The following is a 144,179-nucleotide window of genomic DNA, read 5'->3' as shown; positions in this document are numbered from 1 at the left end:
TACCCCTGGGCATAAATAAAGGTTGAAAAGTAGGCAAAATGGTTGGAGGCCTAACAACAAAGCCTGCATTCAAAATGGCCACTTGCCTGCCAGCACATGGCCAGTGCCTGTAGCTGCACTCAAAATGGCCACCAGCCACATGGCCTGTCCCTCCCCATGAACACCCCCAAAAATCGAAAAACACTGCAAAATCAGCACAATCCCAATCCATCCATGCCCTCCATGATGTTTAAATTCAAGACAACCCACAGAAAGACTAGGCCCATGCAAGACTCACTACCCCTGGGCATAAATAAAGGTTGAAAAGTAGGCAAAATGGTTGCAGGCCTAACAACAAAGCCTGCATTCAAAATGGCCACTTGCCTGCCAGCACATGGCCAGTGCCTGTAGCTGCACTCAAAATGGCCACCAGCCACATGGCCTGTCCCTCCCCATGAACACCCCTAAAAATCGAAAAACACTGCAAAATCAGCACAATCCCATTCCATCCATGCCCTCCATGATGTTTAAGTTCAAGACAGCCCACAGAAAGACTAGGCCCATGCTAGACTCAAATACCCCTGGTGAAAAGGCCACAAGTACAGCTCCAAAAAACGAAAATCACTAAAAAATCACCACAATCCAATGCCATCCATGCCCTCCATGATGTTTACATTAAAGAGACCCCACAGAAAGACTCAGTCCATGCACCACTCACTACCCCTGGGCAAAAGACCCCAACAGCAGCCAAAAAAGTCGAAAAACACACTAAAATCAGCACAATCCCATGCCATCCATGCCCTCCATGATGTTCACATTAAAGAGACCCCTCAGAAAGACTCAGTCCACCCACCACAGAGTACCCCTGGGCAAAAGGCCCCAAAACAGCCCAAAAATCGAAAATTCCCAAATTTTTGTTGCAGCAACTGTAATGCCCCAAACAAACTTACTTGTAAAATTTCTAATCCAACAATGATCCAAAGAAAGTCAAAAAGGCCTCAAATCCAAATATCCAGCAGCATCCACAAAAAGTATTCCTTCCAGCTCCAGATCCAAATGAAAAGTGACCAGGAGATGGACAAAGCACTGGGAGGAGCCTGCTGGACAGGAACAGGAAGTTGAAGACTGTGGGGCACTTCCTTCCTCCCACCCCCCTCCCCCCTCCCCAAAATGGACTCCTCGCTAAAAAAGTGCAGGCAAATGTCAACCTAAGGAGTTATTCAGATAAAAATCATCATTTCAAGAAGGTTTATGCTGCTTGCTGGTGGATTTCTTGTGCAGAATTGCAAATTTTATATTTTCGTTTGTGCGAGATTCTTGCTGCTCGCCGCATCTCAAATCTCGCAATTGCGAAGTACCGCGAGACGTGATCTCGCTGTACTCGCGTTGACAAACTCTCGCTCGCAAGCCGCGATGACGTAATCGCGCTCGCCAAATCCCGCGGGATCACACAGCAAGATCCAAAATGGCGCAGCACTCGCAAACTATCAAGAAAAACAACCCGGCAAACGATGATAAACGCGGCGCGCCGCAAAAATTGTATCACCAACGCCGCGCGCCGCAAAAAAAATCCGCTGCGTGCGAATTTGCGGATTTTGCGAGAAATTCGCAAATCTCGCGGATTGCGAATTTCCCGAAAATCCGCAAAATCCGCGAGCGTAACGGATTTTCCGCCCATGCTTAGTCCTGATGAAGACTCGCATGGCCACGGTCCAACTTACCTCTAGGCTCTAAGACGAGTCGAAACGTCGACGCTCTCTTTGGTTACCTGGATTGTGTCACAAAATTTTCTGGTGCAATATAACTTTTGGAAGCAATGTCTCCACTTAATGGAAATTATGTATAGAACTCATTACACAGACCAGGCCACACAAACAAAATTATATTGTGACAACTGATGTATTTTGCATATACATTTGTAAATATATTTGTATGCTTCTCTATTTTCTATCTCTTTCACTAAGCACTCTACATTCTTTATCCTATGCACGCTCGCTTTGGGCAACCTATATATTCTCTTATATAGAGATAGTGATGTAGGCAATGAATTAAAATTGCTCCTGAATTTGTAATGATTGCTGTTGCTTTTCTTTATTCCATATGAATTAATACATTGATTGTATAGGGTTGATCTGTGAGACATATCCCATAATTTAAGGATCTCTGTAGTATGTTTTGATTTAATCAACTCTTGTAAAAATATTGGTTGAAGACCATTGTATTTTAATATCATGTGGCACTAAGGCGGCCACCCTCTTAGGATTGTCCCCTTCGTGGACTCCGGGTAGCCTGCATAGTGCCAAATATTGGCAACACTCCCCATTACCCCAAAACAGCAATCTCCTGTAGAAATAAACAAACAAGACACTTTCTTTGTGGAGAAAATTGCTGCAGGTTTATTAGCATTACAAATATGCCAAACTGGTGGGTTATCTTATGGGCGATCCCAAGGCAGGCAGCCCCTCGCCGCCAGCCACCTGAGGAGCCAAATTACACAGTGGCCCTTGCCAATCGGTGTTTGCCAGATGTGGGGGAGGGGAAATCCCTCCCACCGGTGGACCTCCAGTCCAACCCCCTTGCTTACGCCCCAGCGGGGGCGGAGTCTTCCAGGCAACCCCTGTTGCTCAGGTCCACAACCGCCCGTAAGACTAACGGGGCACCGTCGCTCCTCCAGGGTCCAACGCGAGGACCTACCTGGGGATATTTGGCTTTAGCACCCTTACTGTGCTCCTGCAAAGGGTACCCCTCTGTACCTTACAGCCTCTGGATTGCCCTGTAACTCCGCCACAGCTCTGGGTGTGGCCACCGTCACAGCCAGGGCCCCCCACTAAGGTAGGCCTCTTCACCTCCATGTTGCTGATTCCAGGGCATCTCCCAGGTCCAGCAAAATAAGTCCATGCCCACTCTGGCAGGTGTGCCCCATCCTCTTTAAAACTCCCAGTGGACTTAGCATGCAGCCGTCCTGCCTGATGGACCAAACCCCTCTGTACAATGAATCTGCACCTGACACTGTAAACTCTTCTGTGTGAGGAATCCCCAGCAACCTGTGACCGAGCACCTTCCCACACTCACAGTGGGGTTATCTCTGCCCCTCATAACAACCATGCCCCCCAACTGGTTGCCTAACTTACACCAGGGGGATTTTATTACTGGCCGCAGTGCCCTCCTACCCAGGAGAGTAGAATTATACCTCCCTGGTGTACTACCAAACTGTTGGGAGGGGAGAACCCCAATCCGTGCCGCAGCTTTTACCACAAGCTGTTCCAGCGCATGCCTGGAACCCCAAACCAAATTATCTCAGTAGAGTGCCTCCGTTTCTCCAGCAAGCAGTTCTAGTGCATGCCTGGGCCCCTCAACCAAATAAGTTAGTGGTGGAAACCCATTCCTCCCTCTCTAGAATTCCGCCCGTCGGGTCACTCACAGGACGCACGGACAGCCCTTCACCCAGACCTTTGATCCTGGCAAAATAAACGAATGCTAGGTTGCTAACACCCTTTATTGAACACTGCACACCAGTATAAACAAGTACTCCAGCTGGCACATAGTTGCACAATACCACTGCACCCAATAAAACCTCTGGTGCCTCACAGTGTCCTATGGAATACTCCAAGTTTGCATGCACATGATACCTTAACCTGTCTTCCAGCCACTCCCAGGGGGGGGGCTGCGGACAACTGTACCTTTAAAACCTTGGGATTCCCATCGTCCTACCTGCTTGAAGCGCTCCGCTGCTGATTGCCCCAAATTAGCTTCAGAGATCACGCGGTTCCTGGCACTGTACCCATCTGCCCTTGCCTGGCCCAGTAATGCAATGGCATTGCACATGACCCCGTGTTCTGCTTCAATTGCATGGCAAACTAGCCCAACCCGCCAGGCTGACTGTTGAAACTAGTGATGTAGCCCTTAGGTCAACGGTTGTTAGAGGCATCCCGGTGTTTCCAACAGGGGCCATGCTTTGGCTAGTGGGACCCTGGGGAAAATAATATGCACAACTAGTCTGCCCTTTATTTTCCAAATTCCTGCAGGTTCCTCACCGTCTGACGGTGATCTATTGCTGCTGCGTCACCCTCTTTCTGACCAAACCCTAGCGTGAGTGGCCCTATGCCAAACCTCTGTTAGTGTATACCAGGAAGCCAGCAGGGTGGTGGGGAGAACAGGGGGACAGACTGAACAGACTCCAATACCCATCCAACTAAGGGTTATGGCTGGTGATGCGTAGCTGAACAGGTGCACCCAACCTTGTTATGCCGAGGGACGATCCCGTTAACTTGCTGCAGGTTGGCCCCTCCCCGGGATTGTTGATACAACTGTATTAAAACAATGTTGCGACATGGTCCAGTACCCATGGGGAATTGTCGTTTGTGCCTCCCCAAGTCAATCCCCTGCCTGTTTGACCCTGTTCAAAATCTTGCCGAACTACATGCTAATAGGGATGATCGTTGGATAGACCCAACAGGGAGCGATCCTGTGAAATGAGGTAGGGACCACCAACACCCAGCAGGTGATTAGGTCCAGGTTTACTTTGCCCAGACCCCTCGCCTGTCCTTAGACATCACCATAACAACCTACGAGTGGCCCGGAGGCAGGCACCCAGTGGGACCTGCCCCTTACTGGTACTAAGTTTATCACACTCACTGAGTGAAAGATTGAGCTAGCTCCTTATGCACTGAACATTACAGATGGGGTTTGCAGTAGGCACCTACCCCAGAGAGCTCTCTTATTAGAAAAAGATCTTGACCAGAAGATTACACCTCAAACTCTTTGCCAAATGCAAGAACACATCAGGCCATGTACTAGTATTCAACTCCGTGACCTATAGATTATGCACAGATCTATGCAGCAGAACATGACCCCTCTCATCAACTTTACAAACCTTGGAAGCAAACCTTTGATGGGTAACCACAGATCTTTGCAGTGCACGCCTTAACCCACTGAGCTCTTTTACTAAAGAAGTTAAAACACAGAGACAGAAAATCAAGTGGCATTTAACTGGGCATTTGATGTCCTGCCAAATCAAGAAACCTATTTTAAAGATCACATACATAAAATAAAATTAGAGGCACAGTTTGAAGCACCCTCCCCGTCACAAGGTCTCAAAACGCCAGATGTAAAGTGTGAGTCGGATACCATAACGCCGACTGCTTGATGTAACCAATCCTGTAGTAAGATAGCCAGCTGAGTCCTGAGAGGGACCCTAGGGACAGCTTGGCGCCATGCATCTAGGGAAGGGTACCATCTATTACACCCGGCTCTGCGGGAGCAGGAACAAATAACGGACAAGGGCAAGTCAGAAAAGGCCAATCTTCCCTTCAAAATCGCAAGACGTACAGATTAACACAGCATCCCTGAGACTAACTTGTATGGAGGATGTACGTTGTTACAACGCATGCTTTTAGCACGCATGCTGTAACAACGCGGTTTTTATAAAGCATTCTTTTACAACGCATAATACAAAGGGGTGTTGGATAGTGATTATTTTAATGTACTATTCCAACACCAGTCCCCGTTGACACTAGGGAAGGTGTTGGATAGTAAATTAAAAGTATTCCCTATCCTTGAGCGCCCCCCAGAGTCATGCGTTGTAATAGAATGTGATTTAAAAACCGCGTTGTAATAGCACTGCGTGCTAAAAGTTGCGTCGTAAACGACGTTCCCCTGTATGGATCATACACCAAATGCCACAATAATAACAGGCCTAATTAGCATGCACAAACCAAATGTGCTACCTGCAGGGTCAAATGTATTTAGTTATGCCCCTTGTGGAACTTCATCCCCTATTGCTCCAGTTGGTATACAATTAGCATCTGTATCCATCTACCCTGTGGCAGTTCATCCCCCAACGCTCCCGTTTGCAAACATTGAGCGTACGTGTCCTTCTACCCTGGACCAAAAGACATGTATACTTAGTGACTGTCTCCAAACAGATACGTGCCTGCCTAGCTTCTGAAGCAATCCGGAGCAAGTGGCCTTGAGCAGTGGATGTCTTGCAATCGAAACTACAATAAACAACGCAATGACCCAGGACATGAATGATTCTCTCACTGTGTGAGGCGATGTTATCGGGGAACCCAAGACAGGCAATATGCCAGAGACTTCGGATGTTAAGCAGCCATCCAGGTCAAGAGGACCCTCACTCCGGAAACAACCCCTTTGAGGTATACAGAAACCACCCCTTGGAGGTAAACCCAGCCGCCCCCAAAATATGCTTCCTCCGGATCCCGAACTGGAACCTGTGCATTTGGCTGGACATGGCAACGCCACTCCTCCACCGGAACTCTCATTGAGAAGCTGTAGTTGAAATTCACTCTGAAGTTTGGTTGCTGAGACTTTGGCCCCAAACAAGCTGGAGCTGCAGTGGAAAGATATACCATCGTTCACTGCGAGTATGACCCCCAAACAATGGAGGTTTCTCTATCCCTGGCCTTCCTGACCGTAACCCTCTAGGGAACTTCCCAAGACATCTGCAGGTCTGCTACCTGCCTCGCTTCCGGCTCACTCGCTGCACCCTGCTGAGGCACCAGTCCCTCCTAGCCTCTAAACCTGCTGAGACCAAGCAGGCCCAGCAGATAATTACATCACACTGGTCTGACCAGTACAAAGGTGACCCTGGTGCGAAAACATAACAGCATGACTGATGCAAAATGATTCGCTTTCGAAAGCCACAACTCTGAGATTAGGAGTCTCATGCTCTACCGACTGGGTTAGCCGGTCTCCCATGGTATACTTTGAAAGCATAGGTGGGATTTGAACCCTTGCCCTGGGTGAGCCTGTGCCGCCAGAGGCACGAGACTTACCAATGAGCTATAGCTCCTTGGTGAGAAGATTTTGAGGCACCTAAAATGCTGGAGCTCCTTTCATCCCTAAGTGTGCTCCTAGTCACCCCCTAGGCTCTTCTGGGAAGCTGCTGCATCCCTATCTACCCAACCGGGTGTTTCCATGCCCTGCTGCACAACACAGCTTGTGTTGGAAGGAGGCACCCAAAACCCCCACGTTAGCACACATGCCTCGATGATGTTGCAGGGCCCTTCACATTCTGCACCTCTCACCAGGCAGCAAAACCAACTGCCTGACAGGGTTGACCCGACACTTGACCCTTGTGGCTATGCAAGCGTTTGAAGCAAACTATTTAAGACTAATCAGGTCTTTACTCTCCAACTCTGCAAGGCAAAGCTGCCTCTCCTGACCCAAATGTTTCGAGAATGCAGCTGTGACAATAACCCCTGTCGCATGTAATATGCCTGTTGTACCAACACTTCTGGAAACACTCGCTCCAGATCTGCTTCTTTCCCACTCCCTCGAGAGGGAATAATGCAATTCACCCGCCCTCTGACCCGTGACTGCCCCCAGACATTACCCACTACGAGGACAATAGCAATACTTAAAGGCGACGAGGCCACTGAACGAGCCACCCACCCATCACTAGAAAGGATGTGTATTGCTAAGAAGTGTTAGGTAATACTGCTGGGCCCAGACAAGGCGGACGCCCATTGCTTATTCACTTGCGACCCCCCAGTGGGTCACCCCGGGACACGCCCCTACTTGTCCCCCTAATCGACAACTCATCTTGCTATGAATAACCCCACGCATTTGTGCTGTGTCCTAACATATAACGTCATGTACTGCTGAAGTACAGAAAAATAAAAAATACCATATAGAGCTATACTTACTAATAGCCCACATCTACAGGGCTCCCAAAGATACCGGCATAGGCGCAACAGCCATCCGACATCCTCACACAAATTGTGGCGAGGGATTCAGAACGCTGGTTCGGGGACCCCCATGGAGCCATAAATCAAGGAGCTCCTAGTTTTTTTCCCTGAATTAAAGGAGAAGAACACTATTTTTAAACAAGAACCACATTTTGTGATTCTGTCATCGCTGCTGACGTGGACAGGGTACGCCTTAGCGTGCGTAGACCATCCTGTTAGAGCAACACTGGTCCTGACGAAAACCTTAGAGTTACACATAGGTTGAAACATGTAGACCTTTTTTTAAAGATTCATTACACGACTTATTCTTAACACCAACAACCCACCTAACCGGGTAATAGGTTTCCCACTTTTTAACCAATATCCAAGACACTCCAGAATAAACTCCACGAGTGGGCAGTGTTGGATATTTTTTAACAAACGACTACCTTTTCCTGCACATATAAAAGAAAATAACCAGCTCCACTGTAGTCAGGTGTCGAAGCACACCTGGACGGCACTCGGCTGTTCAGGTGGCACCCCAACGATGAAGCATGTCACCAACTAGGTTGGTGAGTGAGGGGTCTTCTAAGGACAAAGGATGTCCCTCCATGGGTTGTGTTGAATGCACCTTTTATTTTATTTATTTATTTATTTATTTAAACTTCTAAAGCGCGCAGCGACCCTCAGTGAGTTTCCCGGTGCTCAGGGACAGACTGAAGAAGAAAGACTAGCGAGCTGATTTTACAGGGCTACAAATTACTGCTGGAAGAGCCAAGTTTTAAGTCCCTTACGGAAACGAAAAAGATTGGTTTCTGTCTTTAGGGTCACAGGAAGAGTATTCCAAAATTTAGGACCTAGATGGGCAAAAGAACGGCCTCCCATTTTTGCCAGTCTAAATCTGGGGACATAAAAGTCACCGTGAAGTGATGATCTTAGAGTTTGACTGGGTTTGTAGGCCTGGATAAGGCCCTGAAGGTATTTTGGGGCTGAGCCGTGTTTGATTTTAAAAACGTGACACAGGGCTTTGAATTTAATTCTGTTTGGGATTTTAAGCCAATGAAGGTCACGAAGTGCTGTAGAAGCAGATGATCTTCTAGGAAAGTTGCAGAGTAATCGGGCAGCAGCGTTCTGCACAACCTGGAGTTTTTTTATGGTTGTTTGGTCGGATCCAAGATATAGGACGTTGCCATAGTCCAGGCGGGAAATAACCAACGCCTGGACTACCGTTCTTCGAGTGGAAAGGGGCAACATCCACAGGATCTTCTGTAGCCATCTCAAGGTGGCAAAACAGATGGAGGCCACCTTTACAGCCTGCTGTCTCATTGTAAGTTTCTCATCGATTAGAAACCCGAGGTTGCGAACTGCGGTTACCGGTTGCGGGGTAGGTCCCATGTCAGTGGGCCAATGGTGGGGGCCCCAGAGATCCTTGTTTTTGCCCAGTATCACAACCTCGGTTTTGTCACTGTTAAGCTTCAAGAAGTTACTCTTCATCCATTTAGAGACACGGATCAAACCTTCTTTCAGAGCAGAGGTATTGTTGCACTCTTTATTAGAGAGAGAAAAAATGATCTGTGAGTCGTGGGCGTAGGAGTACAGTGTAAGACCCGCCTCCTCCACAATAGTAGCTAGAGGTCTTACATAAATGTTAAATAACAAGGGACTGAGTATCGACCCCTGGGGAACACCATACGCCGAGGGATAAGTTGTAGAAGAAGCAGAGGCGGAAAACACCTGAAAAGTGTGGTCTTTTAAAAAAGAGGCTATCCAGGCGAGAGCAGCACCTTCTACTCCCAGGGACCGGAGAGTCGCGAGGAGGATGAAATGAGACACAGTGTCGAACGCCGCACTTAGATCGAGAAGGATAAGGGCGGATGTTTCTCCGCGATCGACACTGTGTCGCAGGCTCTCGGTAACTCCTAGAAGTGTGGTTTCAGTCGAATGATGCGCTCTAAAGCCTGATTGGGACAGATGTAAGAAACCCGAGCTCTCCACCAGATGTGTTAGTTGTGTATTAATGTGCCTTTCCAGGATCTTTGATAGGATGGGAAGCAGTGAGATTGGTCTGAAGTTAGACAAGTTGGTGATGTCTGCTCCAGCCTTTTTCAATAAAGGAACTATCATTGCATGCTTCCACTCCTGTGGGACAAATGACTCAGATAATGAAGAGTTAAGAAGTTGCATTAGCACTTGACGTGGGCTGAGTTCAAGTAGTTTTAGGATCTTAGCAGGTAACGGATCCCGTGGGGATCCAGACTTAATGCTATTAAGGCAGAGGGAAAAAGAGGCATCATCAAAGGGTGACCAGTTTGCCAGTTTTGTCCTCGTGAGGAGCGGAGCATCTGGAGTCAGGGTGGGGTCAGGCAGAGGCGTATCATTAGGTGTAGAGGGACTTAATGAGTCATAGATGCGCTCTACTTTAGATATGAAAAAATTTGCAACAGAGTTGCGTTGAGCTTCATCCAGGGCGGGAGGGGCAGGAACTACATCTGCTCCAGTTAATTTCTTCACAACCCAGAAGAGAGTACGGGGACAATTCTGGGCATTGGTTACTGTATTCGAAACGTAGGCAGCTCTAGCCATTTTACAATGGTGCTGGTAATCCCTAAGGACTTCCTTATAGGCTGTTTTGCGGGAAGCAGAATAAGAGCGTCTCCATTTTCTCTCAAAAGTCTTACAGCTCGATCTCATGCGTTTAAGATCTTCAGAAAACCAGGGTGCAGGAGGTCGGTGAGATGAAGAGTTTTTGAGAGTTAGGGGAAGAAGTTAATTGATGGCAGAATTCAGCCAATTGAATACTTCAGAGTTTAAAACAGCTGTGGATGTGTTGGTGTTAGGGAGGGTATTCGATAAACGTGCATTAAGATCAGTAGTATTAAGTTTATGCCAACAACGTATAAACACATCCTGACTGCTGCTGTTATTATTTTGGATTTTTGTCTGAGATAAGGCAAAATGTACAGCATAATGGTCCGCCCATTCCAAAGGACGGGCAGGAAGGGAGCATTCAAAAGGGAGATTGGAAAGGACAGGGTCCAATAAGTGCCCAGCAGAATGTGTAGGCCCAGAATTGCATAATAAGATATTTAAGGCTTCCAGTTCAGACAAAAACAGTTTGCTGACATTATGTTGACCATCTTCCAGATGGAGATTCAGGTCACCAAGAATGGAAAAATTGGCCGCTTTCAGGGAAAGAAGAGCAATGATGTCTGCAAAGGAAGTAGTCCAAGTGGTAGCGTTACCGGGGGGACGATAAATCAGACCAGACAATGTGAACTGGGGGCTGATAGCAAGCTTAAAAAGTCCGGCTTCACATCCAAGCATAGGAAAGGCGTCAAGAGTGCATGTGTAGTTAGACTTAAAGATTATCGCAATCCCACCTCCTTTACCAGTGTCTCTGTCTTTCTTAACCAGTTTAAAGCCGTCAGGAATTGCTATGGCAGTATCAGGCCCCGAGCAACTAGAGCGCTGTCGATCCGCCCCACACACAAGATGGCCGCCGCTATTCAGTGCCCGGGAACGGCTCCACAGCGTCAATACTCGGCTGGGAGTGGCCCAGGGCAGCGGGAAAGAGGGGGAGCGAAGTGGGCGACTAAAGCTTATTCAATCAAGCTATTTTGCATAAGGTTGCAGTGCAATACATAAAACGCCGATTAAGCAGTAAGTGCAGTTTAAAATCAAGTAAAAGTAGACACAGCGCTAAATAATACAGCCTCCCGGCTTCCGCCTCAGGAGGTGCTCAAGCAATCAAGCGCTGGGTATACCGGGACCCCTTTTATGCGCAACTAGAGCGCTGTCGATCAGCCCCACACACAAGATGGCCGCCGCTATTCAGTGCCCGGGACCGGCTCCTCAGCGTCAATACTCGGCTGGGAGTGGCCCAGGGCAGCGGGAAAGAGGGGGAGCGAAGTGGGCGACTAAAGCTTATTCAATCAAGCTATTTTGCATAAGGTTGCAGTGCAATACATAAAACGCCGATTAAGCAGTAAGTGCAGTTTAAAATCAAGTAAAAGTCAGACACAGCGCTAAATAATACAGCCTCCCGGCTTCCGCCTCAGGAGGTGCTCAAGCAGTCATGCAATCAGTCATGCACCTTGCCCTGCCTTACTGAGGCCGGGCTTCGGTCAAAGGGTTTCACTCCTTTCATTGTTGTTTAATTTAGTTACAAGGGGACTAGGAGTCCCGACCCCACCTCCTTTGGTGAAAGACCCTTTCTCTCTCATCCTGGTTGGCTATGCCCCCAGACATTACCCACTTAGAGGACAACAGCAATACTTAAAGGCGACGAGGCAACTGAACGAGCCAGTCGGTTCAGTCGCCGGCTCGAAAGTACCGACGGATAGAGCGGTGCTTCACTCTACTCCTGAGCCACTGCCAGGTGGGGTGAAGTCTTCACTTCTTACGAGTTATGTGAACTACATAACCTATAAGGAACAAGACAAGACCTTTTCAGCTAGACACTGCAGGTGATCTCAGTACTTGTCTTTGAACTTTGTTTCTTATTGTCACTTATTATGATTTTTTGTTTAGTTTTGCAGTAGCGTCAATTTGTTGTAAGGTCCTGAAGAAAGCAAGGACAAACATGCCCGTCAATTGCTGAAACATGTCGACCTGGTTCCATTTCTAGACAGCTTATTCCTCAACCTGTCTTGACAAATTTTTTAAGATTGGCGGAGTGAGTATCACCCGAATAAATTCTGTTCTGTACTCCCTCATCCAATTTTAAGCACACTTTATATTTTATTTTCCTCACTCAGTTTTTTGCACTGCACTCCATCAGTTATCCTGCACTGCACCACTTACCAATTTTGAGAAGTGGTATACCATCCTACCTGTTTTCTTAATTGAAGAGATCTATCAACACCTTGGTCTTCTTTTTTAGAACAACACACCCGGGTAGATGGTATTGGAAGAAACCCAAATGATGAAGGGCGGTTCCGAGTGGTGACTGATGGGTATCTTTGACCATCCATGTGGGTGTCATTGAATACTTCTTCTCTATAGGTCAGTTGTAAGGGTATTTGTTGTCTGGTTACACACACCACAAACCATTTGTTCTTTTTCTTTCTCTTTTAGACCCTCTGGTACTCTATTGTTGTTATGTAACTGAACGAGCCACCCATCCATAACTAAAGAGGATGTGTATTGCCAAGAAGTGTTAGGTAATACTGCTGGGCCCAGACAAGGCGGACGCCCATTGCTTATTCACTTGCGACCCCCCAGTTGCGTCACCCCGGGACACGCCCCTACTTGTCCCCCTAATTGACAACTCACCTTGCTATGAATAACCCCACGCATTTGTGCTGTGTCCTAACATATAACGCCATGTACTTGCTCCCAGAGCCGAGTTGTGGATCCCAACTCAATGGTACTCACTTTATCAACCCCAGAAAGATGAAAGACTGAATGGAAGTAGAGCATGTGACCCTGAGGTCAAACATTGATCCCTGCGCTGGAGGATGATAGTCCACTGAGTAACTAGACCCGGTCATGTCAAGCTCCCCGCCAACTTCCTTATAACTCCTCTCCGCTCACTCCCCTGCCCCACTAAAGCAGCGGTCTGTAACTGATGTGTGTATGGAGATGTTTGATCAACCCACTGGTTGCCAATGAGTTACACAGAAACTCCTTTCACCCCTTTGCTGTGACATACTGCATTTGATAGTATGGGCACCCAGGCACCAGCCAGAGCCCGAGCACCCGTTGGTGCTGCGAGCCACCCCCTCCCAAGAGCCAACCCCAGAAAAGAACCAGGGACCCCGAAATAGGCGAGCAACTGCCCACCGCTGGTCTGCGAGGCCCGATGTCCAGGATACAAGGTCCGTGTAGCCGTGCAGGGACCCGTGTCTACCACAGGCAAGAGGCTGCAGCTCTCTGCTCTGTGTGTTATCCCACTGCACTCCCCCCCCTTCGCGCTGCAGATTACCGTCAACTGGTGGCACCTCGGTGGAATATGGCTCGATCCTTCAGGCTCTCACTTGGCCTTGTGTTAAAACTTATCAGCTGACATCTTAGCATGGTATAGCGTGCCGCATAGTGATAAGTCTACTGCAAATATATCCATTGATTTCTCTTCCTAGAACATTCGACCTAAGACAGAGACCAGAAGTAGTTCCTTCATGGTCAAGTGACAAAAACGTTCAACGTATCTGTGTTTTTACCCTTCCCTCAGTGGATGGCGCCTAACCCTTTCATAACTTTTGGGAAACGCACAGCACTCCATTCTGTGACGAAGTGTGACAGACATAGTTCCTTGTATAGTAAAATAAATGTTTGAAAAGACAACACCCACCATCAAAACTGTTCATTTTCCAACAATGATCCTCCGCTGTCCCAGAGTGGTGTATGCACGGGGCACGTTACTATCTGCTGGCGTGAGGCCCCATTCATTGGTAATCATTGATACAAATGTTGAATGTATGGCTTCCGTACAATATGCCCCAGACGTACAGAAATGGGGGCGAATGAGGAAACTGTTCCCCAACCTGCATGTCGTGGTCCGGGAGTCAGTCATCATAGTCCCCTCATGGCAACAGGACCCCCCGCCTCACACATGGATACCCTACAAACATGAATAATACACAGGACACAGTGTTTGGTTGGAAAGAAAATGCTGCAGGATTTATTACATACAACATATGTAATCAAGATGGGTTATCTTACGGGTAATCCAAGGGCAGGCCGCATTCTCGCCACCTGCCCGCCTGATGAGCCGGGCAGCACAATGTGGAACCACCTGTGTGCTGCCCCATATGTTAATTAACTAGACTCATGCCCCGAGGGGCGGAGCGCAACTAGGCAACCCCCGGTTGTACAGGCCCACAACCGCCCGAAGGACTACTGAGGTGCCGACACGTGTACCCGGACCTCCCATGAAGTCCAGGTGTTAGGCTCTGGCACCCCTATGTGCCTGCTGAGGTACAACGCTGCACCTCTCTGCTTCCGGATCACCCTGTAACTCCGCCTGCAACGAAAAATGAAAACTTTAAAACGTTCAAGCAGTCCCACCCCCAATTGGCGCACGGGTAAGAGGTAGGGAGGGGAAGTGCGTCCTATCGACCGTCTGTCCGTGGTGAGGGGGGCGGCAAAGAGGCCTGGACATGGCGAGGGGGACTTAAGTACCCCTCGCCAGGCCTGCCGCCCCCCGAAGCACGTCACTGGGCCAGCCCCGTTCCTTGCTGGACCCCTCCTGCCCGAGGGAGGAGGGAGTACCTGCATGGAAAGGGGGTAGGGGGAGCCCCCCGGCGACTAAGGTGCCGCCCTCTTGATGGCCACCGGGTGGCCTCGGGCAGCTGCATAGTCCCCTCATGGCAACAGGACCCCCCGCCCCACACATGGATACCCTACAAACATGAATAATACACAGGACACAGTGTTTGGTTGGAAAGAAAATGCTGCAGGATTTATTACATACAACATATGTAATCAAGATGGGTTATCTTACGGGTAATCCAAGGGCAGGCCGCATTCTCGCCACCTGCCCGCCTGATGAGCCGGGCAGCACAATGTGGAACCACCTGTGTGCTGCCCCATATGTTAATTAACTAGACTCACGCCCCGAGGGGCGGAGCGCAACTAGGCAACCCCCGGTTGTACAGGCCCACAACCGCCCGAAGGACTACTGAGGTGCCGACACGTGTACCCGGACCTCCCATGAAGTCCAGGTGTTAGGCTCTGGCACCCCTATGTGCCTGCTGAGGTACAACGCTGCACCTCTCTGCTTCCGGATCACCCTGTAACTCCGCCACAGCCCGACCGGCGGCCACCGCCGCCGCCCGGGCCCCCCATCCACTACTCCTTCCTACCTGCAGCCTCTCTCCTGCAACGCTTCGTACAAATCTAGGAGGAAAAGGTCCAAGCCCCCTGGATTGAGATGCACGCCATCCATCTCAAAGTAACCTTTTATCTTATCCTGAATCATCTCACGGCGGATGAAACCAATGCCCCTCTGCGAAGTGAATCTGCGCATGTCGCGGTTTATCCTCCTCCTAGACCTTTCTATGGCTTCACATGACCTAGCGCCTCGCCAGACTCTGCGTGGGAGCAATTCGGACCACCAGACCTCACAGCTCCCCACCATCCTGCGAACCTCCACCAGGTCCGCCTCCATTCTATGCAGCCGCGCGGCCCTTCCCATGTTGGTGATGTCGTTGCCCGCCAGGTGAATGACCAAGTGATGCGGCGGAGCGCCCCCTGTCACAAGGGAGTGCCTGAGTCTGGATAAGAGGCCGCTCCAGCGCATGCCCGGGAAACCCAAACATACACACTCCACTCTATACCACAACAGAGAGGGCCCCTCCCACTTGAGGGCCACAGGAATAAGACCCACCAAACTACAATATGTATGGTACGTGCAATTCTAAGGGGGGGGGGTCTGCTCTACTATAGTAGAACAGACCCACAAAGCGCCAATGACATACGTGGCTGATAATTAACACCTTTAGCATATTGTCACACTATGCTGTAGCATAGCTTGGCTGGTGTATTGCATAAGCCTTAGAACTAGATACGTGGTCACCTGTAATACTGATTACCTCCAGCAAGTTTGGCTTACTGTTAGTCTAGAGTAGCACAATCTCTAATAACGCACCCTGCAACACTTACAAATTAGTCACCTCATACCAAGCGGTATCGGCTTGCTGCTAGCCCGGTTGCCTCACACACACTGAAGCCCATCCAATACCGGGGTACACGATTCCTATACTAGAACATTGTTTGTGTAAGTTGAACTCCTCCTAAGCAACTGTAGACGCTTCTGTCTAATGGAATTATAGCGCCCCTGTAGCGAAACTGATTCTCTGTATGCGCCCTGACACCATAAAATACTTATAACGACGAAGCTACAGTTCCTGCCCCGCAGCATGAAGGCAGCATAAACCTTGGCTTGGAATACTTCAAAACGGTTCTACTACGCTGCGCTCTGACACCTAGGGCAATGTTCGCGCCTGAGCGTAATACGATAGTGTAACCTACATGCGCCACTTTCCTCTTGAAGGACAGCTTGTAGTAACCAATGACGTCTATCCACTACTACAGATAATACTAATAAATCTGCATTGTAGTGACACCAGGGTGCGTGCACATGTAAACATCCCTGTGGGACTATGACACCTATGCCTTCCAAGCTCTGATCACATGGCAGTCTTGATATTACCAGTATGATGAAATAGTCCCGTGCAAATGTCAAGCCCTCCCTACTCACCGGATGTCCTGCGAGTTGACTCGATCGCCGTGGGAGGGGTAGGTGCTGACAAGCGGTTGCCTCGAGCGGATCAGGTAATTACCGTTCAGCTCAGGCCCCACAAGGACAGTCATGTTGACCACACCATAGGTGAGAGTTGAACGAAGCCCAACTACTCTTCTTTGAGTTTCGGTACCCCTCCCTTCACTCCTTTAAAAAGGCAGTTAGCCACACGAATAAAGTTGTCTGAGTGGACTATACTGACTTTTCTTAAAACCACTCTTTCACGCTCACTACTTCACCCCCCAGGCCTCTCACACGCACTCATCCACTGGCTAGGAACCAAAGAACTCCACCAAAGTGTAGCACTTCGTGCTACCCGTCAGGCATTGCACCGCCAGCCGGACGTTGGAGCAGGAGGCCAATGATGAGACGAAACAACCATCAGGTAGGATGACAACAGTCGTCCAGCTTTTTAGTTGTGTGAGGCACCCTAAGTTCCGTTAAGGGATTCATTGTATTCCCCTGTTCATCTGAACATTTCCTTCAGTGAGAGAGTTACTCTGTTAATCCTTTTGTTCCCGGGGAACTTTGTAAATTCTTTTGTTATAAGCCCTCCCTACTACCTGAGAGACTAGCTATTCTGAAGAAAGTTCTCGTCCCCCTGACTATGGAAATGTCCACCCAGTGTGTTCCAGAGAGAAGCGAGTCTGCTATTTTTTAAGAAGAATCCCTCTTCCTGTGGATGGCACTCTATTGAAATATGCACCAATTCACTTTCTCTTGTAATACGAGCTCGCTACCTCTAGTTGTTGCGAGTCCTCCATACTTAGAATGCGAGTCCTCCATACTTAGAATGATACACTCATACTTGTAATAAGGAAGAACAACTTGCACACGTGTCCCCTTTCCTCTTGTAATGCACCTCTTATTGTTGTGCACGCTTGATAGTTGCTACATGTAACTAGGCGTTTGCTTAAATGTGCCCACCTATGGTGCTCCCCTGTATCAGTGATGTACCTATTGTAAGCGCTCTAGAATGTACCGGATGACACCTATTGTATTTCTATAGTGAAGACACTGACACTGCACGGGAAAAGTCTGCTGTATCTTGCAGGGATAAGCAAGTGTGTACCTGAGTTAAGACTGCAGCGGTATGGGTAGCGTCATACCAGGCCTCGACCCCGTTTCCGACGCAGCGGTCGACCGCTTACGCGTTTTGGTACTAGGGCACGCTCTTTGGAACAAGGTCCCGCCTTACATCCGGAAGGAAGACAACAATGGCAGATTTAGAAAGAACCTGAAGACCCGGCTCTTCCGCAATTAAATCCTTTTCACTTATCAATTGTCTCCCACCTGTGTTTGATCTGTCATCGGCGCCGGGAAACCCTTTTTGGGTAGCTTTGCGCCATACAAATTAAAAAATTAAATAAAATAAATAAAGGCCCCAGTTCCCCGATGCGCTCTAAGCTCCGCTAATGCTCCCCCCGAGCTGCACTGGGGAAAAAGCAAGATGGTGACTCTGGACTGATCAGCTCCAGAGAGCAGTGGCGGAGCCTGGGCCTTGCTGGAGCTTGAGCCCCGATCTAGGCCTTGCGGACGGCAGCCCAGATTGAGTTGCAGAGGGAAGTGGGGACCCAGGCGGATGTTAGGGGTGGTATTGGCTCTGCCGTGAAGAGGCAAGCGCACTGCAACGCGACCACCGGAGGCAAGGAGCAGGGCGGGGTGTGCCGTCGGAACCCGGTACGGGCTCTTGGATTCAGGTGCAGGCCTGGTCATTGGCCCTAACAGCGGGGGAGCACCAGTGGTCCCTGTCGGCTAGGAGTAGGTAAGGGTGACCCCTCAAGCTGGATACAGTGGTGAAGAGTCACTGTCTGGGCCTATAAGCTGAGGAGTGAGGACTGCTGTGGTGGGGGGGACGTGGCCTCCCCCGAGAGCGATCACTGCCTAGGGGCTGCCTCAAGAGCCCGGACTTAGGCCTTCGGGGTCTGGCTGGCAATGACCGGGACTTGACCTGCAGGGGTGAGGCCGCGGCCACCCAGGAGGATAACTTGCACCCTGGGGCACAGGAAGGGCTAGAGTTTGACATGCCCACTCCCTCTGGGGCATGTTGGAAAAGGCCTGGAGTCCTTTGGGACTAATGTGGTGACAAAGTGGGCACCGGGACTGTGTTGATGTGCAGTTGGGGCATGGGGTTTTGCGGTGCAGACCCTTCGCAGCCTGATTGGGTCGATGGCCCTTGATCTTGTTGGGTCTCCCGGAGGAGGATGGGGACGGCGCGGGGGGGTACCCCGGACCGCTGCAGAAGCGGCTGTGGACAAACTGTTGCCAAAGTGTATGTAAAGATTGCCCTGAGTTACAGCGTGGGCAGAGGCTTGGGAGAAGTCTTGGCCCCTGTATTTGGACCGCGATACACAGGTCAGTGAGTCCCCCAACAGTGGGGCTGCTTTAGGAGTAGATATGCTGAGTCCCCCCGAATACCATAGGCCTGATTTGTGAAGCGACGGACGGAGCCCCAGAGCGAGTTGCTGAGTTGCTCTTCCCTCCCTGGTGAGATCCCTTGGCCACGTGGTCAGTCCAGCGCCATGGGAAAACTTCGAGGTCAGCACATTGGGGCCTCACAAGACCCAGAAGATAACGCCCTGGAACACTCGCAGACTGCTCCAGAGGACCTAGTGAAATGAAATGAAATGAAAAATTCCACTTGTATAGCGCATAACCACCCGGAGGCCTCGCAGCGCTTTAGACTGAATTGGTGTGTCGGGCTACTGGGTGAAAATTAGTACGCCTTTGAAAACAAGTAGGTTTTTAAATCTCTCCTAAATGACATTCGGTTGCTGTTTTGTCTGAGAGTTAGGGGCAGGGAGTTCCATAATTTCGCCGCTGTATGAGTGAAGGAGCGTCCACCCCAACGGGCTTTCTTGACTTTTGCCATAGCTGCCAAATGCAATGAGGCCGAGCGCAGGGCTCTGGATGGTGAGTAAGGCCGCACTAGAGGGCGCAGGACTGCCGGGCCAGTTTGATGGAGAGATTTGTGCAAAATGCACATGGCCTTAAACTGTGTCCTGGCAGCCACTGGAAGCCAGTGGAGTTCCTTTAAAGCATTCCTCACTGATTGCCAGCGGGGGATGTTGAACAATAGTCGGGCGGCACAGTTTTGGGTGACTTGAAGTTTTTTCGTCACTGCTACCGGGGCTCCTAGATATAAAACGTTTCCATAATCCAGGCGAGAGAGTATCAGGGCCTGGACCATGACCCTTCTTGCCTGGAGTGGAAGTAGGGGGAGCACTTTACGGAGCATTTTCATTAGCCCCATACAAGTAGAGGCAGTTTTGGTGGCTTGAACTGAAAAATCCAGCGCTCTATCAAGCCAGATTCCCAGGCTCTTTATCTGGTCCTTAGGAGGAGGGGGGACACCGAGGCATAAAGGCCAGCTTAGTGCAACTGCAGATAAGCAAGATACTGGAGGCCATAGCAGACACAAAAGCCACTCTCCACCAGGACATCAGCACGGTTGCGGTAGGGCTCGGCATCCTACGAGAGGAACACAAGAAGCTCTCTGAGAGGGTGAAGGAAACTGAATCCAGCATTACCTTAATAGCCCCCACCCAAAAGGCATTTGAGCAGCAGCTGGGGGCTCTCACGGACAGGGTGAGAATGTTGGAGTGAAGGGCCGAAGAGTTGGAGATATGGAACAGGCGGAACAACATTTGGATCCTGGGCCTACCGGAGGGAGCTGAGGGCGGCGACATGGTGTACTATTTGGAGCAATGGCTGAGAAGCGTGGTGGCACCCGAGGGCCTGTCGACCTTCCACACTCTTGAAAGGGCCCACAGAGTCCCGGCCAGGCCACTAGCGCCGGGGCGATCTCCGTGGCCAGTAGTGGCCCGATTGCTCCACTTTCCGGGACAGAGATGTACTCCTGCAGAAGGCACGCACAGAGGGCCCTACACTGTTAATAATAACTGTAAAGTTTCCCTCTTACTGGATTACATTCTGGAGGTGCAGAAGAGACAGGCCTCATTCCAGGTGCACTCTAGGCTAGATGCATTCCTCTGTTCCCCCTACCTTTAGTAGTTTTGTCTCCCACTCTGAATACTTGGGGCGTACTTTGTCGGACATAGCCCACTACTAATATCACACCAACCACCGGGGAGGCGTCCCCCAATCCCCACGAGGAAATTTAATCTGTCATTGCTCAATGATGTCCCCTTCCGGACCTCATTCCTCACACTTATCAAAACATACTTCCCTAATAATGCTAACACAGCCTCCTCACCCCAGATGAAATGGGAAGCATTCAAAGTAGTCGCACTGGGCCACTGTATGGGTCAGGTGTGTTCGGCTCAGAGGGAACTTCGACGGGAACTCCTGGTATTGGAGGGGACTACTCACAGACTTGATAATCTACAGGGGGTGGATGAGGTGGCCTGGGTGACGTTACAGGAAACAGAAGAACGTTATAATGACACACTGGGCAGATTGAGGTGCTATAACTACAAAGATTACCTATATAGAGTGCAGAGGGAGGAGGGGAGTGTGGCGGGGCTAATCAAACCTGAGCTGGGGGGAGCACCCATTGCACAAATTGTCTTGGACTCAAGAGAAGTTGTGCACGACTCAGAAGCAATTAATGAATCCTTCCTGTCTTACTATGAAATGTTGTACAAGGCTCCTGTTATGCCCCTCTTGCTGGATGTACGACACTTCTTGGCTGCCCTACGGCTCCACACATTAGAGGCTGAGGCCTGGGAGGAGCTGGGAGACCCAATCACCTTGCAGTAAGTAAAGGCCGCCATGGCAGCGTTGGCACCTGGGAAGATGCCGGGACCTTACGGCCTCCCGGCTGAGTTCTATCAGCGTTTCACTGACACGCTAGCCCCACACCTAGTTACGTTATTTGCGGAAGCATATGAGGGAGGGGCGGGTTGCCCGACTCCACCCGAACGGTGCTTGTGATCCAGCTCCCAAAGTCCAAGAAGCCAGAGGCTGGAGTGAGCTACAATAGGCCTCTCTCCATGCTTATTCTGGATTTTAAGATTTTAGGATAGGATAGGATAGGATTATATTTATAAACCACACTAAAACCAAAAGGTGTCAAGGCGCTGGGCGAAATGGAAGAGAGACTAGCAACAACCAGCTAAGAGGCAAAGATCCAGATCCTCAGAAGCTTCCTGAAGGTCTGGAGCCAGTCAGCCATGGTGATAGAAGGGGGCAAAGAATTCCAGAGTTTAGGAGCCGCCAGTGAGAATGAGCAGCCACCCCATTTGTACCTAGGGAATCTGGGAGAGACAAGTTTTTTATGAGTGGAGGATCTCAAGGCTCTGCCTGGAGTGTACCATTAGAACAAGGTTTTGAGATGTGGTGATTATTTGCTATGCATAGCTTTCTACACCAAGTTCAGAGCCTTGAAGGAGATGAGCTTCCTGATCGGAAGCCAGTACAAGGCACGGATTCCTTCCCTGGCAGACTGATGTTTCGGGATGTTAAGAATAAGTCTAGCTGCAGCGTTTTGCACCACCTGATGCTTGTTCAGAGAACCTATGCTAGCTTTGAGGTATAATGCATTGCAGTAGTCTAACCGGGAGGTAACTAATGCAACAGCCTAAGCACCAACATGTCTCGCCCCTTCTGAGGAGATTACACTGGCTCCCAGTAGCCTCTCGTTGTATTTTCAAACTGGGCTGCACTGTTTTCAAGGCACTCCTCGCTCTTGCCCCAGCTTTCACTTCCCTCAGCCTCAAGCGTCACATCCCCTCTAGAAATCTTAGGACCTCTACACACAACCTCCTAACTGTCCTCAGGTTTAAACGTAAGAAGCACGGAGGCTCCTGTTTTTCTTTTCTTGCCCCCTCACTTTGGAACTCTCTCCCGACCACCATCCGACTTTGTCCTAACTACACTCATTTTCGTAAATTACTTAAAACGCATCTTTTCCAGCTAGCCTATGAGTAACCTTGCTGCCTGCCCCCTCTGCTTTTGTCTATGAGCGCCATGAAACCAATTGGTGACCGTGCGCGGTAGAAGTGATTTTAACATAACAACATAACATAACAATGATGGTGGCCTGATGTAGCTCAGAGGGAATGTCCGGCAGCACTTCCTTCAAAATTTTAAGAATGTAAAAGCAAGTACTAACTGTGCGGTTCACCTGGGAGTCAAAAGACAGGCCCTCATCAAAGAGGACTCACAGATTTTTTGCCCTTTTAAGTGGAATAGGAAGGGGACCGCAGATTGCAAAGTACTGGCGAGCAAGCTACCCCCATATGAATATGAAGTCCCTGATCCACCAGACCAAAATGGGTTTATCCCATCACGCAGCACTTCTAATAACTTTCGCAGGCTCTACTCTTTACTTTACCATGTCGTGGCTCCAACCCACCGACTGGCCGGCGGCGGTTCTGTCGGTTGACCTGGAGAAGGCTTTCGATACGGTGGGCTGGGAGTGCCTATTTGAGGTGATGCTTCATATGGGTCTGGGGGAAGATTGGGTGCGGTGGGTGCGGCTTCTTTATGCCTCACCTTCTGCAAGAGTCAAGACAGGTAGAACTATTTCTAGGCAGTATATGATATCCCAGGGGTCACGGCAGAGGTGTACCCTTTCCCCGCTCCTGTTTGCCCTGGCCATTGAACCTCTGGCTTAAAGGTTCTGCCTGGGGGGGAGGGGCAGGGACTGTCCCTTGGTGGGCAGCGGCACCATGTCTCTCTACACGCGGACACATGTTGCTATGCCTGATGGAGGCGGTTGATTGTACAGCTGAGGCTTTGCATATCCTGCATGACTTCAATCGGCTCTCGGGCCTCAGAGTCAATAAATCCAAGACCTATCTGTTCCTGATAGCGGGACCATTAACCAGACCAGCGACGTTGCCAACAGACACTTTCTGGGGTCAGCACACCTTTAAATACCTGGGCATTCACATTTTTCACAATTTAGATGACCTCAAGGACGGGAACCTGGGAAGGGCGCTACGCTCATTTCGCTCTTGCATACATTTCTGGCGCACGTTACAATTGCCCATCAAGGCTCAGATCACCCTGTCCAGATGGTTATGCTGCCCCGGCTGTTGTATTTTTTTGTAAACCTACCAGTTTTGATACCGAGCAGCTGGTTCCGCCCCTGAAACCGCTCTTGCAGGATATGATGTGGGGAGACGGGTCCCCTAGGATGTCTTTAAACACTTTACAACGCCCCATGTTGGAGGGTGCACTAGGGGTCCCAAATTTCGAATTTTTTATGTTGGCTGCCAAGCTGCCGTGATTGGCACAGTGGGAGGAGGGAGTAAACAAAGGGGGAACTTGCCTGTCGTACCCGGCGTCTAGCCCTAAACTGGTGAGGGCGAAGTTATTGCTACCGCCTATGCCTACCACTTACTGCTCCTTGCTGCAGCACACAGAGTTACAGACATAGAGAAGATATCATGGGGGAGGGTGTTCCCCACCAAGTACTCTCCCATGCTGCCCCTAGTGGGGCTCCTGCATGGCGATCCACAATCTATATATACGAGCGACCAACTGGTGCGCTGGTCAGAAGCTGGACGTGACAATGTTGGGGACTGCTATCTAGATAAGGCACTGATTCCATTTGCAGAGCTGGTTGACAATTGTGGGCTCCCCCTGGTCAGTGTTTACAGTATGAGGCACTGACATGCACGTTTGCGCACTTATGGGGCAGAGGGAAGGAAGAACCTGATACACACCCGGTGCTCCATGCTTTATTCACTTATGACACCACGGGCCACTTGGTGAAACATCTCTATGCCACACTAGTAGAAGCTTCCATCACCCCCCTGGACGGGTTGCGGGAACGATGGGACAGAATCGGGGTCAGAGCTCTCACCGACTCCGAGTGGCGCAAGGTTTTGCGATACCCAAAAAAGATCTACCGGAACACTTGTTTGATATATATTCAATCCAACTATATGCATATGACCTACATGACGCCCAACCGCTTAAAGTGACATATGGAGGGGTAGTGCGACAATTCCCCATGTGTGCTTATCCAGATGCTGATTTCGGTCATATGACCTGCAAATGCCATGGATTACGGCCTTTCTGGGAGGCAGTGTTGGGTATAATCAAGGGAGTACTAGGAAGGGTGTTGGCTTCTGCAAAGCAGACATGTTTACTGGGCCTCTTTCCCAGGCCGTCAAAGTGCATAGTCGGGAACAGGTTGATTGACCCTGCGTTGGGTCTCGCTAAGCTCATGATAGCGATGGAGTGGAAATCTGCGAGGGGGCCATAGTTAGCGACTTAGAGCAGGGATGTTGTCACATAGGCCGGAGCAGAGGGCAGAATATTAAGTTGGGAGGAGGCTAAGGGAACGATAAAGCACGCTGAACAGTGGAGAGAGGCTCTGGCCAAGTGGGAGAACCCATTAGGCTCCAGTAATCAATCAATCAATCAATCAATCTATTTGTAGAGCGCGCTATTTACCCGTGAGAGTCTCAAGGTGCTTCACTACTGTTCGAAGAGCCAGGTCTTGAGGAGTCTTCTGAAGGCGAGTAGGTCTTCGGTCTGCTATAGGTGGGTAGGAAGGGTGTTCCAGGCCTTGGCTGCGAGGTAGGAGAAGGATCTGCCACCTGAGGTTGTTCCTTGGATGTGGGGGAAGGAGGCGAGGGCGAGGCAGGCAGAGCTGAGCTGTCGGGTCGGGGTGTGGAAGCTGAGTCTGCTGTTTAGGTAGGCTGGTCTGGCGTTGTGGAGTGCTTTGTGTGCGTGGGTGAGGAGTTTGAAGGTGATCCTCTTGTCGACGGGGAGCCAGTGTAGGTTTCTCAGGTGGGAGGTGATGAGGCTGCGGTGGGGGACGTTGATGATCAGTCAGGCGGTGGCATTTTGGATGCACTGTAGTCGTCGTAGGTGGTTGGCTGGGATTCCGGCATAGAGTGCGTTGCCGTAGTCCAGCCTGCTGCTGACGAGGGCCTGTGTCACTGTCCTTCTTGTTTCGGTCGGGATCCACTTGTAGATCCTGTGGAGCATGCGGAGGGTGTTGTAGCAGGAGGAGGAGACGGCGTTGACCTGTTTGGACATGGAGAGGAAGGAGTCGAGGATGAATCCAAGACTGCGTGCTTGGTCGGTGGGTGTCGGTGCTGTCCCCAGACTGGTTGGCCAGCAGGAATCGTCCCAGGCTGAGGGGTTGGGTCCGAGGATGAGGACCTCCGTCTTGTCCGAGTTCAGATGGCTGCTCCTCATCCAGTCTGCAATGGCCTTCATTCCGTCGTGGATGTTGGTTTTGGCAGTGCGTGGGTCCTTGGTGAGGGAGAGGATGAGCTGAGTGTCGTTGGCGTAGGAGATGATGTTGAGGTTGTGGTGGCAAGCCACTTGTGCGAGGGGGGCCATGTAGATGTTGAACAGCGTCGGGCTGAGGGAGGAGCCCTGGGGGACGCCGCAGATGATGTTGGTGGCTTCGGATCAGAAAGGTGGGAGGCGGACGCTCTGGGATCTGTCTGAGAGGAAGGATGTGGTCCAGTCGAGGGCCTTCTCTTGGATACATGCTTCTTGGAGGCGTGTTTTTAGAGTGCGATGGCAGACCGTGTTGAAGGCAGCCGAGAAGTCCAGGAGGATGAGGGCAGATGTTTCGCCATTGTCTAATTGGCGCCTGATGTCGTCTGTGGCGGCGATGAGGGCTGTCTCAGTGCTGTGGTTTCGTCTGAAACCGGATTGTCCAGGATGTTGTTGTCTTCGAGGTGGCGGGTCAGTTGCATGTTGAAGATTTTCTCGATGACCTTCGCCGGGAACGGGAGCAGGAAGATGGGCCTAAAGTTCTTGAGGTCCTTGGGGTCCGCCTTGGGCTTTTTGAGAAGGGCGTTGATTTCGCTGTGCTTCCAGCTTTCCGGGAATGTCGCTGTTTCGAAGATGTTGATGATCTTCCGTAGTTGGGGTGCGATGGCTGCGTCTGCTTTGTTGAATATGTGGTGTGGGCACGGGTCTGTCAGTGATCCTGAGTCCATGGAGTTCATGACCTTGCGTGTCTCGACGTCGCTGACGTTGGACCAGGAGGTCAGGCGGTTGGCGCTGTTGGTATTTGGGAGAGGGGTGGAGTCTGGTGTGGTCGGGTCGGTCGTCGTGATGAAGCTTTCGTGGATGTCGGCGATCTTGCGGTGGAAGAGGATGGCCAGTGAGTCGCACAGTTCCTGTGAGGGCGGGATGTCGTTGGTGTTGGCGCTGGGGTTGGAGAGTTCAGTAGTGAGGAGGGTAGGCTGGACCACAGATCCCAACCTGGTGGCACTGAACAAGACGTGCTCCCAAGATCCCCCGGGGCTCTGATATACAGGGGGCTGTGGCGGGGCTTCAGTGTGTTTCGGGCCAGTTAACCAGAGGCGGATGGAATGCCCGTTGTGGAACCCCCCTCTCCTGGACCGGCCCGCGGGTCATTTCTGCTGCCAATCCCTTTGGGTTTTGGTGTTTTAACGCATACACACAACTGCTCTGCACAAGTTACCATTTTTTCTCTTGTTTTTTCTTCTCTTTTTCTAAGTTTTTGTTTTTCTCCTTTCCATGGCTTGAATTCCATTCATAGTGTTGGTCCATCATATATATATATATATATAACCTGGAGTCGTCGCGCAAGCTAGTCCAGATACTGGTGCGCTATGCGGAAAGTGACCGTCTTAAGACGCAGACCAAAATTGAGGAGCTCAATCAGGTCATCGAAGCAGCCAGTGTGGACTGCATGAGCGAATGCACCAAACTTAGAAGTGATATGATGGCAAGAATCCAAAAAGAAGAGGATGCAATCAGCAAAAGGAAAGCCTGGTAATTCCAACGTGATAAGGCGGACTATGCGGAAGGACGCATTTTCACTTTTGCCAAAAAATACGATGCCATTAAAGCCTCAAGACGACAAAAAGTTGCAGCAGCAGCAAGTCGCCCTAACCAAGGGCATGGTGCAGCTCAGCAGGACGACTCCTCAGAGTCTAACTTCAGCTCAAGTGTGAATAGCGACTCAGACTCCAGTTTGACGCAATCAGGCGGGCAATTGGGGTTTACCAAGCTCACGCCAGCAGAGGAACTGGACTGCGTAAGAAAGAATTGGCGCGAGACCCTACGTCCGAGAACCCAGTTGCACTCAGGAATAAAAGACTCAATGCCAAGCGCTACCAACGCCGTAAGGCCAAATCAAGAGGAAGAAAAAAATCAGCAGAAAAAGAAGAAAAAAGTACAAAGAGATGGAACAGGAAGTAAGCTCACAATCAGGAGCAACAGACATCGCTCCCTCCATTATTAACCTGACTGACATGGTCTTGTCAGGGGCTGAACATCACATTTTGTCAAAAGGCCTTACATTCTGTCCTCCGTGCGACTTCAACTACGCGGACACTAGAATTGATCTATACAAATTCGTCCGCAAGATCAAGTTGCAGAAGCATTTTGCAGGTGGTAAAACACGCAGTACCCCGATGAGGACTGAAACAGCGAATGAAGGGCTACAAGCTCGTGATGTGCCAGGCTTGGAGGCTTTAGAATCCCTTAGGATGGAGCAGTCTTCATCCCAAGAAGTCTCAGGATGTGAGCCCAATAGGGTAGGGGGTTTAACGTCTTTTAAACCACGCTCCACTTATACTCCTGTAATGCTCTACGACAATCTTGACATCTTTCATGATGCTACAGTAAAAGACATCAAGTTGTTGCATTCCAAAGTGCTCAATTCAAAACGAAAGAAATATGCACAGAATGACCAGTACATGCGACTCATCCAAAAGATTCAGGCCAATGAAAATGTTATTGTTAGACAGTCTGACAAGGGAGGGAATATAGTTTTATGGCCGCAAAAACTATATCTGGAAGAGGCCCTCTCTCAATTAAATGATTCAGACTGCTATAGACATAGCGACATTTCACTGATCAAGAAAGCCCAAGAAGATTTCTACTCGCTACTAATGGGGTGGAGATCTTTTGGCTTGCTGAGTATGGATGAACTTAAATATCTCAAGAACAACAATCCGGTCATGCCAGTCCTATACCTAATCCCGAAGATCCACAAGAATTCACATAAACCCCCGGGAAGACCAATAATAGCAGCATGTGGGGGGTTATTAGAAAAGACAACTGTTTACGTGGACTCTTTCTTGCAGGAGTTTGTGCAGAGTTTACCATCTTTTGTCCAAGACTCCAATGATTTTGTGAGAAAAATACAGGACATCAAATGGGATTCTGACTCATGGCTCATTACATTAGACGTCACGTCTTTATATACAAGTATTAACCACCAAGACAGACTGCGAGCCATTGAATTCTACTTAGGTTTGAGACCAATCATCATGGCTGACCATAACCGTATGTTACTTTCTATGATTTCATTCTGTTTACACCATAATTTCTTTATGTTTAACAACAGATATTATCAGCAAGTCAGGGGTGTAGCCATGGGGGCCTGTTTCTCTCCCAGTTATGCCTGTCTCCATATGGGCTACTGGGAGAGACAGGTCCTCTTTGGCGAACACTCCGACATTGCTAGGCGGTCTATAATAAGATGGTATCGTTATATAGACGATGTGTTCCTGGTCTGGAAGGGCACTCGCCTAGAAGCTGAGCAATTTGTTGACATGATAAACTGTAATGATTTCAACTTGAAGTTTACCTCGACCATTAGCAGAGATCAGGTGCATTTTCTAGATATGACAGTCACACCAGGAGGAGACAAACTTGAAACCAGGTTGTACCTTAAGGCAACGGCTGGAAACACAATACTCCATGCCAGCAGCCATCACCCTGCTCACCTTATACGCAGCATCCCGTATGGCGAGATGCTGCGCATTAGACGTCTGAGCAGTACTGAAGCTCAATGCAATCTAGCTCAGCAAGCCAGTAGGTCTAGATTTTTGGCAAGGGGGTATAAGGCTGCAGTGGTTGATAGGGCTATAACTAAAGCAAATGCCCTGTCTCGCAATCAAGCCTTGCAACGCAAAGTTACAAATACACCTACCACCTCCCAGGATCAAAAAGTAAGATTGATCTGGGCCTACAATAGACAGCATGTGGCACTTGGTAAAATTATCTCTAAGCACTGGGGTTTGGTGAAATGTGATCCCGTCATAGGTGACAAAATTCCAACCACTCCTTCTATCACATATAGGAGAGCATACTCTATGCAAAATGCCTTAGTTAAATCCAGCCCAGAAGTCCCTACACGAAAGACTTGGTTAGGGAAGAGTAAGGGCTTCAGGAAGTGTTCTTCCTGTAAGGCATGTCAGCACGGATTGAACAAAACAGAGTATGTAATCCTTTTCACCCCCAGCGCGCGCAAGATCAAAAAACAACTGACTTGCAAGAGTGAATATGTGGTGTATGTGCTGGAGTGTCCGTGTGCCCTGCGGTATGTGGGTAGTACCAAGTTGCAGGTGCACAAAAGGATACTCTAGCACATAAGGGCCATCAACACAAGTGACCCGGCATATCCGGTGGCCCGCCACTTCAAAGAGCACCACAACAATGACAGTTCCCTGCTGCGTTACTATGCTGTAGATTGTGTGGGCCCTCTCAAAAGAGGAGGAGATAGGGATGGAGCTCTAAGAAAATTGGAGACCAGGTACATACTGGAAATGGATAGTCGAGCCCCGGGGGGATTGAATTCTACAGAAGATTTTTACACGTGTCTCTGAAATGCCAACATAAGTGTAAACCTGTGGGCCTTCCCTACCCTACAGAATATTACCCTCCTAGTTGTTCTGAGAATTCATCTGACTGTTTACGAGTAAAACTTATTTCTTCACCAACCAGCACATGTCTAGTTCTGCGGATGGTCTCAGTGTGCAGTGCAGCCTAGGCTTAGGCTGCACAAGGATGTATCAAGAGCTTAACACCATGACCAAATAAAAAATGAGAGAACTGATAGAAAAAAACTTTATACACATAAAAAAACTTTCACAACAAAAAATATGCACATGGTAACGTCCTTTGTCACTACTCACTTAGGTATATTAATGGTATGGTGAGGCTCAACCTATGGTCACTTGTCTCGGCGGGGAGTTATGGGAGGAGAGGCTGCGATGTTCTCCTAACCTAGCGGTGGGTTAACATCTCCTCTCCTCTCAACCCTCCAGCCTTACATAGACATTTGAGTAATTTGTGCGTGCAATACAAATAGGATGCTGCGATCTCGGTGGTAAGGCTTCATATGCATTCAAGCAGTTATGTTCTAATTGTCCACCTGAGGTCTCATCCTGTGTAAATAGTGTATGTCGGGTGTAAATATATTTATTGGCAAGATGCTTGTACATTCATGTTTTTATACCTATATTTATATATTTATAACTCATGATCTATTTTTTTACACCTGATTTTAAACATGACATTGTACAAAGTGTATTGCGTATATTTATAGCGATGACAAACTGTTTACATGACACTATTTGCACTTTATCTACCATATTGCACTGTTGCCTATTTTTGCACTGCTAATCTACTGGACTTCCCAGTGATTCCTGTTGTGTATTGTTTACAATGGTTAGATAGCATTTGCACTTTAAATATTATTATTTGTATTTTGTAACATAGGCTGACTTCAGGGATTATCCCGCGATGCGTAGTGCATATAACTGTTGTCTATGTCTATGATATTAATCATTCTACATGTGACCTTGAGCCACCAATGATGTTGCACTTAATCGAGCACTAGCACTTTAAAAATTGCCTCCTCCCTAGCATGCGTCATGTGATCAAGGCCTCTGTGAAGGCCGAAATGTCATGCTGAGGTGTGCCGTCTCCTCGTTGAAATAAAAATACACTGCTCACCTGCACCTGAGGTCTCCTCTCTTCTTCCTGCGCAGCGGTATCCAGGATTGGGCTCCGGGCGAGAGTTAGCGGGGATTGTTCCATATATATATATATATATATATATATGAAACAATCTCTGCTTTCTCTCGCCTGGAGCCCAGTCCTGGATACCGTCGGCGCAGAAGAAGAGAGGAGACCCAAATGCAGGTGAGCAGTGTTTTTATTTAGTTAGAAAAGCGGCACACCTCAGCATAACGTTTCAGCCTTCACAGAGGCCTTGGTCACATGACGCATGCAAGGGAGGGGGCAATTTTTAAAGTGCAAATGCTAGTCAAAATGTATCGCCATTGGTGCAAAATGGTCACATGCAGAATGCTTTCATTGATAGACATAGACAACATTTAAGCTTTTAGTAGCTTGGCACATTATGGGATAATCCCCGGTCTGATTTGAAATGTCCTCGCAATATGCAAAAAGTTGATAAAGTGCAAATGCAAAGTATAATCATTATCATACATTTCAAAACTCTAATCTCGGGATAATCCCTTAAAGAGATTTGGAATACAGTGCAAAATTGGCAATGTGCAACAAGTCAGGAAAGTGCAAAAAGTGTCATATAAATAATTGGGACTTCAATAAATAACAATCATATATTCACTCTGCAAAACAGTGTTAAAATCAAGTGTAAACTAAATATATACAAGAACAATAATAGTTAATATATATACACTAAATATACACTATTTACACTGGATGAGACCTCAGGTAATCCAAATGTTTGGCTGCATAAATGCACTAACTGGTCCCTGAGACCGCAGCATCCTGACTTCAAATTTCGCACACGCCACCCTTTAGTCTGTGTCTTTATAGAGGATAGAGAAGAGAGGAGATATCCCTCAACTGAAAGGTCAAGCGATATCGCAGCCTCTCTTTCCATATATCTCATATTAACGCCTGTAACCACAATTTGGCTATTACTATTTTGACATTTAACGTGAAAGTGAGTAATGTGAATCAATTTTTATTTGTTTTATCTGACATTTTATAAAGTTTTTTTGTATCTTTTTTTGTTATCATCATCTCTTTTGTACGTACTGTTTTCGCGTTTGTTACACAGTCATGTAGCCTAAGCCTAGGCTACATTACACAAAAGGGCCATATGCACCTCTAGACATGTACCAGACATCAGAATAGTTGGGAACTCACATATTGACATATTCAATTGGGCATCATGACCAAAAAAGCTTAATCGGTGAGAATAAGGTCGGATTACCAGGACAGAAACTTATATAATGTTAATAGTTCAGAGACACGTGTAAAAATCTTCCGTGGAGTTTAATCCCCCCGGGGCTCGACTATCCATTTCCAGTATGTACCTGGTCTCCAGTCTCCTAAGGGCTCCCTCCCTGTCTCCTCCTCTTCTCAATGGGCCCACACTGTCTATAGCATAGTAACGCAACAGGGTGCTGTCATTGTTATGGTGCTCTTTGAAGTGGCGGGCCACCGGATAAGCCGGATCACTGGTATTGATGGCCCTTATGTGCTGGAGTATCCTCTTGTGCACCTGTAGCTTGGTACTACCCACATACCGCAGGGCACACGGACACTCCAGCACATAAACCACAAATTCACTCTTGCAAGTTAGTTGTTTCTTAATCTTGCGTGCACTGGGGGTGAATGGGACTGCATATTCTGTTTTATTGAGCCCATGCTGGCATGCTTTGCAGGAGGAGCATTTCCTGAAGCCTTTACTCTTATCGAGCCAGTTCTTTCTTGTCAATACCTCTGGGCTAGATTTGACTAATGCATCTTGCATCGAATATGCTTTTCTATAGGTGATTGATGGTGTTGTTGGAATTTTATCACCTATGATAGGGTCACATTTAATTAGGCCCCAGTGTTTGGAGATGATCTTGCTAAGCACCCTGTGTTGCCTGTTGTAGGCCCAGATCAGTCTGACTGTCTGATCTTGGGAGGTGGTTGGCACGACAGTGTCCTTGCGTTGCAAGGTTTCACCTCGTGACAACGCATTAGCCTTAGCTATTGCCTTGTCGATCACTGCAGGATTATACCCTCTAGCCAAAAATCTAATCCTGCTAGCCTGCTGAGCTTGATGACATTGAGCTTCAGTGCTACTCAGCCGTCTGATACGCAGCATCTCTCCATAGGGGATGCTGCGTATCAGATGGGCAGGGTGATGGCTGTTGGCATGAAGTATTGTATTTCCTGCCGTCGGCTTCCGGTATAACCTGGTTTCAAGTTTGTCCTGTCCAACTGAAACTGTCATGTCTAGGAAATGTACCTGTTCCCTACTGATTTCAGAAGTAAACTTCAAGTTGTAATTGTTGCAGTTAAGAGTCTCAATAAAGTGCTCAGCCTCTTGACGAGTACCCCTCCAAACTAGGAACACATCGTCTATAAAACGATACCAACGTATGATAGACCGCATAGCAATATCAGAGTGTTCCCCAAAGAGGACCTGTCTCTCCCAATAGCCCATATGGAGGCAGGCGTAACTGGGAGAGAAACAGGCCCCCATGGCCACACCCCTGACTTGCTGGTAGTATCTGTTGTTAAACATAAAGAAATTATGATGTAAACAGAATGAAATCATAGATAACAACATACGATTGTGATCAGCCATAATTATTGGTCTTAATCCCAGAAAGAATTCTGTGGCTCGAAGACCGTCTTGATGATTGATACTGGTGTATAAAGACGTGACGTCTAATGTAATGAGCCATAACTCAGGATCCCACTTAATGTCCTCAATTTTCCTCACAAAGTCATTTGAATCCTGGACAAAGGATGGTAAGCTTTGCACAAATTCTTGCAGAAATGAGTCTACATAGATAGTTGTCTTTTCTAGCAGACCCCCGCAAGCTGCTATTATTGGCCTCCCCGGAGGATTGTCCGGGTTCTTATGAACCTTTGGGATTAAGTATAAAACTGGCATGATCGGGTTGTCATTCTTTAAGTACTTAAGCTCATCCATACTCAGTAGTCCAAAAGATCTCCACCCCATCAACAATGAATAAAAGTCTTCCTGGGCTTTTTTTTTTTTTTTTTTAAATTTTTGAAGACCTTTATTGTGCATGTTGCAGAAGAACAAATACGGGCCTACAACCATCCGGCCGGCCACAACACTTATGAGCACAGGTGTCAACATTACGGTCTTCCGACGGCATCAAGTAATACGACAACAATTGATAACAGTTACGCTGGAAAGGACATGCCGCCAGGGAGAAGGATCAGTAAAGGTCAAATTTTAAAGTTTTTTGATGAAATAAAAGTCAATGAAGGATAGGTGTAAAGGAGATCCGAGTCCGTACATTGAGTCCACATGAGTAGGCAACAGTAGAAATAATATCAATTACGTGAAGCTCTTCGTCAAAGCGGCAAAACAGTAGAGAAACAAAACGGTCAACAGGAGCCACGCTCGTGCCACTTCCAGTGCCACCCACTCCCAACCATCCCCTATCACAGACCCAGAAAGGAAAACAGTATGAGAAAGCGCAGGAAAGTAAGAGAAAAGGCCCATAGAAACTAAATACAGAAATTAAATCTACCCCCCCACCCTGCACCAACGCGGAGGCTACGGCCTACCCCCCCCGACAATGTGCCTGTCGCCCCATAAAGAACCCGAAATGTAGTTCAAGCAAAGGAAGAAGAAAGGAAAAAGGAGAAAAAGTAATAAAAATGTTACCATGGAATATAGAGAGTGAGAAAAGGCCATCCTAATCTGCGACCCTCAAAAACTACAAGTGAAGCGGGAGGAGGAGCCAATCAAACCATTCCCGGTACCCCAGGCAGAAACACAATCCCCACACAATTTGCGGCTATTGAGAGCCAGATATTAGTACAAAAGCAGTTAGGGAAAAACATTATAACTTGTGCGACTTAGACAAGAATGTACAACTTCCAATCCCGGTCCCACCAGCCCAGCAACCGACAGTACATGGAGAACCTAGCCCTGACCCGACCTCGGACAAACCCAAAAATGAAGCGCATGAAGAAGGCCCGCCCCCACCAAGACAAAGAACCAACCTGGCCGCACATCGACCTAGCCCTGGCCCGAGCGTGGATACACCCCCAGACGCGCCACCCAAGAGAGGCCCGCCCACCACATGACAAAGGAGTAAAATGGCAAGAGGGAGGAGGACATCAACAAGAAAGCACAAAATGGCCGCGATGAGTCATCAGGGAGTCTAACGAGTGTAACAAAATGTACCATAGTTCCACCAAAAGCACACGTTGTCGTAAGCAGGATAGAAAAGAGGCTCAGCGCAGGAGGAAGAGGCAGCTGCAACGTCCCAGACAGTTCTCGAGGCACACACGACAGGGAGTCCAGCCACAATGTTGCACACTGCGCTGGGAGGGGAAACAAAGTGTCCCGTGTAGAATCTTCAAGCTGATGGTCTTGGGCAGCAGCGAAATACACAGCGAGCTCAGCTGTACAACAGGCGAGGGAGAGCGCAGGCTCCCAACACGGTGCAGGCGGTGACAGGCGGCAACTTTGCGACTCCGGTTCAGTAGTGCACCGTCCCGACACAGACGCCATTTGGTCCAGCCTGTCCCCCAATTCCAGGTAGCAGCGGCGGGCTTCCGAGCGGAGATCGTGCAAGGCCGACAGAACGGCTCCAAGTGAAGGTTCAGACTGTTGCCCCTGGGTTTTGTTTCCCCGGGGGATCCCTCGAGTCTCGAATACTCCTGTCGTCAGGGCAGCACCGGTCTCTGGCGTGGACGGGCGCACCTCCCCGCAAAACCTGGCGGCGCACTCCGCCATTATGTCCAAATGACACAACAGTCACCAGTGAAAGGAGAGCACCGGCGCCCTCCCTTATAGCTGCTATCCGAGTGGCGTGCACCGTGTCTAAAAATTATTCCGCTCGATGTAAGCGTCCCTCAGCGACCACGGGCGGCGAGGCACGGGGTCCACAGGCGATACGTGACCCAAAATGGCCGGACAGTCCTCCTCCCGTACCTGCCGTCTCCAACAAAGGCTCCGCTGCGACGGGGTTCAACAGCTCCGTAAGCCCTGTCCTCTCTCCGTCTGCCACGCGTCACCCCAGGCGGCTGAGCTCGAGAAGCGCCTCACAGGAGTCACACTGGTTCCGCCGCAGCCAGTGCCGGCGGAGCGCTCCGGCCGGCAACAGGTCCACGGGGCACGGCAGGAGGAATCCTCGCATGTGGGGTCCAGGGTCAGGAGCCAGGAGGCGAATATCTTCGGCTGCCGGGCGGGTCGAGGGTCCGGGAAAGCACCGCCGAGATCAGCGCCGTTTCGCCCACAGTCCACCGCCAAGTGCGCCAGGATTTGAAGCAGGATTTCAGCACGGCAGAAAAAGACTAGCGGAGCCGGGAGCCTACAGGTCCGCTCCGGTCGCCATCTTGGCTCCTCCCTGGTGTTTGCCTTCCTGGGCTTTTTTGATGAGGGTGATGTCACTATGTCTATAGCAATCTGCATTGTTCAACTGAGAGAGGGCTTCCTCCAAATATAGTTTTCGCGGCCATAAAACTATGTTCCCTCCCTTATCAGATTGCCTGACAATGACATTTTCATTAGCTTGGATCTTCTTGATGAGTTTTAAGTATTGGTCATTCTGTGTAAATTTCCTGCGTTTGGAGTTGAGCAATTTTGAGTGTAACAACTTGATCTCTTTAACAGCAGCATCATGGAAGATGTCTATGTTGTCATATAACATCACAGGAGTATAAGTGGAGCGCGGTTTAAAGGATGTAAGGCCTCCCACCCTACTTGTCGTCTGTGCTGAGGCTTCCTGAGATATTGACTGCTCCAGTCTAAGTGATTCCATAGCCTCTAAACCCGGGGCATCACGGGCTTGAAGCCCCTCGTTGGTTGTCTCAGCCCTCACAAGGGTGTTGCGTGTTCTACCACCCGAGAAATGTTTCTGCAATTTCATCTTGCGGACAAATTTGTACAGATCAATCCTTGTGTCCACATAATTAAAATCACAGGGAGGACAGAATGTGAGACCCATCGATAGGATACGGAGTTCAGACTGGGACAGCACCATGTCAGTAAGGTTGATAACTGAGGGGGCAGTACCTGTTATTTCTGAATAATTGCTCACTTCCTGTTCCATTTCTTTACGTTCTTTTTCTTTTTCTGCTGATTTCTTTCTTCTTGAATTGGCCTTTCGGCGCTGGTAACGCTTGGCATTACGGATTTTGTTCCTGTAGGCGCTTGAATTCTCGGGCGCAAGGTCTCGCGCCAATCCTTTCTTATGCAGTCGAGCTCCTCCTCTATATACCAACACTGGACGGCTACCCACATACTAGAGGTAATAGAATTATAATAGTGGAGCAAGCACAGGTGAATGTAACCAGTATTTGATGATGCAAATAATGTTTCAGGTTGCTGTGAATAGCACAATGGTTACTAAGTTGGGCACCAGGCGACCAACACATCAGCATTATTATACCAAAAGTAGCTTGGATTGCTGGGAGTGCCAGTGAATTAATGTCTGTAATTTTGTACTGCATAACTTGGACCCTTCTGATACTTTGGCCTCCTTCTTTTCCTTTTTGTATCCCGTGCACATTCATGGAGTAGGTGTGTGTGCTGTGTCCGCAAGAGGCACAAGTTACACATGGTTGCAGTCCATTGGCCCCAAACCATGCGGGAAACCGGCAGTGGCATAAGCACCCTGCCTGTTGGTGAGTTGTTCTTGCACAGTGTTGGGGAAGTGGAGATACTGCGTTGTCAGGCTGATGATGGCATCCAGGACAGTAGGGAGGAACCTGGAGAAGGATCCCTGGGAAATTCCAGCCACTCTGGCAGTGGGCGGCTGAAAAGTCATTGAGGCCAGCATGTGCAGCACAGCAAGTAGCTGTGGAGGAATGTTTGTGCTACACTGGGATGTGGCCTGCAGCCATGGTGCAATCTGGGTGAAGAGACGGAGAATGGATAACCTTTTTAGCCTGTAATGGGCTATGACGTCCTCTGGCCGGAGGTGTATGATGGTGATCCTCTGGCTGTAGACCTGTGCTCTTCAGTTGCGCTGCCTCTGTGGAGGTGGTGGTGTTCTTGGTGCTCTGAGTTGCAGTAGCAGAAGCTCCATGACGTCGTTAAGGTTGCCAATGATGAACTGGGATTGTCTTCCTTCAATACAGGTGTGTTTGCACCATTTTTAAGATCAGCTAAGTATTGACATTAAAAAACTGCTGCTTTTTGGACTCAGCAGCAAGTTTTTTGTTTTCAACATTCAAGGGAATTTTTGTAAATGTTGTGTTGTGTGTTTTGGAGGAGTTTTCACAGGGCAATGCCTACCTTGAATCTCATTTTCGGTAAGTAATGCTAACAGAAGTGGTGCTTTAGAAAAAAATCATGTTTACTCTAGAAAAATGCTGCTAACTAGAGTTAGTGGCAACTTGTAAATACAGCGATAAACAAATCCTTGTAAATATGCCCATAAGTGAGCCTGATTGACTGTCACGATCCGTTCTGGGACAAAGATAATAACAATAGTTTGCGGAAAACAGGAATAACTCGAGAACCACAGGCCTCTCTTGGTCAAACTCAATTTACACCCAATCTCCCAGGTCCAAATTTTTTTCCCCCTAAATGTCCGTATATCACCCTGTGTCACACCCAGGAGCTAAGCGTACTGTAGAGATGACTAATGTGGAATGTTAATGGTTGCCTAGCAGCTTAGAATGTTATCTCTTGAGAGATGAAACTGAGCTGTGAAGCAGGCTGTGGATGAGCAGGACGTTCCTGTACCTACTCTTCAATAAAGACTACAATTTTAATATTTTCTTGGACTCATCTTTACATTGGCGACGAGGATGGGATGTTGTGTTACCCTATAAGACCACATGGGATGTGGTGTTACCCTATAAGACCTAACTGAACAAGGTTCAAATTTATTGGGATGGCGTCACCAGAGAGATTTAGGTATAGTTTTAAATCCTAATGCCACTGTTCCAGTTCAGTCTATATGCTTAGTAAATAGTGAGGGTTATGATTCCTTAATTATGGGAAAGTACTCTGATGTCTTTTGTGATGAATTGGGAAAGTTGAGAAATTTTTCTCATAAAATTATTCTCAAAAGTAATGCTACTCCCGTAGTTCACAAAGTTAGATCTGTTCCCCATCTCATGAAAGGTCCTTTACAAGTTGAACTTGATAGGTTACTGAATTTGGGGATAATTGAGCCTATTGAGGCTTCTGAGTGGCTTGCGCTAATTGTCGTCGCGCCCAAGGATGGGGGAAAGAAGATTCGTTCATGTATTGATCTTCGCGATCTAAACAAGAACATTTGGGTTGATCGCCAACCTCTACCAAACATTTCAGAGATGTTGACGGCAATGGGCGGGGGGTGTGTTTTTAGCGTCATTGATATGTCGTCAGCATATCACCAGATTGATCTCGATGAAGAATCTAGACATTTGACATCATTTGTAACACCGCTGGGTGCTTTTCGTTACCGTAGGATGCCATTTGGACTAGCTTCGGCCTCAGCGGTGTTCCAAAGGGTCATGGGAAAAGTTCTTCATGGTATAAATGATGTACTTTGCTTCCAAGATGATGTGTTAATTGTCGGCAAAGATTTTGATCATCATGATCAAGTGATGGAAAGTGTCTTGTGTAGAATGAGAGAACATGGGTTGACTATTCAGAAGGAGAAATGTCAGTTAAGGAAGGATGTAGTTAATTACCTTGGCCACGAAATTTCCAAGGAAGGAATCAGACTAAAGAAAAGTATTGTCTCTGCCATTAGAGATGCTCCTGTTCCTTCTACTAAAGATCAGTTGAGGAGTTTTCTCGGTTTAGCGGAGTATTGCTCCAAGTTTGTGAGAAATTTGACTAATATTGTGGAACCATTGCGGATATTTATGAAAAGTGGTGTTGAGTTTGTATGGAGTGATGCTTGTGGAAAAGCATTCCAAGATGTTAAAGATGGAATATTGTCTGCACCCAGCCTTGGACACTTTGATGTTAGAGCAAAAACTTTTATCACCACTGATGCGAGCGCTATAGGTATTGGTGCAGTTTTAACGCAAGTATGTAATGGAGAAGAAAGAATTATTGGGTTTGCATCTAGAAGACTACAGGGTGCTGAGAGGTCATATTCAGTGATAGAAAAAGAGGCCTTGGGATGTTGTTGGGGCATTAAACATTTCAAATACTTTGTATGGGGTTTACCATTTAGACTTCGTACTGATCACAAACCTTTAGTTCATTTGTTTAAGGGGGGCAAAGGTTTAGAAGGGAGTGTTACTCCGAGGATATCAAGGTGGATTTTATCAGTTTTAGAGTACAATTTTGAAGTGGAATACATGAAGGGATTGAAGAATATAGTAGCGGATTGCTTGTCAAGAATACCTGTTGTTGTGAGTGATATTGAGTCTGAAGTTGATGTTGAGGAAGTGAGATATACTGAAGAACAAGCTTTTGGGTTGGAGCAATGGGATGCTGCAATGTTGGAAGATGAAGTATTGGAAAGAGTTATGTTTTCTATTTCTAATGGATGGGATGCGCAATTGTGCAATGATTTACGGTTTAAAGGTTTCATTAATGTTGCAGAAGAGTTAAGTGTAAGAGAAGGGAAACTGTGGAGGAGAGACAAATTAGTACCACCGAAGAATCTTAGATCTAAAATTCTCATCATGGCACACGAAGGTCATTTGGGGAGAAATATGACTAAGCGACGTGTACGTCAGTCATTCTGGTGGCCTAGTTTAGATAATGAGGTTGAAGCAGTTGTCAAAGATTGTTATGCTTGTGCTGCTAGTGACAAGACCAAAGTTTTACGTCAACCTCCTATTTCTTCTGTGAAGTTTCCTGAGCGTCCTTGGGAAAGGTTGGCTTTAGATTTCATTGGTCCTATTTCCAAGTTGGGAACAAATTGCAAATTCTTAATGGTTTTGGTGGATTATCACTCCAAGTGGTTTGTGGTTGAGACATCTGAGAGTATTACAACTGAAAAAGTAATTAAGTTTCTTGAGAAGGTTTTCTTGAATGAGGGGATTCCAAAGGTCTTGGTGTCAGACAATGGTCCGCAATTAATTTCTAGGAAAATGGTGGAGTTCCTGTGTGGGAAAGGGATTAAACATGAGAGAGTTGCTTTATTTAGGCCACAAGCCAATGGCTTAGTTGAGAGGATTAATCGCCTGATCTTGGACAATATACAACTTTCTTTGTGCAATGGTTTGTCCTGGTCTGAAGAATTGAAGAAGCTGATGTGGTCTTATAGGGTAACACCACATTCCATGACTGGAGTGTCACCTTTCATTTCTTTTAAAGGAAGGGAACCAGGTTTGAAAGAAGTACCAGGGTGGTTGAAAGACAGGGAATGTGTATGGGTGAATCGTGATGAGGTTGGAGATCAAGTGCTTAACAAACAAATCATTGCTGCCAAACATTATGATCACTTAAAAGGTGTCAAATTTCCTAACATAAAATCTGGTGATTGGATTGTAGTGAGACGTGGAGGTTTTATTGTCAAGGGTGATAGCAAGTTCTCTAAACCTGTTCAGTTGAAGGAAGTGAAGAAGAATGTGGTGATTCTGTGTGATGGGACTACTTGGAGTTTGGCAAATGTATTTACGTGTTTTTCTCCTTGTAGTTAAATTGATTTTCATTCATCTTTCTGTTCTGTATAATAGTTTCCTTCAAGTTTTTGTTGTGGGATATATAAGGGGGAAGGTGTGTAGAGATGACTAATGTGGAATGTTAATGGTTGCCTAGCAGCTTAGAATGTTATCTCTAGAGAGATGAAACTGAGCTGTGAAGCAGGCTGTGGAGGAGCTGGAGGTTCCTGTACCTACTCTTCAATAAAGACTACAATTTTAATATTTTCTTGGACTCCTCTTTACACGTACCATCTGTGTCACGCCCAGCGGTCCAAGCACACCGTCAGTGTCACGCCCAGCAGAAAAAGTGTACCATCTGTGCTATGTCCAGCTGTCCTAGCAAACACCTTTCACTGTTTTGATATACCCATGCTGCTGGTAAACTGGGAGCATAAAGAAGCCATTTTAAACTAAAAAACTAGATTGAGGTGTCAGCTCTGACAATATATACAATAAATATTTACCTTTCCTAGCGTGCTGACAATCGAAAATAGGTGACTTTAACAGCATCGCCTCCAAGGCAGTCTTGCAAGAACTCAGCTAGAAAATACAAGATAGGTAATATGCCAGAGTTCTGTCAGTGGCATTACTTAGTTGTTGAACAAATGTGAATCAGTCGAGGCGGGGCCTTGACCTTGCCTTGACACAAAAAGGCCATTAGATAATGTGTCCAGATGTCGGGCATGGGGAACACATGATCAATGTGTTCCTTACTTTATGTGGCATTTGACTTGGTGTTTTGGCAACACGTGCACCCCTCCAGACATGTGTGCCTTATTGGGGACAATCTCCCTGGACCATTGTGGTGTTGCTGGGTCTATTTGTAGATTTGACCTGGGATTTCTTGTTCTTGTATTTGTCCACTAGCTACGTGCTACTCCACCTGTGATCTGTCAATCAGTGACCTCGGGCCTGTGTCTCAGGGCCTGCCGAACTATGTATTTCTGAGTCAGGGTTGACGTGGAGTTTACATCGGGCGAATTGGTTAATAAAGATGCTATTTCGTTTTTGTATGCACATATATTATTATTATTCACATTGACAATAAACCTTTTCAACATTAACACTTGTTTTATGGCAACAGTAACCCCAGAGTTATGGAGGGGGTTACCGGGCCACTTCTAGGGCCTATTGACAGGTGGCCCTTTTTTTGGGCCACTATCCAAGCCACTATTTGACCGGAAAACGCATAATTAGCTGAGCTACTTGTAAGAAAGTGCAATATAAGTGCAGAAGTCACACACATGCACGCTCTCTCACACACACACATAACCTCACCCCCTCACAAACACTCACAGACATGCATGCTCTCCCACACACCCAAAAACACGCATACTCACACACACACACACACACACACACTTTCTCTTTCTCTCACACATACACACATGCTTTCTCTCTCTCACAACACACATACTCACAAACACACACACTCACACAGACACACTCACACACATACATTCTCTTACACACACACACCCACACCCTCACGCTCCACACGGACTGACAGGCATGCATGCTCTCACACACCCCCAAACACATGCATACTCACACACACATGTGCACACATGCTTTCACTCTTACACACAACACACACATACATGCATGCTCTTCCGCACATGCATGCGTGTGTGCACACACACAGACACACACACATGCATGCTCTCTCACACGCACACGAGTTATGGTGGGGGTGTTGTCTAGAGTCTCACCACATACACACTCTTTAGGATGGAGAGATGGTTATTCTAGCCTGTAATCTTCACCTCTTCATCTCGCACTCATGCACAGATTGCACATTGCTGCAGTCAGCACTTTCTAAGTGGAGTTTCCTGTATCCGTTATCTAGATTCCTCCCTAGTCGCTCAAGAGATGCAGCTCATACCCAAGTACCTCTCATTGCTTCCTGCTCCTCTGAATATTCTGAGCATCAGTGGAGGCTCCGATGGCATCAAGAAGGGCTCGGAGAAGGAATCAGACTTCATCTACAGGCACTCTTGATGCAGTTATGCAGGACAGAGGTGAGTAAAATGAATCTGGTTAGAGTCATAAGCTGGGTCTGGTGGCTCAGTGGATTCATGCATCCACTGCAGGGGCCTGTGTTCGACCTCATGGTCTCTGGTTCAAATCCTGGTGGGTCCACTCAGCCTTTCATCCATCTGAGGTCGATAAAATGAGTACCATTGAGTTGGGTAACAATAAACATCTGTTATTCAGCGCCAAGATGCCTAGGGGTGAACGTACGCTTTACAAATACACGTTATGTTATACCGCCTGAATATGGGAATTCTTTTATCGAGTTGGCTGTCTGATGGAGACTGGCAGGTCAGAGGTGTGTAAAACTCATCTGAGGGCAATGGTTAGTGTTATTCAGTCAGGAAAGTGAGCTGAAGACACCCCTCTTTTATCAGAGGTGTGAATGATGCAGTCTAGCCAGAGTACAGGGATTATGATCTGCACACGGTCTGTGCAGGACAACTGAAGGAACCACACTTAATGCAGCACACACAGCACAGCGGACAGATGTGATGCGTTATTTTGCAAAGGAGGGAAGGAAAGAACTTAGCAGGACCATATCTGCTAGGACTCCCGCGGCCACCGCGCGACGGACAGCCGTGCACTATGGTGCAGGATGGGTTTGTGCTGTATAGTATAGGATTTGTACTGGAAGCAGACCCTTCTAGTGTGACATCCGCCCCAGACGGCACAGATGCCGCGTTGGAGTACCGACGGATAGAGCGGTGCTTCACCTATGTCCTGAGCCGCAGCCAGGTGGGGTGAGGGCTCTACTTCTCACAAATCAGTCTACCATTGATTGTGTGAGAAGACTTGGAACAAACACATCTAGGAGGTCCAGGTGACACTTATATATCAAAGTTGTTCCAGTAATCTTTTCCTTTATACAATAACACTTCTTCACAACTTGGGTTTTTTTTCTGTTTGCAGTAGCGGTATGTTTAGGTCCTGAAGAAAGCAAGGCTAATGGCCAATAATTGCTGAAACATGTCGACCACGTTCCACCACTAGACAGTTTATAATTTGCCCTGTCTTGGCTATTTTTAACATTGGTGTTGGGAGCTATACCCTATTAAAATTTTCGCTGCTCCTTAAACCAATTTTATTCACTTTTTCTATATTCTTGGTATCACCTTGTTCTTTGCACTGCACACACTTTTTTACCCCGTCAGTTACATTACCAACACATAGATTTCCAACTCCTAACCATTATGCACCGATTAACAGAAAGGTCAAGCCTTTTCTGTTAGAGAGTAAGATCGGGTGCAGTGTTGGTCCTCGGAGCCCCAAATGATGAAGGGCGGTTCCGAGTGGTGACTGATGGGTGCCAGAGACCAGACACTGACCTGACCTGGCTCCTGTAATTTCTCAGTTATATGGCTAGTGGCAGCATCTTACGATGACTGTCCTCAATAATTACCTGTAAATTTCCTGACCCTCTGATACTTCTTTGTGATAAATGTTTATAGGGCGTGTATTCAGAGCAGGTCATTAAATTGCCCTCGGGTCCCCTTTAAATGTATGTGTTGTAGACATCCTACACTTAGCCAACCTAATGAAGATCCCACGCGTGTGGACGTGTGCTGTGCTATGCAGCACATGGGAAACAGAAACATTTCCTCTTTTCAACGCTTGCTTCAAGGAAGCATAGGCTATGATGCAAAGCCTGGTCTGGATATCTTACTAGATCAGGCTTTTCATCCAAAATATGGGTGTTTGTGCTGACCCAACTAACTACACCCTACGAACGCCCCTTGGTGCAAAGCGGTGCAAATTGACGCAAAGCAGCGCTTAGAGTTTTTTCATCTGAGAAAGGAACTTCTTGTTCAAGTGGAAAGTAACTACCTGTGTGTTACTTTGCATTACTAAGAGTCACTTTGCAATGTGGTAAGGTGTTAGTAAATCAGTACTTGAGTGTAACTATCCTATCTTGTTACCAACGGACATTGTCATTGGCCCAGCTTTGGCACGCAGAGGGACCACAGTCCCTATCTGCCACCAAGTGACATTTAGTAAGCTATTGTGCCACACACAGGAGGAACTGGCCAGTGTTTGTACACACTGGGAGTTAATGACTTGTGACTGCTCTCACTGATGGCATGGTGAGGGATCTTAGCCCCAAGTGCGAACATAAAGATAGTGCTCGTAAATGTCCTTTGTGAATTCCCAAAGTTATAAACTCAGACATTTGTTATAAGTTTAGACCAAACATCTACTTTTACCTTTGTGAATCGGGCCGATAGTTCTTAATATTAAATCTGCACATGTATCGAATCCCCAATACTGCTTACCATTACATCGTCAAGGTATGCAGATGTGGGGTTAGAGCAGTAAATCAACTTCCCTGCATATGTTCACCTCGATGATATATCGGTAGATGACAATTTGGAATAGATATATGTGCAAGCCAATATTTCCATATGTAATATTTTGATATAAAACCACTGGCAATCAGCGATCAGTCTGGACAGACAACAAGACAGCGGCTTATTCTTCACCATATCTGAGAGGCATTGGTCAGCACTGCAAACATTTAGAGGCAACGGTCAGCACTGGTACATGCTAAGAGTCAACATTTCTAAAAAATGAAAGGCAATTGTCAGCATTGGCACTCACTGAGAGGTAATGGTTAAAATTGGTATAAACGGGGAAGCTATAGTCAGCATTGACAGCCTCAGTAGGTACATGTACAGGTCGATATTTCTGTATTTTGATATAAACCAATGAAAATCAGTGACTAGTCTTAAACACAATGAGATAGTGACTCCTTCTTGGTGGACACTGAGAGAAAATGGTGGATGACGGCATACATTGAGTAGTCATGGTGAACCTAGGCACGCTTTGGCCTGCTCACAAAGTAAACTTAAACTTTTGTTGTCTACGTTCAGTATTTGTTGGGTATTCACAAACTAGGAGTTTAGTTTTAATAATAGTAATTTTACAATGATGGTGATTTCACACTCGTGGTGGAGACTGCGCACATAAAAAGATGGACCTGAGGGGTGGTCGAACTGGCCAACATGATGGACGCTCCCTGTAGAGCGCTGCATGTATTCCCCTCAAATCCGTCTTTAATCTTGGAAAATGGTGGCCATCTGACACCCGAAGCACAGCTCTGACCTCATCGGACCGAGCCACACCGACAGAGGCCTTGATCGTGACACTGCTGACCTGCATGGATGGAGCTGAGACTGAGGTCATCTGGTCCCGGGGGCTCGGCGGAGCCGACGAGATCCAGCGGCTGCGGTGGCCCATCGTGATCGGGGCCTACTGGGAGGCACCTTCGGCTCATTTGTCAGGCCTGGCGCCCCCCCTTCATTTAGTGCCTGTATACGGGCCATGTCCATCGAGTCACCAACGGAGATCGAGGCCGGGAGCCTGCTGGTAGAAGCTGGCGGCCGGCGACCCACGTCTCATTAACTGTTACCAGCACTTCCCTTTACCCCCTTCCTGAAGACTGCTGAAGCCTGAAGTTCCCCCAAACGCCCTCCCCCCCCCCGCCCCCCCCCCAGCCTGAATTCATACAGCTGTGCCGGCTGGGGTGGGGGGGGGCATTGATTTCTGCAGTGCTGCAGGGCAAGAGCGTGTAGGGCGTCCCCACCTGAGGAATCCCCCAACCTGGTGTTTGGGTCCTGGAGGGCTCGGAAACTTGCTCACCATCTGCGTCACCTGTACGGCACACCCTAGAGATGCAGTAAATGGGCACCCCCTGGGTGGAACTGCCTGCCTACTGCTGTGCCTGGACCAGGAATTGGGGGCACGGTGGGGTCCCCCTTGGTTTTCCCCTTTCTTCTGCTGTGCGGGGGACCCCACTCCATAGGCTTCAATTATCCTTGCATTCCCGGCTGATCAGGGCTGGTGGTGCTGCCCCCCTCCTCAGGCGGAGTCTGTGGAGTTACCCACCTTTCACCCATCATCTAGGACCCACTGTGGAACTGGGACTTTCTTAGTGAGGACGTCCTGGCTCTAGAAAGGTGTCTCAGTTGGAGGTCCCCTGGACTGGAGATGGGGACAGTCCTCCCCTTGTCCTCCCCTGATCCCTGCACTGTTGGAAATTGTACCAGAGGACTTTCAATGTAATATGGCAGTTGGTCTGGGGCATTTTTTGCATCACCTCGAGACTACCTCTGTAAGCCTAAACAGATTCCTTTGCCTAGGGTGGCTGCCAGTATTTGTGGCAAGCTCAGCAAGCAGCAAACTTCCTGGAGACCTTGATCACATCCTGTATGCCGTCATATCAACTGTTCTCCTGGTTCGTAACAGAGATGCCCAACGCGCTCTGACTGCGAGGCCTCCTCCTGCTCTGACTCCTGACTCTGACTCACACTGACATACTCATTTTGGTATTCACAGAAGGCACTTACTCATTTTGGCATTCACAGAAGGCACTTACTCATTTTGGCATTCACAGAAGTCCCTTACTCATTTTGGCATTCACAGAAAGCACTTACTCATTTTGGCATTCACAGAAGGCCCTTACTCATTTTGGCATTCACAGAAGGCACTTACTCATTTTGGCATTCACAGAAGGCACTTACTCATTTTGGTATTCACAGAAGGCACTTACTCATTTTGGTATTCACAGAAGGCCCTGACTCATTTTGGTATTCACAGAAGGCACTTACTCATTTTGGTATTCACAGAAGGCACCTACTCATTTTGGTATTCACAGAAGGCACTTACTCATTTTGGTATTCACAGAAGGCACTTACTCATTGATGAGTAAGTGCCTTCTGTGAATACCAAAATGAGTAACTCACTCATTTTGAGTAACTTACTCATTTTGGTATTCACAGAAGGCCCTTACTCATTTTGGCATTCACAGAAGGCACTTACTCATTTTGGTATTCACAGAAGGCACTTACTCATTTTGGTATTCACAGAAGACACTTACTCATTTTCGCATTCACAGAAGGCACTTACTCATTTTGGCATTCACAGAAGGCACTTACTCATTTTGGCATTCACAGAAGGGACTTACTCATTTTGGCATTCACAGAAGGCCCTTACTCATTTTGGCATTCACAGAAGGCACTTACTCATTTTGGCATTCACAGAAGGCCCTTACTCATTTTGGCATTCACAGAAGGCACTTACTCATTTTGGTATTCACAGAAGGCACTTACTCATTTTGGTATTCACAGAAGGCACTTACTCTGTTTGGTATTCACATAAGGCACTTACTCATTGATGAGTAAGTGCCTTCTGTGAATGCCAAAATGAGTAACTTACTCATTTTGAGTAACTTACTCATTTTGGTATTCACAGAAGGCTCTTACTCATTTTGGCATTCACAGAAGGCACTTACTCATTTTGGTATTCACAGAAGGCCCTTACTCATTTTGGTATTCACAGAAGGTCCTTACTCATTTTGGCATTCACAGAAGGCACTTACTCATTTTGGTATTCACAGAAGGCCCTTACTCATTTTGGCATTCACAGAAGGCACTTACTCATTTTGGTATTCACAGAAGGCACTTACTCATTTTGGTATTCACAGCAGGCACTTACTCATTGATGAGTAAGGGCCTTCTGTGAATACTAAAAGGAGTAACTTGCTCATTTTGAGATATACCTTATCTTATTAAGTAATGTTTCTTGCATCCTTGTGCAATCTTAGTAGTTCATTATGTTACCCTCCCTTACCATTTCTTCAATGTCCCCTTACTTTATTCCCCCTTCCTTTGCTGTGAAGCGGTGTGATACCCTTTGAGGTCTTGTTCGGACTATACAAAACTATACAAAACTTTTTAAATAAATAAATAAAATAAATAACTCACTTATTTTGAGTAACTTACTCATTTTTGTATTCACAGAAGGCACGTACTCATTTTGGTATACACAGAAGGCACTTACTCATTGATGAGTAAGTGCCTTCTGTGAATACCAAAATGAGTAAGTGCCTTCTGTGAATACCAAAATGGTAGTAAGTTTAGGATTTTGTCTTAAGTTAGTTCTGTGAATCGGGCCCAGTGTTCATCCTCTAATGTGGAGCTGCAAGCACACTTACACAATAATGAAGGTTCCGTGGCCACCAATGGTACTCTCTGGGCAGTCAGCAAAGCCACGATATATGGGTTCTGCAAAGGACGCATCTGTGTGCAGGAGCCGGCCTGCTCTTTGGACATTACCCAGTTTGAGGTCCGCTCCTTTGATCTTGAGGCCAAACTTGTGACAAACCCTGAGAGAAATACCACCTGACATCTGACCCTTCTTCACGAAGAAATTTGCCTCCAATCTGTAGAGGCCGCTAAGCATCTACGGCGTGCCAAAACGGGCAGAGTGTATGGATGGGGGGATAAAAATGGGAAGTTGTTATACTGGTTGGCCTACCACCATCAGGTAAACAGAATCATGCTGAGATTACCGACGAATGTGGGGCCTCCCTTTATTCCCTCCCTGAAAAAATGAAGGCGTTTGACTGTTACTATCACCAACTGTACACTGCCCCCCTGCAAGGCATCATGTTCTGTCCACTCAGTTTATTGATGATGCTCCCCTTCCCCGCCTCTCACAGACCAAGATTTCAGCTCCAACGAGGCCTTCAACATTGAGGAGCTCGAGCAAGCCTTGTCGGCTGTGGCCCCCGGTAAAATACCCGGTCCTGACGGGTCCCCCGCAGAATATTACCTGGTATTTCAAGATATTCTGACTCCACAACTTCCTAACTTTACAAGGATATGAGAAAATTGGGTCCCTTTCCAGCAGAAATCGACACCGCAGCAATTGCAGTGATCCTCAAGACACAACCTCCGTCCACTTTGTGTGTCTGTTATTGCCCAATATATTTACATAACGTGTAAGTTAAGATCCTGGCGACCCTGTTTGCTACCCGCCTCAAGGAGGTCCTATCCACTTTGGTTCATCCTGACCAGTGTGGGTTTATGCCTACTCGAAGCACGAGACATTGTCTTCGGAGGCTTTATGTGGCCCTGGCCCACTGTCACCACCTACCCCCAGACTTGGCATTGCTTCTAATTGACTTTGAAAAGGCATTTATAGCACAGAGGTAGTAGACTGCAACAAGAAGGTGAATGTGGGAGAGAGTTGTCCAGATCTTATTCCATCATTCTCTATCACTAAAGGTAAAGCTAGCTTCTTGGATTTTATTTCTCCCATTCCTATGGAGGACTCTCTTCTAGCACTAAGTCGCCTCAAATCAGGCTTCCCTTGGATCCAGGTCCCTCCTTTATTTTATTCCGCGGGGGAGAAGCTATTAACCAGCTGGTGAATCAGCTACTTAATACCTCCCTCTCGTCGCTACGGTGCCAATAAAATGGAATCAGCGAAAATCGTACCACTTTTTGAGGATCAGGGACACAGGTTTGCTTGAAGAAAGATAGTTTAATGTTGCTAAGCAGGAGCAAACCCCCAGCAGCTGGCACTCACCGCGACAACCTCCACTACTGGACTCCTCAACCGGATTCCAGGAATGGAAGCCTCCGTTGCCAGGCAGCAACTGCCAAGGTAATGTGCATTACAAGAATACAACACCACTCATAAAAAAAATCAGACGGTCCTCACTGATCCGACCAATTACAGACCAATCTCTCTCCTCCCAGCCTTTTCAAAAGTGCATTCACCAGTTTGGAAGAGGATGAAAGAAGGGACCTGGTTGAGGTATACCAGTTGAAACTATTTTTAAGGTAGGCTGGTCCTTGGCCATGTAATGCTTTAAATCTATACTACTATTATAAAGAGAGAACTGTGTCCTTTGAGCCAGGTAAACTCGAAAAGTACACCACCAATCCAAACACCCAAGACATCTTTGAAAACCTCAGGGCAAGCAGAAGGACATAGGCTATATAAAAATAAAAAATATACGTTCTTTAAAAAATTGAGGAATAAAAAAAAGTAGTCCCTTGCAAGTAGCGCTGGCCGCGACGTGCGTGATGACATCGGGAGCGCGGGGAGGAGCAGCGTTCAGGAGCAAGAGGAAGAGCGGCTGACAGGAGCGCGGGGAGGAGTTGCGGACAGGTGGGGAGGAGCGGCGAGCGGACAAGCGGTGAGGAGCGGCGAGAAGCAGAGGAGCAGTGGAGCGGTAAACTCAGCAGCACGGCGAGGAGCGGCGGATGAGGTAAGTGAAGGAGCTGGGACGTCGGGGGAAAGAAAGCGTGGGCAGAAGCAGCTAGGACCTAAGACGGGCGGGGGCCATGAACACTGAGTGCTCAGAAAGCCTTTTCCAAAAAGTCGGGACGTCGGGGAAAACAAAGCGTGTGCAGAAGCGTCCAGGACCAACAAAACGGCCGCTCTGCTGCGCCTCTCCTGCTGCGATGCTGCCCCCATTCCCTTCTTCCCCGGGCAACGGCGGGGCGGGCTGCTAGTGTGATATAAAAATACTTTAAAGACCGTTCTCTGTTGGACCGGATTCCAATGCAATTCTTTAAAGAAGGTAGGGACAGACTGGTGTTTAGGGATTTTAAATAAAAGAGGAGCTTCTGCATACTGCATTACCCGCAGCCTATTTAGTACAGATTTATGAGCATTGGGATAAAGTCCATTGCAGTAATCAATCTTTAAGAAAGAATGCGCCTCCCTATCTGTGAGGCGTCCCCTTAGCGCACAGCTGTTTGCTACTTAGTAGTTGTTCAACTTAATATCAAGTTCAAACCAAGTATTCCTCGTGGAACAAAAATTCAAACACGTGTTAATAAATTATTGAGGTACACACTGGATTTATTTCAGCATCCTCTGGTTCCTTATAATTATTTGAAACATTCAGAGTCCTTTCTCCAATGGAGACTCCATATCATGTTCATTTTAATCCATGACCCAATGCATTTCGGGCAGGAAATGCCCTTCGTCAGTCAGGGGAAGTTCAATTCTAGAACAAAAGCAAGTGACAACAAGTCGAATAGCAGGCAACCTAAAAAATGCATCTCCAAGTGGTGACGATGGTGCACATGGCGCATTCTCGTGAGTTGATCAAGCAAAAACATGAAACGAGTGTCGGATGGTGTTAAAGCCGTTCGTGGCTATAAACGAATCGTGTAAAAACTAATATGTTAATGTGGATATTCGGAATGTGAACGATGAAACCTAAAATATAACCAGCCAGTCGTGAAGGTGTCGTACTCGTGATCATAGCATGCGGTGATGTAACTGATGTGAAATATGGCAAGATAGTAAGTGAGAGAGCGCAATTTGAATAAAAAGTATATCTATACCATATTCACAAGTATATCGCATAAACGTAGCACTTGTAGTATAAAATTAGCCGATGTAACCAATGTAGTAGGAAATGTATTTGTATTCACTTTAGATTAGAAGGCCCGTATACGTAGTGGGCTAATATAGAAATGTGTAGAAATGCTTAAGAACAACAGAACGTGCAAAACCAAAATAGATGTACGTATGTAATTATAAAACAGAGAAAGAAGATGAAATGCAGAGTGAAGAAATGTGCAGACTATATAGCACTATATAAGAATAAGAGTATAATGTTGTATTTTATGTAAGATGCATTCGCTATAATCAATGATTTGCTAAAATTCGATTATATATAAATGTGTGTTAAAGGTTATACTGTGTAGAAGAGTTTGTAGGAATGTTAGAAGAGTTTGGTCATGTGTGATTTTAACCTGACTGACCAAGGGTTCGCAGGAGTGTAGTCCGCTGTATGTAATTTAGTGGGCTCACAGGAATTGTGGATAGCCTTGATCTAAACGTGCGAGCCAAGAGTCAAAGGTCTTGTTAAATTTAAGGTGACAATGCTAGACGAAGTTTATGGCCTAAGTGAGATAAGAGACGCTTGGAATTTGGGTCTTGTTTAGAAATGACCGTTCACAGGACCAAATGAGGTTACGAACACAGTCGTAAAGAATAGAGTTCTGATGAAGTGATAGACTTTGCTCTGAAAGTGTCAACTGGAATGTCAATGAAGTCGCCAACAAGAATATGAAGATGGCGTCTAAGAAGAAAGGTCAACTTAACGGACGACGCGAAGAGACGAAGCTATGGAAAGACCTAGAGAATGACATCATGTGAATGTGCATGTGGTGGGCGTCAAGGGGGCGTTCCACCTATACTGTGATTGTGTATTTAGGGACAGCACCCAGGGGAGAAGTTAGCTCAGAGCAGATGGCCTGAAGACAAAGCACAAGAGCTCAGAGCGCAGAACAGAAGATCAGAGCGCAGATGGCCTGAGGCAAAGGCGAAGAGAGAAAGAGCAGAGCGCAAGAGAGCAGTAGGCCGAGGACCCTTAGAGAGCGGATGGGTAGGCAGAAAGGGTACTGCTTCTCGACATAAGTTACCATTAGAGGCTAAGAGAGTTTGAACTTCTTTGGAAGTCAAACTGCTGACACCTTTTTAGGGTAAAAGGAACTTGCAAAGTAGGGATGTCACCTAGCATAGAGTAGGGACAGATTTACCTTGTTTATTCTCTTTTTGTAGATGACACAACGGAACCACTTTGTGTCTATGCTTTTTAATCTGTTGATTCTGGAATTGATATTAATTGTATTCTTTTGTAGACTTAGGTTCTTTAGGGAATTTATGTTCCTTTTAGTTCCTGTATATTTGTTGAATCTTATCCTGAGAGGATTGTATATGCACTTAATTATGATTTTATATTAAACTTTTTAAACTTTATCAGTCGTAAGTGGTTCTTCAGAGTTGCATCAGTCTATGGGGTTGATTTAACCTATGGGGGTTTGCCTTTTACTCAATGACAGAAAATAATCGATCCAAAATAGATGAATGAGATAGGTATCAAAGTGATCAGAAAAGACATCAAAATCTCATTCCCCGCAGTTGGTAGCAGGGAAAGATGGTTTTCTTCTTGAGGAAGGCAACCTAGGTCAGGTCTAGATTACCCCAAGGTCCCTAGTCATCGACGACCAGAAGAAGAATCCCTGCCGAAGAAGGTGCTGACGGTGCGAGAGAAAAAGCAGCAGAGTCGGTCGAGAGTGAGTATAAGGGTCATGCATTGCCAGATTGCGGTGTTTTATGTTGTACCTGTGTTGTAATGTCAAGCGGAGTTGAATGCCTGTAGTGTGATTGAGGGAAGGTTGTGAACGCGCGCAACCGGATAAAATCTTAAGTCCAGGGAGGGCTTAAGTGGTTCGGGTGTATCGAACACCCAGAGTAATTGTCTACCATTGTAAAGGGGGTCATGAGGTACCATTGATCGCCCGCAGACCGATGATAGGGGGAGTGTTTGAGTGAGTGTATGAGTAACGGACGCTGGTCGTACGTTTACTGTGTGTAAGTAACCTATCAGTTAAGGCGAGCGTCTGAAGTGAGAGGAGGACGTCTCGTCAGTTGAGGTGACAATTACAGTTAGACTGTGGACGTACAGTCAGAGAAAAGTGATCGCTTGGACGGAAGTAGTCATTTTTCGGCGTATGAATGAGACGTATGCAAGACCGCGAGGCAAGCTGAGAAAGGAGGGGAACTGCTGCAGAGGGGACGAGTGACGTCAGCGTAGAGCCGCGCTGAGATTGGCCGGTCGGTGTAGAACCGCACTGGGATAGGCTGGTTAGCGAGAGCCGCGTAGGGATTGGTGGTTTGTCATCGGGACGTAAACAAGGAAGAGAATTATTAAAGGAAAATCGTAGATTCTTGAAAATGAAGTGTTTTAAGCGTTTAAGGGCGATCTTTAAGAGAGATAGAGGAAACTTGTATGCAGGGGAAGAAGCCCCACCAGAAGGCACACCAGCTTATTATATGGCTGTAAATGTAGGCTTACACTCAATACTATGGATCTCCGAGTGGAATAAGCTAACAGAAGGGAATAAGGAACTAACGTTCCCGAGATACGGGACGTTTAAGCTAGAAGTATTGAACCAACTGAAAGCAGTAATGCTCGCAACGAGACCTCTACCGAGGCCAACACAGTTCGAAGCCCTTAGTGCATGGTTTAGAGCAGCACACGAAAAGAGCTTGAATAGGCGCCAAGAAAGAGTGAGACGATCGGTAAAAGCAGTGCAGGATGCTAAATGGGACGACGAAGCTAAAAAGTGGAGAGTGAAAAAGATAGAAGCAGATAAACTGTTCACAATGCTAGAGACCACGGGAGAAAAGAAACCTCTAGAAGAAGATGAGGATAGCGAGCCAGATGAGGACCTGATAGAGAGACTATTATTAGATAGACCACCTCCGTACAACAGAGAAACCGAGAGTCCCGAATTACAGCAAGGGGACGGAGCTAGGTGGGGGGAATATAAACCGCTCCCCACATCAGAGTGGGATCCCAAGAAAGGTGAGGAAGTAGCTCAATCTAGTCCCGTACAGAGAGTAGTAGGAAGATTCGTGGTCCAGAAGGTGCCCGAAACGGAGCATGCGAGGTCATATCAATTGCCGGATGCTCTACAAGTACCCGTCACCATAGGTCCTATAGTGTCAATCTACAACCCAGAGGGAGCCCAGCAGGAGGAACAGGCACGGTGGGACAGGGAAAGGGCAGAGATGGAAAGTAGGAATAATACGATCAATTCCCAAAGGCAGTTGCTAGGACCAAAGAGTCGGAGTACCCCATTGGATTCAGCAACGGGTCCCTGGATAGAACAGGGGGGTCAGAGAGGACATATGGATTTGAGGGGACCGAAACCGAAATCCTTTAAGGAATTAAGGGAGTATTTGAAAGAATGGGATGCTGCCGAAGAGACTCAGAATAAAAGATTAGAAACAGAAGCAGAATGGAGAGATCAGGATAATAGGATCCTCTCTCACTGCGGAGCTGGCGAAAGCAGCCCGGAGTGGGAAAGAGGAAGTCAAGGAAGCAAAGGAGATACTTGCCATACCATCAGTGGCAATAGACAAATGTGCGAAGACAGGAGTGCAGGGTGTGGGGGAGTGCCTCGCCTCATCCTTAGTGAGGGGGAACGAAAGACGCAGGAGTACCGAGATAGTTTCAGGTGCACTCACCATGCCCCGGGCGAAAATGTGCGACATTGGAGTCACGAGAATATGGGGAGTCGCGAAGGGTCTCGCCATACATCCGGTGATCACGGACGAGATCGCGGGAACATGGAGGACCGTGAAGGATCTTATCGTTTATTGAGCGACACCAGACAGCAAGGGAGTTGCAGTGCTTTAGAACAGAACGGGGGATCCTATCTCGCACCTAAAGAGTCCGATCCGAAAAGACAGGATGCAGTGATGGGGAATAGATCATTGTTCCACCATACCCCAAGGGAGGATGGGAAAGCTTGGGATCTAGAGAGGTGGGAACAAAGAGAAGCAAGAAGAACTCCTCATAACTCACCTGTACCTAGACGTAGGACTCGTAGTGGGGGTGAGAGAGATGTAAAAGAACCACCTAGGAATGAGGTACTGAGAGCTGAGATAAAAGCGAAACGGCTCGATGTAATGAGCTTGAAATCAGACTTGGAGGACATAATAGACGGTACATTGCCAATGGAAAGGATAGAGCTGTATGAACCGGATGAAATACTGTATATGTCTAAAGATGTTACTCGAAAGGCGAGGTCAGTTCATGAAAATTTATCTAATTTGGCAAACAGGTATATGATAGACCTTTCACGAACTAAAGCTTTACAGGGTAACCATAGGCTAAATTGCACGGATCAGGATCTAGATGAGCGTAGGACGATTGGGCTGAAAGTACACATAAAGGAACTGATCCTGAGTATCAGAGTATGGAGGGATTTGGATAAATGGGAGGAAAGATGGTCCAAGAGGGGATCCGTCAGAAGGAGTACACTTACGAGGTCCCCGGATGGAGAGCTAATGCGAATGGAAGCTTTCCCTTTGCGACAAATCGCGAACGGAAGCTACGTGCATGTGCCCTGGAGTAGGGGGGATTTAGCGGCATTTACCAATTCCTTTCCAAAGCTAAGGGAGAACCCCGTTGAGTGGTATAAACAGGTAGAGAGGTTTGTGAAGATCTCTAAGGTGCTGTGGATCGATTTGAACACTCTGTTTGATATCGTAGTACCCGGAGATTTGTGGACGGCATGCAAACTTAGTATCGAATGGCCCACTTGTGAACCCGCGAGGGATGCACAGACGAATGGTCCGTCAGAGAGAGTCATGGAAAAATACGAAAGAGTAATTGCATGGTTAAAAGAGAAAGTACCGGTGCAGGACATAGACTGGGTCAAAATAGATCGAACAACTCAGGAACCTAAAGAGACCGTTCACGAGTTCTATGAGAGATTGCTGAAAGCATTCAAAGAGTACAGTGGATTGGATGTGATGGATCCCAAAGACATAGGACAGTTTGTGTCGAAGTTCGTCCTAGGATTGCGACCAGACATAAGCTTAATGATTCAACAGCATTTGATCTGTTGGCAAAACAAACCTTTAGATGAGATTCTGAGGTATGCGAGGTACTGTAGCGATGAGATAGATTCAAAAGCAAAGAAACTGAAGGAGAAGCTGATGTTAGTGCAGATGCAATCAGCTGGAAAGGGTGGACTGCGACAACAGGGAACAGGAACACTAGGAAAGAAACAGAATAATCAAAGCAGAGATGAGGAGGAAAGACCGAGACCGAGGATAGATATCGCGACACTGAAAAAGACAACGAGGTGCCATCAGTGTAACGAGGTAGGACATTGGAGACGCGAGTGTCCATATAATGTCGAGACGGGGGAATTAGAACCGGAGGAGGATGAGGTTCAAACCAGCATGATAAAGGGAACAGCAGTCCCAAAGGGAAAGTTTATCAAAGGGGGGACTCAGACTCCTCGAGCCCCATTCCCTCAACCGCCTCGAATTGCAAACGGAGGAAAAACCTATAGACAAATGCCACTGTTCGTAGGAGGAGAAGAATGCTACTACGTTGATCCCCTTACGGGACAACGAGTAAATAGGGAAGAAGACTGTACTCTAGGAGCAGCCCTGGAAGTAGATCAGAGAGGACCATACGTGGAAGCTGAAGTAGCTGGATGTCCTACGACCTTTTTGGTGGATACGGGGGCCACTCGATCCACTTTGAGATCAGCGGTAGTCCCAGGTCTGCCAATGTCGGGAGAGACGATTCAGGTGGTAGGAGTCGCAAACAGGAGAATGACGAATCCTCTGACAGAACCAGTGTCAGTGAAGATAGGAAATTACAGTGATGAACATCAGTTTGTGATTTGTGATTCTAGCCCTGTGTGTCTGTTAGGAAGAGATCTGTTGTGTAAACTAAACTGCACAATATATTGCACACCTGAAGGAGTAGAAGTGCAGACTAACAACGATGATGCCGATTTTAAGGTTGTAAACTCGCAGGAATGCGTGGAACTATATCCTACCTTAACTGTGGAGGAGCTTCCACAGGATTTGAAGGAGACTGTGTCAGCTGAGGTGTGGGATTTTACTGGAGAAGAAATAGGACTGATCAAAGGGGTAGAACCAGTAAAGATTATGGTAAAACCCAATGCCGAGTATCCAAGAACACCACAATATAAGTTGACACCGGAGACAATTGCAGGAATAAAGCCTGTGATTGAATCCATGATTAAACAGGGAATACTGAAGGAAATCGTGGGAAGTCCATGTAACTCCCGGATTATGGGTTTGCAGAAGCCTAGTGGGAAATACAGAATAGTGCAGGACCTTCGAAAGATAAATAATATCGTTGTTTCATGTTGTCCAGTGGTACCGAATCCATCAGTGATATTGTTTCAGATACCGTTCCAAGCTGAATGGTTCACAGTGATAGACTTGTGCCAGGCTTTCTTTTCAATTCCTTTAGATGAGGAGAGCCAGTATCTGTTCGCTTTTAAGCTGGAAAATCGCGTTTTAACATGGTGTCGTATTCCCCAGGGGTATACAGAAAGCCCATCGATTTTTAACCAGCTGTTGAAGAAAAATCTTGAAAGTCTAGTGCTGCCCAAGAACTCGGTTCTGGTCCAGTACATAGACGACCTACTTGTGGCGTCAGAAACTGAGGAAGCTTGCAAAACAGACACCATCACCTTGTTAAATCACTTGGCCGAGAACGGACACAAGGTGTCTCCAAGTAAATTGCAGTATTGTCTGACCGAAGTGCAATACTTGGGCCATAGGATTGAAAAGGGAAAACGGAAGGTGTCTCCAGACAGAATAGAGGCGATCATGAAAATGAACGCGCCTAAAACACAAAGAGAAGTCAGGATGTTTCTAGGCATGGTCGGTTATTGCCGGCAGTGGATAGCCAACTTTTCACTGAAGGCAAAACCGTTACTACAACTGACGCACAAAGAAGTGAGTGATCCGGTACCATGGGACAAAGATTGTTTGATGGCATTTTTGCAGCTGAGGGAGGACTTGTGTCGTGCCCCGGCTTTGGGAATGCCTGACTATGAAAAACCATTCTTGCTTTACTGCTGCGAGAGAGAAGGTTGCGCTTTAGCAGTTTTGGCCCAGATACATGGAAATGCGCGTAGACCAGTGGCGTATTTTTCGGCTACATTAGATCCAGTAGCCGCAGCGTTGCCCGGATGTCTAAAATCCGTTGCTGCAACGGGTGTCAGCATTGAAAGATGTGAAAATGTGGTTATGGGACATCAGTTAGTGGTGTACGTACCACATTCGGTAGAATTGTTAATCACCAGGACCAAGACTCAGCATCTGACGAATAGCAGGCTCACACGCTACGAGCAAGTCATATTGGCTGCTGAGAATGTGACCCTAAAGAGATGCTCTGTTTTGAATCCTGCTACTTTGATGCCACTTCCAAATGATATTGATGATGAAATTTGTACAGATCATGACTGCCTTGATGTGACTGAACTATGCACCAAACCGAGACCAGATATCGTAGATGAGCCATTGACTGACCCTGATGAAATTTTCTTTGTTGATGGTTCATGCGTAAGAGACGATATCGGTCAGCTGAGAGCAGCATATGCAGTTTGTACAATTACCAGAGTTGTGGAAGCCGCTTGCCTGGAAGGAGTACATTCCGCTCAGGTAGCTGAAATTATTGCTTTGACGCGTGCCTGTTTAGCAGGCAACAAAATTCGAGTCACCATATACACCGATAGCCAGTATGGTTTCGGGGTAGTTCACAACTACGGGCAGTTATGGTCTCAAAGAGGTTATATGACCTCCTCGGGTTCTCCAATTAGGAATGGAGAATTCGTGAGATTATTGTTAGAAGCATTACAAGGACCAACAGCTATCGCAGTTGTCAAATGTGCCGCGCACACAAAGAATGTAGATTTTGTGTCGCAAGGCAACCGTTATGCCGATGAAGTAGCACGTTATTGTACGGAACAGGGGTATTCTCACACCAATGTAAAAGTGGGGGGAATACAAGAAAGAACTGATTTGACTATGTTGTTAGACACTGTGGATACGTGGGACGAATTAAAGTGTGTTCAGGAAAATGCACCAGATGATGAGAAAAAGGGCTGGGAAACAGCTGGATGTACTAAAAGTGAAATGAATTTTTGGATTTCTGCAGATGGGAGAGCAGTTTTACCTAACGAACTTGTTAGTCCAATGGCAAGGAGATTGCATGGACCAGCACACATAGGTAGAGATGCTATGGTGAGAGTATTCAGACAAACGTGGTTTAATCCGAAGTTTAGAGTAGCCGCAGAAGCAGTATGTCAGCGTTGTGCGATCTGTCAGCAACTAAACGTAGGAAAGAGAACACCAGTCACGTTGAGTCACATAGGGAGGTCTGGGGGGCCTTTCAATAGAATGCAGCTGGATTTTATTGAAATGCCCAAATGCAATCGACTCAGATACGTCTTAGTGATTGTCTGTATATTTTCTAGATGGGTTGAAGCTTATCCTACACGTAGGTGCGATACACTCACAGTAGCAAAATTGTTGCTTAGAGAGTTAATACCGAGGTTTGGGGTGCCATCCTCTTTGGAATCGGACAGAGGAACTCATTTCAACAGCGAAATAGTGAAGATGCTATGTTCAGCCTTGAGCATCGACCAGAAGCTCCACTGTAGTTATCGACCAGAAGCTTCGGGGATTGTAGAGCAAATCAACAGCACGATTAAATCCAGACTTGCCAAAGTTTGTTCATCGACATCCCTGAGTTGGCCTGATGCACTTCCATTGGTTCTTATGAGCATACGTAGCACACCAGATAGAAGAACAGGTCTCTCTCCACACGAGGTGCTAATGGGGAGAGCTATGAGACTGCCATCGGTTCCGACTGCAGCATTGTTGAACATCACAGACGATTTGATCTTGGACTACTGCAAGGGACTATCTGATGCCATTCATTCTGTGTCCCTCCAGGTCCAGGCTGCAGAGGTTCCATCAGCACAAGACCTGTGCCATGACCTGTGTCCAGGGGACTGGGTCCTGGTAAAGAAGCATGTCAGGAAGAACTGTCTAGACGTGCGCTGGCGAGGACCATTTCAAGTCATACTAGTTACGAACACTGCAGTAAAGTGTGGAGGCTTGCCCAACTGGATACACGCCTCACACACCCGAAGAGTGCCAACACCTCTGGAAGAAACAGCTCCTCTCTCGGATGAAAATCCAGCAGAAAGCGGAGAAGCCACAGAGAGGGAAAGTCAAGCTGTAGAGGTGATTGTAGAGGCTGAACCTGTGTCGGAGCAGGCTGATGATGGTCAAGACACCAGTGAGACCGAAGCTGTCTCAGAAGAAGAAAGTAGCTGGGAATTCGAGTCAGACACCGAACAAGCTATAAGTGATCAAGAGACGAGTCCAAGAACAAGGAGCAGGAGGACAAGGAAGGGAGAAGCTAGTTGGCCGGAAAGAAGGAGAAGGTCAAGCTTGAGAGCAAATCCAGAGAGCACCCTTGTCCCGATCGCCGAAGATTCAGATCAAGAAGAAGAAGCTACGGATTCAGGTTCTGAGAGTCCGAGAAGATCAAGAAGGGTACGTGTGCCCTGCAGAAGGTACGCCACCCCAGAGTGGACTTATCTAGCAGATGTCTTGGGGACAGAGATCTGGGAGAGTGAGAGAAGTGCAAGTGACCAATCTCGATCCAATTGTGACGGTGGAGATATGGATGTTGACGCCTGGAATCGAGACTGAGGGGTTACTGACTTTCACACTTCCCATTCCCCTTTACCTAAGTCGGATCAAAGACCTAGTGCTAAATCGATTAGAGTTTCCGACTTTTGGTCATCAAATACCAGCACAAGAAGAAAAAGTCATTCGTTTGGAACTATTGGAATATGTTATTAAAGCTGCAGGTACGAGAATAATTGTAGATGCATAAAGACTTTTGTAATTAAGTTATAAAGAAGAAGATAACCTAGCGCCGAGTGGAAAGAAGAATAAAATTAGGGATTACATTTAGAGGACGGAGAAGGGTTAGGGTTGTCTGTTACTAAAGATAAAGAGACATTGTAGTGAAAAAGAGACTTTTGTTGATTAAGAGTGCTTCACAGACTGAGAACTGTTTGATAACATGGAGAACTGCAACCCAAACCGAAAAGCCAAATGCATAATAGGTACACTAATAGCAGTAGTAATTTTTCTTATTATTACAGTAGTTACCATATCATACATAGTAGGACATGCAAGTGTAAAGGAGACAACAGATGTAAAGCCTGTAACGACTTTGAAACCTGCTCTTGTTGGGAAGAAGGAGGAGAGCAATGTAATCCGTGAAAAGGCGTTACTGGCAAATGAAGCTCGTAGATTACATGTAGACGAGTCACAGGGAAATTTTAGATCAAATGCATATGCCAAACTATTGTATGAGTATATCGATGCCATGGAGGCCAAAGATTGTTATGTATGTATGCAATTGCCGGCTTCTGTAGATGAAGGTATCAGATATCATCATCTCCCACTGACATATGGGATAACATGTAGTTTATTGCTCAGTATATTTTATGGTAGAGAAGGGTTCGAGTACTACTTTTCAAATTATGATTCGGTACTGCCTGAAGTCCCGAATTATAAGCAAATGAATAAGTGGGACTATTATAAAAAGGAAGATAGATTGGCAAAATTCTTTCTTCCTTGGGATACATTAGATACTTCATATGCACGCAGAAATAATCTGACTTGCAAAGTGTCAGAGATAGAGAAGAAATTCATAGGACAAGTAGATGACAGATACAGGAGGCAGAAGATTCTAAAAATGTCAGGACAGTGGAAAACTGATTGGACCGAAGAAGAAAAAGCACACAAGAAGAAAGGTAGCAATGGTCCAATAGCTTTGGATAGAACGCAGAAAGGAAAGTTATGTTTAACTCGAAGCAAGACATATTATGAGAGTGTATTTGTAGGTGAAGTAAATTGCGAACATGCTTTTAGGTTAGAGTATTATACGAAAGATTTTATGAAAGAGATGCAAGCTATTCCTAATGTATATTTTGTATGTGGAAGAAATGCCTATGTAAAACTGCCTGACAATTGGTATGGTTCGTGTTATTTGGCAATTGTCTTCCCCAAAATATATCATGCGAAGGATTTAGAGGTCATAGAAGGAAAGGCTTCGATAAGAGCGAAAAGGGAAATAGGAGATGCTGAAATAGTTGGAGACATATTTGGAGCAATGTTTCCTATGTTAGGTTTGGTACTTAACGATGTTAAGATCAGGAGACTAGCTACAGTTGTGGATAGATTATCTGCAAGTACTGCAAGGTCATTGATGCTAGTAGAAGGAGAGATGCAGTCGATTAGAGCAATGGTTCTTCAGAACCGTCTTGCTTTAGATGTTCTGCTAGCAAAAGAGGGCGGAGTCTGCAAGGCTCTGAAGGTCCATGAATGTTGTACTTACATTCCAGACAATTCAAAACCACTTGAGAAAGTCATACAGAACATTACAGAGATACATCAAGAAATCGAAGATTTAACAAAAGTAAATGTTTGGGAAAAAGTAGGTCATGGAATGGGAAAAGTTGGAGATTGGTTTGCCAATCTAGGTAAAAGTATTGTGTGGTACATATTGAAACCTGTTTTAATAATATTGATTTGTATAATTACATTATTGGGGTTAGTGAGACTGTACAAATGGTATAGGACGAACCGGTTACAAAGGTCCATGAGAGAGCAAGAAAGGAGATTAGCTGCTTTACAAGATCAACAGTATAAAAGTTTAAGAGCTCTCGAAACGATAAAAAGAGGGAATCTTGTAACTAGTTCTGTGTAATGCAACATTCAAATTGCAATTTTAGTGATGACCCCTAGAGGTCATCAAAGGGGGGAACTGAGAGAGCGCAATTTGAATAAAAAGTATATCTATACCATATTCACAAGTATATCGCATAAACGTAGCACTTGTAGTATAAAATTAGCCGATGTAACCAATGTAGTAGGAAATGTATTTGTATTCACTTTAGATTAGAAGGCCCGTATACGTAGTGGGCTAATATAGAAATGTGTAGAAATGCTTAAGAACAACAGAACGTGCAAAACCAAAATAGATGTACGTATGTAATTATAAAACAGAGAAAGAAGATGAAATGCAGAGTGAAGAAATGTGCAGACTATATAGCACTATATAAGAATAAGAGTATAATGTTGTATTTTATGTAAGATGCATTCGCTATAATCAATGATTTGCTAAAATTCGATTATATATAAATGTGTGTTAAAGGTTATACTGTGTAGAAGAGTTTGTAGGAATGTTAGAAGAGTTTGGTCATGTGTGATTTTAACCTGACTGACCAAGGGTTCGCAGGAGTGTAGTCCGCTGTATGTAATTTAGTGGGCTCACAGGAATTGTGGATAGCCTTGATCTAAACGTGCGAGCCAAGAGTCAAAGGTCTTGTTAAATTTAAGGTGACAATGCTAGACGAAGTTTATGGCCTAAGTGAGATAAGAGACGCTTGGAATTTGGGTCTTGTTTAGAAATGACCGTTCACAGGACCAAATGAGGTTACGAACACAGTCGTAAAGAATAGAGTTCTGATGAAGTGATAGACTTTGCTCTGAAAGTGTCAACTGGAATGTCAATGAAGTCGCCAACAAGAAGATGAAGATGGCGTCTAAGAAGAAAGGTCAACTTAACGGACGACGCGAAGAGACGAAGCTATGGAAAGACCTAGAGAATGACATCATGTGAATGTGCATGTGGTGGGCGTCAAGGGGCGTTCCACCTATACTGTGATTGTGTATTTAGGGACAGCACCCAGGGGAGAAGTTAGCTCAGAGCAGATGGCCTGAAGACAAAGCACAAGAGCTCAGAGCGCAGAACAGAAGATCAGAGCGCAGATGGCCTGAGGCAAAGGCGAAGAGAGAAAGAGCAGAGCGCAAGAGAGCAGTAGGCCGAGGACCCTTAGAGAGCGGATGGGTAGGCAGAAAGGGTACTGCTTCTCGACATAAGTTACCATTAGAGGCTAAGAGAGTTTGAACTTCTTTGGAAGTCAAACTGCTGACACCTTTTTAGGGTAAAAGGAACTTGCAAAGTAGGGATGTCACCTAGCATAGAGTAGGGACAGATTTAACTTGTTTATTCTCTTTTTGTAGATGACGCAACGGAACCACTTTGTGTCTATGCTTTTTAATCTGTTGATTCTGGAATTGATATTAATTGTATTCTTTTGTAGACTTAGGTTCTTTAGGGAATTTATGTTCCTTTTAGTTCCTGTATATTTGTTGAATCTTATCCTGAGAGGATTGTATATGCACTTAATTATGATTTTATATTAAACTTTTTAAACTTTATCAGTCGTAAGTGGTTCTTCAGAGTTGCATCAGTCTATGGGGTTGATTTAACCTATGGGGGTTTGCCTTTTACTCAATGACAGAAAATAATCGATCCAAAATAGATGAATGAGATAGGTATCAAAGTGATCAGAAAAGACATCAAAATCTCATTCCCCGCATAAGTGTGGGTTAGGAACTCCATCCAATAATAGTAAAGACGTAACACAAATGAGGATCACAACGGGGTTCGAAACCACCCGTCGATTCTACACTTGATTGGACAAACAGATAAAAAGGAAAGAAAATGTTAATAGAAGTGTACCTCTCCCGAAACGAGTGGTTCGAATAAATTACCGCAAGTATAGCATCCCCAAAAAAAAAAATAGCTTATTGCAACCTGCAGATCTAGAAAAGGCTATTTATGGAAATGAAAATCTCCCAAGACTATTAGATAATTTCGCAAACCATCTGCCGCAGATAGGCTGCCTATATGTGGGTGAAATTGGCTGGAGGGCTGTTAAATAAGAATCCCTCTAAGGTAGAGTTCGTCAATCTGGGGGGCGTGACACCATCCCAGGGGGGGCGTGCACTCCACTCCAATCATACCTTTGTTTGGAGAACTCTGGTATGGCTGGAGGGGGGTGCGAGGGGAAATCGATGGGGCGCGACGTGCCCGTTCTTTTGTCTGGGCAACTCTCCCAGGAGGGGGTTAATTCACGGAGCTAACGGCTTCAGCTGCAGTGTGAGGTAAAGAGTCTCCTCTGCTAAAAACGAAAGCAAACAAACAGATAGCTTTCAGTTTTAGCAGAGGAGACCCCTTGCCTCCCACTGCAGCTGAAGCATTTCAGCTCTATGAATTAACCCCCTCCTGGGAGAGTTAGCTCTTCCCAGAAAGGAAAAGTTTCCATAGAAGTTTTAAGGCTGCCCAGGGCCCCAGCCTTTCAAAGGGGGTGGGAGTGAAGGGGGAGCAGGGGGGGGGGGATGAAAGACCCAGCTCTGTTCTACAGAGTCTTGCCCTCATGACCTTGAGTAATTTTTAAACACAATGTTGTAAATAGCGTTTTTCTATCATTCATATTTAATGTATAAAAGTCTATCACAGACATTTTGCAGACAAAATGTGTTATACAAGGAAGCCATCTTAGAGTCTGAGGGCTTGTGTTTTTGATATTTCAACATGAAAAGAGGCTGCTTCACAGATAGAAGATGCTGATTGAGAGCGATGGACAATAAGGTCAGACTGATGGATGTATGATGTTAGCACGCACACTTTTACCACGCATACCATTACCACGCATTTTTTACAACGCTATACCTTTACAACGCATAGTGCTTTGGGTGCTGGATAGTGAATAGTTTAATTTACTATTCCAACACCAGTCCCCGTGGACACTAGGGAAGGTTATTGGATAGTAAATTAACCTATTCACTAGCCATTCCCTAAGTCAGATCGCCTCAAAGCGCTATGCGTTGTAATGGTATGCGTTGTAACAGATGCGTGGTAATGGTAGTGCGTGCTAAAAGATGCGTGCTAACGGTTGTATACCCAGACCGATATATATATGATTGCTAAACCGCCCCCCTGATTCCCGCAACGGTCTCTGTGGAATCACTGAGAGTATTTTTGAGCTTGAAACAGCATCCGCCCAAGTTTCAGTAATAAAGATAATCAAGGGTTTCTGGGTTTCAACAAACAGATTAAAATCTAGGGCATGCTTAAAGAAGGACCTCGCATTGACTAGTGTGCATGCTAGCCCTGTATTCTATTGTGGCGGTGAGGGGTGGGCTCAGATGAATCGTGATTCGTGCAGCTGCACAGTTCCCTGGTTGAAGGTGGAGTGACAGTCATGAGGATCGCATAGCCTTGTATGCTGATGATGTTCTGCTCTATCTAGCAAACCCAGCGCGGAGCGGGCCCACTGCCTTCACCTCTTGCGAGGCTTTGAAGCGGCATCAGGTCTTTGGGTAGATCCCATTAAGTCAGTATTGGTGCCACTAGCCCCCTCCCGAGACTGTTTCGATTGGCAAGACACCATACCCATTGGCGTCTCTCCTTTAAATACCTAGGCATATGGGTCGCCTTGCACCCTGAGATGGCATGGTCCCTCAATATAGAGCCATGTTGTGGAAGGTTCTAGCGGCAGTCTGTTCCGCTAAACGTAATGGGATGTCTCACCCTCTACGAAATGATGGTGCTGCCCCGTTTCCTCCACATCTTTCAAAACGAGTTGCTCTCCCTCTCGTGGAGCTGGTTTCGATCCCAAGATAGGATTTCAGCCTCCTTCCTATGGCGTAGCTCGAGGGCCCGTATCGCGTTCACTTATTGTCAATGGGGTTTTTACGACAGCGGGTTAGGGATAGGTAACTTCTGGGAGACATGGATAGGCCCACTGGAAGATGACAACTGATGCGATGCCCTGATGACACCAAGAACTACTGCGATCTCTTCCAAGTTATGCCTGCTCCAGACCTACTAATTATATGGAGCCTATCTCTCCCCAGTTCAGATGTATCAGGCGAGACGTCTCCCCGACCCCTCTGGTCTTCGCTGTAGGGAGGCTCCAGCAGACTTCTATCATGTGGTTTGGCAATGCTCCCTAATCCAAAAGTACTGGTTTCAGGTGGTGAGAGAAATGACTGACTATATGGGATGGGCGGTCCTACTTTCCCCTTTAATGCTCCTGCTGGGTATCCTGGAGGGTTCTGGAGCCACGACAGCGGCCCGCTCCTTCTTGGGGACTGCCCTGGCAGTGGCCAAAGGTGATATCGCTGCCCGATGGAGACCATCTTCTCCACCCACTCTTACCCAGTGGCACCGGTGGATGGATTTGTGTGCCCTGCAGGAGAGGTCAGTGGACAAGGCAGGGGTTGCCCCCTTAAGCACAACAGAGAATGGAGGAAATGGCTGGGTCAATAACTGTATGGTTTTGTTTGAGGGCGAAGATGCTACAGCCAATGTTCTTGTCGCTTTACTGTGGGATACCTTGCCAACTCTGTGTAAATGCCTTGCAATTATATGATGTGACCTTCCTTGCTGTGCACAATTTGTGTTGTACTGCTCTTTTATGCATAAACTTAATAAAACCAGTTTATCAAAAATAAAAGATAGGCCTATGTTATCAATTTACATGCATTGTTGTCAGTTTCAGTCTTGGCACGACGAGACTCAGTGACCTGTCTTGGCACACACTGAGACTCAGGGATCAGTCAGTGACCTGTCTTGGCACACACTGAGACTCAGGGATCAGTCAGTGACCAATCTTGGCACACAGTGAGACTCATTGAGCAGTCTATGGACACACACTAAGACTCAGTGACTAGTCTTTGTACACACTGAGACTCAATAGCCATTCATGGAACACACTGTCTTTGGCACACACTGAGTAACAGTGACCAGTTTTGGCACACACTGAGACTCAGGGACTAGTCTTGGCACACACTGAGACTTAGGGATCAGTCAGTGATCAGTCTTGGCACACACTGAGGCTCAGTGACCAGTCTTGGAACATACTGTCTTTGGCACACACTGAGTATCAGTGACCAGTCTTAGCACACACTGAGACTCAGTGAAGAGTCTTGGCTCACGCTGAGACTCAGTGAAGAGGCTTGGCACACACTGAGACTCAGTGCCTAGTCTTGGCACAGAGGGAGACTCAATCACTAATCTTGGCATACACTGAGACTCGTTGGCGAGTCTTGGCACACACTGAGATTCGTTGGCGAGTCTTGGCACACACTAACACTCGTTGGCGAGTCTTGGCATACACTGACACTCGTTGGCGAGTCTTAGCACATATTGAGACTGAGTGAATAGTCTTTGGGCACACACTAAGGCTCAGTGAATGTTCTTGGCACACACTGAGACTCAATGACCAGTCTTGGCACACACCGAAACTCAGTGACTAGTCTTGGCACACACTGAGACACAGTGACTAGTCTTGGCACACACAGACTAGTCTTCACACACACAGAGACTCAGTGCCCATTCTTGGCACAGGGGGAGACTCAATAACTAATCTTGGCACACACTGAGGCGTGTTGGCGAGTCTTGGCACACACTGAGGCTCAGTGAATAGTCTTGGCACATACAGAGACTCAGTGAGCAGTCTTGGGGCACACACTGAGGCTCAGTGAATGTACATGGCACACACTGAGACCCAATGACCAGTCTTGGCACACACCGAAACTCAGTTACTAGTCTTGGCACACACTGAGACACAGTGACTAGTCTTGGCACACACTGAGACACAGTGACTAGTCTTGGCATACACTGAGACACAGTGACTAGTCTTGGCATACACTGAGACACAGTGACTAAACTTCACACACACGGAGACTCAGTGCCGAGTCTTGGCACAGGGGGAGACTCAATAACTTATCTTGGCACACACTGAGAATCGTTGGCAAGTCTTGGCACACACTGAGACTAGGTGAATAGTCTTGGCACACACAGAGACTCAGTGAGCAGTCTTGGGGCACACACTGAGGTTCAGTGAATGTTCATTGCACATACTGAGACTCGATGACCAGTCTTTGTACACACCGAGACCAAGTGGCCAGCCTTGGCACACACTGAGACTCAGTGACCAGTCTTAATGCATCCCAATATTCATTGCAATAACTTGACACTTATTAACTGAGGCTATTACAAGTTTTTCTATGATTTTGTACTCCAACTACAGGATAGTGATCCACTCCTAAATGAAAGTTAAATGCAGGATTCTGTGATTTCCTTTCCAGGTGGTCAAGAGATCCCTCGTGTACGGACGCAGGTGATAACCCTGGGAGTGATGGTTGCAGTCTCCACATTCATAAACATCATGCTCTACCGTCTGGGTAAGAAGCGTGGAGTTGACTTTCAGACTCCCTACGACCCCCAGTGACACGTGAAAGAGCCCCTTTGCCACTTACATGATTAGAAAAACTGCAGATGAAAAGAAATCAAAGGCCTTAATTCTACATTTGAACCAAAGGTTTACAGTTTGGTTGTCTGGCCTCAGCAGTGATGTCTGACTTAAAATCTTGCCTTAAACATTGGTTTATATTGTACTCACACAGGCATGAGGTGAATGAGTTATCCCATGAGAGTACTCACAGAGGCTGGGGTGAATGAGATATCCCATGAGAGTACTCACAGAGGCTGGGGGGAATGAGATATCCCATGAGAGTACTCACAGAGGCTTGGGGGACTCTCACAGAGGCTGGGGGGAATGAGATATCCCCTGAGAGTACTCACAGAGGCTGGGGTGAATGAGATATCCCATGAGAGTACCCACAGAGGCTGGGGTGAATGAGATATCCAAAAAGAGTGCTCACACAGGCTGGGGTGAATGAGATATCCAAAAAGAGTGCTCACACAGGCTGGGGTGAATAAGAGATCCAAAAAGAGTACTCACACAGGCTGGGGTGAATGAGATATCCCAAGAGAATTCTCTCAGAGGCTGGGGTGAATTAGATATCCCATGAGAGTACTCACAGAGGCTGGGGGAATGAGATATCCCATGAGAGTACCCACAGAGGCTGGGGTGAATGAGATAATCAAAAAGAGTACCCACAGAGGCTGGGGTGAATGAGATATCCCAAGAGAGTACTCACACAGGCTGGGGTGAATGAGATATCCCAAGAGAGTACTCACACAGGCTGGGGTGAATGAGATATCCCAGGAGAGTACTCACACAGGATGGGGGGAATGAGATATCCCAGGAGAGTACTCACACAGGATGGGGTGAATGAGACATCCAAAAACAGTACTCACACAGGCTGGGGTGAATGAGATATCCAAAAAGAGTGCTCACACAGGCTGGGGTGAATGAGATATCCAAAAAGAGTGCTCACACAGACTGGGGTGAATAAGAGATCCAAAAAGAGTACTCACACAGGCTGGGGTGAATGAGATATCCCAGGAGAATGCTCACACAGGCTGGGGTGAATGAGATATCCCAGGAGAGTAGTCACACAGGATCGGTGAATGAGATATCCCAGGAGAGTACTCACACAGGCATGGGGTGAATGAGATATCCCAAGAGAGTACTCACACAGGCTGAGGTGAATAAGACATCCCAGGAGAGTACTAACACAGACTGCGGCAACAGTACTATCCCAAGAGAGTACTCACAGAGGCTGGGGTGAATGAGATATCCAAGGAGAGTAGTCGCACAGGCTGGGGTGAATGACATATCCTAAGGGAGTACTCACAGAGGCTGGGATGAATGATATATCCCAGGAGAGTAATTGCACAGGCTGGGGTGAATGAGATATCCCAAGAGAGAACTAACACAACCTGGGGTGAATGAGATATCCCAAGAGAGTACTCACAGAGGCTGGGGGGAATGAGATATCCCAGGAGAGTACTCAGAGAGGCTGGGATGAATGAGATATCCCATGAGAGTACTCAGAGAGTCTGGGGGAATGAGATATCCCATGAGAGTAATCACAGAGTCTGGGGGAATGAGATATCCCATGAGAGTACTCACAGAGTCTGGGGGAATGAGATATCCCATGAGAGTACTCACAGAGGCTGGGGGAATGAGATATCCCATGAGAGTACCCACAGAGGCTGGGGTGAATGAGATAATCAAAAAGAGTACCCACAGAGGCTGGGGTGAATGAGATATCCCAAGAGAGCACTCACACAGGCTGGGGTGAATGAGATATCCCAAGAGAGTACTCACACAGGCTGGGGTGAATGAGATATCCCAGGAGAGTACTCACACAGGATGGGGGGAATGAGATATCCCAGGAGAGTACTCACACAGGATGGGGTGAATGAGACATCCAAAAACAGTACTCACACAGGCTGGGGTGAATGAGATATCCAAAAAGAGTGCTCACACAGGCTGGGGTGAATGAGATATCCAAAAAGAGTGCTCACACAGGCTGGGGTGAATAAGAGATCCAAAAAGAGTACTCACACAGGCTGGGGTGAATGAGATATCCCAGGAGAGTGCTCACACAGGCTGGGGTGAATGAGATATCCCAGGAGAGTAGTCACACAGGATCGGTGAATGAGATATCCCAGGAGAGTACTCACACAGGCATGGGGTGAATGAGATATCCCAAGAGAGTACTCACAGAGGCTGGGGTGAATGAGATATCCCAGAAGAATACTCTGAGAGGCTGGGGTGAATGAGATATCCAAGGAGAGTAGTCACACAGGCTGGGGTGAATGACATATCCTAAGGGAGTACTCACAGAGGTTGGGATGAATGAGATATCCCAGGAGAGTAGTTGCACAGGCTGGGGTGAATGAGATATCCCAAGAGAGAACTAACACAACCTGGGGTGAATGAGATATCCCAAGAGAGTACTCACAGAGGCTGGGGGGAATGAGATATCCCAGGAGAGTACTCATAGAGGCTGGGGTGAATGAAATATTCCAGCAGAGTACTCACAGAGGCTGGGATGAATGAGATATCCCTGGAGAGTGTTCGCACAGGCTGGGGTGAATGAGATATCCCAAGAGAGAACTCACACAGGCTGGGATGAATGAGATATCCCAGGAGAGTAGTCGCACAGGCTGGGGTGAATGACATATCCGAAGGGAGTACTCACAGAGGCTGGGATGAATGAGATATCCCAGGAGAGTAATTGCACAGGCTGGGGTGAATGAGATATCCCAAGAGAGAACTAACACAACCTGGGGTGAATGAGATATCCCAAGAGAGTACTCACAGAGGCTGGGGGGAATGAGATATCCCAGGAGAGTACTCAGAGAGGCTGGGATGAATGAGATATCCCATGAGAGTACTCAGAGAGTCTGGGGGAATGAGATATCCCATGAGAGTAATCACAGAGTCTGGGGGAATGAGATATCCCATGAGAGTACTCACAGAGTCTGGGGGAATGAGATATCCCATGAGAGTACTCACAGAGGCTGGGGGAATGAGATATCCCATGAGAGTACCCACAGAGGCTGGGGTGAATGAGATAATCAAAAAGAGTACCCACAGAGGCTGGGGTGAATGAGATATCCCAAGAGAGCACTCACACAGGCTGGGGTGAATGAGATATCCCAAGAGAGTACTCACACAGGCTGGGGTGAATGAGATATCCCAGGAGAGTACTCACACAGGATGGGGGGAATGAGATATCCCAGGAGAGTACTCACACAGGATGGGGTGAATGAGACATCCAAAAACAGTACTCACACAGGCTGGGGTGAATGAGATATCCAAAAAGAGTGCTCACACAGGCTGGGGTGAATGAGATATCCAAAAAGAGTGCTCACACAGGCTGGGGTGAATAAGAGATCCAAAAAGAGTACTCACACAGGCTGGGGTGAATGAGATATCCCAGGAGAGTGCTCACACAGGCTGGGGTGAATGAGATATCCCAGGAGAGTAGTCACACAGGATCGGTGAATGAGATATCCCAGGAGAGTACTCACACAGGCATGGGGTGAATGAGATATCCCAAGAGAGTACTCACAGAGGCTGGGGTGAATGAGATATCCCAGAAGAATAATCTGAGAGGCTGGGGTGAATGAGATATCCAAGGAGAGTAGTCACACAGGCTGGGGTGAATGACATATCCTAAGGGAGTACTCACAGAGGTTGGGATGAATGAGATATCCCAGGAGAGTAGTTGCGCAGGCTGGGGTGAATGAGATATCCCAAGAGAGAACTAACACAACCTGGGGTGAATGAGATATCCCAAGAGAGTACTCACAGAGGCTGGGGGGAATGAGATATCCCAGGAGAGTACTCATAGAGGCTGGGGTGAATGAAATATTCCAGCAGAGTACTCACAGAGGCTGGGATGAATGAGATATCCCTGGAGAGTATTCGCACAGGCTGGGGTGAATGAGATATCCCAAGAGAGAACTCACACAGGCTGGGATGAATGAGATATCCCAGGAGAGTACTCACACAAGCATGGGGTGAATGAGATATCCCATGCGAGTACTCACACAGGCTGGGGTGAATGAGATATCCCATGGGAGTACTCACAGACGCTGGGGTGAATGAGATATCCCAAGAGAGTACTCACACAGGATGGGGTGAATGAGATTTCCCATGAGAGTACTCACACAGGCTGGGGTGAATGAGACATCCCACTAGAGTACTCACACAGACTGGAGTGAATGAGATATCCCAAGATTACTCACAGAGGCTGGAGTGAATGAGACATCCCAGGAGAGTACTCACACAGACTGGGGTGAATGAGATATCCCAAGAGTACTCACAGAGGCTGGGGTGAATGAGATATCCCAGGAGAGTGCTCACACAGGCTGGGGTGAATGAGATATCCCAAGAGAATGGTTTTAGAGGCTGGGGTGAATGAGATATCCCAAAAGAGGACTCACACAGGCTGGGTGAATGAGATATCCCAGGAGAGTACTCACACAGGCTGGGGTGAATGAGATATCCCAGGAGAGGACTCACACAGGCTGGGTGAATGAGATATCCCAAGAGAGTAGTCACACAGGCTGGGGTGAATGAGATATCCCAAGAGTACTCACAGAGGCTGGGGTGAATGAGATATCCCAGGAGAGTACTTGCACAAGCTGGGGTGAATGAGACATCCCAGGAGAGTACTCACAGAGGCTGGGGTGGATGAGATATCCCAAGAGAGTACTAACAGAGGCTGGGGTGAATGAGATATCCCAAGAGTACTCACAGAGGCTGGGGTGAATGAGATATCTTAAGAGTACTCACAGAGGCTGGAGTGAATGAGATATCCCAAGAGAGTACTCACAGAGGCTGGGGTGAATGAGATATCCCAGGAGAGTACTCACACAGGATGGGGTGAATGAGATATTCCAGGAGAATACTCACACAGGCTGGGGTGAATGAGATAACACAAGAGAGTAGTCGCACAGGATGGGTGAATGAGATATCCCAGGAGAATACTCACACAGACTGGGGTGAATGAGATATCCCAGGAGAGTAGTTTTACAGGCTGGGGTGAATGAGATATCCCAAGAGAGAACTAACACAACCTGGGGTGAATGAGATATCCCACGAGAGTACTCACACAGGCTGGGGTGAATGAGACATCCCAGGAGAGTACTCACACAGACTGGGTAGAATGAGATATTCCATGAGTACTCACAGAGGCTGGGGTGAATGAGATATCCCTGGAGAGTACTCACACAGACTGGGGTGAACGAGATATCCCAAGAGTACTCACAGAGGCTGGGGTGAATGAGATATCCGAGGAGAGTACTCACACAGACTGGGGTGAATGAGATATCCCAAGAGTACTCACAGAGGCTGGGGTGAATGAGACATCCCTGGAGAGTACTCACACAGACTGGGGTGAATGAGCTATCCCACGAGTACTCACAGAGGCTGGGGTAAATGAGATATCCCAGGAGAGTGCTCACACAGGCTGGGGTGAATGAGATATCCCAAGAGAGTAGTCTTAGAGGCTGTGGTGAATGAGATATCCCAAAAGGGTACTCACACAGGCTGGGGTGAATGAGATATCCCAGGAGAGTGCTCACACAGGATGGGGGGAATGAGATATCCCAGGAGAGTACTCACAGAGGCTGGGGGAATGAGATATCCCAAGAGAGTAGTCACACAGGCTGGGTGAATGAGATATCCCAAGAGAGTAGTCACACAGGCAGGGGTGAATGAGATATCCCAAGAGTACTCACAGAGGCTGGGGTGAATGAGATATCCCAAGAGTACTCACAGCGGCTGGGGTGAATGAGATATCCCAGGAGAGTACTCGCACAAGCTGGGGTGAATGAGACATCCCAGGAGAGTACTCACAGAGGCTGGGGTGAATGAGATATCCTAGGAGAGTACTCACAGAGGCTGGGGGAATGAGATATCCCAAGAGAGTACTCACACAGGCTGGGGTGAATGAGATATCCCAAGAGAGTAGTCACACAGGCAGGGGTGAATGAGACATCCCAGGAGAGTACTCACAGAGTCTGGGGGAATGAGCTATCCCAAGAGAGTACTCACACAGGCTGGGGTAAATGAGACATCCCAGGAGAGTACTCACAGAGGCTGGGGGAATGAGATATCCCAGGAGAGTACTCACACAGGCTGGGGTAAATGAGACATCCCAGGAGAGTACTCACAGAGGCTGGGGGAATGAGATATCCCAGGAGAGTACTCACAGAGGCTGGGGGAATGAGATATCCCAGGAGAGTACTCACACAGGCTGGGGTGAATGAGACATCCCAGGAGAGTAGTTACAGAGGCTGGGGGAATGATACGTCCCAGGAGAGTACTCACAAAAGCTGGGGTGAATGAGACATCCCAGGAGAGTACTCACAGAGGCTGGGGGAAAGAGATATCCCAAGAGAGTACTCACACAGGCTGGGGTGAATGAGATATCCCAAGAGAGTAGTCACACAGGCTGGGGTGAATGAGATATCTCAAGAGTACTCACAGAGGCTGGGGTGAATGAGATATCCCAAGAGTACTCACAGAGGCTGGGGTGAATGAGATATCCCAGGAGAGTACTCGCACAAGCTGGGGTGAATGAGACATCCCAGGAGGGTACTCACAGAGGCTGGGGTGAATGAGATATCCGAATAGTACTCACAGGGGCTGGGGTGAATGAGCTATCCCAAGAGAGTACTCACAGAGGCTGGGGTGAATGAGATATCCCAAGAGTACTCACAGAGGCTGGGGTGAATGAGATATCCCAAGAGTACTCACAGAGGCTGGGGTGAATGAGATATCCCAAGAGAGTACTCACAGAGGCTGGGGTGAATGAGATATCCCAGGAGAGTACTCACACAGGATGGGGTGAATGAGATATCCCAGGAGAATACTCACACAGGCTGGGGTGAATGAGATAACCCAAGAGAGTACTCACACAGGCTGGGGTGAATGAGATATCCTAAAGGAGTACTCACACAGGCTGGGGTGAATGAGATATCCCAGGAGAGTACTCACACAAGCATGGGGTGAATGAGATATCCCATGAGAGTACTCACACAGGCTGGGGTGAATGAGATATCCCAGGAGAGTACTCACAGAGGCTGGGGTAAATGAAATATCCTAGGAGAGTATTCACACAAGCATGGGGTGAATGAGATATCCCAGGTGAGTACTCACACAGGCTGGGGTGAATGAGATATCCCAAGAGAGTAGTCGCACAGGATGGGGTGAATGAGATATCCCAAGAGAGTAGTAGCACAGGATGGGGTGAATGAGATATCCCAAGAGAGTAGTAGCACAGGATGGGGTGAATGAGATATCCCAAGAGAGTAGTCACACAGGTTGGGGTGAATGAGATATCCCAAGATAGTGCTCACACAGGCTGGGGTGAATGGGATATCCCAAGAGAGTACTCACAGAGGCTGGGGTAAATAAGATATCCCAGGAGAGTACTCACACAGGATGGGGTGAATGAGACATCCAAAAACAGTACTCACACAGGCTGGGGTGAATGAGATATCCAAAAAGAGTGCTCACACAGGCTGGGGTGAATGAGATATCCAAAAAGAGTGCTCACACAGGCTGGGGTGAATAAGAGATCCAAAAAGAGTACTCACGCAGGCTGGGGTGAATGAGATATCCCAGGAGAGTGCTCACACAGGCTGGGGTGAATGAGATATCCCAGGAGAGTAGTCACACAGGATCGGTGAATGAGATATCCCAGGAGAGTACTCACACAGGCATGGGGTGAATGAGATATCCCAAGAGAGTACTCACAGAGGCTGGGGTGAATGAGATATCCCAGAAGAATACTCTGAGAGGCTGGGGTGAATGAGATATCCAAGGAGAGTAGTCACACAGGCTGGGGGAATGATACGTCCCAGGAGAGTACTCGCAAAAGCTGGGGTGAATGAGACATCCCAGGAGAGTACTCACAGAGGCTGGGGGAAAGAGATATCCCAAGAGAGTACTCACACAGGCTGGGGTGAATGAGATATCCCAAGAGAGTAGTCACACAGGCTGGGGTGAATGAGATATCTCAAGAGTACTCACAGAGGCTGGGGTGAATGAGATATCCCAAGAGTACTCACAGAGGCTGGGGTGAATGAGATATCCCAGGAGAGTACTCGCACAAGCTGGGGTGAATGAGACATCCCAGGAGGGTACTCACAGAGGCTGGGGTGAATGAGATATCCGAATAGTACTCACAGGGGCTGGGGTGAATGAGCTATCCCAAGAGAGTACTCACAGAGGCTGGGGTGAATGAGATATCCCAAGAGTACTCACAGAGGCTGGGGTGAATGAGATATCCCAAGAGTACTCACAGAGGCTGGGGTGAATGAGATATCCCAAGAGAGTACTCACAGAGGCTGGGGTGAATGAGATATCCCAGGAGAGTACTCACACAGGATGGGGTGAATGAGATATCCCAGGAGAATACTCACACAGGCTGGGGTGAATGAGATAACCCAAGAGAGTACTCACACAGGCTGGGGTGAATGAGATATCCTAAAGGAGTACTCACACAGGCTGGGGTGAATGAGATATCCCAGTAGAGTACTCACACAAGCATGGGGTGAATGAGATATCCCATGAGGGTACTCACACAGGCTGGGGTGAATGAGATATCCCAGGAGAGTACTCACAGAGGCTGGGGTAAATGAGATATCCTAGGAGAGTATTCACACAAGCATGGGGTGAATGAGATATCCCAGGAGAGTACTCACACAGGCTGGGGTGAATGAGATATCCCAAGAGAGTAGTCGCACAGGATGGGGTGAATGAGATATCCCAAGAGAGTAGTAGCACAGGATGGGGTGAATGAGATATCCCAAGAGAGTAGTAGCACAGGATGGGGTGAATGAGATATCCCAAGAGAGTAGTAGCACAGGATGGGGTGAATGAGATATCCCAAGAGAGTAGTAGCACAGGATGGGGTGAATGAGATATCCCAAGAGAGTAGTCACACAGGTTGGGGTGAATGAGATATCCCAAGATAGTGCTCACACAGGCTGGGGTGAATGGGATATCCCAAGAGAGTACTCACAGAGGCTGGGGTAAATAAGATATCCCAAGAGAGTACTCACAGAGACTGGGGCAAATGAGATAACTCAAGAGAGTACTCACACAGGCTGGGGTGAATGAGATATCCTGAGAGAGTAGTCACACAGGCTGGGGTGAATGAGATATCCCAAGAGAGTAGTCACACAGGCTGGAGTGAATGAGATAACTCAAGAGAGTACTCACACAGGCTGGGGTGAATGAGACATCGCAGGAGAGTACTCACAGAGGCTGGGGTGAATGAGATATCCCATGCGAGTACTCACAGACGCTGGGGTGAATGAGATATCCCAAGAGATTACTCACACAGGATGGGGTGAATGAGATATCCCATGAGAGTACTCACACAGGCTGAGGTGAATGAGGCATCCCACAAGAGTACTCACAGAGGCTGGGGTGAATGAGATATCCAGGAGAGTACTCACACAGACTGGGGTGAATGAGATATCCCAAGTGTACTCACAGAGGCTGGGGTGAATGAGATATCCCAGGAGAGTGCTCACACAGGCTGGGGTGAATAAGATATCCTGAGGGATCACTGAAATAATATCGAGGGACAAAATATCGACTTGCCAAAATATCGTGGACAAAATATCGACAGTCAAAATATCGAGTTTGTATCTACAAACAGGTAAGTACAAAAATATCGAGTACAAAATATCGTTAACAATAATATAGATGTAAAAAATATCGACTTTATTAAAAACTGTTAAATTAAATTAATATTAAATTTTAATTACTAAAATATACTTAAAACTACTTAAATTAAATTATAATAATTAAATAATAAATGAAAATAATAAAAATAATTTTTTACAATCTTATTTGTTGACCCTGAACCCTAAAAATACCCCTTTACCCAAAAACCCAAAACTGACCCTGAACCCTAAAAATACCCCTTTACCCAAAAACCAAAAACTGACCCTGAACCCTAAAAATACCCCTTTACCCAAAAACTGAAAACTGACCCTGAACCCTAAAAATGCCCCTTTACCCAAAAACTGAAAACTGACCCTGAACCCTAAAAATACCCCTTTACCCAAGAACTGAAAACTGACCCTGAACCCTAAAAATAGCCCTTTACCCATGAACTGAAAACTGACCCTGAACCCTAAAAATACCCCTTTACCCATGAACTGAAAACTGACCCTGAACCCTAAAAATACCCCTTTACCCTAAAACTGAAAACTGACCCTGAACCCTAAAAATGACCCTTTACCCATAAACTGAAAACTGACCCTGAACCCTAAAAATACCCCTTTACCCAAGAACTGAAAACTGACCCTGAACCCTAAAAATAGCCCTTTACCCATGAACTGAAAACTGACCCTGAACCCTAAAAATACCCCTTTACCCATGAACTGAAAACTGACCCTGAACCCTAAAAATACCCCTTTACCCTAAAACTGAAAACTGACCCTGAACCCTAAAAATGACCCTTTACCCAAAAACTGAAAACTGACCCTGAACCCCAAAAATACCCCTTTACCCTAAAACTGAAAACTGACCCTGAACCCTAAAAATGCTCCTTTACCCAAAAATTATCAATATTATTTAATTACCAATTAATTATTAATTAAGAATAACAATAAAGTAAATATATTAGAACATTAGCCGTAATTATTTTTATAATTAATATTATTTTTTCCAAATTAATTAATTAAAAATACCACAAAATTATATATATTAAAAATTGACTCTATTTAATGTAATTAACTAATTACAATTAATTAATTAACAATTAATTACTAATACTAAATATGTTCAAAATTATATTAATTAATTAACTAATTAATATTAAATAATTATCGATTAATTATTAATTAAAAATATTAACAAACATATATTAATTAATTAATTATTATTAAATTACTTCCCACCCTATTCCCCTATAAACCCACAACCCGCTACAGAATTACATTACGCAATTATTATAAAAACAAAATTCATTTCATAAAATATTTTATAACATTAATACACACTATTCACACATATTATTACATAAAAATACACTATAAAATATTATATATTATTAAAAATTCGATATTTTTGCTATCTATATTTTATACAGTCGATATTACTTCACTTACCTGAAAAACGATATTTTTGTAGTCGATATTATGTCCAGTCAATATTTTGTCCAGTCTATATTTAAAACTCGATATTATGTCCAGTCGATATTTTGGAGTCGATATTTTGTCTGTACACCATCCTGAGAGAGTAGTCACACAGGCTGGGGTGAATGAGATATCCCAAGAGAGTAGTCACACAGGCTGGAGTGAATGAGATAACTCAAGAGAGTACTCACACAGGCTGGGGTGAATGAGACATCGCAGGAGAGTACTCACAGAGGCTGGGGTGAATGAGATATCCCATGCGAGTACTCACAGACGCTGGGGTGAATGAGATATTCCAAGAGATTACTCACACAGGATGGGGTGAATGAGATATCCCATGAGAGTACTCACACAGGCTGAGGTGAATGAGACATCCCACGAGAGTACTCACAGAGACTGGGGTGAATGGGATATCCCAAGAGTACTCACAGAGGCTGGGGTGAATGAGATATCCCAGGAGAGTACTCACACAGACTGGGGTGAATGAGATATCCCAAGAGTGCTCACAGAGGCTGGGGTGAATGAGACATCCCAGGAGAGTACTCACAGAGGCTGGGGTAAATGAGATATCCTAGGAGAGTGTTCACACAAGCATGGGGTGAATGAGATATCCCAGGAGAGTACTCACACAGGCTGGGGTGAATGAGATATCCAAAGAGAGTAGTCGCACAGGATGGGGTGAATGAGATATCCTAAGAGAGTAGTAGCACAGGATGGGGTGAATGAGATATCCCAAGAGAGTAGTCACACAGGTTGGGGTGAATGAGATATCCCAAGATAGTGCTCACACAGGCTGGGGTGAATGGGATATCCCAAGAGAGTACTCACAGAGGCTGGGGTAAATAAGATATCCCAAGAGAGTACTCACAGAGACTGGGGCAAATGAGATAACTCAAGAGAGTACTCACACAGGCTGGGGTGAATGAGATATCCTGAGAGAGTAGTCACACAGGCTGGGGTGAATGAGATATCCCAAGAGAGTAGTCACACAGGCTGGAGTGAATGAGATAACTCAAGAGAGTACTCACACAGGCTGGGGTGAATGAGACATCGCAGGAGAGTACTCACAGAGGCTGGGGTGAATGAGATATCCCATGCGAGTACTCACAGACGCTGGGGTGAATGAGATATCCCAAGAGATTACTCACACAGGATGGGGTGAATGAGATATCCCATGAGAGTACTCACACAGGCTGAGGTGAATGAGACATCCCACAAGAGTACTCACAGAGGCTGGGGTGAATGAGATATCCAGGAGAGTACTCACACAGACTGGGGTGAATGAGATATCCCAAGTGTACTCACAGAGGCTGGGGTGAATGAGATATCCCAGGAGAGTGCTCACACAGGCTGGGGTGAATGAGATATCCTGAGGGATCACTGAAATAATATCGAGGGACAAAATATCGACTTGCCAAAATATCGTGGACAAAATATCGACAGTCAAAATATCGAGTTTGTATCTACAAACAGGTAAGTACAAAAATATCGAGTACAAAATATCGTTAACAATAATATAGATGTAAAAAATATCGACTTTATTAAAAACAGTGTTAAATTAAATTAATATTAAATTTTAATTACTAAAATATACTTAAAACTACTTAAATTAAAATATAATAATTAAATAATAAATGAAAATAATAAAAATAATTTTTTACAATCTTATTTGTTGATCCTGAACCCTATAAATACCCCTTTACCCAAAAACCCAAAACTGACCCTGAACCCTAAAAATACCCCTTTACCCAAAAACTGAAAACTGACCCTGAACCCTAAAAATGCCCCTTTACCCAAAAACTGAAAACTGACCCTGAACCCTAAAAATACCCCTTTACCCAAGAACTGAAAACTGACCCTGAACCCTAAAAATAGCCCTTTACCCATGAACTGAAAACTGACCCTGAACCCTAAAAATACCCCTTTACCCATGAACTGAAAACTGACCCTGAACCCTAAAAATACCCCTTTACCCTAAAACTGAAAACTGACCCTGAACCCTAAAAATGCCCCTTTACCCAAAAACTGAAAACTAACCCTGAACCCTAAAAATACCCCTTTACCCAAGAACTGAAAACTGACCCTGAACCCTAAAAATACCCCTTTACCCTAAAACTGAAAACTGACCCTGAACCCTAAAAATGACCCTTTACCCAAAAACTGAAAACTGACCCTGAACCCCAAAAATACCCCTTTACCCTAAAACTGAAAACTGACCCTGAACCCTAAAAATGCTCCTTTACCCAAAAATTATCAATATTATTTAATTACCAATTAATTATTAATTAACAATAACAATAAAGTAAATATATTAGAACATTAGCTGTAATTATTTTTATAATTAATATTATTTTTTCCAAATTAATTAATTAAAAATACCACAAAATTATATATATTAAAAATTTACTCTAATTAATGTAATTAACTAATTACAATTAATTAATTAACAATTAATTACTAATACTAAATATGTTCAAAATTATATTAATTAATTAACTAATTAATATTAATTAATTATCGATTAATTATTAATTAAAATATTAACAAACATATATTAATTAATTAATTATTATTAAATTACTTCCCACCCTATTCCCCATTAAACCCACAACCCGCTACAGAATTACATTACGCAATTATAAAAACAAAATTCATTTAATAAAATATTTTATAACATTAATACACACTATTCACACATATTATTACATAAAAATACACTATAAAATATTATATATTATTAAAAATTCGATATTTTTGCTATCTATATTTTATACAGTCGATATTACTTCACTTACCTGAAAAACGATATTTTTGTAGTCAATATTATGTCCAGTCGATATTTTATTCAGTCTATATTTAAAACTCGATATTATGTCCAGTCGATATTTTGGAGTCGATATTTTGTCTGTACACCATCCTGAGAGAGTAGTCACACAGGCTGGGGTGAATGAGATATCTCAAGAGAGTAGTCACACAGGCTGGAGTGAATGAGATAACTCAAGAGAGTACTCACACAGGCTGGGGTGAATGAGACATCGCAGGAGAGTACTCACAGAGGCTGGGGTGAATGAGATATCCCATGCGAGTACTCACAGACGCTGGGGTGAATGAGATATTCCAAGAGATTACTCACACAGGATGGGGTGAATGAGATATCCCATGAGAGTACTCACACAGGCTGAGGTGAATGAGACATCCCACGAGAGTACTCACAGAGACTGGGGTGAATGGGATATCCCAAGAGTGCTCACAGAGGCTGGGGTGAATGAGATATCCCAGGAGAGTACTCACACAGACTGGGGTGAATGAGATATCCCAAGAGTGCTCACAGAGGCTGGGGTGAATGAGACATCCCAGGAGAGTACTCACACAGACTGGGGTGAATGAGATATCCCAAGAGTACTCACAGAGGCTGGGGTGAATGAGATATCCCAGGAGAGTGCTCACACAGGCTGGGGTGAATGAGATATCCAGAGAGAGTAGTCGCACAGGCTGGGGTGAATGAGATATCCCAAAAGAGTACTCACACAGGCTGGGGTGAATGAGATATCCCAGGAGAGGACTCACACAGGCTGGGGTGAATGAGATATCCCATGAGAGTACTCACACAGGCTGGGGTGAATGAGATATCCCAGGAGAGTACTCACAGAGGCTGGGGTAAATGAGATATCCTAGGAGAGTATTCACACAAGCATGGGGTGAATGAGATATCCCAGGAGAGTACTCACACAGGCTGGGGTGAATGAGATATCCCAAGAGAGTAGTCGCACAGGATGGGGTGAATGAGATATCCCAAGAGAGTAGTAGCACAGGATGGGGTGAATGAGATATCCCAAGAGAGTAGTAGCACAGGATGGGGTGAATGAGATATCCCAAGAGAGTAGTCACACAGGTTGGGGTGAATGAGATATCCCAAGATAGTGCTCACACAGGCTGGGGTGAATGGGATATCCCAAGAGAGTACTCACAGAGGCTGGGGTAAATAAGATATCCCAAGAGAGTACTCACAGAGACTGGGGCAAATGAGATAACTCAAGAGAGTACTCACACAGGCTGGGGTGAATGAGATATCCTGAGAGAGTAGTCACACAGGCTGGGGTGAATGAGATATCCCAAGAGAGTAGTCACACAGGCTGGAGTGAATGAGATAACTCAGGAGAGTACTCACACAGGCTGGGGTGAATGAGACATCGCAGGAGAGTACTCACAGAGGCTGGGGTGAATGAGATATCCCATGCGAGTACTCACAGACGCTGGGGTGAATGAGATATCCCAAGAGATTACTCACACAGGATGGGGTGAATGAGATATCCCATGAGAGTACTCACACAGGCTGAGGTGAATGAGGCATCCCACAAGAGTACTCACAGAGGCTGGGGTGAATGAGATATCCAGGAGAGTACTCACACAGACTGGGGTGAATGAGATATCCCAAGTGTACTCACAGAGGCTGGGGTGAATGAGATATCCCAGGAGAGTGCTCACACAGGCTGGGGTGAATGAGATATCCTGAGGGATCACTGAAATAATATCGAGGGACAAAATATCGACTTGCCAAAATATCGTGGACAAAATATCGACAGTCAAAATATCGAGTTTGTATCTACAAACAGGTAAGTACAAAAATATCGAGTACAAAATATCGTTAACAATAATATAGATGTAAAAAATATCGACTTTATTAAAAACTGTTAAATTAAATTAATATTAAATTTTAATTACTAAAATATACTTAAAACTACTTAAATTAAATTATAATAATTAAATAATAAATGAAAATAATAAAAATAATTTTTTACAATCTTATTTGTTGACCCTGAACCCTAAAAATACCCCTTTACCCAAAAACCCAAAACTGACCCTGAACCCTAAAAATACCCCTTTACCCAAAAACCAAAAACTGACCCTGAACCCTAAAAATACCCCTTTACCCAAAAACTGAAAACTGACCCTGAACCCTAAAAATGCCCCTTTACCCAAAAACTGAAAACTGACCCTGAACCCTAAAAATACCCCTTTACCCAAGAACTGAAAACTGACCCTGAACCCTAAAAATAGCCCTTTACCCATGAACTGAAAACTGACCCTGAACCCTAAAAATACCCCTTTACCCATGAACTGAAAACTGACCCTGAACCCTAAAAATACCCCTTTACCCTAAAACTGAAAACTGACCCTGAACCCTAAAAATGACCCTTTACCCATAAACTGAAAACTGACCCTGAACCCTAAAAATACCCCTTTACCCAAGAACTTAAAACTGACCCTGAACCCTAAAAATAGCCCTTTACCCATGAACTGAAAACTGACCCTGAACCCTAAAAATACCCCTTTACCCATGAACTGAAAACTGACCCTGAACCCTAAAAATACCCCTTTACCCTAAAACTGAAAACTGACCCTGAACCCTAAAAATGACCCTTTACCCAAAAACTGAAAACTGACCCTGAACCCCAAAAATACCCCTTTACCCTAAAACTGAAAACTGACCCTGAACCCTAAAAATGCTCCTTTACCCAAAAATTATCAATATTATTTAATTACCAATTAATTATTAATTAAGAATAACAATAAAGTAAATATATTAGAACATTAGCCGTAATTATTTTTATAATTAATATTATTTTTTCCAAATTAATTAATTAAAAATACCACAAAATTATATATATTAAAAATTGACTCTATTTAATGTAATTAACTAATTACAATTAATTAATTAACAATTAATTACTAATACTAAATATGTTCAAAATTATATTAATTAATTAACTAATTAATATTAAATAATTATCGATTAATTATTAATTAAAAATATTAACAAACATATATTAATTAATTAATTATTATTAAATTACTTCCCACCCTATTCCCCTATAAACCCACAACCCGCTACAGAATTACATTACGCAATTATTATAAAAACAAAATTCATTTCATAAAATATTTTATAACATTAATACACACTATTCACACATATTATTACATAAAAATACACTATAAAATATTATATATTATTAAAAATTCGATATTTTTGCTATCTATATTTTATACAGTCGATATTACTTCACTTACCTGAAAAACGATATTTTTGTAGTCGATATTATGTCCAGTCAATATTTTGTCCAGTCTATATTTAAAACTCGATATTATGTCCAGTCGATATTTTGGAGTCGATATTTTGTCTGTACACCATCCTGAGAGAGTAGTCACACAGGCTGGGGTGAATGAGATATCCCAAGAGAGTAGTCACACAGGCTGGAGTGAATGAGATAACTCAAGAGAGTACTCACACAGGCTGGGGTGAATGAGACATCGCAGGAGAGTACTCACAGAGGCTGGGGTGAATGAGATATCCCGTGCGAGTACTCACAGACGCTGGGGTGAATGAGATATTCCAAGAGATTACTCACACAGGATAGGGTGAATGAGATATCCCATGAGAGTACTCACACAGGCTGAGGTGAATGAGACATCCCACGAGAGTACTCACAGAGACTGGGGTGAATGGGATATCCCAAGAGTACTCACAGAGGCTGGGGTGAATGAGATATCCCAGGAGAGTACTCACACAGACTGGGGTGAATGAGATATCCCAAGAGTGCTCACAGAGGCTGGGGTGAATGAGACATCCCAGGAGAGTACTCACAGAGGCTGGGGTAAATGAGATATCCCAGGAGAGTACTCACACAGGCTGGGGTGAATGAGATATCCCAAGAGAGTAGTCGCACAGGATGGGGTGAATGAGATATCCCAAGAGAGTAGTAGCACAGGATGGGGTGAATGAGATATCCCAAGAGAGTAGTCACACAGGTTGGGGTGAATGAGATATCCCAAGATAGTGCTCACACAGGCTGGGGTGAATGGGATATCCCAAGAGAGTACTCACAGAGGCTGGGGTAAATAAGATATCCCAAGAGAGTACTCACAGAGACTGGGGCAAATGAGATAACTCAAGAGAGTACTCACACAGGCTGGGGTGAATGAGATATCCTGAGAGAGTAGTCACACAGGCTGGGGTGAATGAGATATCCCAAGAGAGTAGTCACACAGGCTGGAGTGAATGAGATAACTCAAGAGAGTACTCACACAGGCTGGGGTGAATGAGACATCGCAGGAGAGTACTCACAGAGGCTGGGGTGAATGAGATATCCCATGCGAGTACTCACAGACGCTGGGGTGAATGAGATATCCCAAGAGATTACTCACACAGGATGGGGTGAATGAGATATCCCATGAGAGTACTCACACAGGCTGAGGTGAATGAGACATCCCACAAGAGTACTCACAGAGGCTGGGGTGAATGAGATATCCAGGAGAGTACTCACACAGACTGGGGTGAATGAGATATCCCAAGTGTACTCACAGAGGCTGGAGTGAATGAGATATCCCAGGAGAGTGCTCACACAGGCTGGGGTGAATGAGATATCCTGAGGGATCACTGAAATAATATCGAGGGACAAAATATCGACTTGCCAAAATATCGTGGACAAAATATCGACAGTCAAAATATCGAGTTTGTATCTACAAACAGGTAAGTACAAAAATATCGAGTACAAAATATCGTTAACAATAATATAGATGTAAAAAATATCGACTTTATTAAAAACAGTGTTAAATTAAATTAATATTAAATTTTAATTACTAAAATATACTTAAAACTACTTAAATTAAATTATAATAATTAAATAATAAATGAAAATAATAAAAATAATTTTTTACAATCTTATTTGTTGACCCTGAACCCTAAAAATACCCCTTTACCCAAAAACCCAAAACTGACCCTGAACCCTAAAAATAGCCCTTTACCCATGAACTGAAAACTGACCCTGAACCCTAAAAATACCCCTTTACCCATGAACTGAAAACTGACCCTGAACCCTAAAAATACCCCTTTACCCTAAAACTGAAAACTGACCCTGAACCCTAAAAATGCCCCTTTACCCAAAAACTGAAAACTGACCCTGAACCCTAAAAATACCCCTTTACCCAAGAACTGAAAACTGACCCTGAACCCTAAAAATAGCCCTTTACCCATGAACTGAAAACTGACCCTGAACCCTAAAAATACCCCTTTACCCATGAACTGAAAACTGACCCTGAACCCTAAAAATACCCCTTTACCCTAAAACTGAAAACTGACCCTGAACCCCAAAAATGACCCTTTACCCAAAAACTGAAAACTGACCCTGAACCCCAAAAATACCCCTTTACCCTAAAACTGAAAACTGACCCTGAACCCTAAAAATGCTCCTTTACCCAAAAATTATCAATATTATTTAATTACCAATTAATTATTAATTAACAATAACAATAAAGTAAATATATTAGAACATTAGCTGTAATTATTTTTATAATTAATATTATTTTTTCCAAATTAATTAATTAAAAATACCACAAAATTATATATATTAAAAATTTACTCTAATTAATGTAATTAACTAATTACAATTAATTAATTAACAATTAATTACTAATACTAAATATGTTCAAAATTATATTAATTAATTAACTAATTAATATTAATGAATTATCGATTAATTATTAATTAAAAATATTAACAAACATATATTAATTAATTAATTATTATTAAATTACTTCCCACCCTATTCCCCTATAAACCCACAACCCGCTACAGAATTACATTACGCAATTATTATAAAAACAAAATTCATTTAATAAAATATTTTATAACATTAATACACACTATTCACACATATTATTACATAAAAATACACTATAAAATATTATATATTATTAAAAATTCGATATTTTTGCTATCTATATTTTATACAGTCGATATTACTTCACTTACCTGAAAAACGATATTTTTGTAGTCGATATTATGTCCAGTCGATATTTTATTCAGTCTATATTTAAAACTCGATATTATGTCCAGTCGATATTTTGGAGTCGATATTTTGTCTGTACACCATCCTGAGAGAGTAGTCACACAGGCTGGGGTGAATGAGATATCTCAAGAGAGTAGTCACACAGGCTGGAGTGAATGAGATAACTCAAGAGAGTACTCACACAGGCTGGGGTGAATGAGACATCGCAGGAGAGTACTCACAGAGGCTGGGGTGAATGAGATATCCCATGCGAGTACTCACAGACGCTGGGGTGAATGAGATATTCCAAGAGATTACTCACACAGGATGGGGTGAATGAGATATCCCATGAGAGTACTCACACAGGCTGAGGTGAATGAGACATCCCACGAGAGTACTCACAGAGACTGGGGTGAATGGGATATCCCAAGAGTGCTCACAGAGGCTGGGGTGAATGAGATATCCCAGGAGAGTACTCACACAGACTGGGGTGAATGAGATATCCCAAGAGTGCTCACAGAGGCTGGGGTGAATGAGACATCCCAGGAGAGTACTCACACAGACTGGGGTGAATGAGATATCCCAAGAGTACTCACAGAGGCTGGGGTGAATGAGATATCCCAGGAGAGTGCTCACACAGGCTGGGGTGAATGAGATATCCAGAGAGAGTAGTCGCACAGGCTGGGGTGAATGAGATATCCCAAAAGAGTACTCACACAGGCTGGGGTGAATGAGATATCCCAGGAGAGGACTCACACAGGCTGGGTGAATGAGATATCCCAAGAGAGTAGTCACACAGGCTGGAGTGAATGAGATATCCCAAGAGTACTCACAGAGGCTGGGGTGAATGATATATCCCAAGAGTACTCACAGAGGCTGGGGTGAATGAGATATCCCAGGAGAGTACTTGCACAAGCTGGGGTGAATGAGACATTCCAGGAGAGTACTCACAGAGGCTGGGGTGAATGAGATATCCCAATAGTACTCACAGAGTCTTTGGTGAATGAGATATCCCAGGAGAGTACTCACAGAGGCTGGGGTGAATGAGATATCCCAAGAGAGTACTAACAGAGGCTGGGGTGAATGAGATATCCCAAGAGTACTCACAGAGGCTGGGGTGAATGAGATATCTTAAGAGTACTCACAGAGGTTGGAGTGAATGAGATATCCCAAGAGAGTACTCACAGAGGCTGGGGTGAATGAGATATCACAGGAGAGTACTCACACAGGATGGGGTGAATGAGATATCCCAGGAGAATACTCACACAGGCTGGGGTGAATGAGATAACACAAGAGAGTAGTCGCACAGGATCGGTGAATGAGATATCCCAGGAGAATACTCACACAGACTGGGGTGAATGAGATATCCCAGGAGAGTAGTTGAACAGGCTGGGGTGAATGAGATATCCCAAGAGAGAACTAACACAACCTGGGGTGAATGAGATATCCCATGAGAGTACTCACACAGGCTGGGGTGAATGAGACATACCAGGAGAGTACTCACACAGACTGGGGTGAATGAGATATCTCAAGAGTACTCACAGAGGCTGGGGTGAATGAGATATCCGAGGAGAGTACTCACACAGACTGGGGTGAATGAGATATCCCAAGAGTACTCACAGAGGCTGGGGTGAATGAGACATCCCAGGAGAGTACTCACACAGACTGGGGTGAATGAGATATCCCAAGAGTACTCACAGAGGCTGCGGTAAATGAGATATCCCAGGAGAGTGCTCACACAGGCCGGGGTGAATGAGATATCCCGAGAGAGTAGTCGCACAGGCTGGGGTGAATGAGATATCCCAAGAGAGTAGTCTTAGAGGCTGGGGTGAATGAGATATCCCAAAAGAGTACTCACACAGGCTGGGGTGAATGAGATATCCCAGGTGAGGACTCACACAGGCTGGGGTGAATAAGACATCCCAAGAGTGCTCACAGAGGCTGGGGTGAATGAGATATCCCAAGAGTACTCACAGAGGCTGGGGTGAATGAGACATCCCAGGAGAGTACTCACACAGACTAGGGTGAATGAGATATCCCAAGAGTACTCACAGAGGCTGGGGTAAATGAGATATCCCAGGAGAGTGCTCACACAGGCCGGGGTGAATGAGATATCCCGAGAGAGTAGTCGCACAGGCTGGGGTGAATGAGATATCCCAAGAGAGTAGTCTTAGAGGTTGGGGTGAATGAGATATCCCAAAAGAGTACTCACCCAGGCTGGGGTGAATGAGATATCCCAAGAGAGTAGTCACACAGGCTGGGGTGAATGAGATATCCCAAGAGTACTCACAGAGGCTGGGGTGAATGAGATATCCCAAGAGTACTCACAGAGGCTGGGGTGAATGAGATATCCCAGGAGAGTACTCGCACAAGCTGGGGTGAATGAGACATCCCAGGAGAGTACTCACAGAGGCTGGGGTGAATGAGATATCCCAATAGTACTCACTGAGGCTGGGGTGAATGAGCTATCCCAAGAGAGTACTCACAGAGGCTGGGGCGAATGATATATCCCAAGAGTACTCACAGAGGCTGGGGTGAATGAGATATCCCAAGAGTACTCACAGAGGCTGGGGTGAATGAGATATCCCAAGAGAGTACTCACAGAGGCTGTGGTGAATGAGATATCCCAGGAGAGTACTCACACAGGATGGGGTTAATGAGATATCCCAGGAGAATACTCACACAGGCTGGGGTGATTGAGATAACCCAAGAGAGTACTCACACAGGCTGGGGTGAATGAGATATCCTAAAGGGGTACTCACACAGGCTGGGGTGAATGAGATATCCTAAAGGAGTACTCACACAGGCTGGGGTGAATGAGATATCCTAAAGGAGTACTCACACAAGCATGGGGTGAATGAGATATCCCATGAGAGTACTCACACAGGCTGGGGTGAATGAGATATCCCAGGAGAGTACTCACAGAGGCTGGGGTAAATGAGATATCCTAGGAGAGTATTCACACAGGCTGGGATGAATGAGATATCCCAAGAGAGTAGTCGCACAGGATGGGGTGAATGAGATATCCCAAGAGAGTAGTCGCACAGGATGGGGTGAATGAGATATCCCAAGAGAGTAGTCGCACAGGATGGGGTGAATGAGATATCCCAAGAGAGTAGTCACACAGGTTGGGGTGAATGAGATATCCCAAGAGAGTGCTCACACAGGCTGGGGTGAATGAGATATCCCAAGTGTACTCACACAGGCTCGGGTGAATGAGATATCCCAGGAGAGGACTCACACAGGCTGGGGTGAATGAGATATCCCAGGAGAATACTCACAGAGGCCGGGGTGAATGAGATAGCCCAGTAGAGTACTTGCACAAGCTGGGGTGAATGAGACATCCCAGGAGAGTGCTCACAGAGGCTGGGGTGAATGAGATATCCCTAGGGAGTAGTCGCACCGGCTGGGGTGATTGAGCTAGTACTTTCTTTTAAGAGCTCAGTCGCCCCAAACCGTGTTAATAATCTCTTGGGATAGCAACACCTGCCTGCACTTTACACTACACCTGAGCTGTTGCTAACATCTGCACTTCTTTGGTGCTCAATAGCCCCTCCTCCTAGTTTCAAACTCCAGCCACCTTCTTATCTCGCATGGAGCAAGACGTTTGCTCTGTTAACCAGGCCCTAGTTGTCATATGAAATAGAACCAGTATAGAAGCAGAAATAAAGGAAAACCTGAGCCTTTCTTTACACACGCATACGCTTAATATACCAATGACATCAACATATGCCACCACACAGGCGATACTCCATACACCATGAGATAAAGATACACAAAACAATGGCTGTACTGAGGGCTGAAGAGCCTCTCAATGACACACTCAGCAACTAGTGGCTGAGGGCAGCTGACCTACTGCAACTCCTTCCGTGGATTGCTGGTTTACATTCTGCTAGAAAACTAGAGCTTCCTCAAGCCAGACCCACAACTGGAGAAGAGAGTGAAACAGGAGGGGGTGAAGGTCTTCACATGGACCTAAAAACACGGGTAAAATAATCATTAGCTATGCCAAAAGGCCTGTCTTGATATTTAAATAGAAGTAGAGATTGATAACTTTGTTTTATAGTATTCCCGAATAGTGTAAATCTTGTAAGTGTAAGGTAGGATACAGTTGTAAAGTAGAAAGAGGGTAGAGGAAGAATGTTAGTAGAAATGTGTATGATGTTATTTTCATTTGTTAGTTGTTTTTAAAAGAAGTGTTGCTTTGTCACTATGTGAAGTTGATAGAACTTTAGTTTGATTTTTTGAAGTAGAAAGTAATTGTAGTGATAGGTTTGCGATGCTTGTTCTGGGTTATTGCAAAGTACACTGTGAGTGTTTGTAAAATGTGGTGTTCGATGCCTGTTAGTTTATATCAAGCTGCAGCAATTCAGGTTTGTGTCAGTGTAGCAAAGGTGAGGTTTAATGTCACAGGTGTTTGGGAGCTGTGTTAGTTTAATAGTTTCAGGACAGCCATTACAAAAGAACATTTAAAATTGAAGAGACCTGTTTTGTTACTTCTTCCTCAATGTTGTCAAAGTCATCATAAAAATACAAAGATACCCCTGTAGTGCAGGTGTAGGTTACACACAATACAGAGGTGGAGGTTAGGTCTGGTAAATGTGGCGCACAGGCAAGTGTAGTAGATTTGCTAGGGTATGTTAGATATGTATGGTAAGTATCTATGGTAAGCATGGGAGGTGTGACGGGTTAGGTTGCTAGGGTAGGTAATAGTAGGTTAGTTATGGTAGATAAGGGAGGTTAGTATTGTGGGTTGGGTATGGTAGATATGGAAGGTTAAGTATTGTAGGTTAGTTATGGTAGGTGAGAGGGTATTGTAGGTTTGTATCTGGAGATGGTCTGTGTGTCCGGCAAGTAGAGCTGGTAAATTAGGTTTGGTATGTTAGATTATGTATAAAGGGTAGGGTAGATGTGGTAGAGTACATATGGTAGATACAGTAGATGAGATATGCATGGTATATATTTAAGGTAAGTATTGTTGGTTAGCTATGCTACACATATTAAGTAAGCAGGTTGGATTTGTAAGTATGTTTGGTAGATAGGGAGGTAGGTAGGTAAGGTATTGAGTGATATTAGCTAGGCAGCTCAGATGGCTATGGAAGGTGTTGTCGATTATGTATGGCAAACAAGTAAATGGCTAGATAGCCCCTTTCTGAAGATGATATGTTGTCTTGTGTGTGTTGTGCTTTTTCCATAATGTGTAGTCTGTAGTGTGTGCTCATGATGTGAAGGTTTGTCAAACAGTTACAGCTGTGTGGAGCTAAAGTTGTGTCAATAGTGAACAAAGTAGAGAGAAAGGGTATTTAGGTGGGAATACCCATGGTCCCCTTAGAGAAATCTAGCCAAAACAAGAGAAAGGGTACACCCTAGAGACATGGCAATGTCTCTGGAGTCAGACTGGAGGTGCACACGAAAAAAGGAAAAATTCTCCTTTTTATGAAGACCCCTCACTCACCAACCTAGAAGGTGACATGCTTCATCATCGGGGTCCCACCCGAACAGCTGTGTGCCGTTCGGGTGTGCAGCGACACCTGAATACAGTGGAGCGGGTACTTTTGTGAATGAGTGAAAGGAGTGAGTGTATTAAAAATTGGCCAGTTTTAAATCCTTTACAGGAAATATTTATTCTGGAGCAAATGAACAATATTAGAATTTAAATCTGGTGATAACGTGTTAGGTATGATTGACCTTTAGTTTCTATCAGTAAAAAAAGTGTGAATTAAAATACAGTCTACATGTTTCAACCTCTAGGGGGAGAATTCCAGGTTTTCGTCAGGACGAGTGAGAATGACCAGGGCGATCTACAAACGCTAAGTTGTACCCAATCCTAGGTCACAGTAGAGCCCAACCGTCTACTTACAGTTAGGTGTTCCCTTTCTCAATTCTTGAAAGAGAGTGATCTGTAAAGTTGTGTCCCCAAAGAAGAATGTTAGAAAAGTTGAGAGAAGATAAAGTACTGAAAAGTCATTCAAAGCTGCAGTTTTCATTGTCGAGATCTTTGACCTAGAGCGAGTTTTTCCACTGAATGCTTTTCACTGGATTTGTAAGAAAGCCTCTGTGGAGACCTCATGAACAAAGGAAACATAAATCCAACAATAGCAAGTAAAACAAATGAGCGCTCAAGGGCGATCAGTAAATAGAACAGTGTCTTAATGATAGGACAGCATTGGAACTTCAAGCACCTAAAAAGAGATACATCCTTCCTGTCTTGTAGCCCGATGTTTTGGGAAATGAGTTTGCGTAGACAACCAACCACATCTGACACCTCCATGTGCAGCCTATCATTTCATTGTGGACTAATCCAAGCCTTGGAAGTCTGAACCTGTCCTGCCAATGATTAGGTGTTTCTCACTGCAGCCATGAGAACCCATTTATTTTCCACCACTTAGATGTTAATTAGACGCCGCCTTACAGTAGGTGTTTGCGCTTCCATCTTGCACACGTGGGGCACTTTGGTATTACAGAAGGGTACAATGATTCTTGTCTCCAAACTTGTAGAGCACGGATTGTGCCAGTGCACATTTTGCCCCAGCAATCCAATAGGAGCTGTCCCTCATTTGCATGTAGGCGTGCCCCAAAGCACATGAGGAAACACTTTGACCCAGATATACTAAGATTATGCATTGGGGTTGTGTCATATTTTGGGAGCACCCCAGACGCAAAATCTATTTTGGGATTTAGACATCCACGCAAATCCCAATTTGTGTGACTTTGTAAAAAAGAAAGTAACAACATGCTGCATATAGCACTGCCTTGTGTTACCTTGCATCAAGTAGACTTTACATGGGTCGTGCTTGGGCTTTCCAGTGCATCCTCACATGTATTCTGATCCAAACCCATATTTACAAAGACTTATAAACATGAGTTTGTAGCAGAATGGTGCAGCTACCTGAGGCTGGTGTAACAAGTAGAAATATTGTCATTTGTTCTCATGATTTCCTCTTTGCAAGTGTGCTGCATTCTACAGTACAAAGAGGAAATAGCCCCAAACAATAGTTTTTGTGCAGAAAGAGATCCCTTCCTGCACAAACTGTCCAGACCAAAATACAGGCATGCTTGCAAATTGACGCAAGGGCGCCTGCATTGGCGCTAGGTAGCCAACAGTGCACCAGCGCTAGGAGAGAGCAGAAGAAAATAATTGTTTCCTTTTTAATGAAGAACTTTTTCATCAAGTGTGTGGAACTGCAATGGGCACCTGCTTCGCCGCCAGCTATGCTAATTTGCATATGGGCTGGTGGGAGGAGCAGTTGATCCAGAAGCAGTTCCAAAAGGAATGGCATGAGCATGTCATGCATTGGAGTCGTTTCATAGATGACTTGTTCATCATATGGAAAGACACAGAAAAGACTGTGAATGACTTTTTGAAGAGGATACAAGTTAGCAACGTAAATCTACGCTTCACGAGTACGGTGAGCGCAGAAAGTGTCCATTTTTGGGATCTAACTGTGTATATCAGAGATGGCAAGTTGGAAACTAGATTTTTTCGTAAACCAACTGCGAGCAATACATTGCTCCACGCCTCAAGTTTTCACCCTACGGATTTGGTAAGAAGGACTCCATATGGTGAATGTCTCCGAACCATAAGGAATTGCAGCAATGAGGGAGAAACTGTGCAAGTTGGTACAAAGAAGACCCCAGATAACGTTCAGGTGTGCCAAATCTCTTAGAGCATCTCTTGTAAGAAATACACTACAATAAAAAAAATAGTGTATCAACGTGGCTTAAAAGAGACATGTACAGCAGTAACCAGCAATTAAAATAATTTGGTAAAGGAGAGACTGCGTTGTCACCCTTGTTTGACGAGGAGTTGTTGCAATATATATTGCAGCAACTCCTCGTAAATACACTAGTTGATACACTAGTTATTATTTTTTTTTGATGGTACATACTTATGTCATGAATTAAGCCCCTGTGGGTGTTCTCTAAGGGGAGACAGGTTACCTCCGGTCTGAGGTTGCCCTCTCTAGAACATCCCATTAGGAGCATTTAGTACATGTTTATGATTTTAAATAATGCCATATCGCCTCTTTGCCTATTTGTGTCTCTTCTGCTAAAATCCTGCTCCAGTGGGCTTGCGAGGATTTAAATGTAAATGTATAGGCATTTATATAGCACACTACTTACCCGGAGGGTCCCAAGGCGCTTCGACCGCTGCAAAACCCTTCCTGGCTTCCCTGAGAGATGGTCCCTTAATGGGTATCATCAATGATTGTCTGTTTTCTAAAGTGCACATGCTTTACCCATAAACAAAAAAATCTACATACATCTATAAACACACAAATTGAAAATTAAAAATTAAAAACATGAATGTTACTGGGAGGTTGCTTAAGTTTGCTGACTTATTACTTTTATAAATGAGTATGGAAATCTTTTTCCATGTTAAGGACGTCTGGGAATTTTGTATTCAGCTCAATAATAAAACATGATTCCAATTGCCTCACTTTTCTTTCACGATTAACACCACAAGAGTTCAGTGGGACAGCTGCAATTACAAAATATGTTAATCCCTGTACATTTCTGCCATGGTGTTGGTCAAAATGACGCGCAATAGGTTCGCTTTATTGCATTTTTTATCACCCTCAGGTGCTGCAACACTCTCTTGTGGACAGGTAAGATTGTGCTGCCCACGTACCTCAAACCACAAGGGAATTGAAGTACGTAGACAGCAAAATCTGTTTTACAGGAGAATTGTCCTTTATTTTTATTTTTCCTGGTTGACAAATTGGAGCTGTAAGCAGATGTATTTTTACCGTGGGTGCAGGCCTTGCATTTTGTGCATTTAACAAAACCATCATCACCACTCAGGTGCTACTGAGTGTGCCGCGAGTCAAAAGGGCTAGATTGGGCGGCCGGACCTTCTCAGCCAGCGTGACCCGTCTCTGGAATTCCCTACCTCCTGAGCTGCGAAAGGCCCAATCAGAAACAAGCTTTAGGAGACAGCTTAAGTCGTGGCTGTTCTCGGTGCCTCTCTAAGCCGCAGACTCCCAGCTAGCTTTCTTGTCAAGCCTTCACAGCGCCGGGACGCCTCCTAGTTGAGGCAGCTGTTCGCGCTTTATAAATACTAGTATTATTATTATTATTATCATCTCTTTTAAGCCACCTTGATACACTAGTTTTTTTTTATGGTAATGTATTTCTTACAAGAGATTCTCTAAGAGATTTGGCACACCTGAACGTTATCTGGGGTCTTCTTTGTGTATATATATATATTGCAACAACTCCTCGTCAAACAAGGGTGACAACGCCGTCTCTCCTTTACCAAATTATTTTAATTGGTGGTTACTGCTGTACGTGTTTCGCCTGCGCAGCAGGCTTGTTCACCAACAAGGAAATATATATATATATAGATAGATAGATAAAGACATTCACCTGCATATATATATTTAAATATACAAGTGTACATAACAATGTATACATGATACAACAAACTTAATTTAAATATCAATGAAATAAAAGCAATAGTCAAAACATATAGGAAGGTGGGAATGAGAGAGGCTCACCTTATTGAAAAAGATTATGGAAAGCCGCTTTTCCCACAGCTGTGTCCACATTGCTTGTATCTTCCAGACAGTAATGCCTGGTAAAAGTGTGCCCGCTGGACCAGGTTGCTGCTTTGCAGATCTGCAAACCGGCAAAGAGAGCCGTTGAAGAGGAGACAGCTCTTTTAGTGCCAGCTTTCACTGTCGAAGATAAAGGTTTGCCTGCTTGCTGATGGCAAAACTGTATCGCTGATGATATCCAACGTGCTATTGTTTGCTTAGTAACAGGATATTCCTTTCTGATTTTACCATAAGCCACAAAAAGCTGATCAGTCTTGCGGATGCTGGTGGTCTTCTGTAAGTTGAATTTTATACACCTCTTCAGATCCAAGGAATGTAGAGATCTTTCCGCTGTTGTTTGCGGATTTGGGAAAAAAGTTTTCAATATGATTGGTTTATTTAAATGAAAATCTGATGAGACCTTAGGGAGGAAGGTAGGATTGGTATGAAGTATAACAGAGTCCTTTGTAAATTGAAGGAAAGGATGACGAATAGTGAAAGCATGTATGTCGCTTACTCATCTTGCTGAGGAGCCAGCAGAAGAAACGTCTTCACTGTAATGTATTTGAGGTCTGCTCTATGAATGGGCTCTTCATAAGTTGTGCCAATACAATGTTGAAATGCCAAGGCGGAGGTGGACGCCTAATTGGAGGGAACATTCTTAACAATCCTTTAAGAAATTGCTTTATAATTCTTGATGACCAAAGCGACTGTGAAACATTATGCTGACAACATCTGGAGATTGCAGCGAGGAAAACCTTAATGGACGAATGTGAGAGGCCAGCTATGGCCAGCTGCAAGAAAAAAGGTAGTAACTCTTCTGGGGGCCATTGAATAGGATGTACTTCTAAACTTGCACACCAATGGAAGAATCTCTTCCACTTGAGCTTATAAGTTTTGATACTGGACGGCGCTCTAACGTTCGCAAGGACTTCCGTGCAGTCAGCAGGGATGGTTAGGTCAGCGAACTCATAGTGTTCAGGAGCCAAGCCGACAATCGTGGCGATGTTGGGTCCGGATGGCAGACTTGGCCGTGATTCATCATTAGCAAGTCCAGTATTCGATGTGACAACCTGGGTTTGCACTCCGATAGGGGAAGAAGCTCTGTGAATCAGAACTGGGGAGGCCACCTGGGTGCAATGAGTAGTATTCGGCAAGGTTCCATCCTCATCTTCCGTAGCACCCTTGGGATTAAAGGCATTGGAGGAAAAACATAAGCATAAATCTTTGACCAATTTGTCAAAAATGAATTCCTGCACTATCCCTGTTGGGGTAGCCAGCTGGAGAAGAATTGGCATTTACGGTTCAGACTGGTCGCAAACCGGTCTAACTTTGTTTTTTCCCATAACAGAAAGATAAGATACAGCGTTGATTGAGGGAGTTCCTACTCGTGGTTGGCTGTGATTGACCTCCTCAAGGAATCCGCCAGGATATTGGGCACTCCAGGAACATGTTCTGCTGTTAACATTATCTGGTGCTGAATGGCCCAATCACAAATCTGCTGGGTTTGTAGGGATAGCGTAGTCGATCTAGTCCCTACTCGTTTGTTTAGATGCAACAAGTATGCACTAAGAATGATGCTCCAGAAATTATTGAGAGAAAAGATTTCAGGGCCAGGAATGTTGCTTTTAAATCCTATAGATTGATGTGTAAGGACCGTTGCTGGCTGTCCCATTTGCTCATGACTGTCAGCCCTTCCAGATGTGCTCCCCACCCCTGGAGGGGTGCATTGGTTGTAATTATGTAATTCAGAGAATCTACTAGATATGACTGTCCTGCGGCTATTTTCGGTCCATCATTGAAGCGCCTCCTTCATCTGAGGTGTTATCGTCATAATATCCTCGAAGGACCTTGAGATTTGCAGCCACTGACTGTCTAGCTATTATTGCAAGCGCCTCATCCACAAGCGGCAGTTGGGAATGAGGAGAATGCTAGAGGAAAACATCCCTAGAAGCGAATTGTACTTTCAAACTGACGTGGAATTTCTTTTACTAGGAGTAGACCTGCCAATTTATGAATCTTCTGTTGCCTTTCCTGCAAGGTGAAGGCCTTCGCCTGGTGAGTGTCCAAGGTTGCTCCTAAAAAAATTCTGACTCTTGAGGGAATTAGCTGAGACTTTGGAAGGTTGATGGAGAGGCCCAAGGACTGGAAGAGAGAGAGGCATCTCTGAGCATGAATGAGACTACTAAGGATTTCACTTTTATGAGACAATCATCCAGATAAGGGAAGATTTGAATTTCTGCCTGTCAAAGGTAGGCCGCCATAGGTGCCAGGATCTTGGTGAACACTTGGGGTGCTGAGCGAAGGCCAAATGATAAAACTCGGAATTTATAATCCATGCCAGCCACTCAGAAACATAAGAATTACCTGTGCCCTGGGAAAATGGGGATATGAAAATAAGCATCCTGAAGGTCTAAGGTAGTCATGTAATCTTCTTGATTTACTAATTGAAGGACCTCCTGAAGAGATGACATACAAAAGGTTTGTTTTTTCAGGAATTTGTTGAGGCAACGAAGGTCCAAAATGGGACGCCATTCTCCTGCTTTCTTTCTTATGAAGAAAGGTGAGAACTGTGGCTGGCACTGGGCGTTTGACACTGTTTCTTGGTGTTCTCTCTGCTTCTAAAGGCAGTCTTGCCTCTATAGTGCTTGTAGGAAGCAGCAGGAGGTTGCTTGTAGGACTGTTGTTGTTGTGATGATGATGAATATCAAGATTGACCTTGGTACAGTTGGTACTGTTTGTATTGATTATAACCTCCCTGAAAGGAGGACGAGCCACGTCCTCTGGCTCCACGAAAAGGCTCTAACTTGAACTGCATTGTGCCTAGAGCATTTGCAGTATCTGTATCTTTTTTAACAGTTTGTATCGCTTGTCAATGTGGTGACCAAATAAGAATTCAACATCCTAAGGCATACCGATTATTTTTGTCAGAACTTCTTGTCGGAAAGTAGTAGCTCTTAACCAGCCCCGTCATCCCAGCCAATTGACGGAAACCCGTTGACGAAACATCCACAGTCCAGTCAATAATCTCAGCAGATGTCCTTTCTCCCTCCTGAATAATTCTCTTTGCCTCAGCCTTCGAGTACTCCGCAACCTTTCAATAAAAGGCAAAATGTCTGACTACATTTGGCGGTCGTACCTGCTCAGAATAGCAAGAGAGTTGGTCGCTCTAACAGGTTGCTGGCATGGTGGAGAGTTTTTTACCAATAGAGTCAAGACGTCTACCGTCTCTATCAGGATGAGCAGACAGGGGAGAAGCAGGATTTCTGGCATAACTTTGAGCAGCTTGTGAAACTACCGAATGCGGCTTAGGCTGTCCTATAAAGCAGGCAAACGAGTTGTCAAGAGCCTTATATTTTTTCTCTAATTTAGGTAAGACTGCTGGAACTGAGGCTGGTGTTCTCATTACCTTTAGGCCTTCCTCCCTTATAAAATCCACTATAGGGATTGAATGAATCTGTCTTTTGGTCTGTTCCTTAAAATCATAAGGAAAACAATCAGCTTGTTTGGTTGCCATGGGAAGCTAGAATCTTTTTCCTGCTCTCTCCAAAAGGGTGTGAAAACCCGTATATCTTTTTGATGGTGAATATACCGTAGGTGGGGTGGAAGAAGATGGTGTTGGTATTTGGTAGCCGTCCCACTCGTTAGGTAGTGATACCTTGCCCAGTTTGCCTTCCTCTCTCTCTTCATCAGTGGTAAGATGCTCCTGTGCTTGCGTTGCTACAGGTGGTGGAGAAAAAGGAGGCAGATATGTAATTACCAAGGAAGGCTGCTTAATAGGAGTTTGAGGAACAGAAAAAGCGGGTTCTGAAGGAGGGAATCTGCTGTAGTAATCCTCCATCATATGTTGTAGATTTGATATTAGGGAAACAGGCATTTAAATGATGTGCTCCCTTTGCCTATCTCGATTGGGGTCCTAAGGATAGTAAACGTACTCATCATCCTAGCACTTTATCCGAAGGTCTGCAGGACTGCGAGCCACTCCAAATGTGCCATCATCCTCTGAATCTCCCTCCTCATCTCTATAATCAAATATCTCTTCTAGAGGACAGGGAGATACCTTACTATGAGAAGTGTGTATAAGTAAAATCACTTCTTGAGAAGCTACTCTTTTAGACTGAGGAACTGTAGCTTACAAAACAGTGTCCTGGGTAGTTTTCCTCTTCATTGACGCAGAATCTGAAGTATTTTCGTGAGATGCGGGCAAAATCGTCAAAGGAGCCAGCAACGAGGACTCTGTCAAACAAACAATTGACAAGAATGTCGATGAAAAGTTTTGTTCGACAGTTCTTCCGTCAACAGTTTCAATGCTGATGAAGATCGTTGATGGGGGTCAGTGTCGTAGTCTTCGGCTCTGTCGAAGAAGGCTACCATCGACGAGGCTACCGCCAATGAGGCTATCGTCGATGAGGTTACCATCGACAAGAGATTTTGTTTTTTCAGAGTCACCAACAGCTGCAGCAGTGATGAGAGATTCGTCGACCATTCTTTTAACTGAAATTCTTTTTTCCCGGTCTACGCTGAAGACGATGATGTTGTTAACGTAGATGGTCTCACCCATACACAGATTATAGTCGATGGAGAAGAGGACGACAACATGATGAGCTTTGACTGAGGTGAACAGAAGGTTGACGTCGTCGTTGTAGTTGTGGCAACAGAAGATTTAGTTGACAAGGGTATCGTTGACGGCTTCGTCAACAGATCGTCTTTTTGAGGAGACGGAACCATCTCTGGTAGTGACCTAGATGTTAGGTTTTATTTTGGAGGCTGTAGAAGGAGTAAAGGGCACAGATTGACCCTTGTGAGAAGCTGACTCCTTTTTAGAAGAAGAGGAAGAAGAAAAAGGCTCGTCATAAGATGTTAAAGTGTGGTGATGTTTCATCAGCACCTTAACAGCTTTAGGATACACCAACTCTGCCTCACTTGCCCTCTTTTCAGAAGCAGTAGTTTTGAGAGAGGAATCACTATCCTCAACAGACAGAGGATTGTCCTTAGTTTACTACTTCTGTAGCCACAGAAGACATCCTTCTCTATTTCTCAGAGTTTTTTTTAGAGAAAGTTCTGCAAATTTTACAGTCTCTCACCTGATGATCAAGGTGAAGGCAGTAGATACACTTCCTTTGGTGATCATGCAAATGAAGTCTGAGTTTCCCACAAGAGTCACAATGCCTGAAATGAGGTCTCTTTGAAGAAGACATGCTGATCTGAAGATGGGGAAAAAAATTTGTAGACTAAAGGGAAAGTACTGAGCAGAGCTCAGGGAGACTCACTTCACACGACTTGTGGTAGAAAATCTGAGAGCCTGGAGCCACTGTGGAGAGGGTCCTAGGGGGTGCTGTCGTCTGACTGGCTGGAGTTTGGACCACTCCTAATGACTAGGACGAGATATTAACGTGAATGCTTTTTCTCTATTAACTTTAATGTTAAAGTCATTACTTACTGCTTTTTATGTACCGTGGGACTCGCACTTCGACGATGGGGAATGATTCAAGAATGTGAATCTATGAAAGATACCCCAGTGCTGGAGGACTGCGCCATAGCTTTGAAAATATAGCACCATTCTGCACTCTCCCATTCATGCAATGCAGAGCAGCAACCTCCCTTGCCACGCTGCGCTGCGCTGCGTTGCGTGAAATGTTAATAAAAATGTCCCTGTTCCCCTGAGCCTGTGCAGTATTACAAACTTGGTGCAAAGAGGCGGAGCACAGTCACTGAGCCCACAAGATTGCCCCTTGGAAGGGGGAATGGGAATCCTAGGGACCTCCAGGCATCCCCTGCACAGTGAATCCAGCGTTTTCCAGAAAGGCCCGCCCTGCGGATAGGACGCACACAGACTCCGTGCGCGCTGTTTGTAATACGGATCTAGATTGTCATTGATTCTGGCTGTTTATCAGATTCTGATGATCTTCAAGAAAGAGGGTTGCACAGTGTCTCAGCTCGACACCCTACATTGGTGCAGATTTACACTTTCCAACAGTCCTCCTGGAAATGTTTTGTCAATTTTGAATTACGGCCATGGAAAGGGGTTTCAGCATGTGTAATTGGACAGAACATACAATTCTGGATGGAAATATCACCTGGCATGAGAACAATTGGTCTCTCTTTATTTTCTTTGAAAGGATTTGTTTCCCTTTGGAAAAGCCCCTTCACCCCAGCAGTTTTGGAGGCTTTCCCTCCCCCCTAAGGGACAAGAGCAAATTATTTCTGTACCATGAGCCTATTTTTTTTTCCATTTTAACAATCTTCTCATTTAACGTTCAAAGGACAGGATTTTATCCAACAGAATAGAGGAGCCATCCTGATAGCCTCCTGTCGGTCACATTCAGAGATGACCCCCGGTCAGCGGTCCAGCATCACAGCCTTCCATTCGAGGTCACACGGGTGGTGGACGGCTGCTGTTAGATTGAACTGCAGTCCACAAACGTTTTTTTATTTTGTTCCGTAATTTTTTATTGAAAAAAAAGATATATTTACATGGAGCATAACATATACATGGGAGGAAGAAGAGAAAGAGAAGGGGAAAGAAAGTAGAAAAAGAAACTCCCGGGGGGGGGGGGGGAGGGGTCGGATCTGCTTCACTTTCAGCTTTCCAGTCTTATTGGCGTTAGTCCGACCGCCAGTCGTTCGAGCTCGACCTTGTCGTTTGGATCCACCGTCCCCTTGTCTTGCATAGATTGTCACTCTTGATCCCCCGCCCGACCATGGATAGGAAAGAGAAAGACAGAAGGAGCCACGCAGGCTTTTTGGCGTTTGCCCTACCAAGTGGGCTGGGTACTGTTGGCACATGTCGGGTTGGGTACCTGGCTGTGTTGCCTACGGGGTTTGTGCGAGGAGAGGTAGTTGTCTAGGGACTCCCACATGTTTGCCTGTCTGTGTGTCTTTGGTGAGTATTTCGCAGTTATGGTGTCCGCCCCTCTCAGGAATGTGACCCAGTTGAGCTACGTTCTAGACGTGGCTTTCCCTGTGTCCTTCCAGTTGTTCAATACTGTTTTGACCGCTGCTGTCAGCAGCAGGTCTATGAGGTCTCTGTCATCTTTGGATGTGATTGAGGGTGACGTGAACCCCAATGCAAGGCTGTAAAAATCTAGTTGTATCGCGGCCCCTGTGATGTCGTTTATCAGTGTCTCTATTGTATTCCAGAACTTCCTAACCTTGGTGCAGTGAAAGAGCAGGTGTGTGAGATCCCCCCTTTGTTTGTTGCAATTCCAGCAGGAATCGCTGTCGCGGATTCCCATGGAGGCTAGGCGGGCGGGGCTCCAGTATGCCTTGTGTATCAGCCAGAATTTGGTCTGGTTTAAAGTCGCCGTAACCTTTTTCCATGATGTGGATCTCCATAGATCAGAACTTTAACATTATTTTGTATTTCGAAAACAAACTCCCAAAGTGGGAGTTTGTTTTTGAAAACCCAAAAACTAAAGATCCCCACACCGTGGGAGTTTTCTCGCAGAGTGTGGGGGACATTATTGTTTTCTTCTGTTCCTCACTGCCAGGTTGTGGGGAAAAAACAGGGGGTCATTACTCTGCCCCCCTCAATAGTGCAGCCAGTCTAATGCCCCTCCTCTGACGCCCCATGCCCAGTGGGCATCAGAGGAAAGTGTCTGTCAATAGAGGCAACAGATGCTCCGTCCACAGCAAACCTCTGGCCCGCACTTCTGTACATTAGGCGCGAGGAAGGAGCGCTGGGCTATGATACAGGCCATGTGTGTACATATCAGAGCACGTGCACTGGTGCAGCTCGACTTACTTTCCTGTGATTATCACCAACAAATGTTTCACTTCTTATTTAAAAAGCAGAGGAAGGCAGCTACATTCAGAAATACAGAATTGTGCATCTGTGATGAATAAGAAAGACACACAGTTCCAATAGCGCATCGAAGCTAAACAGCACACCCTGTACAGCTCTACTCAAGGGTGGAAAGTGCTGCAGAAGTGCTTGGTTAGTGTCATTGGAAGAAAATTAGGGCTTGCAATTTGGACTGGAAATGAAATTCACCCCGTCCTTCCTCGCGTGATCCCTCCTCTTTGTTTTCTCTCCCTCTCTCTCTGTCTCCCTCCGTCTCTCCCTCCCTCCTCTCCACCTCCCCTCTCTCCTGCTTCTTCCACCCTGCAGTGGAGAGACACATATTCTACAGCCCCAGGGCGCAGAGCTGTGCTGGTCTTCGGGAAGAGGCAGCAGATGGTCACGGGTCTTCCCAGAATGCTCCAGTCTCTCTTCTGAAAACCTCTCTCTGCCTCCATCCAGGTAAAAGGTTTTTCATTCTGTTTCAACATGTTCTGTTTCTGTGTCTCTCTCAAGGTAAACCGCTTTAACTCCCTTGTTTCAGTGTGTTGTGGTCCATGACATCGTGGACTGGCCTTCATGTGTGTGGGTTCAGCCTTGTCAGTGAGCGTCACTGTGGGAGGGTAGATGCTGAAAGCGAGGGCGGTGGGTGAAGACGCAGGGATGATTTAGACTTGGGTAGGGGTGGTAAATGTAGACCGAAACAATGTCTGACTTTAATGTAGTGTCTAAAATGTCATTTACAAAAAGGTTATCTCTTTCGGTGCTAATTTTCTAACTCTATCTCTCTGTACCTGTCTCTCCCTCCTCCCTTCCTCTCCTCCTCTATCTCTCTATACCTGTTTCTCCCTCTGCTTCCCTATATCTCTCTTTACCTGTCTCTCCTTCCTCCCTTCCTCTATCTCTCTATACATGTTTCTCCCTCCTCTTCCCTACATCTCTCTTTACCTGTCGCTCTCTCCTCCTCCCTCTATCTTTGTACTTTTCTCTCCTTCCTCCCTTCTTCCATCCCTTTGTGTCTGTCCCTCACTCCTCCCTTTTTCTACCTCTCTGTACCTGTCTTTCTCTCCCTCCTCCCTCACTTTATCTCTCTGTACTCGACTCCCCTTCCTCTCTTCCTCCATCTCTCTTTACCTGTCTCTCCCTCCCCCTCCCTCTATCTCACTGTACCTGTGTTTCTCTCCCCCTCCCTCTATCTCTCTGTACCTGTCTCTCTTCTCCCTCCCTCTATCTCTCTGTACCTGTCTCTCGTCGCCCTCCATCTCTCTCTGTACCCGTCTCTCCCACCTCCCTTCCTCTATCTATCTGTACCTGTCGCCCCCTCCCTCCCTTTATCTCTCTGTACCTGTCTCTTCCTCCAACCCCCTCTATCTCTCTGTACCTGTCTCGCCCTTCTTACCCCTCTATCTCTCTGTACCTGTCTTGCCCTCTTCCCTCCTTCTATCTCTCCATACCTGCCCACCTCCCTTCCTCTATTTCTCTGTACCTGTCTTTCTCCCCCCCCCCCCGCTCTCTATCATTCTGTACCTGGCTCTCTTCTCCCTCTATCTCTCTGTACCTGTCTCTCCCTCTATCTCTCTGTACCCGTCTCTCACTCCTCCCTCCCTCTGTCTCTCTGTACCTGCCTCTCCATCCTCCCTTCCTCTATCTCTTTGTACCTGTCTCTCTTCACCCTCCCTCCATCTCTCTGTACCCGTCTCTCACTCCTCCCTCCCTCTGTCTCTCTGGACCTGTCTCTCCCTCCTCCCTCCTCTATCTCTCTGGACCTGTCTCTCTTCTCCTTCCCTTCATCTCTCTGTACCTGCCTCACTTCTCCCTCCATCTCTCTGTACCCGTCTCTCACTCCTCCCTCCCTCTGTCTCTCTGGACCTGTCTCTCCCTCCTTCCTTCCTCTATCTCTCTGTACCTGTCTCTCCCCCTCCCTCCCTCTATCCCTCTGTACCTGTCGTTGCCTCCTCCCTTCCTCTATCTCTCTGTACCTGTCTCTCCCTCCAACCCCTCTATCTCTCTGTACCTGTCTCTCCTCTTCCCTTCCGCTATCTCTCTGTACCTGTCTCGCCCTCCTCCACCCTCTATCTCTCTGTACCTGTCTCTCCCTACTCCCTCCCTCTATCTCTCTGTACCTGTCTCTTCCTCCCTCTATCTCTCTGTACCTGTCTCTCCTCCTCCCTCCCTCTATCTCTCTGTACATGTCTCTCCCTCCCTCTATCTCTCTGTACCTGTCTCTCCATCCCTCTATCTCTCTGTACCTGCCTCGCCCTCCTCCCCCTCTGTCTCTCTCTACCTGTCTCTCTCTCCCTCCTCCCCCCTCCCCCTCTCTCTCTGTACCTGTCTCACCCTCCTCCCCCTCTGTCTCTCCCTACCTGTCTCTCTCTCCCTCCTCCCCCCTCTATCTCTCTGTACCTGTCTCTCTTTCTCCCTCCTCCCCCTCTATCTCTCTGTACCTGTCTCTCTCTCCCTCCTCCCTCCCTCTATCTCTCTGTACCTGTCTCGCCCTCCTCCCCCCCTGTCTCTCTCTACCTGTCTCTCTCTCCCTCCTCCCCCCTCTATCTCTCTGTACCTGTCTCTCTCTCTCCCTCCTCCCCCCTCTATCTCTCTGTACATGTTTCTCTCTCCCTCCTCCCCCTCTATCTCTCTGTACCTGTCTCTCTGTCTCCCTCCTCCCCCCTCTATCTCTCTGTACTTGTCTCTCTCTCCCTCCTCCCTCCCTCTATCTCTCTGTACCTGTCTCGCCCTCCTCCCCCTCTATCTCTCTGTACCTGTCTCTCTCTCCTCTCTTCATCTATCTCTTTGTACCCTTCTCTCCCTCCCTCCCTTACCCTCCCTCTGTCTCTCTGTACATGTCTCTCTCTCTCCCTCTATCTCACTGCTCCCGTCTCTCCCTCCTCTGTACCAGTTTCTCAGTACAACCTCCATGACAGACAAGGACGTCTCTCTGGACAGAGCTGCCCCTGGGTGAGGAATGAGCCTGGAACACAAGACTCCTCTTCCTGGAGAGATTTACAGCCTCACCTGAAAGAGACTTTGTGTCTCCACAGAGGTGGGAACATTTTACTTTGCAACTTTCTACAAGCACATTTGATTTTTGAATAAAAATACATATTGTACCTTGACATTTACAATTAATTACAATACTTGCACAGAGCACTGATTTTACTTTGAAAGTGTGTTTTGCAAGTCTTTGCCTTTCATACTTTGTAAAACACTCGTGCTCTCGGACAGACCAAAATGAAAACCCTGAAAACAATTAAAGTTTACTTGTCCCTACACCATTTGTGAAAATGCACACTCGTGATTCCAAGGAGACTGCGAAAGATGGAGGCAGAGCACGGGGGTGGGAGGGTGGGAGGGGGATGAGATGTAGTGGAGAGAGTGGATGGGTTTACCTGGTGCTTTGACTCCTGCTGGCCAGTTGCGTTCTATAAGCAAAACAACAACTGCTCCGGTGGGTAAATATAAAACACTTATAATTAGTATTTGTGCTCAATGGCAATGTGGGTGGGGAGGTGGACGTCGAATAAAGGAGCTGTATACACGCTTGATCAGTTTGTTAAGGCATTTCCATAGTTTATACACACATAGACAATAAAGGTTATTAACACATAGTATATAAAACATTTACATACACAGTTTATCAAGTGACAGGGTGTCCCAAGTGAATATATTAGAGAACCTACACTTCTATAGTGAAAAATAAATAGCATAGACAAAGGTTTCTGTTTTGTATTTGGTTTTCATCAGAATGAGGCGACCGAAATAAAGTATCTATAATAAATATACAATAGTTGGAAATATGGGCAACTATTGTGCGTGGTCTGTCTCTTTTTAACTGTCGACGACGTTTCGACCCTTGGTGGATGTCGGGTCTCTTCAGGAGTTGTCAATGTGGGGACACCTATGAAGTATAATGTACGCCAGTTGCGTTCAGCACATTGTACATGTTTGGTATCTGTGTTTGGAGAAGAAGAAAGGAATAGTAAGAAAGGCAGAATAAGGGAAGAGACAAAGAGAGAAACACTCTGCCATCAACGCTGTCACAGGCAGGCACACAACCACGCACACACGGACAGACACACACACAGAGATACAGATCCACATGTGCGCAGACACCCAGAACCACATACATACTTACATTCTCACACAGAGACATGAGGATTTACGAACACAGACACATGCATATATATATATTCACTGAAAAAACAAAGGTTAAAGTAACGTAATAGGTGAATATGTCAGTGACAACATTAACATTTTGAACTGAAAACAACACAGAAATTCACCAGTTATAGTGAGCAGACCTATGTATACCTTGCGCCCCCGCCATGCACTGCTTATGACCTCACATACGACTTCACTCGAGACAGGTTCTATGACATTATCTATGACATCACTGATGATATATCAAATTAAATCATTGATGACATCATGATGGCATTATCCAATGGGTGTGTTAGTATGTTTTATAGTTTACATAGTGGTGGGTAACTACCATATTACTTTTCTACCTTATTTTGTACAGCCTGTGTCCAGCTAATGGTGTAATTGTGCCTACTTTCACCCAACAAAGGATCCTTGATCTGTGAAAATCATTGTACGTGGCAGGTTCATTCCTGTGCACTAAGGTAAAACCGCCATGGGGTTCACTTAGTACAACTGTGTGAGAAAAGATGACGTCCCTATCTTGATGTAAGTGAAAGTGCCACACAGTAAACCTCACCTTTGCAGGCAAGTTCAATAGTTTAATATTTGTATTTATTTTTTGTATGCGTTTTTATATAGCACAGACTTTACCCGAAGGTGTCAGAGCGCTTCACAATAGGAACAGTAGTGATACATGTGGAGAAAATTACAAGTGAACAAATTACAAAAGCAAACGTTACGTTACATGAGGCAATAGTGACAATTGTGAGCAAACAAAATACAAGAGGTAGCAAACGGTGCATCAGGAGAAAAAAGTGACATGTGTGCAAGTTACAAAAGGGTACAAAGCACAAGTAGAGGTATAATACTGCAATAAATGGCAGACACTCAAAACCCAAGAACAAACGTTACGTAGACAATGGTGGCACTTGTCCAAGCATCAAAAGCAAACAAAATGCAAGAGGTAGCAAACAATACGTTACAAGAGAAAAGTGACGTTTGTATGTTACAAAAGAGTACAAAATACAGGTAGAAGGATAATACTGCCATTTGGCAGACTCTCAAACCACAAGAACACACTGGGAAGGCACTTTCATAGACATGGAGAATAGAATTTCTTATAATGGAAGGACTTCCTTCAGATAATAGAGAGGGCGTGAATTAAATTTGGAAGTGTCTTTGAAGGAGGAGAACTTTGAGGTCAGATTTGAAGGCCTTGGAAGAGGTGATGGTCCGGAGCTGAGGCGGAAGTGAGTTCCAGATTCTCACCACGATGCCTGAAAAGGATTGGGCCATCGATCTTTCCTTCTTGTAAGTGGGGGGTTCATGCAGTAAATTTTCCGCATTACGTGATGGTCTAGAGCCTCCAGAGAGTTTCAGTGTATTCGCCAGATAGCAAGGAGAGGAGGAGTGCAAGGCTTTGTGGGTGATACAGGCAGTCTTGTAGATAGATCTTGCCTCAATGGGAAGTCAGCAGAGAATGGATAAAATGGGTGTGATGTGGTCGCTTCTTTTGGCCCCATATATGAAACGAGCTGCTGAATGGAGAACAGATTTAAGGGGGGACAGGTGAGATTTGGGTTGGCCAGTAAGAAGAGAATTGCAGTAGTCCAGTCTGGAGAGGACCAGCGATTGGACCAGGGTTTTAAGGTCTTGCTCCGGGAAGAAGCGGCGAACCCCCCAAAGAAGGTGCAGTTGGTATCGAGCAGACTTTGCAATGGAATTGATGTGGGAGATTAGATTGAGTTTTTTGTCGAGTATGACACCAAGGGATTTTGCGCTGTCGACAATGATGGGTTTATTGTTAAGTAGATTTATCTGGTCCATCCATGATTGAACCGGGGGAGGAGAAAGTTAGGAGGAGAGTGTGAGAAGTTGGCCCGATATGCAACGTTCGCTATTCTAGCGACCGCTATGTATCGTTCCAATGACCCTTATGGTGTTTGGTTGTAAGTCAACCTATAGACCAGCTATCCTAGTAGCGTGGATACGAGCAGTCTAAGGCTAAAGACTCGAGAGGGCGTGTTAAGCCAGCTGTTTACCACACATGTACCCCTTGAACACCCAGTGAAAGGACACCACACAAGTGTTATGAAAATAAACAGGATATTTATTAAGAATCACAACAGCCCTGTACTCTTTATGAGGACAGGGTACTAAGCACAAACCAAATCTCTTTAGCAAATACTTCAAGTGCACAGTTTAAAACAAGTGTCCGGGGACACGGAAAGGTTAAGGCAAGTCGGAAGCGAGGGACTCGGGACCCTAGAGTAAGGAGGCTATGCAGGCACTGAAATGCCGAGTTACCTAGCCACGAGGGCTGCGGCTGCACAAGTCTTACAGGCGTCGGGGTCTTCGCTGACGAGCCAGGAGCCGGAAGAAAGGAGTTGCTGGCCGGCGACCAGTGCTGAATAGTTCGTAGAGATCCAAGCCTGGATCGGAGATTGATGAAACCTGAAAGCAGAGGGGACCAAGTTCGTACTACTAGCCAGTAGTCAGAGGGTACCAGGAAGGCACCGGTTGGCCGTCACCTCGACCAGGTGAGTGGGCGACGCTAGGCTCTGCAGTCTCTCGGACCAGGAGGCGTTGTCGGCGACCACGGTGGAGGTGCGAGCTGTCCCACGACGGATGTCGCTGTCGGCGTCTTGAGTGGACCAGGAGGGTCCGGGGTGCTACTCGAAAAGATGGAAGCAAGGGCCAGTCTGGAGCAACCAGACCGGCAGTGTTGATTCTCGGGTGTCGTCACAGAAGGGCACAAGCCAGCGGCTGGTGACCAGACAACGTGCTGAGCAGCGAGCAGAAGGGCCCCTCGCAGATCGTGGAGATGCTGGGAGACTGCACTTCAGTGCTAGAGCGGCTCAGGGTCGGGGCTTCTCGGACCCCAGAGCACTCACCAGAGAGTTACCTCGATGGTCGTGCTGGTTTTTAAGAGCGTGCAGGTTCTGATGATGGCCGGTCCCTCGAGGTCTCGTCGCACCCACAGATCACAGCTGAGCTGATGACGTGGGTAGAGGTCAGAGGTGCCAGGGAAGCCGGTTCTCGTCGAGCTGGGCCGTCGGATTCCTTGAGGAAGGACTTACAGCAAACCGCAGAGTTCTTAGATGGTGCCCGCTGATGCAGGGTGACTACTCCTTAGCCACAAGGGAGAAATCTTGAGAAGAGTCTTGAAGTCCTTTCGTAGAAAGTATTCTTGATTCAAAGATGATCTAATTTGGAAGGGTCCCCGCTCCGGCCTTTATCCTAAAGAAAGGGGTGGGTACATGACTAGGTCCTGCCCTAAGGGTGGGACCAGGAAGGGGGGTAGTTACGCCCCTCTCCCCTGCCGGACTTTCCCCAGGCCAGGGCTGTCGCCCCTGGAACTGGTTCTAACCGGCAGATGCGTAGTGAGCACCGGGGTGCCACTCCGCAGTCACCTTCTCGCAAAAGCCCTACCTACCCAGAATACACAAACCCTGTCTGGGACGGTGCGAACACCGCCCTTGACAGGAAACCCTTTGTCCAAGCGCTCCTCGCTGGAAGGACTCCCAGCAGCAGGAGGTCAGACTCGTGTCTGTGGTGGCAGCATCCATTTTGTGGAGCTGAGGCTTTCGTTAACTTTAACCGGGGTTCACAGTTACGTACATGTCGTGTCCCTCTAGAAGGGCGGAATGCTAACCTCGTCGCCAGAGTTGGTGAGAGGGCAGCATCCCGATTCGTATGACACCTTACTCGACATGCCTTGATAACGCGACACCGAAGTTACCGATGTGGTACGCGTTATCATGGAACAGCTATTGGGCCTTGATTCCGCAAGCTGCAGCCGGGCTCGGCTCGGCCTGAACCCAACTCACACGAGCCCATGCACTCTGCCTTTAGGATTGTCAAGGCCTGCCATAGGAGTGACTGATAGGAACTCGAGTGTCCATTGTATGGTTAGATATAGGGCTACTATATCTAAAGCAAAGCGTGATTACACGACTTCGCCCCAGCTGTCGTGCAGCCAGTTGTGTCAAATTTACGAGGCCAGCCAGGGGTGGCATAATACATGCTGCAGCCCATGGCGGCCCTGGGTACACCTATGCCCTGAGTTACAGGGTCTGATAAGGTGGCCCAGTACCAATTGGTAAATGCACCTAGGGTACATATCGTAATTTAGAGAGAGAACAGCCAGGCTGTGGGTCTGATTGGCAGGCCCACAGCCAGAGAAAGTCGTAAACCAGTGAAACAAAAGCAAAAAATCTGGGTGATCATAGGATTGCAGACCCTACTCTCCTACATGACCCCCCCCCAAACGTCGGAACAACTAGCTAACCTTGACCAGGTGAGTCTTCTTGTTCTAAGTGGAAATATCTGGAGAGCCCATCGGCATTGCCATGATCAGTACCAGGTCTGTGTTCCACTGTGAAGTCCATCCCCTGTAGGGAAATGGACCACCTAAGCAGTTTGGGGTTTTCACCCTTCATCTGATTTAGCCACAAGAGGGGCTTATGGTCGGTCTGAATCTTGAAGTGAGTGCCAAACAAGTATGGCCTCAGCTTCTTCAGGGCCCAAACCACAGCAAAGGCCTCCCTCTCAATAGCTGACCAATTTTTCTCCTTAGGGGTCAGCCGTCTGCTTATAAAAGCAATGGGCTGGTCTTGACCATCAAAATTCAGTTGAGAAAGAACAGCTCCCACACCCAACTCAGAAGCATCTGTTTGGACAATGAATGGTTTGGAGTAGTCCGGACTCTTGAGGATAGGCGCCGTGCACATGGCCTGCTTTAGGTCATCGAATGCTTTTTGACAGCTCGCTGTCCACTGAACCTTCTTTGGCATTTTCTTACTTGTCAGTTCGTTTAATGGTGTCACGATGGAACCATAGTTCCTGACAAACTTCCGGTAGTATCCAGTCAGGCCCAAGAAAGCTCGAACCTGAGTCTGGGTGGTTGGAGGAGCCCAGTCCCTGATTGACTGTATCTTGCTCTCCAGTGGCTGAACCTGACCTCCACCTACAAGGTGGCCCAGGTATACAACCTGTGTCTGCCCTATCTGGCACTTGGTGGCCTTGATAGTGAGGCCTGCTGCTTGCAGCGCCTCCAATGTCTTCCGCAGGTGGACCAGGTGATCCTCCCAGGTGGAGCTAAAGACAGCGATATCGTCAAGATACGCCGCACAGAAGTCATCCAGCCCAGTAAGGACTTGATTCACCAACCGTTGGAAGGTGGCAGGTGCATTTTTCAGGCCAAAGGGCATCACCACGAACTGATAATGCCCACCAGGGGTTGAAAATGCGGTTTTAGGCTTGGCGTCCTCAGCTAACCTGATTTGCCAATACCCAGCTGTCAGGTCAAACGTACTTAGGTAGTTGGCCGAAGCCAATCTATCGATAAGCTCGTCTGCCCTTGGTATTGGGTGGGCGTCAGTCTTAGTGACTGCATTGAGACCCCTGTAGTCTACGCAGAACCTCATCTCTCCCTTACCACCCTGGGTGTGAGGTTTCGGCACTAGAACTACGGGACTAGCCCAAGGGCTATCCGAGGGTTCAATGACTCCCAGCTCCAACATTTTCTGCACTTCACTCTTGATGCAGTCTCTAACGTGATCAGGCTGCCGGTAGATTTTACTCTTCACGGGCAAGCTGTCACCAGTGTCAACCTCATGGGTACACCAATCGGTCTGGCTGGGTGTTAGAGAAAACATATGTCTGAACGACTGAAGAACCTGTTTACAGTCGCTCTGTTGATGTTCGGAGAGGCTGCCACAAAAGACAACACCATCTACCGATCCATCGTCAGGATTCTGAGTGAGCAGGTCAGGGAGAGGGTCACTCTCCTCCTCCTGTCCCTCATCTAGGGCCATGAGCAAACTCATGTCCTTCCTGTCGACATATGCCTTGAGCCTGTTGACATGAAGCACCCTGTGGGGGCTCCGGGGAGTTCCCAGGTCAACCAGGTAGGTGACCTCTCCCTTTTTCTCCAGGATGGTGTGGGGCCCGGACCATTTGTCCTTGAGTGCTGCTGGGGCCACTGGCTCCAACACCCACACCTTCTGTCCGGGCTGATAAACAGTCAAGACAGCCTTTTGGTCATGCCAAGCTTTTTGGAGTTCTTGGCTGGCCTTAAGGTTTTCATATGCCTTTTCCATGTACTCAGCCATCCGCGAGCGGAGGCCGAGCACATAGTCCACTATGTTGGTTGCAGGCTTTTTGAGAGGTCTCTCCCATCCTTCCTTCACCAAACACAGGGGTCCTCTTACAGGATGCCCGTACAAAAGTTCAAAAGGGCTGTAGCCAACCCCCTTCTGTGGGACTTCTCTGTAGGCGAACAAGAGGCAGGGGATCAGGACGTCCCATCTACGCCGAAGCTTTTCCGGTAGTCCATGAATCATCCCTTTTAGGGTCCTGTTGAATCTCTCAACAAGCCCATTGCATTGTGGATGATAGGGTGTAGTGAACTTGTAGTTGACACCACATTCCTTCCACATAGCAGTTAAGTAGCTCGACATAAAGTTTGCACCTCTGTCGGAGACGACCTCCTTAGGGAAGCCCACTCTGGAGAATACTCCAACTAGGGCTCTTGCCACAACAGGTGCTGTAGTGGTCCTAAGGGGAATAGCTTCAGGATACCTGGTGGCATGATCCACTACCACCAGTATAAACTTGTGCCCTGATGCTGTCGGTGGTTCCATGGGACCGACGATGTCGATCCCCACCCGTTCAAAGGGTACCCCCACCACAGGCAGTGGTATAAGGGGGGCCTTCGTCGTGCCACCTGACTTACCACTGGCTTGGCAAGTGACACAGGAGCGGCAAAACTCCTTGGTATCTTCGTTCATGTGAGGCCAGTGAAAGTGTGAGACAAGCCTGTCCCACGTTTTCGTCTGGCCTAAGTGACCTGCTAAGGGAATCTCGTGGGCCAAGGTAAGTAGGAAACCACGCTGAGACAAGGGGACGACCAGCCTCCTGGTCATGCCAGGCTTGGGGTCTCTCGACTCAGTGTACAGGAGTCCATCTTCCCAGTATACCTTGTGGGTACCTGTGGCGTTCCCAGCAGCCTCAGCAGCAGCCTGCTGTCTGAGGGGTTCAAGAGAAGGGCAGTCTAACTGGTCCTTCCCCAGATCTTCCCTTGAGGGTCCCCCTGAGCCCAAGAATTCAACTTGATCAAGTTCGAACTCTCTCGGCTCAGTTTCCCTCAATTCCTGTAGGTCAGCCTCCTCTGAGACTTGATCCTCGACCTGGGGCAAGGGGGAAGGCGCAGCCTTAACCCTACTGCTCTTTTTCTTGGGAGGTGTCTGGTCCGTTGTTCCAGGATCCAGCACCTGTTCAGTGGGGCATTTCCTGACCTGCGACCTAGTCACAGCGAACACATGTGCTGGCAAACCTAACATTTCCATGTGAGTCCGGTGCTCCACTTCTGACCATTGTGACGACTCCAAATCATTGCCCAACAAACAATCCACTGGGAGGTCTGGACTAACTACAACCTTCTTTTGGCCAGTTACCCCTCCCCAGGAGAAAGCTACAATTGCCATACTGTGATTGGTAGTGACATTGCTTGCATTGGTCACCAGGAATTCTGTACCTGGCATGATCTGTCCAGGGTCCACAAAGTTAGGCGTCACCATGGTGACGCTGGCACAAGTGTCCCTATAGGCCTGAGCCATCTTTCCATTTATGAAAGGCGTCTGTCTGTATTTGCCCAAGGTATTGGGGCTTACGTCAGGGGACACGTCCACGTCCCCTGTACTGACAAGGACAGCCTGAGTGAGCGTGCCAACTAAGTTGTCACGTCCCTCAGAACCCAGGGTTAACCCTACTAAACCCTTGGGAGGCGCACTACCACTGCTGACTGTACTAGGGGGCACAGGTGCCTTAGGGGCTGCAGTGGCAGGAGTCTGCCCTCCTCCTTTCTTGGTGCACTCACTAAACCAGTGAGATTTACTTTTACAGTACTGGCACCATCGTTTGGATTGGCCTTCTTTCTTCTTTTGGGGAGCCTGACCCCCACCCTCTTTGGGTTGTTGGGGACCTGTCGAAGACTTCTGGTCATTTTGTTCCCCTTTAGAATCTTTACCCTTTTGGTCTGCTTTCTTCTGACCACCTTGATTCTGGCCCTGGTTCTGTTTAACTCTCGTACGAACCCATTTGTCTGCCTTCTGCCCCAATTCTTGGGGAGAGGTCAGATTCGAGTCGACAAGATGCTGATGCAACAACTGGTTCTGACAATTGTTTAAAATGTGTTCTCTCATCATCAAATTATACAATCCCTTGTAATCAGTAACCTTACTGCCCAGCAACCAGCCCTCAAAAGCCTTAGTGGCACAATCGACAAAATCAGACCAATCTTGAGACTGCGTTTTCTGGGTATCCCTGAACAGCACCCTGTACTGCTCAGTGGTTAGGCCGAACCCTTCAACGAGTGTATTCTTCAAGACTTGGTAATTATTAGCGTCCTCTACCCTTGTGGTGAGGAGCTTGTCTCTTCCTTTACCTTCAAAGGAGAGCCACAAGATAGCTGCCCACTGACTCTGGGGAACACCTTGCACAGTGCAGGCCCTCTCCAAAGCAGTAATCCATTTGTGGATGTCGTCCCCTTGTTTAAAGGGGGGCACTATCTTCCCAAGGTGTTTCGTATCGAAACTCTTTTCCCTATTACTAGGTACATTGCTGCCACCAGTGGGGATTGCCCCACTTAACTGTTGCTCTCTAGCGAAAGCAAGCTTTTCCTTGGCCAGGGCAAGTTCTTCCCTTTCGATCCTTAGATTAGCTGCCCTTTCTTTCGCTTCGTACACTCTCCTCTGAGGGGACGTCATCCCTCTTTGAGAAGAGTTGTGAGAGCCGTTGGTATGAAGGGATCTGCCAGAGTCTCTTGACAGAGATCGGGCTCGTCCATTCCCCAGGTTAAGCGGAACCGACAGTAGCGCCGGGGTTCCCCCCGTACCACTATCGTGTCTGCTTAAGTTGGACCGTGTTAGTCTGACGACTTCTACCTGTCCCTTATCTGCCTCGTCCCCAGAGAGATCCTCATCCTCATCCTCCTCCACATCCTCGTTCTCGGTTGCGAGGTGAATGAGGTCAGGATCGTCCCGGGTTCCCTCGAGGGGAGGCATGTCTCCTTCTGGATTAGAAGAGCTACGAAGTTTCTCAGCTCTTCTGGCATCATAAGTCTCCAAGAGACCAATCAGAAAGGACGTTGTGGGGTTAGACCCCTGCTGAATCTTCCGGGAGTGACATAATCGTCTTAACTCCTTGAAGCTCAGCACAGTATATCCTGAAGGGATGACCTGTGGAGGGTCAACTGACACAAGGGGAGACTCAGAGTTTCCTCCTTGGCCCGACATACTGTTTCTAGTGTGGTGTAAGTGATGCACCTACCTACACTATGTGTTTTCCTACTGTACCCTTGCTAAGAGTTGTAGCCAAGGTGTGCTAAGCCTTGAGGAGCTACAACAGCTGGTTCAGTAGAACTCAGAGTATTCTAAGCTTTAGTTATATGTACTAACAGTACTTGTGCGATCTTTCAACAAGATATTCTTAGGATACGTGTGGTAAAACAACAGCAAGCTCAAATCCCAACCGCTGCTCACCAATGTGAGAAGTTGGCCCGATATGCAACGTTCGCTATTCTAGCGACCGCTATGTATCGTTCCAACGACCCTTATGGTGTTTGGTTGTAAGTCAACCTATAGACCAGCTATCCTAGTAGCGTGGATACGAGCAGTCTAAGGCTAAAGACTCGAGAGGGCGTGTTAAGCCAGCTGTTTACCACACATGTACCCCTTGAACACCCAGTGAAAGGACACCACACAAGTGTTATGAAAATAAACAGGATATTTATTAAGAATCACAACAGCCCTGTACTCTTTATGAGGACAGGGTACTAAGCACAAACCAAATCTCTTTAGCAAATACTTCAAGTGCACAGTTTAAAACAAGTGTCCGGGGACACGGAAAGGTTAAGGCAAGTCGGAAGCGAGGGACTCGGGACCCTAGAGTAAGGAGGCTATGCAGGCACTGAAATGCCGAGTTACCTAGCCACGAGGGCTGCGGCTGCACAAGTCTTACAGGCGTCGGGGTCTTCGCTGACGAGCCAGGAGCCGGAAGAAAGGAGTTGCTGGCCGGCGACCAGTGCTGAATAGTTCGTAGAGATCCAAGCCTGGATCGGAGATTGATGAAACCTGAAAGCAGAGGGGACCAAGTTCGTACTACTAGCCAGTAGTCAGAGGGTACCAGGAAGGCACCGGTTGGCCGTCACCTCGACCAGGTGAGTGGGCGACGCTAGGCTCTGCAGTCTCTCGGACCAGGAGGCGTTGTCGGCGACCACGGTGGAGGTGCGAGCTGTCCCACGACGGATGTCGCTGTCGGCGTCTTGAGTGGACCAGGAGGGTCCGGGGTGCTTCTCGAAAAGATGGAAGCAAGGGCCAGTCTGGAGCAACCAGACCGGCAGTGTTGATTCTCGGGTGTCGTCACAGAAGGGCACAAGCCAGCGGCTGGTGACCAGACAACGTGCTGAGCAGCGAGCAGAAGGGCCCCTCGCAGATCGTGGAGATGCTGGGAGACTGCACTTCGGTGCTAGAGCGGCTCAGGGTCGGGGCTTCTCGGACCCCAGAGCACTCACCAGAGAGTTACCTCGATGGTCGTGCTGGTTTTTAAGAGCGTGCAGGTTCTGATGATGGCCGGTCCCTCGAGGTCTCGTCGCACCCACAGATCACAGCTGAGCTGATGACGTGGGTAGAGGTCAGAGGTGCCAGGGAAGCCGGTTCTCGTCGAGCTGGGCCGTCGGATTCCTTGAGGAAGGACTTACAGCAAACCGCAGAGTTCTTAGATGGTGCCCGCTGATGCAGGGTGACTACTCCTTAGCCACAAGGGAGAAATCTTGAGAAGAGTCTTGAAGTCCTTTCGTAGAAAGTATTCTTGATTCAAAGATGATCTAATTTGGAAGGGTCCCCGCTCCGGCCTTTATCCTAAAGAAAGGGGTGGGTACATGACTAGGTCCTGCCCTAAGGGTGGGACCAGGAAGGGGGGTAGTTACGCCCCTCTCCCCTGCCGGACTTTCCCCAGGCCAGGGCTGTCGCCCCTGGAACTGGTTCTAACCGGCAGATGCGTAGTGAGCACCGGGGTGCCACTCCGCAGTCACCTTCTCGCAAAAGCCCTACCTACCCAGAATACACAAACCCTGTCTGGGACGGTGCGAACACCGCCCTTGACAGGAAACCCTTTGTCCAAGCGCTCCTCGCTGGAAGGACTCCCAGCAGCAGGAGGTCAGACTCGTGTCTGTGGTGGCAGCATCCATTTTGTGGAGCTGAGGCTTTCGTTAACTTTAACCGGGGTTCACAGTTACGTACATGTCGTGTCCCTCTAGAAGGGCGGAATGCTAACCTCGTCGCCAGAGTTGGTGAGAGGGCAGCATCCCGATTCGTATGACACCTTACTCGACATGCCTTGATAACGCGACACCGAAGTTACCGATGTGGTACGCGTTATCATGGAACAGCTATTGGGCCTTGATTCCGCAAGCTGCAGCCGGGCTCGGCTCGGCCTGAACCCAACTCACACGAGCCCATGCACTCTGCCTTCAGGATTGTCAAGGCCTGCCATAGGAGTGACTGATAGGAACTCGAGTGTCCATTGTATGGTTAGATATAGGGCTACTATATCTAAAGCAAAGCGTGATTACACGACTTCGCCCCAGCTGTCGTGCAGCCAGTTGTGTCAAATTTACGAGGCCAGCCAGGGGTGGCATAATACATGCTGCAGCCCATGGCGGCCCTGGGTACACCTATGCCCTGAGTTACAGGGTCTGATAAGGTGGCCCAGTACCAATTGGTAAATGCACCTAGGGTACATATCGTAATTTAGAGAGAGAACAGCCAGGCTATGGGTCTGATTGGCAGGCCCACAGCCAGAGAAAGTCGTAAACCAGTGAAACAAAAGCAAAAAATCTGGGTGATCATAGGATTGCAGACCCTACTCTCCTACAGAGAGGATGAGGAATTCAGTTTTGGAGGTATTCAGAATCAGTTGATGTGTTGACATCCAGTTTTGAATGGAGTCGAGAGTAGAGCTTAGGATGGAGAGATTGTGAGTGGAGGCAACCTTAAGGTAGATTTGAGTATCGTCTGCGTAGAGATGATAGTGGATCCTGGATTTACTTAGGAGATTTCCCAGTGGTTCTAAATAGAGATTGAACAGTGTGGGTGCAAGTATAGAGCCTTGAGGAACACATTGACCTACCGTCAATAAAGATGATAGACTGTTCGCTATTTTGATCATTTGGGATCCATCAGAGAGGAAGGAGGCAAACCATTTAGGCAAAGTGCCCTCCATGACCATTCTCTGTTGAAGAGTGTTGAGAAGAGTGTTGTGATTGACAGTGTCAAAGGCTGCAGAAAGGTCAAGGAGAATTAGAAGACAAGACCCCCCCCCCCGAATCGAGTATCCGCAGCGCGTCATCAATCACTTGCAGCAGGTCTGTTTCAGTACAGAGAACGACTCATACATTTGCCAATTTGAAAACATCAAAGACCATGATCAAAAATTTAATGACTATCATTCCTGCAAATCCAAAGATTAAAGCCACATAATAATTGCTCTCAAAACCTGTCCATTGCCTTCCAGCACAACACGCCTACTTCAGCTTTCCACAAGCACTGCTCCACAACTTATTTTTTTTGCATGCGTGCAAATCCCGTTTGAAACTCACTTCGTCCTTCTTCAGCCACCTCATTTCCCTGAACCAGGATCGGGTTGGGACTGGGTAAATTACAATCTCTGGGAAAACTGTCTCAACCATGAAGGTGCAGTATTCTGTTCTATAGACAATTAGTTTATCAATTACTGGTCGATTCAATCGGAACCATCCTCTGCAACCAGATATGTCAATGTGCAACCCTATGTTAAATGATCATGCCAAGAACACACCACCGCTTGGACTGGGAGCGGTGCAGTCCTGATGCAGACTTTGGTGCTCCCCAATTTGACTGGTCAATAGTATAATTGAGATCAAGTTCAATAATCTGTACTGAGGCATTTTAATGAGAATGGCAGAGACTTTCAATAATCAGTACTGAGGCATTCTAAGGAGAGTGACAGACAAGATGTAGCCTTCGGGCTAGAGCGATTGACCTCGAAGCTGGGGAACCAAGTTCGAGTCTCGACAACGACCCTCACATCCTGTGATTCTGGGCAAACCACTTAATCTCCCTGTGCCTAACAAAAATGAATGTAACAAAACTGGTGTTCATGTAAAGTGCTAGTCTTGGGTCCTGCTTGATCTATATAAAACTCTAAAAAAAAGAAGGGTAGTTGTATGAAAGTTTATATAAAGAGATTTTAGGCAAAGAACACAGAATAGGCCATCAATAAATTAGCAGTTTAATCGCATAATTCATACTTATGAATTCAGTACAGTTCTATATAAAATCGGACATAGATCTGCCTCTTAAAGGTGGGAATGAGTGAGTTCCAGGGTAAAGAGAAATGTACATATTTTATAAGAATTTAGAGAAAAAACTTTCACATATTGCTACACAAGTACACGGTTCTCATGGTATGCACCAATGATGTCAGAACCTCCACTCCTCAGGATCTGGATGATGCTATAAGGGGCCCATCTCCAGACATCCCCGAACTCTGAATTATATCACAGAGTTGAAGGGTTATCAGACGAGGGAAAAATGCTGGAAAGCCGGGGCCGGGGGTCGAATGGTGAACCTGTGGGGAAAAAGACAGAGGTTCAAAGAACAAGAAACAATAGTCCTACTCTCATTCAATTCTCGCTAGTGATATGAAGCGTACCTTTTCTACCAACAGGATCAGCATACTCTAATGGGATCTCCACCTCAATCAGAGCACTCCCATCGCTAGAACCTAATACACACAATAAGGCAGGTGTTATTGCACACAACTCTATGGGCTTGGTATAAAAAGTATGATGCAATCTAGAACAGAGCTCACCGGTTCAAATAATAAATGGCAGCATGTACCCCAACATAAGATAGACGTTGGCCCCAGAAAAATATGAATAAGAGTGTTTAGTTTGTTGACCTCCAACAATGTCACGCTCTTGGGCTTCCACGGTGTAGCATACCGCCGCCCTTCTTTGATGCTTGCCAGAAAAGAATAATACACAACCAACTCAAATAATGTTCTCAGTTACTTCACTGATATCAATGTATATTTAAGGTAGTTTCTTGTAATTCCCCACTTACCCAAGCTTCCACGGTATTGGTACAACCATCGCCGAATAGGTGGGGGTATTACTGTGGCACTCAGTTCTTCCCCAGGAGAACCGGTTACGTCACCGTGTTTTCCTTTCTGTAATGGAATTATCAATCCTACCGCCAAAAGTACCAGGAAACTTCTCACAAGCCGCACTTCCTTTGGGCGGTCATACGGGTTTCGAACTCCGTATCACTTAGTCTAAATGTACTCACCACAGCCGTGGTGATGCTCAACAGGAGCAGGTCAGGATACATCCGTGTCTTCGTTCCGGGAAACGCCAAGTCGCGATGTCGATGCAGGAAACAGAATTACGCACACCGAGTGCGCGACGGGTGTCTAGATATCAGTACTTCCGCCCCAGCGCCTCATGGGACATGTAGTTCGATTGAGTAGGTGCGATTCAGTTCATAGCACGAGCGCTATTTCCTGACAAATGAGGACAAGCTAGAAGAAACATTATATATTAAAATACATATGATTGTTCTCTGATGGTAGTATCACATTGGATTTCAACATTCTGACAGTTTTTTCAAGCATACTGGTTGATACATTCAACACCGATAACCTAGGACTGTTAGTGCATCCTTCGTTAAATACGGAGAAGGGAAAAGTCTCAGGAATATTATTTATTAGAGTAAACGTGCTCTTTTTTTTTTTAGAATAAGACACAGTAGTACTAGACATCACATGGCATTCTATGACAGTGATTCAAGATGGAGGACAGGGTAAACACAGGTTATGTTAGTGTAAGCCCAGTTTCTAATGCATTTAAAAGGAGGAGAAGGAAACACTGCTCACACACACAGTGTTGCACTTGGGAAAGTTGGTGACAGAGATACTTCTAGGGTAGACAAGGTCCTACAGCAGTACTTGCCTTTTAAGAGAAGGGGAAAACAGACAGACATTGCTCACCACGCCCCACTTTATGATTACAGGAGTGTGGGGTGTTTGGATCCGACAGATGTACCCCAGAATCTCTTACTCCGCAAGAGAATTGGTCAGGAACCCCACCCTCAACTGCCAGCATCAAAACAAAAACAAACGTCTGTATATCATAATAATCAGTGTTTGTTCTGTGCTAATTTAATGTAAATCATATGGATTTGGATTATGATTTTAATAGATAATCCGACAATCATAAAAGTTATCATATCAAAGAAAAGTTATACCTCAAACATTATTCACCACACTACCCTAATCGACAATGTCAAACTGTTTGTGTTACGCATCATACTATCATGTTTGTTGCTGAGTCACATAGTACCCCTTACATACCTACTGTAAACATGAACATTCTTATTATTCACCCCATCTGTAAAAAAATAAAACCTAAAGCAAACCTTAATGATCGCTTGAACTACAGACTTTGGGCTTGGTAATGTGTTAAAGAAATATGTAGCAGAACTTAGACCTCACATCCTTATCAATCCCCCAAGGATCAGGCAAAGAAACTGCTATAATAAATTCCTCATCGACATATCTTTCATATTGGGCAAGGGCACCTGTGTCCTCACCCTTCTCGATCTGTCGGACACTTATGACACAATCGACCCGCATAGAATGCGCCAATCATTGAGACCTCACATGAGCTTCGGTGGAGAAGTTTTGGGCTGGGTCTCAGTCTCCACCAACCACAAGCAGATGGTGAGAGGAGGAACAACCTCCTCCAAACCTTCATCTATGACTTCTTGGGTCCTCCAGGGTTTGGTTCTTGATGATAATGACACACATATTTACCTGGAAGCAGGAAACAAACTCTCTCCTGAATATTATCCCCTGGAGATCTGTCGGTATAAACTACAAGACTGGATGGCATCGAATGTGCTCAGGCGTGACCATGAGAAATCTGAATTCATTCTTCTTCAGAGACACCAAGAGTACGGATTCAGTATGGAATGGCATTTTGCTTTATTCATAAATTGAAAAGCGGTCACTGCGCTAACCCTGCGACTCCTTTGAAACCAGAGAATATATTTGCACTGCAATGGAATGTATAAATCCAACATGATACAAAAATGGCCCTTCAATAGGATTTGTAGAATCCTGCTACAATAATCTCAATGAGGTAGGGTTCTTTTTGCTAATCCTAGCCAAAGCATTGGGAAATCAGAGATGGAAACCTACGAGGGGCAGCAGATGTCTGTCACTGCATTCCAAATCACAAAAGACCTCTTTTTTATTACCACCACGGGCCCCCAGATCGTCAGGGGCTGCAATAAAGAAATGTCATCATGTGAAATTCTCAAAGTCCTCCACTCGGCTCAGCCTGATTTTCTATGATCAGATGGGAATAAACAGCTGGAATCAGAGACCTGCTCACTCTTAGAGGGGGAACAAAGAAAGAGGAACGAAGGAGAGAAAAAAATGTGTGAAAAGGACACATTTTTTTCTCTCCTTTCCTCTTCACTCACTTGAAGTAGCTCTTCATAGGAGGGGAGGGTTGAGAGGAGGAAGGACGACATTGGGTAAAACAGCGCAACTTTTAAATTAATTTTTATCCTTTGAAAATGGTGACCCAGATCTAGTAGGCATAGACGGCATATTGGCAGCCGCTGCCCCAACGAATGCTTGTATGGTTGGCAAGGATTTTGAGGATTAGATTCACCGTGTGAACAGGTTCCAGTTTGTAAAAAAGACTTTGAGTGGGGGATGACCTGTTTTCTACCCCTTCAGCTCCTTTTTTGTAAGAGGCCTTAGAATGTGTTGCCAAATGAGATGAGGTACCTCATTTTGGCTATGGATTATTATTCAAAAGGGATGTATTATAAATGTGTGGAATCACCTGCTACAGATCATACTATCACATTTTTGAAGAAAGGTAGTTTTGCTGGGAGGGGCTCCTTGTGCTTCTGTACCCAGGTATAGGAGGGTTATTTGGGTAAACCCCGTAGTGTTGCTACATTAGTTAGAGACAATGGCACACATTTTGTGTCGGATAAGATGCATACAGTTTTGGACTTGCAAGATATAAAACACATCAAGGCGGCGTTGGACTCACCTATTTCTAATGGGCTCGTGGAGCGTGGTAATGAGATTCTGAAGGAAGGGATCCGTCAGCAGTCGCTTCCGGCTTGGATGTTGGAAAATTTCTGGAGGAGAAAGTGTGGAATTATAAGACGTCTCCCCATTGCACCACTGAGGTCACTCCTTTTGAACTGCTATGGGGCAGAAAGGCCCACTCAACCTTATTTCCTTCTTGGTTGGGAGGAAAAGGTCAGAAAATGTAAAGAAATGTGTCAGTGCTGGTGTGGTTGCAAACAAAGTTAAGGGAAAGCAATGGCGCATGAAGGAAAAGTTTGACAGGAAACACTATTCGGGGGACAAAGAAATTGAGTTGGTGATTGGGTAATGATCAAATAAACCCTTTTAAGTTATGAAAGGAAATTCTGTATTTTCAAGTCCTGTTCAGGCTAGCAGGGCTAGCAAGGGCGCAGCTTTCTTGCAATGAAAAGGATGGTGGAACAAGAGGCAGTTGGTGAAGGTGAGGCATGAGCAAGCCAAGACTATCAGTTGTAGGAAAGACTCTTTGGAGGTGCAGGATAATGGGTGGACTCATTGTCTGCAGCCAGGAGTGAGGGTCGCGCCTGTAGCGTCCAGCTACAATGAAGGACAGACGCTTGGTATAATCAATACATAGAGCTTTATTTAACGTGTCTTCCTTTTCCCTTGTCCCTACTCTAACTGCCTATATCCTGCCTCTACTCCTCCTCTTCCTCTCGCCCCCTAGCTCCTCCCACGCCCAACCACTAGTGTGTTAACATCATAACATCTCCCCCTTTTGTAACAGAAACAAACAGAACATACTGACTTCTTAGTCCATTTCCGCGATCAGTCTCTTGGGTGGACGTATGTCCCGATGAGGTCGTGGTGACCTGGCTCTCGGCCCATCAGTGCTCACCGCATCAGTGATTGGAGCAATGTTCTCTTGATCATTTGGTTGGGTTTCCCCAGCTTGGGGATTGTTTAGGTCACTCATCATGGTTCTCGAGGTGTCTATTGGCAGTTTCTTGAAGTGCGAGATATTTCTCGTAACTCGCCGCTGCTCAGACTCCGCAGTTACCATAGTCCCTTTTCTTCGGGTGACCACCAGCGGTTCATCCTTGAATGGACAGTCGGTCTTTTTCTGCATCTCCTGCTTGACGATAACGTTGTCTCCTTCACTTAACGATAATGACCGTGCTCTCCTCCGGTTGTCGGCATAGTCCTTCATTTTCCTTTTGTTGCGCTCATCAGTGGCTCTCATCTTCTGCGAGTCCATCTCAGACAATGACGCTTCCAGGGCTCCATCCCACGTGGGAATGCGATTCCTCATGGGACGTCCCAGCATGAGGGTCGCCGGGCATTGACCAGTCGTGGCATGAGGAGTTGTACGATAAGCTCGAAGGACTTCATTTAGTGCTGTTTGCAAGTCTTTCCCTTCCACGGTGGCATGTTGGAAGGTCTTTTTAAGAGTGGCCATGAACCTCTCAATTGTCCCATTGGCCTGTGGCCAGAGAGGCGTGATCCTGCGGTGATGAAAGTCAAGGTGTTTCGCAAAGGCAGCAAAGTCGTTTCCGTTGAAAGGGGGCCCGTTGTCTGATTTGACGACCTTGGGAACTCCCCATGCTGCAAAGACTTTATCAAGAACTTTGAGAGTACTGGCAGTGTTCGTGGACGACACAAAACAGGCAATGGGGTACCTGGAATACTCATCAATGATGGCCAGCACATATTTGCCAGACGATAAAGGTCCATAAAAGTCTATGGCGATCTCTTGCCATACGCCACCAGGCAAGTTGGTCATGTGTAAAGGAGCGGGAGGATCACTCTTGCTGGTGAGTTGGCAGAGATGACAATCTTTCAAGGTGGCTTCCACTAGTTGATCAAGGAACGGGAACCACACTCGCTCCCTTAGTGCTCGTTTGGTCGATACGATACCTCGATGTCCTTCATGTGCAAGAGCGACCACTCCCTGTCTCAGTTGAGTAGGAATCACGACCCTCTGATCACGCAGCAATATACCATCCGTGGTGACGGAGAGCTCACCACTCACATGTCTGAAGGCTTGTAGTTCACGTTGAGTCGATGAATCGGTTTCACCGTCCTGAGGATCATGTCTCCATCGGTTGTTGCGGATTTTGTGAAGGACTCTCTGCAATATGGCGTCCTGAGCTGTCATCTCCCGGATGGTCTCCATAGGGATAGCTGGAGGAAGAGCTTGATCTGTTACAAAGTGAATATACTCTTCCGCAATGGAGGACCTGGAAGCTGATGATGGGAGCGGATGCCGGGACATGTAATCCGCTGGGTTTTCAGACTTCCCCGGTTTGTGAAGTATGGTGAAGGTATATTCCTGCAGCCGTAGACCCCACCTTTCAATCCTTGGGGGCATTTTGGATCTTGGATTGCCATAGATGGTGATGAGGGCTTGATGATCTGTGATTAACGTGAAATGCTTCCCGTAGATAAAAACATGAAAATGTTCACATGCCCATACCACGGCTAGGCTTTCTTTTTCAGGTTGTGAGTAGGCTCGTTCCGGCTCAGTCAGACTGCGACTCGCGTAGGCAATGATGCGGCGTTGGTCCGAGTCATTTTCATATTGTGCCAGGATTGCTCCTAGTCCCACCGGACTCGCATCGACAGTTATTTCAGTTTTCCGTTTCGGGTTGAAGTATGACAAGTGATTTGCCGATTCTACCGCTTTCTTGATTTCCTTGAACGCCTGCTCACATTGGGGAGTCCATTCAAACGATTGGCCCTGCTTGGTTAGCATGCGGAGGGGGTGGCTGATAGTAGCGTAGTCCTTAATGTAGCGAGCACAATAGCTGGCCATTCCCAGGAACGATCTGAGATCGCTGACGTCTTGGGGACTCTTGGTGTTGTTTAGAGTTATGATTTTGTCGGGATCAGGTTTCATGCCAGCACCCGAGAAGATGTGACCGAAAAATTTCAGCGTAGCCTGGTGAAACTCGCATTTCTCTTTGTTCAAAGTCAAGTTGGCTGCTACTAAGGCATGGCAGACACGATTAAGTGCAATGTCGTGTTCTCTGACATCAGAACCATAGACAAGAATGTCATCGCTATAGTTGAGTGTGTTTGGAATATTTTGGATGACTTGTCGGATCATTTCCTGAAAGATCTCGGCTGCCGAGGACACGCCGAAGCTCAGTCTTTTGTATCTGAACAACCCCATGTGAGTTGCAAAAGTAGTGATGTACCTAGACCCCACTTCCAATTCCAGTTGATGATAACCTTTGTTCAAATCCAATTTGGAAAACACAGTAGCCCCGTTCAATGCTGCGATCATGTCGCTCAAGTGTGGCCCCGGGTGCCGCTCTCGTTCTATTGCAGTGTTGGGCAACCGCATGTCCACACAGAGCCTGACTTTGTTGGCCGTGCCCTTTTTGGGAACAATGACGACTGGCGAAACCCATGGAGTCGGGCCATCAGTGCGTTCGATGATGTCCGCAGCCAATAGATCTTGGAGTTCTTCCTCCACAGCGGCCTGTAGGTGAAATGGTACTCGCCGAGGGTGTTGGGCTACAGGCCTGACTTGTTCGTTGATATGAAGCCGTACTTGACAGTCTCTCAACTTGCCCAAACCTTGAAACAACCTGGGAAATAGGCGGGTCACATCTCGGATGTCGCTGACTTTGAAGAGGATTTCCACTAGGTGAAGTCGTTCAGCAGTTGGTAGACTCAGAAGGCAGTCTGCTTCAGGACCCTTGATGACATGGATGACTGCCGATATGGTTGTGCCGTCGTGTGTAAGTGTCGTAGAGAATTTCCCTAGACAAGGAAGGGGCTTCTTGGCCATCCACGTGTAGACTCTCACAGGTGCAAATGTCAAGGGGGGTCGCGGACTCATTCTCTCGTATTCAGTACTTGGAATGTAATTTAGAGAGGCACCAGAGTCTAGTACAAACTTTGAGTCGTGATTCCCGACTTTGATGTCCAGCCGAGGGTATTTCTTAAGTTGGTCCGGGTCTGCTGCCAGATTCAAGTATTCAATGGTATAGACAGAGTCTCGGGATGAGGGTCTGGATTCTCTGGACGGCGACCTCCTCTCCCACCGAGACCGACGTGACTCTCTGCTGGAGTGTGACGATTCAGGGGACCGCTCCGTCTGATCTTGGACAGCTCGCGCATGATGTCTTCGGGTGTCGGACCGCGACACTCTTGGAGCTCTGCTTCGGGTGTCAGATCGTGTAGCACCCGAGTGGCCACTTCGTTGCTCTTTGTGGTACTCCCCGCACATCGCTTCGAAATGGTTAGTGCGACCACATTTTCGACATCTTTGGCCCGAGGCCGGGCAACTGCCCGCATGAGGGAAGTCATACCCACATCGGTAGCACTTTCTCACTCTTTCCTGTCGTCTCTCCTTCTTCCATGGTTCTTGACGTTGATAGCTTGATTGCTCTTGACGTGACGATGCGTGCGACCTCCATTGCTTGTCTCTGGAGTGTCTTCGACTGTCATTCCGGGCGTGTACACGTCGTGCCTGTTCAGTACTCCCTTTGTTTTCCGTTTCCATGACGGCGGCGTACTTCTCTGCCTGGTCATATGCTCGTGTCATCTCCTCTATATCGTCCAATTCATGCGGTTTTCTCAGCAGTCGCCTCCTAAGTTGATCCGAATGGCATCCATCTATTATTTGGGATTTGATAGCAGCGTCCGTGGAGAAAGAATCGAATTCACAGTACTTGGCTAATCTCCGCAGACGCACCATGAAAGCACTCATGGGCTCATCCTTCCCTTGCCTGGCGGAGTGAAAGGTGTGTCGCTCATAGTCTACATTCTTCTTGTGAAGAAACTTTTTGTTCAGGACCCCACACGCTTTAGTATAAGTGTCTACGTCGGTCGCAGGCAGGTCTTTGAGTATCTTGACTATCTCTCGCCCCGCCAAGTTGCGCAGGATAACCAGTTTCTTTGCCTCATCAGTGACGTCTGAACCTACAATATAGTCTTCAAACTCTTCCAGCCACTCTTGCCATTTGGGGCCCATGCTTCCTTCCGTTGTTACCTTGAGAGGGGCGGGTGCTCGCAAAAGCGATCCACTGGGTGGAAGTTGAGCGTCTTCGTCTGCCATTCTGCAGCGATCTCACTTGTTGTATTGCCAACGCTGGGTCCCTGTGGTCGCCAATGTTTGTTTGCTTTATCAGTGCTAGGTTCTTGTAGTCGTCAATGCTTGTTTGTTTTGCCAATGCTTGTTTCTTGTAGTCGCCAGTGCTTGTTTGTTTTGCCAATGCTTGTTGCTTGTAGTCACCAGTGCTTGTTTCTTGTAGTCGCCAATGCTTGTTTCTTGTAGTCGCCAATGCTTGTTTATTTTGCCAATGCTTGTTTCTTGTAGTCGCCAGTGCTTGTTTGTTTTGCCAATGCTTGTTGCTTGTAGTCGCCAGTGCTTGTTTGTTTTGCCAATGCTTGTTTCTTGTAATCGCCAATGCTTGTTTATTGTGCCAATGCTTGTTTATTGTGCCAATGCTTGTTTATTGTGCCAATGCTTGTTTTCTCACCAGCGCCTGACTTCAAGATGGCCGCCGTTGATTTGCACAGGGTCGTCCTTACTAGGCGCCTGACTTCAAGATGGCCGCCGCTCCTGCAGGCACACACGAGGCTGGCTCTCCAGACTCATTCACTCTGGGGCACTCAGGACTCACCGGCGGTCGGCTTTTGAGGCAGCTCACACCAGGATTTCTTCTCCCACCATCACCACGGACACCAGGTGAGATCGGGGTGGGCTCCCGACTTGCTTCAGCAGTCCCGTGTTCTTTCGCCGATGGCCTCCTAAACTCGGCAACAGCGCGCCAAAGCTTCCCCGGGGCAGCGCTCTTCTCCACGGCGATTTTCGCCACGACAGGGCTCCAGGCAGAGTCGGAGTGGGCTCCCGACTTCTGTTCTTTCAGGGCTCACCAACTCCCACGCGTCACGCGTGATTCGCGTTTTGGCGCCGCCGGGCGCTTTGCTTCTTCGGCGCTCCCGACTTTCTTTTTCGAGCTGCTCGGGACAGGACACTTCTGCAGGCTTGCAGGCTTCAGTGGGTGGCAGGCACACCTATCCCACCCTCGTCGCCAGTTGTAGCGTCCAGCTACAATGAAGGACAGACGCTTGGTATAATCAATACATAGAGCTTTATTTAACGTGTCTTCCTTGTCCCTTGTCCCTACTCTAACTGCCTATATCCTGCCTCTACTCCTCCTCTTCCTCTCGCCCCCTAGCTCCTCCCACGCCCAACCACTAGCGCCTGCTGCTGAGATCGAAAGGCCGGCCATTGGGGGTCTATAGGGAGCGCTTCAGCTGTGACCCCATCCACCTCTGGTCCCGGTGGCAGGGTGAGAAGAGCCCCGGCAAGGTTCCCGGATTTTGTTGCACATTGATTTGTTTTTGTGATAAGGGGGGAGGTGATGTAGTGGGTTTGTTATATAATCACAATGTTATGTCAATGTTTTCAGAATGTTAGTGTTTAAACAATGTTGGCCCGTGCATGGCGTGTGTGCTGGCTGAGGGTTCGATGGGCAATGTCAGTTGCTGATCGACCTTCGTGCCGGAGATGCGCTCCATGTCGTGGGTGAAGTTTATGCATAAATACATACTCATCTTTCCTGAAGTAGGGCTTCCGAGTGGTAACTTCTTAATCACCACACTCAGGTCACACAGTGTGTCAGTAACTCTCTCTGCTCTCTATGCAGGGCAGGGGTCTCTGGGTTGGGCAGTGGTACGGCAGTGATACCCCTGAGGTCATATAGTATGCCATTAACTTTCCTTGCAGCGCTGGGGTCTCTGAGCTGAGCAGTGATATGTCTGAGGTCACACAGTATGTCATTAACTCTCTCCTCCCGCTGCAGTGCTGGGGTCTCTGGGCTGGGCAGTGATACGTGTGAGATCACACAGTGTGTCAGTAACTCTCTCCACTCCCTCTGAAGTGCTGGGATCTTTGGACTTGACAGTGATACATGTGAGATCACACAGTGTGCCATTTACTCTCTCCTCTCTCTGCAGTGCTGGGGTCTTTGGGCTGAGCAGAGATGCACCTGAGGTCACACAGTGTGTCAGTAACTCTCGCTCCTCTCTTTGCAGTGCTGGGGTCTCTGGGCTGAGCAGTGATACGTCTAAGGTCACACAGTGTGTCAGTAACTCTCTCTGCTCTCTATGCAGGACAGGGGTCTCTGGGTTGGGCAGTGGTACGGTAGTGATACCCCTGAGGTCATATAGTATGCCATTAACTTTCCTTGCAGCGCTGGGGTCTCTGAGCTGAGCAGTGATATGTCTGAGGTCACACAGTATGTCATTAACTCTCTCCTCCCGCTGCAGTGCTGGGGTCTCTGGGCTGGGCAGTGATACGTGTGAGATCACACAGTGTGTCAGTATCTCTCCCCACTCCCTCTGAAGTGTTGGGATCTTTGGACTTGACAGTGATACATGTGAGATCACACAGTGTGTCATTAACTTTCTCCTCTCTCTGCAGCGCTGGGGTCTCTGGGCTGAGCAGAGATGCACCTGAGGTCACACAGTGTGTCAGTAACTCTCGCTCCTCTCTTTGCAGTGCTGGGGTCTCTGGGCTGAGCAGTGATACGTCTAAGGTCACACATTGTGTCAGTAACTCTCTCTGCTCTCTATGCAGGGCAGGGGTCTCTGGGTTGGGCAGTGGTACGGCAGTGATACCCCTGAGGTCATATAGTACGTCATTAACTTTCCTTGCAGCGCTGGGGTCTCTGAGCTGAGCAGTGATATGTCTGAGGTCACACAGTATGTCATTAACTCTCTCCTCCCGCTGCAGTGCTGGGGTCTCTGGGCTGGGCAGTGATACGTGTGAGATCACACAGTGTGTCAGTAACTCTCTCCACTCCCTCTGAAGTGCTGGGATCTTTGGACTTGACAGTGATACATGTGAGATCACACAGTGTGTCATTAACTCTCTCCTCTCTCTGCAGTGCTGGGGTCTCTGGGCTGAGCAGAGATGCGCCTGAGGTCACACAGTGTGTCAGTAACTCTCGCTCCTCTCTTTGCAGTGCTGGGGTCTCTGGGCTGAGCAGTGATACGTCTGAGGTCACACAGTGTGTCAGTAACTCTCTCTGCTCTCTATGCAGGGCAGGGGTCTCTGGGTTGGGCAGTGGTAAGGCAGTGATACCCCTAAGGTCATATATTATGCCATTAACTTTCCTTGCAGCGCTGGGGTGTCTGAGCTGAGCAGTGATATGTCTGAGGTCACACAGTATGTCATTAACTCTCTCCTCCCGCTGCAGTGCTGGGGTCTCTGGGCTGGGAGTGATACGTGTGAGATCACACAGTGTGTCAGTAACTCTCTCCACTCCCTCTGAAGTGCTGGGATCTTTGGACTTGACAGTGATACATGTGAGATAACACAGTGTGTCATTAACTTTCTCCTCTCTCTGCAGTGCTGGGGTCTCTGGGCTGAGCAGAGATGCACATGAGGTCACACAGTGTGTCAGTAACTCTCGCTCCTCTCTTTGCAGTGCTGGGGTCTCTGGGCTGAGCGGTGATACGTCTGAGGTCACACAGTGTGTCAGTAACTCTCTCTGCTCTCTATGCAGGGCAGAGGTCTCTGGGTTGGGCAGTGGTAAGGCAGTGATACCCCTGAGGTCATATATTATGCCATTAACTTTCCTTGCAGCGCTGGGGTCTCTGAGCTGAGCAGTGATATGTCTGAGGTCACACAGTATGTCATTAACTCTCTCCTCCCGCTGCAGTGCTGGGGTCTCTAGGCTGGGCAGTGATACGTGTGAGATCACACAGTGTGTCAGTAACTCTCTCCACTCCCTCTGAAGTGCTGGGATCTTTGGACTTGACAGTGATACATGTGAGATCACACAGTGTGCCATTTACTCTCTCCTCTCTCTGCAGTGCTGGGGTCTTTGGGCTGAGCAGAGATGCACCTGAGGTCACACAGTGTGTCAGTAACTCTCGCTCCTCTCTTTGCAGTGCTGGGGTCTCTGGGCTGAGCAGTGATACGTCTAAGGTCACACAGTGTGTCAGTAACTCTCTCTGCTCTCTATGCAGGACAGGGGTCTCTGGGTTGGGCAGTGGTACGGTAGTGATACCCCTGAGGTCATATAGTATGCCATTAACTTTCCTTGCAGCGCTGGGGTCTCTGAGCTGAGCAGTGATATGTCTGAGGTCACACAGTATGTCATTAACTCTCTCCTCCCGCTGCAGTGCTGGGGTCTCTGGGCTGGGCAGTGATACGTGTGAGATCACACAGTGTGTCAGTATCTCTCCCCACTCCCTCTGAAGTGTTGGGATCTTTGGACTTGACAGTGATACATGTGAGATCACACAGTGTGTCATTAACTTTCTCCTCTCTCTGCAGCGCTGGGGTCTCTGGGCTGAGCAGAGATGCACCTGAGGTCACACAGTGTGTCAGTAACTCTCGCTCCTCTCTTTGCAGTGCTGGGGTCTCTGGGCTGAGCAGTGATACGTCTAAGGTCACACATTGTGTCAGTAACTCTCTCTGCTCTCTATGCAGGGCAGGGGTCTCTGGGTTGGGCAGTGGTACGGCAGTGATACCCCTGAGGTCATATAGTACGTCATTAACTTTCCTTGCAGCGCTGGGGTCTCTGAGCTGAGCAGTGATATGTCTGAGGTCACACAGTATGTCATTAACTCTCTCCTCCCGCTGCAGTGCTGGGGTCTCTGGGCTGGGCAGTGATACGTGTGAGATCACACAGTGTGTCAGTAACTCTCTCCACTCCCTCTGAAGTGCTGGGATCTTTGGACTTGACAGTGATACATGTGAGATCACACAGTGTGTCATTAACTCTCTCCTCTCTCTGCAGTGCTGGGGTCTTTGGGCTGAGCAGAGATGCACCTGAGGTCACACAGTGTGTCAGTAACTCTCGCTCCTCTCTTTGCAGTGCTGGGGTCTCTGGGCTGAGCGGTGATACGTCTGAGGTCACACAGTGTGTCAGTAACTCTCTCTGCTCTCTATGCAGGGCAGGGGTCTCTGGGTTGGGCAGTGGTAAGGCAGTGATACCCCTGAGGTCATATATTATGCCATTAACTTTCCTTGCAGCGCTGGGGTCTCTGAGCTGAGCAGTGATATGTCTGAGGTCACACAGTATGTCATTAACTCTCTCCTCCCGCTGCAGTGCTGGGGTCTCTGGGCTGGGCAGTGATACGTGTGAGATCACACAGTGTGTCAGTAACTCTCGCTCCTCTCTTTGCAGTGCTGGGGTCTCTGGGCTGAGCAGTGATACGTCTAAGGTCACACAGTGTGTCAGTAACTCTCTCTGCTCTCTATGCAGGACAGGGGTCTCTGGGTTGGGCAGTGGTACGGTAGTGATACCCCTGAGGTCATATAGTATGCCATTAACTTTCCTTGCAGCGCTGGGGTCTCTGAGCTGAGCAGTGATATGTCTGAGGTCACACAGTATGTCATTAACTCTCTCCTCCCGCTGCAGTGCTGGGGTCTCTGGGCTGGGCAGTGATACGTGTGAGATCACACAGTGTGTCAGTAACTCTCTCCACTCCCTCTGAAGTGCTGGGATCTTTGGACTTGACAGTGATACATGTGAGATCACACAGTGTGCCATTTACTCTCTCCTCTCTCTGCAGTGCTGGGGTCTTTGGGCTGAGCAGAGATGCACCTGAGGTCACACAGTGTGTCAGTAACTCTCGCTCCTCTCTTTGCAGTGCTGGGGTCTCTGGGCTGAGCAGTGATACGTCTGAGGTCACACAGTGTGTCAGTAACTCTCTCTGCTCTCTATGCAGGGCAGGGGTCTCTGGGTTGGGCAGTGGTACGGCAGTGATACCCCTGAGGTCATATAGTATGCCATTAACTTTCCTTGCAGCGCTGGGGTCTCTGAGCTGAGCAGTGATATGTCTGAGGTCACACAGTATGTCATTAACTCTCTCCTCCCGCTGCAGTGCTGGGGTCTCTGGGCTGGGCAGTGATACGTGTGAGATCACACAGTGTGTCAGTAACTCTCTCCACTCCCTCTGAAGTGCTGGGATCTTTGGACTTGACAGTGATACATGTGAGATCACACAGTGTGTCATTAACTCTCTCCTCTCTCTGCAGTGCTGGGGTCTTTGGGCTGAGCAGAGATGCACCTGAGGTCACACAGTGTGTCAGTAACTCTCGCTCCTCACTTTGCAGTGCTGGGGTCTCTGGGCTGAGCAGTGATACGTCTGAGGTCACACAGTGTGTCAGTAACTCTCGCTCCTCTCTGTGCAGGGCTGGGGTCTCTGGGCTGGGCAGTGATACGTCTGAGGTCACACAGTGTGTCAGTAACTCTCTCTCCTCTCTTTGCAGGCCTGGTGACCCTCGATCCAGACACAGCTAATAAAGACCTGGCCCTGTCGGAGGATGAGAGACGTGTGATTTTGGAGAAAGGACCCCAGTCCCGGCCGGACAGTCCCAAGAGATTCACTGACTGTTTCTGTGTGCTGGGCCGGGAGGGCTTCACCTCGGGGAGGCATTACTGGGAGGTGCAGATGCTGAACCAGATTATGTGGGATGTGGGTGTTGCACAAGAGTCTGTGCAAAGGAAGGGTGGTATCACAGGGTCATTTGGGAAGGGGGTCTGGGCTCTGCAACGGCGGCATGATGGCCAATACCGGGCACTCACCTCCCCCCACACCCCCCTGTACCTCCGCCAGAGCCCCAAGAAGCTGGGACTCTACCTGGACTACGAGGGGGGGCTGCTGTCCTTGTACAACGCAGACACCTGGGAGCTTCTCTACACCTTCAATGGCACCTTCACTGGGAGGGTTCACCCTTTTTTCTTGGTCTTCATAGGGACAGACCTGCGCCTGGTGTAACACAGCGGTCCGCCTGCTGGGCTCTCATCGGGTGGTGGGTTGGGGGTTGCACCCCTACTTCAAGCTACTGACAGACCTCTTCTTGGGGTCAAAGCTGCACCCCCCACTCATAGCAGGCTGCACCCCCTCACCTCAACATCAGGGAGACACCAATCTGCGCCCAGGTGGAGGGGTGGGCGTGGGCGCTGTTATGGGTTTAGTTGGGTGTGGGAGTGGTGGACTATGCATGCTGGATGGGTTGAGGGTGCAGCTCGACCGCCTCTCGTGACCTGGAAGCCCTTTCCTGTCTGCACGAGGGACTGTCACGAGGGATACGCGGGACTGTCACATGCATGTTTTTGTAACTTACTGGAAGTACTTTGCTCCTTCTTGTCACTTGTAAACATCAGTATTGCTAGCCCGATTTCCTTTGTACATTCTTCCATGTTCTGGAGGGCAGAGGTTTCATGAGCAGAGAAAGCAGCTCGCAGGAACATTACAGACGGTTGCTGCGTCTCCCTCCGGCCGTGGGTTTGTTTTGAAGAATAAAATTAGTTCTAAAACTTCTTCTCTGCCTGGACTCTGATTCCAACAGGGAGGTGGAAGGGTGTCCTGGAAATCCTAGACTGAGAGTCCGGGATGCAAATAAATCTGATGTCTCCTCTACGTAAGTGTGTGTGTTGCGTGTGTGTGTGTTCGTGCATGTGTGCGTCTAGCGCCAAGAAGCCACGTATGCTGCAGTGCGTTTTACCAATAGTACAGGCTCAACGTGAATCCGAGTTTGACAAATTGCTTTTTAGTTAGTATGAATTTGCAGAGCGCACGTTCACCCCAGGGTTTCTTGGCGCTGTGTGCGCTGGGGAACCCGTCCTGGCTTTCCCTGTGAGATGGTCCCTATTGGGCATCCCCAAGGTGAAGCCAGGCATCCCCGGCAGCGAGGGGGCCGTTGTGGAAATTAAGCAAGCTATTGCCCTGAGTTGCAGCGTGGGACCCATGGTTAGAGAGGCACCGAGGCGAGATTTATCGAGCCGGCTGACATTGGGTCCGTACCCTGCCGTGTCGGCAATTGAACCCTGGTCCCGGGCCGACCTCTGCTTCTGGGTCTGCCGCCTCTAGCCGGTGAGCCACACTTTTCCACTTTTTGTACAGCGCTGCATTGTTGCGTCTCCGCTTCATAGAGCTGCACTCTGACATGTGGCCAGCTTCCAGGCTCCTGATTGGTGGCCTCATGTCCGTGTGAGAGTGACACCTGCTGCCCTCTCCTTACAACTATTGCAGCAGTCCCTGTTCATACAGAGCCCAGACACTGCTGCAAGCTTCCTGAAAAGCCACGGGGCTCCTTTTAATGCTTAGACGTTCATGAGTCAGGGGGGGGTCAAACAGTCAACACTTACTCCTGCAAGTCTAGTTCAAGGAACACACGTGTCACTCACAAGAATGACATATCAGACTTTGGCCTCAGCTACAGAGTGAGGACTGTAGAAAGCTGGCTCTCTATATACTATGGCAAAGTAAGGTATAGTGCGCACAGAGTCCAGTGGAACCCCAGAGGTATAGCAGAGGCTAAGATAGGTAAGCACCTCCAGCTCTCTTGATGGTAGGGTGGTCGAGCAGTTAGGCTGATCCAGAGGGTGTGTTAAGGATTTAGGGCCTTATTTATGAAAAGTGACGCATCGCTGCATGAAAATAGCAATGCGTCACTTTTCATTGCGCCTTCCTTGCGACATACTGAATGCGTCGTATTTACAGTATCAAAGCCATCTGGTTCATCCTAAATATGTTAGGAAAAACCTTCTGTTTTATACCTTCTGACCTACAGAAAACAGTAGTCTCAGCATTAGTGTTTTCTAGGCTGGACAACTGCAATGGTTTCTTGATTCATATGAATAAAGCCCTTCTCTACAAGTTGCAAGTCCTGCAGAATTCAGCCGTACGCCTACTTTACAAACGACCAAAATTTGCATCCGGAAAGGCGGCCCATAACTCTCTTCACTGGCTTCCAGTGGAAAAGAGGATAACATTTGAGGCACTTTGCATTGCCTTTAGGGCGCTGTACAAACAGGGTCCTGTCTATCTAATGGACCATGTTTGTTGGTACTCTCCTCCAAGAATGCTGAAGTCTGCCCCCATCAGCTGGTGGAAGTTCCCAAGGCACGACTTTCCAGCTGGGGAGGGAAAGGCTTTTTTTACATAACTACCAGACTATGGAATCAACTGCCACTTTCACTGAAGAACGCACCAGACCTTATATCGTTTAGGAAAAGCTTAAAGACCTGGCTTTTCCA

General features: G+C 46.8%; 1 protein-coding gene across 1 annotated transcript; it reads left to right on the top strand.

The window, feature by feature from the left end:
- Positions 1-44,065: 44,065 nt before the first annotated feature.
- LOC147725658 (zinc-binding protein A33-like) lies at positions 44,066-142,449 on the top strand. Its single transcript, XM_086964565.1, has 5 exons — positions 44,066-44,180; positions 71,401-71,496; positions 109,165-109,296; positions 111,731-111,874; positions 141,407-142,449. Exons 1-5 carry the CDS (start codon positions 44,105-44,107, stop codon positions 141,913-141,915), a joined length of 957 nt encoding a protein of 318 aa, XP_086820691.1. The 5' UTR covers positions 44,066-44,104; the 3' UTR covers positions 141,916-142,449.
- The last annotated feature ends 1,730 nt before the right edge of the window (positions 142,450-144,179 follow it).

This window comes from Lissotriton vulgaris, chromosome 3_2 (assembly GCF_964263255.1).
Source record: "Lissotriton vulgaris chromosome 3_2, aLisVul1.2, whole genome shotgun sequence".
Lineage (NCBI taxonomy): Eukaryota > Metazoa > Chordata > Amphibia > Caudata > Salamandridae > Lissotriton > Lissotriton vulgaris.
Note: the sequence above shows the minus strand (reverse complement) of the source record. Positions and strands in the feature narration are given on the sequence as shown.

What these genes read in the sequence shown, in the direction of transcription:
- LOC147725658 (XM_086964565.1), top strand. Translation starts at nt 44,105, where the DNA reads ATGGCATCAAGAAGGGCTCGGAGAAGGAATCAGACTTCATCTACAGGC. An exon ending in CTCTCTCTGCCTCCATCCAG is followed by an intron (nt 109,297 to 111,730) that starts GTAAAAGGTTTT and finishes CCTCTGTACCAG; the next exon opens with TTTCTCAGTACAACCTCCAT. An exon ending in GACTTTGTGTCTCCACAGAG is followed by an intron (nt 111,875 to 141,406) that starts GTGGGAACATTT and finishes CTCTCTTTGCAG; the next exon opens with GCCTGGTGACCCTCGATCCA.